General features: G+C 46.6%; 3 protein-coding genes across 3 annotated transcripts; 1 reads left to right on the plus strand and 2 right to left on the minus strand.

Moving 5' to 3' along the window:
* Positions 1-6,692: 6,692 nt before the first annotated feature.
* DHRS7B (dehydrogenase/reductase 7B) lies at positions 6,693-58,660 on the plus strand. The gene is given in 8 exon segments (XM_049777022.1): positions 6,693-6,759; positions 33,678-33,856; positions 40,159-40,280; positions 43,404-43,572; positions 43,575-43,621; positions 45,347-45,440; positions 53,644-53,796; positions 58,187-58,660. Coding segments are annotated over 8 exon segments (990 nt in total). The 5' UTR covers positions 6,693-6,739; the 3' UTR covers positions 58,393-58,660.
* Positions 58,661-63,390: 4,730 nt separating this feature from the next.
* Positions 63,391-81,624, minus strand: TMEM11 (transmembrane protein 11). The gene is made up of 3 exons (XM_049776981.1): positions 81,571-81,624; positions 78,222-78,514; positions 63,391-64,297 (listed from the first exon to the last, which is right to left on the minus strand). Coding segments are annotated over exons 2-3 (519 nt in total). The 5' UTR covers positions 78,224-78,514; positions 81,571-81,624; the 3' UTR covers positions 63,391-63,780.
* Positions 81,625-116,617: 34,993 nt separating this feature from the next.
* On the minus strand, positions 116,618-127,794 carry NATD1 (N-acetyltransferase domain containing 1). Its single transcript, XM_049777007.1, has 3 exons — positions 127,524-127,794; positions 118,933-119,051; positions 116,618-117,334 (listed from the first exon to the last, which is right to left on the minus strand). Exons 1-3 carry the CDS (start codon positions 127,627-127,629, stop codon positions 117,218-117,220), a joined length of 342 nt encoding a protein of 113 aa, XP_049632964.1. The 5' UTR covers positions 127,630-127,794; the 3' UTR covers positions 116,618-117,217.
* Between the last annotated feature and the right edge of the window lie 16,025 nt (positions 127,795-143,819).

The raw sequence follows: 143,819 nt of genomic DNA on the forward strand, positions 1-143,819 counted from the left end.
ACTTGCTCTAAAAAGCTCTGGTGATATCATTCCAATAGTGACATACCTAAAGTTTTGACAGATTGGTGTCTCCAAAGAAAATTGTTGAGGGGAGCTGTGGCAGGGTCATAGGCAAAATGATGATTCTGGGTGATGGATGCAGCAGGTATAGCTTTGCAGGGTGGTAGGGCTTGGCCCACCTTATCTCCTGAGATGGCCAGCTTTCTGCTGCATTGCTGTTGTGCCCATAATTTTTTTTTTTTTTTTTTTTTTTTTTTGTGGTTTTTTTGGGTCACACCCAGCAGTGCTCAGGGGTTACTCCTGGCTCCAGGCTCAGAAATCGCTCCTGGCAGGAACAGGGGACCATATGGGACGCCGGGATTCGAACCGATGACCTCCTGCATGAAAGGCAAACGCCTTACCTCCATGCTATCTCTCCGGCCCCTTGCCCATAATTTTTTACAGCTTGGTTTACATCTTGTTTGAGCGCAAAAATGGCATGTATACAAGTTTTGATTTATCATATTTTTTATTTTACTTGGATCAATGTATTTGGGGAGGGGGTGGAGTTACACCTGGCCATGCACAGGGGTTACTCCTAGCTTTGCACTCAGAAATCACTCCTCGGGGCTGGAGAGATAGCATATAGGTAGGGCATTTGCCTTGCATGCAGAAGGATGATGGTTCGAATCCTGGCATCCCATATGGTCCCCCAACCCTGCCAGGAGCGATTTCTTCTTTTTTTCTTTTTTTGGTTTTTGGGCCACACCCGGCAGTGCTCAGTGGTTACTCCTGGCTGTCAGCTCAGAAATAGCTCCTGGCAGGCACAGGGGACCATATGGGACACCGGGATTCGAACCAACCATCTTTGATCCTAGATCGGCTGCTTGCAAGGCAAACGCCACTGTGCTATCTCTCCGGGCCCCAGGAGTGATTTCTGAGTGTAGAGCCAGGAGTAACCTCTGAGCGAGAAGAAGGAGGAGGTGGAGGAGGAGGGGGAGGAAGGAGAGGGGGAGGAAGGGGAGGAGGAGGAAGGGGAGGAGGAGGAAGGTGAGGAGGAGGAGGAGGAGGAAGGGGAGGAGGAAGAGGAGGAGGAGGAGAAAGGGGAGGAGGAGGAAGAAGGGGAGGAGGAGGAGGAAGGGGAGGAGGAGGAAGTGGAGGAGGAAGGGGAGGAGGAGGAGGAGGAAGGGGAGGAGGAGGAGGAAGGGGAGGAGGAGGAGGAGGAAGGGGAGGAGGAGGAGGAAGGGGAGGAGGAGGAGGAGGAAGGAGAGGAGGAGGAGGAAGGGGAGGAGGAGGAGGAGGAAGGGGAGGAGGAGGGGGAGGAGGAGGAGGAGGAGGGGGAGGAGGAGGATGAAGGGGAGGAGGAGGATGAAAGGGAGGAGGAGGAAGAGGAAGGGGAGGAGGAGGGGAAGGCAGGGGAGGAGGAGGAGGGAGGGGAGGAGGAGGAAGAGGAAGGGGAGGAGGAAGAAGGGGAAGGGGAGGAGGAGGAAGGGGAAGGGGAGGAGGAGGGGGAGGAAGGGGAGGAGGAAGGGGAGGAGGAGGAAGAGGAAGGGGAGGAGGAGGAAGGGGAGGAGGAGGGGGAGGAGGAAGGGGAGGAGGAGGAGGAAGGGGAGGAGGAGGAGGAAGGGGAGGAGGAGGAAGGGGGGAGGAGGAAGAAGGAGGGAGGAGGAGGAAGGGGGGAGGAGGAGGAGGAGGAGGAGGAGAAGAAGATGGCTCCTGGCAGATATGGGGGACCATATGGGATGCCGGGATTTGAATCACCAACCGTCCTGGATTGGCGATGTGCAAGGCAAACGCCCTGTCGCTGTGCTCTCTCTCCAGTCCCGAGATGAGTGTATTTTAAAATAACTTCCCTTAAATAATTTTTTTGCTTATGAACTACTTATATATCATTTAGTTACTCATTGTCATATTTGTTGTAATGATGGGGGGGTCTAAACCCAATGCATCCCATTCCCAGCATCCATGAATTAGTTTATTCATTCCTTTATTTAGGAAATTGGATAGTTTTAGGCCACACCTGGCTGTACTCAGGACTTTTTTCTGGCTCTGTCTGCAGGGATCACTTATGGCAGGATGTGGGAAAATATATGTGGTGCTGGGAATCAAACCAGGGCACTAGCAAGGTGAATGCTTTACTCACTGTACACTGTCTCCAGCTCTCCATGGATCATTTAAAAGTGTATTCTGCTTTCAAACATCTCCAAAAGTTCCCATCTGGTTTCCTGGGCCCACCAGGAATGATCCCTGAATGCAGAGCAAGGAGAAAGCCTACACAACGGGGTGTGGTCTAAAACAGACAAAGTGACTGAATAAAATGAGCAGACCCTCACAGACTTATGGAACTAAAACACAAGATCTAATGCCAGGGCTAGAGAGTATTTAAACCCTATCAACTTGGCCCCTATGACCACTGTCCAGTGGGGGTCAGTCTCATAAAATGAGACAAACAGACATAAAAGGAGACAAATATACAGGTTACCCAAGCTTTAGAGTCACCTGAGCAGCCACGAGGGAGCTCACATGCAGTCCATTTTATTCATAGAATATCACTCCCTCACCCTGACACCATATCTACTATCTATCTATCTGGTTCCCTACTTAATCATTTTTATCTCTGTGGTTCAAGTTGCTTAATAACTTTTGTATCCTCAAGCTGTTTCTGTCCTCTTTCCTCTTTGTTCAGTTAGGACATTTGTTCATTTGGGGTCCAGATAGTAGATTTGTCTTGTACATGGCCAACTATGGTTAACATCTCATATGATACTTTCAGTCATGTGAGGAGAGATCCCTGAGCACAGAGCCAGTAGTTAGCCTTGAGCATGGTGAGTGTGACCCAAATAATAAAAACAAATATTGGTCTGTTTAATTTACTGTATTATTTATTTATTTGTTTGTTTGTTTATTGGTTTAGGGTCACACCTGGCAGCGCTGAGGGGTTATTTCTGACTCTGATCTCAGAAGTCGCTCCTGGCAGGATCAGGAGACCATATGAGATGCTGGGATTTAAACCAACGTCAGTACTGGGTCAGCTTCTTACAAGGCAAACGCCCTACCATTGCGCTATCTCTCCAGCTCCCTCCCCCCTTTTCTTTTGGTTTTTGGGTCACACTCGGTAGTGCTCAGGGGTTACTCCTGGCTCTATGCTCAGACATCGCTTCTGGCAGTCTGGGGACTATATGGAATGCCGGAATTTGAACCATCGTACTTCTGCATGCAAGGTAAATGACCTTCCTCCATGCTATCTCTCTGGGCCTCCCAGCCCCATTTTTTCCCTGCACCCCCTGCCAGCCCCATTTTTATTGCATTTTTAAACTATCTCCTTTAGAAAAAATTGCTAGAATTGTAGGCACTCATTATTGTTAGGTGCAAGTGGGACTCAGTAGGAGGTCTTCACTGATTTCATTCTGGGTAAGAAGGGACAAACAAGTGCTAAACAAGTGCTTCCATTTTCCATTAACATATGGTGTAAGAGGAAGCCTTGTTGGCGCTGAAGATAGGGGAAGGTTCTGACTCTCACTTTGCCTTTCTCATACAACACCCCAAAGAGAAGAGAGTTCCCTCTTACTATCAAGTCTTGCTACTGATACCTGATGTTCCCAATAATGGCATGCTGGGAAATGCAGTTTCCTTAATGCCTGATGGCAATGAATATTCCCGTTTTTTCTTCTGGCATCCTCTGAGCATAGAGTAGGAAACAGGTACTAGCAACTTGATTCCTTACGTCTGACTTCGCCTTTGTAAGGATAATTGTGGGGATAAATTTTTTACTCTGGCTTTGGCTGGAATAAAATTATTATCTAAAAATTGTCTTATTAGGCTGCCCTTTCCTGATCTGTTTGCTGGATAGAGCAGGATTTTCTTGGGGGCTTTGTACATGCCTGTTGGCATTTCCAGGTTGCTTTGGCAATCTAGTTTCCAAAGCTTGCTCTCTAATAATGGAGCAAAAAAAGAAAACCTAGGGAATTTAGCACTGGATGTTCTTTTGGTAACAAGACCCCTACCTCTCCACTTTTCAGTCTTCTTATGCTTGTTTTATATGTAATACTTAGGATTTTTAGTTGTCTTCAACATAATAACTAAGTAATACCATATCTATTCTTTTCCCCCAGTTTTTATATCAAAGTCATGGTTCCACCCTGATTACTAGAGTCTATTTGTATTGGAAAGTTAAAATTCTTTTTTTTTTTTTTTTTTTGTGGTTTTTGGGTCATACCCGGCAGTGCTCAGGGGTTACTCCTGGCTCCATGCTCAGAAATTGCTCCTGGCAGGCACGGGGGACCATATGGGACGCTGGGATTCGAACTGATGACCTCCTGCATGAAAGGCAAACGCCTTACCTCCATGCTATCTCTCCAGCCCCGGAAAGTTAAAATTCTTGCACTTTTATTTGACATAAGGCCCAATTTAAAGTGGTTACAAAAACATTAAAATTTTATCTCGTGGGCCGGGCGGTGGCGCTGGAGGTAAGGTAAGCCTTACCTGCGCTAGCCTAGGAGACGGACCGCGGTTCGATCCCCCGGCGTCCCATATGGTCCCCCAAGCCAGGAGCGACTTCTGAGCGCATAGCCAGGAGTAACCCCTGAGCGTCACCGGGTGTGGCCCAAAAACCAAAAAAAAAAAAAAAATTTTATCTCGTAAGGCCGGAGATAGCATGGAGGTAAGGCGGTTGCCTTTCATGCAGAAGGTCATTGGTTCGAATCCCGGCATCCCATATGGTCCCCTGAGCCTGCCAGGCGCAATTTCTGAGCATGGAGCCAGGAGTAACCCCTGAGCGCTGCTGGGTGTGTCCAAAAACAAAAAAAAAAAAAAAATTTTTTTTTTTGTCTTGTGGGGACGAGTGATAGCACAACAGTAGATTGCCTTGCACGTGGCCGACCTGGGATGGATCTAGATTCAAACCCTGGCATCCCATATGGTCCCCTGAGCCTCCCAGGAGCGATTTTTGAGTGCAGAACACAAAGTAACCCAAAAGCCGGTGTGGCCCAAAAACAAAGAAAATTGTAGTCAAATATAAAATTTCCCACTTCTAAATTTTGCTGATATGTGATTATTTTCATAATATATTAACTGAATAAGCTGAATGAAAACAATGTATAGAGAAGTGAGATAACATATTGTTTGTATAACAAAGGAGGCTGGTGAAAATGCTAAATATACACATACTTGTTAAGTTATATAAAATTATTCTAGAAGGAAATACATAGCCAATAGCATTACAACTTAGAGAACTGGGTACCTGAAAAACTGGGTAATTTATCAAATGTTTACTTTTCTGTCATCTTTTGAATGTGTAAAAATTTAGTTTAATTATTATTCCCACCCACTCCCACTTCCCATGTTGCTCTTGGTACTACTGTCGATGTGTCTTACTTGCTGGCTGTGTCCAGGGCTTTCTCCTGGCTCTGTGCTTAGGGATCATTCCTGGAACTTCTCAGGGGACCATATGCTGACAGTGACTGAACTGGAGTTGGTTGCATGCAAGGTAGGTATCTAAACCCCTATATTATCTCTCTGTTCTTTTTTTTTTTTTTTTTTTTTTTGGTTTTTGGGCCACACCCAGTGACGTTCAGGGGTTACTCCTGGCTTGGGGGACCATATGGGACGCCAGGGGATCGAACCGCGGTCCGTCCAAGGCTAGCGCAGGCAAGGCAGGCACCTTACCTCTAGCGCCACCGCCCGGGCCCCCTCTCTGTTCTTTTAAGGTTAGTTTTTCTTTTAATGTCCCCCCTCCCCCTTTTTTAGATTAGTTTTTCCTTTAAGGTTAGTTTTGAATCTTGCGAAAATATAATTTCCTGCCTTATACTTACCTCATTCTTAAGGTTTGGGGGCTTGCCCGAAAAAAACATTTGTAGAAACAAAAGTTTGTGTAAGAAAAGATTTATTCAGTTGCTAGTATCCTAAGAAGACAGTGAATTTGTCCCAAACCGATCATAACCTAAGATTGGGCTTAAACAGAACTAGTTGGGAAAAGTAAATTAGAGGGGCACAGCGAGTATGCCTTAAGGCACATAACTGACTCAGATTCAATCTTGGGCATCCTATATGGTCCTGAGCCTGCCAGGAGTGATTCCTGAATGCAGAATTAGAAGTAACTCCTGAACACTGCCAGGTGTGAGCCCAAAAAATCAAATAAAAACAAAAAACGTGTACTGGGGCCGGAGATATAGCACAGCGGCAGGGCGTTTGCCTTACACGCAGCTGATCCAGGACGGACGGTGGTTCGAATCCCGGCATCCCGAGCCAGCCCGGAGCGATTTCTGAGCGCAGAGCCAGAAGTAACCCCTGAGCACCGTCGGGTGTGACCCCAAAACAAAACAAAACAACAAAAATGTATATGGGGCTAGGGGAAAAAAAAGAGATTCCTCTTTCAGTGGCTGTCCAGGTAGGCATCCAACAGGCGGAAAAACAATGCTCCGAACTGACAGCCCACCCGAGAATCCTTCCAGGACCACTCGCCCTATGCGCATGCGCATCCTGAAAGTCGCGATTGGCCGGCGCTACGCTGTGTGTTTAAGTCACTTCCGTGTGTGGCGGATACTAGCCTATGCGCATGCGCATCCCGAAAGCCACTATTGGCCGGCGCCCCGAGGGATGTGTGTTACGTCACTTCCGTGTGTGGCGGATGCAGATGATGGATTCGTCGCGGTACACTCGCCACATGCGCATGTGCATCTGGAAAGCCGCGATTGGCCGGCGTCCCGTGGAGGTGTGTCACGTCACTTCCGCATGTGGAGGGTGAGAATGCAGGTGGTGGATTATGATCTCTGCAGCCACCAGGTAGGTGCCAGGGGAGACAGGGCGGGCTTTCGGTGGCGGATTTGTGGGGCTCACGGGGCTGACACCGTCGGTGTAAACTGGAGCGTATTTCTGGTCCTAATAAAGGAGAAAACAGCGGCTTAGCGGAGACTGGGGACTCTCGACACCACTTCCGGCTCAGTTAACAGGCGTGCCCGCGGGGTTTCCCTGGACCCGAGCGAGAGTGAGCGGGTGCATTGAGCCACAGGTTCAGACCCCGAAGAGCAGAGAAAATCGGGGTGCAAGCGGCAGAGAGCCTTTGCCAGAGGCGGAGCTGAGGGTGCTGGTGGGGTGCCCGTGCAATTGCTCTCTGGTCTCCAGCTCACGCCCTGCCACTTTCCTAGCAGTGGGACTTTGGCCCAGAGTCTTCAACTGTCAGCCCCAGGACTGACCTGCCAAATCACCAGGTTTTGGGAAGTGTAACCGAGGTGTGTTCAGGACTCAGCGACCGGCACACAGTGGTAGTAGGTGCTCAGTAAGCAGCATCCATAGATGGATGAATCCAGCAGGGACTGTTGGAATGACTTCAGCGCTTCATGCCCTCCTGTGTAGTGAGCATTATCTTTGGCTGCTCTTAATGGAAGTGCTCCTTCATGTCTGCAGGCTCTTATGAGAGGAGGGTTCAGGATGAGAAGGGGTATGCATTTCTAGAAAAGGGGCAGACAGATGGATCCCGTGCTTGCTGATATAATACAGCCTGGAGTAAGAATTAGTAAGCATAGACTAATAGTTCAGAAAGGGAAGGGTGGCGTAACTTTAGGGGGGCGGCATCCATTGGATTGGTGATGGTAAGGTAACCCTTTTCTCTTTTTAAGTAGCAGAATAAAGTGAGTGGTATGACCAAGTGTTTTCAGCAGTTACAGAAAGTAAATTTAATCACAGTCAGCAGAAGAAACAAACTTTTAGTACTAAGCTAGGCCTCTCGTATCTGTGTCTTTTTTTGTTGTTGTTTGATTGGTTTGGTTTTGTTATTGGGTCACAACCAGCGGCGCTCAGGGTTTACTCCTGGCTCTGCACTCAGTAGTCCCCTGGCATGCTCAGGGGATCATATAGGATCCTGGGAATCGAACTGGAGTCTGTTGGGGTTGGCAGCATGCAAGGAAAACACCCTACCGCTGTGCTATCGCTCTGGATCCATCTGTGCTCTTTCTAAAACAGGAGTTGGCATTGAAGTAGACCTTACTAACAACATTCTATTTAATCACTTTATTTTGTAGTTCTGGTACTCAACCCTGTGGCCTAAGGGATGAGACATATGCTGCACCACTCAACCACATCCCTTCACCATTACTACCACCACCCTCCCACCCCGCCCTGAGTTCTTGATCATTTTAATTTTTCCTGCGAGAGGGAATGGATATGGAAGAAAGGGCCAGGCTTGCACTAAGTCAGGGGTGATCAGTAAGACCAAGTGGGGTTTCTGCTGGAACACTCAAGCTGATGTTCTTCAACATTCTTTCTCAAAAAGCTTTTAGTATACTTTCAGATTAGGAGTTGTCTGACGTGGAGTTCCTATTAAGAAAACCATTACGAAATGGGTAGGTATAAGTTGGGTTTTTCTGAGTTAATCTTTACAGAGAGGGCCACTTAATTTGTTCAAAAATGTTTCCCCTTTACAACATTTTAAGCATCTTTGAGATGCTCAGCTTTATTCCAGTACACAGACTAGTGGAATGAGTGGTGAGTTCTTTTGTTAGAAATTTTTTTTCTATCAGAAACAAATATTTGATGTAATTTTGTTTCTGGGTTGTAAATTAATTGGGGATTTGGTTAAAACACTGAGAAAAGTTAGTTCATATTACTACATAGTACCTATAGTGTTGTTTAGCCAAGATGATTTTTCCAGTTCCAGCTTTATAGATGGAGAAATTGAGACTTGGAGAAGTAAAAAGACATGTCCAAAATTGGGAAATATATATATATATATATATATTTTTTTTTTTTGGGCCACACCTGGCGTTGCTCAGGGTTTACTTCTGGCTGTCTGCTCAGAAATAACTCCTGGCAGGCACGGGGGACCATATGGGACACCGGGATTCGAACCAACCACCTTTGGTCCTGGATCGGCTGCTTGCAAGGCAAACACCGCTGTGCTATGTCTCCGGGCCCTAAAATTGGGAAATCTTGAGAGAGGACTAAAACAGAGTTGAGTAGGACATGTAGAGGAGAAAACAGAATGAGCTGAAAGAAGGTAACCAAGATGCTAAAGAATAGCAGATTGGGGGCTGGCAAGGTGGCGCTAGAGGTAAGGTGTCTGCCTTGCAAGCGCTAGCCAAGGAAAGATCGCAACTGCGGTTCGATCCCCCAGAGTCTCATATGGTCCCCCCAAGCCAGGGGCAATTTCTGAGCGCTTAGCCAGGAGTAACCCCTGAGCATCAAATGGGTGTGACCCGAAAAAAACAAAAAAACAAAAAAAAAAAAAAAAGAATAGCAGATTGAAGAGGGTTTCTCATAGAGGCATGCAATTTCCTGCTGGGAAGGAAGGGGAGTTGTTTTTATTTTTAAAAGCAGAAGTCTGTTGCTTTGTCCAGATGTTTTGGAACAAGTTTGACACAGCTAGAATGAGGTTCTGTAGGTTTTGGAGCCATGATTGAAATCTTGCTGCCCTGAAGTAATGGATTGCTGATGTGCTTTGCTTTGAACCTGCTGTTGTGTACAAGCATGTGCAAGCAATATAAATGCATGATCACTTCATAGCCAAAAAAGGTTGTTTGCTTTATAAATAGATTTTTTTTCAGTGTCCCTTTAGTTAATACATTCCTGTATACTTAAACATGTCCTACTCATATTTACAATATGTTTGCATAAAGGGAGCTCTTTGTGTCAAAGCATGAGATATGTCATCCCTGCCCTCACACATACATATATTGCTCTTCATTTCTTAATAATAAATTTTGTTGGTATTATTATTATTATTACTTTTTTGTTTGTTTGTTTGGGCCACACCTGGTGGCGCTCAGGTGTTACTCCTGGCACTGTACTCAGAAATTGCTCCTGGCTTGGGGGACCATATGGGATGCTGGGGTTTGAACTGTGGTCCGTCCTGGGTCAGTCGCATGCAAGGCAAACACCCTACCGCTGCACCACCACTCCAGCCCTATTGCTGTTATTTTTGGGATCTCCTAATCAGTGCTCAGGGGGTCACTTCCAGTGATTCTTTACCAAGAATGGTTGAATGGTAGGACCTGAGAATACAGTGCTATTTAGGCCCTTCAGTGCAGGAAACATCAGTGCTGGGGCCTCTAGAGCTCCACTCGGCCATACTCAGGGAGCTATGTTCAATTCATAGGATCATACCTGGGAAAGGCACACGTAAGCTACGCACCTTAACCCGTTTTGCCTTCCTAGCCAATATTTTGTTTTGTTTTGGGGCTATACCTGGTCATGCTCAGGGGTTACTCCTGGCTCTGAACTCAGGAATTACATCTGTCTTGGGGGATTATATGGGCTTCTGGGGATTGAACCCACTGTACTATCACTCTGGCCCCAATAACAATGTTTAAACATGAATCGTTATGTACCAGACACTGTGCTAAACACTTTATTGGATAAAATAACCCCCCAATTATCCTAATAAGTAGAAATAATTACTTTCATTTATAGAAGAGGAAATGGATTCAGAGATAGCCAGAAATTTATTCAAAGACACAGAGCTTAAGGGCAGACCAGTTTCCTGTCACTCCAAAAACTAGTGCTGCCTATCTGTATATTTCATTTTTCCCTTTAAGAGCTATCTATTAAAACCTATTCTATCAGAAATACACTAGATACTCGGATGCATTGGGGCCAAAACAGACTAACCTCTTTACTTTGTTTTTTGTTTTTTTTGGGTTTTTTTAGGGAGGGGACACACTTAGATGTTCTCCAGACCACTCCTGGGAGTGCTCAAGGGTCCTTATAAGTCTGTCAAAAGAGACAGACAATAAATAATTGCAAATTAAATATTAATTGCACTCATGACACATCACAGTGGAGGACGATAGAGGGTGCTATGAGAATATGCATTGGCTTCATTTGTTGGGGTGGGAGTGGGGCAAGACATGGAATATTTTCCTGAGAAATAAACTTTAGCTGAAATCTTTTTTTTTTTTTTTTTTTTTTTTTTTTTTTTGGGTTTTTGGGCCACACCCTGTGACGCTCAGGGGTTACTCCTGGCTATGCGCTCAGAAGTTGCTCCTGGCTTCTTGGGGGACCATATGGGACGCCGGGGGATCGAACCGCGGTCCGTCCTAGGCTAGCGCAGGCAAGGCAGGAACCTTACCTCCAGCGCCACCACCCGGCCCCAGTGAAGCTTTTTTTTTTTTTTTTTTTTTTTTTTTTGTTTTTTTTTTGGTTTTTGGGCCACACCCGGTGATGCTCAGGGGTTACTCCTGGCTATGCGCTCAGAAATTGCCCCTGGCTTGGGGGGACCATATGGGACGCCGGGGGATCGAACCGTGGTCCTTTCCTTGGCTAGCGCTTGCAAGGCAGACACCTTACCTCTAGCGCCACCTTGCCGGCCCCTAGCTGAAATCTTAAGGACTGAGTTCGAGTTAAATTGAGCAAAGAGAAAGGTGAAGAATCTCCAGGAAAAGAAGGAGGACACATGAAAAATCCTTGAGAATAGAAGGGACTTGTGTGCTGAAGTTACTGAAAGTTCTGTGTGACCAAAGGTTGGAGAATGCTGTGAAATCTGATGCCAAGTATAGATAGAGGTCTTGTACTGAGAATAATCATTCCCCAGTCTTATTTATTTGCTTCATAGAGCCCATATGAAGCCATATCTATTTTTCAACTTTATCATCATATTTGTCTCTGATTTGCAAAATGTTTTAAAAGACATTTTTGAGCTGCACTGCACTTGAAATCCTGTATTAGTCAATTAGGACAAACATATATTAAAGTGTTTTTTCCCTCCACCATGTATAATTTAATGTTTTACCTGTTTTGCACTTAAGGTTTTGTACTGTTTTATTGACAGTATTCTGTGTTAATTTTTTTTTTTATATCTATTATGTTCTAGACTCTGTTGGAATTTAGTATGGTCCAAATAGGCACTGTTTCTGTCCTCATAGAGTAGAAACTACAATTCATACTCCATGCTTCAGGAGAGAATAGTGTCAAGGAATAAAGTTGGAGAAGTATGCTCATACCAGGGATTTGTGACTTATTCCAAGGATGGCTTTGCATTCAGGAATCACTCCTGGTAGGCCCTGGGTTCATATAGAATGCTGAGGATTAAACTCAGGTTATCATTGTGCAAGGCAAACACCTTACCCACTGTACTATTGCTACAGTCCCCTCTTTTTTTATTGACTTATTTTTTTATTTTTGGTTTTGGGGCCACACCCGGCAGTGCTCAGGGGTTACTTTTGGCTCTGTACTCAGGAATCACTCCTGGCAAACTCAGGGGACTCTATGGGATGCTGGAGATAGAACCTGCGTTGGCTGCCTACAAGGCATGGAGAGTGGAGAGGGCATCCTTGTCAATTAAGACACATGGATTAAACTTGCAGCCTCATGGAAAGCAAATGGAAAGCTTTTCTATAAAGCATCACCTAGTCTTAGGCAAAACTCTTGACTCTGTTAACTCTTTCAGAACTTATTTTTTCACCTATTGTTAGTAATGCCATTTCTGAATCCTAACCAGTTATACACATATGAGACCTTTGGTAGTTAATGTTATGATTTTAATGCAGAAATGAACTCTCCATTAATCTATCGTGGAAGACCATAAGCATGGAGATGAAAATTGAGATTGAAACACACATAAATTTAGCGTGGAAGCTTCTTGCCACCCACTAAGGTAGGAAATTCAATAAATTACTTTGCATTCTTATATAACTCATTTTATGTTCATGGTAAGGTACTTAGAGGAGGGAAAGGTGTGCTGGTATAGCTGAACCAACTGAATATTTCTTTCCAAAAGTTTGATCTTGCTTGCTATAGCTTACTTTTATTTTAATTAGTAAGACCATGCTTATCTTACAAACACTGAATGAGGACACTCTTGCCCTGATACAAAATCGAACAAAGACATTACAAGAAAATTATTGGTTGGTGTCTCATGAATATAAATGCATAGATCATCAGCATAATACTTGTAGATCAAGTTAAAATATAAAAGGAATCATACATAATGGTACATTATTACCGAACAGAACTATCTTGGGCATGCAAGGCTGGTTGAACATTCACAGATCAAATAATGTAATTAATCACATCAATAGGCTAAAGAATAAAAACTATATGATAATATCAGTGGTCACCAAACAAGTAATTGACAAGTTCTGCACATTTATGATTTATATATATAAATATATATGTATTTATATACATACACTTGGAGGAACTTTGACATAGAACAAAAGCAATAGAGTGGAGTAAAGATAATTCTTTTTTTTTTTTTTTTTTGGTTTTTGGGATCACACCTGGCAGCACTCAGGGGTCACTCCTGGCTCCATGCTCAGAAATCACTCCTGGCAGGCTCGGGGACCATATGGGATGCTGGGATTCGTAAAGATAATATTTTTAACAAATGGCCCTTGTACAGCTGAACATAGACATGCACATGTAAAAGAGTCTACACAGATTTTATGTACCCTTCACTTTTTTTTTTGTTGTTGTTGTTTTTTTTTTTTTTTTTTTTTTTTAACCCAGCAGTGCTCAGGGGTTAACTCTGGCTTTATGCTCAGAAATCACTCCTGGCAGGCTTGGGGAACCATATGGGATGTCAGTATTCGAACCACTGTCCTTCTGCATGCAAGGCAAGCACTTTAACTCCATGCTATCTCTCCGGCCCCACCCTTCACAATATTAACTCAAATCTGTGTTATAGAACAAAATGTAAAACTCCAAACTAAAATTCTTTAGAAAATACTCTAGGAGAATATATACAAAGAACTCTTCAAACAACAATATAATTGTACAATTTGATTTAAAGGTGGACAAAAGAACTGAATATACATTTCAGCAAAGAAGATATATAGATAGCAGCTAAACACTTAATATGTTCAACATCATGTCTCTAGATAGTTGCAAGATAAAACAATGGTGAGATACATTTTTATTAGCATTGCCAAAATCCAAAACACTGACATCTAATGTCCATGAAGACTTGGAATACAAGAATTGTCGTTCATTGATGCTCTAAATGTAAAGTGTTAAAGCCACTTTGGGATTTTTTTTGTCTTTTTCTTACAACATCAAATGCTTACCATATGATCTGGCAATTGCTTCTCTTGGTATTTACCCTTAAATAAAGGAAATTTTTGTTAACACAAAAGCCTGGAAACATACTAGAAAATTTATAATTTCCAAAACTTCTGAGCAACCAAAATAACATTCAGTAAGTGAATGGATAAGTGAGGCACAATAACATTCTAATGTAGGAAAAGTTATGGAGACATCGAAAGGTAAATAAATGGTTTTTAGAAGTTAGGGGGAAGAAAGCATGATTGCATAGAGCAAAGAGAATAGTCAGGGCAGTGAAAGTATTCTATATGAGTTTACAGTGACAGATACATACCATCAGACATTTTTCAAAACCCTAAGAATATACAGCATCAAGCAACTTGTATAGAATTGAGGATCTCATGTTAAGTCAGACAAGACAAGGACAGATATCCAGACAAGGACGATGCCGGATTTTTCACTGATCTATAGTACATAAAATAACGTTTAGGGAACTGAAGGTATAAAAATGGGCTGTAGATTACAGAAACAAAAATGCCATGTAAGGAGAGAAACAAATGGGGGAATTGGATCAAATATTGCTCTATGGGTGGTGCTCTTGCCTTGTAGACGTCCCTCAGCCCCCAGATTTGATCCCCAGTATCCTATGTGGTCCCCAAGGAGTACCAGGGATGATTCCTTAGTGCAGAACCAAAAGTAACACCTGAGTACCTCTGAGTGTGGCCCCCCAAAACAAAGCAACTACAAAAAAAGAAATTGGGGGGGGCAGAGCGGTGGCGCAAGCGGTAGAGCAAGCGGTAGAGCATTTGCCTTGCACATGCTAACCTAGGACAGACTGTGGTTCAATTCCCCGGCGTCCCATATGGTCCCCCAAGCCAGAAGCGATTTCTTTTTTTTGGGGGGGTCACACCCATTTGATGCTCAGGGGTTACTCCTGGCTAAGCGCTCAGAAATCGCCCCTGGCTTTGGGGACCATATGGGACACTGGGGGATCGAACTGCAGTCCTTCCTTGGCTAGCGCTTGCAAGGCAGACACCTTACCTCAAGTGCCACCTCGCTGGCCTCACAGGAGTGATTTCTGAGCACATAGCTAGGAATAACCCCTGAGTGTCACTGGGTGTGGCCCACACCAAAAAAAAAATTAATACCTACTAAAGGGCCAGAGAAGTAGTATAGTGGGTATGGAACTTGCTTTGCATGCAACTGACCCTGGTTTGATCTCCAGCATCCCATATGGCCCCCTGAGTACTTCCAGGAGTAAATTTCTAAGTACAGAGCTAGAAGTAACCCCTGAGTATTACTGGGCATGACCCAAAAGCAATAACAAAAATATGATACCTACTAAAACTATTGAATGAATACATGATTAGATATTATGACATATTCACAAAGAACAGAGAGAGATGGTGGCTAGAACAGGGTATTTGTTTGAAATGAAGGTTATAAAGGGCTGTTATTGGTAATAAGACTATTTCCATGTGGTGAATGTCTGAAGTAGCATGGAAGACAAAATAGTGGAGAACAAGAAATCACATAAATTAGAGGCATGCTTCTAGGAACACCCCTAATATAAAGTTGCCAAGAATTATGGTGACAGGACATGAACTGAAGAGAGTGTCTGTGAACCAGTGGCTGGACATCTTTAAGTAATTGGTATGGATGTATATAGGTAGGGGGAAAGTGATTGGGAAAAGGAAGAACAGTGAATGACATGGTCTGACCAGAAGGAGGAGAGTCACAGTTGGCTTATTTTAGGGAGAAGGGAGGGGACATATTTGTGAAGACCAGAGATCCTCAAGCCTTTGAGCAGTTATGAGGGTGTAGGAGAGAAAAATCAGCAGCACTAATAGGGTTTTGTCAAGGGTTATACTAGGATTTGGGTGGGAGGCAGAAAACAGCCCAGGAGACCTGGACTTCTTACCATGATATAAACAGGGATACAAGGCATGATGTGGTTGGTTCAGTGGTTTCCTGGCAGATGGGGGTGGTGAGATTAAACATTGGAATAAGGGTGAGAATCAAGAACTTTGAACTACTTGGCTCTTGCTGGCAGGCTAGTGGGCAGTTAAACCTACATCTTGTGGCTGGAGATTGGCACATCATTTTTTCACCCTTAACCATAAAGGCTCATTGTTCGTGGTAAATGACCTCCTGGACTTCAAACTAGTCCTGATTAGAAGTACCAGTGAGCATCTGAAAAGATAATACCAAGGTTAAGGTGCTTATGATCAACATTGGTTGGAGTACAACTGGAAGTGGCCTTGAGCACCCAAGTGGCAGGGTAAATCCTGGTACCATAATAAGCCTCCAGCAACATTGCATCTTTAGCTGCTGGCTGAAAATACCTGAGAGGACCCTCTGAGCTTTGCTTAGAGGAATACTTGCTCCCCAAGCCACCAAAACAAAACTAGGAGCTGAAGCAATAGTACAGTGGGTACAGTGGGTAGTGGAGGATTTGAGCCCCAGCACCTCTCCATAGGGTCCCCTGAACACTAGTGGCCTGGAGTGATTTAAAAAAAAATTTTTTTTTTTTTTGGTTTTTGGGTCATACCCGGCAGCATTCAGGGGTTACTTCTGGCTCTATGCTCAGAAATTGCTCCTGGTGGGCTTGGGGGACCATATCGGATGCTGAGATTCGAATCACCGTCCTTCTGCATGTAAGGCAAATGCCCTATCTCCATGCTATTTCTCCAGCCCGCAGGAGTGATTCTTGAGTGCAGTCAGGAGGAAGCCCTGCACACAGTGAATGTGACCTAAAACAATGACAACAAATTTTCAGATGAGGGAATTACGAGTGTAGAATTCCAGGTCTCACCCTTTTTGTTATTATATATTTCTTTTTTTTTTTTTTTTTTTTTTGGTTTTTGTGCCACACCCAGCCGTGCTCAGGGGTTACTCCTGGCTGTCTGCTCAGAAATAGCTCCTGGCAGGCACGGGGGACCAGATGGGACACCGGGATTCGAACCAACCACCTTTGGTCCTGGATCGGCTGCTTGCAAGGCAAACGCCGCTGTGCTATCTTTCCGGGCCCATTATTATATATTTCAAAGGTCTTTCACGTGTGGAACTCTAAATCTGCATTTTAATAAGTGCTTCTAATGCAGGTATAAAATGGATCATAATGTGATTTCAAGAAAGCGTACATAAAATATCAGGAAACGAGCTCTAGTAAAGTTTTATGACTTACTCTGTACTCACCTAGTCTCACTCTAAAGAAGGTATAATCATGCTGCCCATGTAGGTGCCTCCATCACTTGACATTGGTCAGTTTGTTCCTTGTATTATTCTAATGATTGCTATTTAATTAACTAACTTTATTTTACAAGGTTGGTTCTTATAGTGTAGGTAATTACTCTTTTATAGCCTCATCTTAGTGAAGTTGAGCATGAAAAAAAGATAGAAATTCTTAAGAATATATAAGAATAGAATAGTACAGCATAAAGTGCAGTAATAAAACCATTACTCAACTTCAACAAAAATCAACATTTAGTAATACTGAAAGTAAATAAACTTTCATTTGCTGACTCATATTTGATTTTTTTCAAATTTGGTTGTTGTCATCTTATTCTGTGGCTAAACTCACTAAATGCTTAATGTATTTTTTCCTTTAATACATACTCTGGGATTCACCAAGAAAAAAAATTTAAGCCTGAAAAGGAAATAATAGGAAGTTATATGTGTGGGGACAATTGGGAAATCTGCTAATCATGGATGAAATAAATAGATTGATGGACTACGTGCAGTAAGTCTGTCCTGAACAAACACAACTCTGTCCTCATGGAGCTATTTACTAAGATACTGGAAAATAAAATGATATTCCAGTGTGCTGGGTTATTTTTAAATGAAAGCTTAGAAGTTGGCAATGGAAAATGCTCTCAGGTTATTATGCTTTCATTCTCCTTCAGTCTTAACTTGTGAAATTCCTTCCTGTACATTTTCTAGCAGTAACGTCTGCACTACAAGTTTAAAGTTGAATCATAAAAATTGCTTCAAAATAAGGGTATTTTCTAGTTAAAAATCACACTAATGTATTTCAGTTGTAAAAACAACTTGGAATTCAGGATGGATCATCAGTCAAATAAATTATAGTAAAGCATAGAGACAAAGACCCACTAAGAGAGGGACAGTGGACAGTGGTAGATGATTTACCCAAATCCACGGGGAAACCATGATAGTAATTTGCTGTGATTTAAATTACCTGTATTTCGGGGACTAGAGATATTGTACAGCAAGTGGGATATTTCCCTGTGTGTGATTGACCTGGTTCATCCTATGATAACTAGGAGTGATTCCCTGAAGGAGTGGGGTATGCCCTCCCCCAAGAAAAGTAAACAAGTAAGATGACTTTCAATCATGAGTTCATTTATTTTTTTTCAGGGGTGGTGGGCACGCACAGTGGCACTGGGGGTGGGGGCATTACTCCTGGCTCTGCACTCAGAAATTATTCTTGGCAGGCTCAGAGGAAATCACAGAGGATGCTGGGGATCAAACCCCAAGGCAGACCCCCTATCTGCTGTGTTATCACTCTGACCTCAGGAGCCCTCTTGAAATTTGACTGTGTTTAATGTTTAAACCACTGTGAATGGCATGTTTTAAATTTTTCCCTTTTTTTCAAGAGAGAGATTCAGTGAATTGAGTGTATGCTTTTTTTTTTTTTTTTGGTTTTTGGGCCACACCCGGTGACGCTCAGGGTTTACTCCTGGCTATGCGCTCAGAAGTCGCTCTTGGCTTGGGGGACCATATGGGACGCCGGGGGATCGAACCGCGGTCCTTCCGAGGCTAGCGCAGGCAAGGCAGGCACCTTACCTTTAGCGCCACCGCCCAGCCCCAAGTGTATGCTTTTCATGCCAGAGACCTGGGTTTGATTTCTAGTCCCTTGATCACTTTTAAATGTAATTCAGAAACCCAAATTCCAGTTTTCTTTGTATTTATAAGATACAACAATTTTGGGGGCCAGAGAGATAGCATGGAGGTAAGGCGTTTGCCTTTCATGCTGGAGGTCATCGGTTTGAATCCCGGCGCCCCATATGGTCCCCCGTGCCTGCCAGGAGCAATTTCTGAGCCTGGAGCCAGGAATAACCTCTGAGCACTGCTGGGTGTGACCCAAAAACCACAAAAAAAAAAAAAAAAAAAGAAAGATACAACAATTTTTACCATCATAATATTTTGTTTTCAGAAGGGGGCCACAGCCAGCAATGCAGTCTTCGCTGGCAGTGCTTGCGGGGACCATATACAGTTCCATTGATTGAACAGGGCTGGCTGCATGCAAGACAAGTGCCCTTGACACTGTACTTTTTCTCTGGCCTCACCTTAGCCATTTTTGAGTACAGGTCAATGGTATTAAATACATCCATAATGTTGTGCCGTCATCCATCTCCAGTATTATTTTTCATCTTACAAATGGAAACTGTACCTATTACAAAACTACTTCCCGCTCTCCCTCCCTCAGCCTGGCAAGCCTCATTCTGATTTCTATATTTAAGCATTTGACTGCTCTTAGGTTTCTCATATAAATGGAATTATATAAAATTTGTCTTTTCGTCATTGGCTTATTTAAGTTAACGTATTTCCTATGGTTCATCAATGTTGTAGCTGGAGAAAATGGTAGAAGTGTTAAGGCCTTACATGTAGCTGACCCCACTTTGATATTCAGCACCATATATGGTCTCCCTGAGTACTGCCAGGTGTAACCCAGTCCCAAAGCTTCATCTATATTGTAATATACTGTAGACCAGGAGTCTCAAACTCAATTTACCTGGGGGCCGCAGGAGGCAAAGTCGGGGTGATCCTTGAGTGCAAAGTCAGTAGTAAGCCTTGAACATTGGGGGTGTGACCCAAACAACTAAAACAAAACAAAACAAAAAAAGATTCCTCTAGAGCAGGGCCACAAAATGTTATATGGAGGGCCATTTGCGGCCTGTGGGCTGCGAGTTTGAGACCCCTGCCAATGTAGACTTTTCCTCCTTCTTAGAGTCTGGATAATATTCTATTTATTTATCATTTTGTTTATATGTTAATTGGCAATGCTCACTTGGGTTGCTACCATGTTGGGGTTTTTTTTGTTTGTTTGTTTTTGATTTTGTTTTTTTTTTTTTGGTCACACCCAGCGCTGTTCAGGGGTTACTCCTGGCTCTACGCTCAGAAATCGCTCCTGGCAGGCTCGGGGGACCATATGGGATGCCGGGATTCGAACCACCGTCCTTCTGCATGCCAGGCAAATGCCTTGCCTCCATGCTATCTCTCTGGCTCCATTTTTTTTCATTTTTTAAAACAATTTAAAGAAAATGCATCACATAATTGACATAACTGATCATAATACATTTGTTTGCTTCCATGTTTTATCTATTGTGAATAATGCTACTGTGAACATTAGGATTACAGTTTCTCTTTGAAATCCTGATATTATTCTCTTGTGTTTGTACCAAGCAGTGAACTTTGTGGTCATTTGGTAATTCTATTCTTAATTTTTTTTTCTTATTTTGTTTTTTTTTTTGGGGTCACACCTGGCAGTGCTCAGGGGTTCCTCCTGGCTCCACGCTTAGAAATCGCTCCTGGCAGGCTTGGGGGACCATATGGGATGCCGGGATTCGAACCAATGACCTTCTGCATGAAAGGCAAACGCCTTACCTCCATGCTATATCTCCGGCCCCTATTCTTAATTTTTAAAGAGTCTGAGGAGGCTTTTTTGGTTTTGGTTTTGGTTTTGGGCCACACCTGGTGGAACTCGGGGCTTACTCCCATCTCTGTATTCAGGGTTCACTCCTGGGAGGGTGGAAGGGCTCAGGAGATCAAATGGGATGCTGGGGTCAGACATGCAAGACAAGTAGGGTATTTGTTTTATATTCTTTTATATATATATATATATATATATATATATATATATATATATATATATATATTCTTTTATATATATTTTTTATATTCTTCTGGTCTTGGGGCCACATTCAGAAGTGCTTAGAGGACCATGAAGTTCTGGAGATCAGACTGGGACTCCCACATACAAAGCATGCATTTCAGCTACCCCCAGCCCTCCTTTTTAAGTTTTTCATGTTTTGTAGTTTTTACTGTATAAGTCTCCATCTTCTTGTTTATTACTTTTTAATTTTTACTTTTTTTTTTTTTTTTTTTTTTTGGTTTTTGGGCCACACCCGGTAACGCTCAGGGGTTACTCCTGGCTATGCGCTCAGAAGTCGCTCCTGGCTTGGGGGACCATATGGGATGCCGGGGGATCGAACCGCGGTCTGTCTCCTAGGCTAGCGCAGGTAAGGCAGGCACCTTACCTCCAGCGCCACCGCCCGGCCCCTAATTTTTACTTTTTAAGGAAGAAATGGTTATTGAAAAGTAGAAGAGAAAGAAATTCCCCAAGCCAGAAAGAAACATAGACAACATAGAAAAGTTTTCCTTGGTTAATTGTTTTGGGGTTACACTTGGCAGTACTCAAGGCTTACTCCTGATTCTGTGCTCAATGCCTTGTTCTTCAAAATAATAGCTGTCATGAAATAGGACATGCTTAATTGACAAGCCTTAAAAATCATCAGCCATTTTTCAATTTTACAGCCTTTGATCACTGTTAATTTTCTTCTAGTTCACTTACTTGATGTCCGCTCTTGTTGGCAACATGAGCATAGGATGTTGCATGTATAGGGACTAGGATGAATAGAACAACCTGAGTTAAGTCAAGCACAAAGGGAAATTATACTATAAAGACACTGGGTGAGTACTATATGTATGAGATTAAAAACTAAAAATGCAGAGCCGGAGAAATAGCACAGCGGTAAGGCATTTGCCTTGCAAGCAGAAGGATGGTGGTTCAAATCCTGGCATCCCATATGGTCCTCCAAACCTGCCAGGAGCGATTTCTGAGCGTGGAGCCATGAGTAACCCCTGAGCGCTGCCGGGTGTGACCCCCCCCCCAAAAAAAAAAAAAACAAAAAACAAAAAAACTAAAAATGCATCATGATTAATGGCTATGATGTCACTAGATAGTAGAAATTAGGGCCTACTCTGGTTTGATTCTCAGTATTACATATACCTACCCAAGCACTGCTGAGAATAAATGCAGGAATAGTCCTGAGCAAAACTGAGTGTGTTATGCCCCCCCCCCGATAAATAAAGCAAAACTAATTTAAGAGAGAAATAGTAGTTCTGTAATATATGGAGACATATCTTATTTACAATAATGGAAACATAATAAGGGAGTTAAAGACTATAAATGTGATAGACCACCTATATCGAATCCATCTCATATCTTATATAGAAAGTTTTGACCAACAACAGTGTCCCCATCTTGTCACCAGGTATGTCAATATTTTTTGAATATTAAGAACATAGGTATAAAAACATATTGAATATAACAGAAGCAGTGCTGAGAGGAATTGATTTATTCAGGGCCATATCTGTTATTGCTCATGCTTCCTCCAGGCTGTCTACTTAAGGGTTACTCCTGAAGATTCTTGGGGACCAGGAGCACAGAAAACATTAATTAAAAAACTACTTTCACTTCTATGTTTATTACAGCACTGTTCACAGTAGTCAAGATCTCAAAATACTGGGGCCGGAGAGATAGCATGGAGTTAAGGCATTTGCCTTGCATGCAGAAGGTTGGTGGTTTGAATCCTGGCATCCCATATGGTCCCCGAACCTGCCAGGAGCAATTTCTGAGCATAGAGCCAGGAGTAACCCCTGAGCACTGCTGGTGTGACCCAAAAACCAAAAAAAAATCTCAAAATAACCCAGTTGCCCAAGGACGAGGAGAGAATCTGGTTTGCATTCTGCAGGAGCCCAGGGTTTGACTCTTGGTAGTGCATACCCTTCAACCCCTGCCAAGCATCTCTGATTCCTTTTTCCAGGTCAAAACAAACAAACAAGTCAATGAAACTAATAGTTCTTTGAAAAGAGGAACAACATTTCTCTCTTTTTTTTTTTAAGAGAGTAAATCTTTAGCTAGATGGATTTAAAAAAAATCAGATTCAAATGACTAAAATCAGAAAAGAAAGTGAGGTCATTATTGTTATTCTACAAAAAATAGAAGTTTTCGGGCCCGGAGAGATAGCACAGCGGCGTTTGCCTGGCAAGCAGCCGATCCAGGACCAAAGGTGGTTGGTTCGAATCCCGGTGTCCCATATGGTCCCCCGTGCCTGCCAGGAGCTGTTTCTGAGCAGACAGCCAGGAGTAACCCCTGAGCAACGCCAGGTGTGACCCAAAATCCAAAAAAATAAATAAAAATAAATAAATAAAAGTTTTCAGGTACACAGTAATAACAAAAATGGTGGATAATTTTACTTAATCTGATATATATTGTGGTATATGTTTTATTTTTAATCTCAAAATTATGCTGTGTACAGCTCCCATTAGCTTATATGTTTATGCTCTAACAGACCCTTTAAACACTTGAATCTTGATTTCTTTCTTTCTTTCTTTTTTTTTTTTGTTTTTTTGTTTTTTGGGTCACACCCAACAGTGCTCAGAGGTTACACTTGCCAGGCTTGGGAGACCATATGGGATGCCGGGATTCAAACCATCATCTGTCCTGGGTTGCCTGAGTGCAAGGCAAACACCCTACTGCCATGCTATCTCTCCGGCCTCTTGATTTTATTTTATTTTATTTTTGGTTTTTGGGTCACACCCGGCAGTGCTCAGGCTCCACGATCAGAAATCACTTCTGGCAGGCTCGGGGGACCATATGGGACATCGGGATTCGAACCGATGACCTTATGCATGAAAGGCAAACGCTTTACCTCCATGCTATCTCTCCGGCCCCTTGATTTTATTTTTACATTAGTTTTTTGTTCATTTGTTTTTGGGTCACACCCAGCAACACTCAGGGGTTGCTCTTGTTCTGTGCTCAGAAATCACTCCTGGCAGGCACGAGGGACCATATGGGGTGCCGGGATTCAAAACATCATCTCTCCTGGATCAGCTGCATGCAAGGCAAATGCCCTACCGCTGTGCTATCTCTCCAGCCCCTGGGTTTTGTTGGTTTGGGTTTGGGGCCACATCCAGCAGCACTGAGGGTTACTCTTGGCTCTGCACTCAGAAACTAATCCTGGCAGTCTTGGAGGATCATAGGGGATGCCAAGGATCAAACCTAGGTCAGCCACTTGCAAGGCAAATTCCATACCAGCTCTGCTATCACTCTAGCCAGGGGTCTCAAATTCGCAGCCCGTGGGCCGTTTGCGGCCCTCCATACAACATTTTGTGGCCCTGCCCTAGAGGAATCTTTTTTGTTTTGTTTTAGTTGTTTGGGTCACAGCCCCAATGTTCAAGGCTTACTACTGACTTTGCCTCCTGCGGCCCCCACGTAAATTGAGTTTGAGACCCCTGCTAGCCTCTCATTTTTTACATTCATTGATATCTTGCCTGTCTTTTTTTAATTTGATGCGTGGGAGATTGGGTTACACCTGGAGGTGCTCAGGGTTTATACCTGGTCTGTGCTTGGATCACTCCTAAGTGGTACTTGAACCACCATATTTGGTGCTGGGGATTGGTTTTGTTTTTTTTTTTTTTTTTGGTTTTTGGGCCACACCCGGTAACGCTCAGCGGTTACTCCTGGCTATGCGCTCAGAAGTTGCTCCTGGCTTGGGGGACCATATGGGACACCGGGGGATCGAACCGCGGTCTGTCCAAGGCTAGCGCGCAGTCAAGGCAGGCACCTTACCTTTAGCGCCACCGCCCGGCCAGGTGCTGGGGATTGAACCAGGCTTAGCATCATGCAAGGCTGGTGCCTTACTATCTATAATTATCTCTCTGGTTCAGATGAGGATCATGTGTCTTATAAATATTGTTATGTATTTGTAATTTTTTTTTTTTTTTGGTTTTGGGTTTTTGGGTCACACCTGGCAGTGCTCAGGAGTTACACCTGGCTCTATGCTCAGAAATCGCCCCTAGCAGGCACGGGGGATTATATGGGATGCTGGGATTCGAACCACCGTCCTTCTGCATGGAAGGCAAATGCCTTACCTCCACGCTATCTCGCCAGCCCCGTATTTGTAATTTTTTTTGTTTGTTTTTTTTGTTTTGTTTTTTTTGGGGGGCCACACCCGTTTGACGCTCAGGGGTTACTCCTGGCTATGTGTTCAGAAATCGCCCCTGGCTTGGGGGGGACCATATGGGACGCCGGGGGATCGAACCGCGGTCTGTTCCTTGGCTAGCGCTTGTAAGGCAGACACCTTACCTCCAGCGCCACCTTCCCGGCCCCCGTATTTGTAATTTTTAAAGTTAAAATTACTAGCTGTTTCTGGGCTGTGTTGTATGTTCTTTGGCCAACATTTGAACTGTTTGACTTTGAATTACAAAGTTCTGGAATGGATGAGAGAGTGATACTCGGGACCTGAGATGATGTACAGAGTATGAGCTGTGCATATAAAGTAGTGTATTTTGTCATTTTACTAAATGTACTTACATGAATAGTCCTTAAAGCTGCCTACTGGCTACTATTAATTCCTTTTTGAAAACCTCTTTGATAATTGCCTTTTTTCAGTTTATGAGTCAGAAGTACATTTGTCAATAAGTAAGGATTTACAAAATCACTCTCAATGTTTTTTTCATGTAGTAAGCATCCCTCCTTCTAAATTAGGACATAGTGCAAATGGAGAGTAAATTTGCTTGTGTCACACAGCAAAACATGACAGGGTGGACTTAAAGCCAGATTCCTTGCATCCACTTGGTGATCATTTTTCTGCTTTGCTCCCACAGTGTAATGCCTTGTCCTGTGTGTTTTGGGGCCTCTGTGTTTTCCAGAAAACAGGGTGAGATCACTCTAACATCATCTATTAGTGTTAAATTAAGTTCAAAAAGTACATTAGAGGGCTAGGGAGATAGGCGAGTACCTTAAGGCCAGGAGTAAACCCTGAACAACTCTAGGAGTGACTTCAAAATCCCAAACCAGAAAAGTCCTTTAGAAACCAGATTGGATATGTGGGTGTCATGGTATTAGGTAGTTGTCATAAATGCTGTTTTTATTTTTATTTATTTTTACTTTTAATAAAAATCCTTATTGAAGCACCATGATTACATGCATGTTTGTAGTTGGGTGTCATTCATAAACAGAACACCCCCCCTTCAACAGTGCAGAATTCCCTCCACTACCGCCCTCTCCCTCCTTCCCCACCCCTGCCTGTTTTTGTTGTTGTTTGAGTCACACCCAGCAGCACTCAGGGGTTACTCCTGGCTCTACAGTTGCTTTATTAGATGTGAGCATGCATAAGTATATCACATACTTTTATGTGATATACATGAATTCATACAAGTTGTGAGAATAAATAAGCATGAACATGAGATAATTTGGGATCAGATCTAGGCATTGAGATATATAGGTCATGTACTCTACAAATTGAACTACATCCTTAGCTTTCTCCTCTTATCTTTTTTCTTCTCCTCCTTTTTCTTCTTTCTCTTCTTCCCCTTCTTACTCTTCTTTACCTTCTCACTCCTTCCTCCTTTTTTCTTCCTTTTCATCATCCCCATCTTCTTACCCTTCACATTATTCTTACTCTTCGCTTTATTCTTACTCTTCGCTTTATTCTTCTTACACTCCTTTGCCTTATTTTTCTTACTCTTCTTTGCCTTAGTCTTCTTCCTCCTCTTCCTCTTCTCACTCTTCCTCCAACTCATTATTATTCTCTTCCTGGGTCTCTGGGACGTCAATGATTCCTATTTCTGTTGATTCTATCAAAGCCTTCTATTTTTATCTGTTCACATTCTTTGGGTAGTTTAGACATTATCTGATCATTTTCTTTAAGGTTCTCTTCCAATCTCTTCTGCTGTATAGAGTTGTTCTGCATCTCACCCTCTGGCTCACTGACCGTTTGCAGGTGCCATTACTCCAGTGGAGAGGCTTTCCATTAAGATTTACAATTCATAAGCCAAGTTTTTCAGACCTGTTATTTCAGTATGAAGTTTTCTTTTTTTTTTTTTTTTGAGCCCCCCCCCCAGTATGAAGTTTTCTAATTTCAATCTTCATATCCTCTTGATTCTTATTTGTGCTCCATTTAACTCGATCTATGCTTTCTTTGAGCTCCATGAACATCCTCGTAATTCTTTGGTACTTTTCAGATTATCAGAGCAGCCATCTTCATTCCCTATACATGAGATTGTCCTGCATTGTTTCCCCATTGTGATGCATGTAGTGTAGTTTTTACTATGTACTGAGGTGAGGTTCAGAGAGCCAAGCGGAAAGGCTGCGCTCTGGCTCCACCCAAAATGCAGACAGAGGAGCAGGACAGCAGTCCTTTATAATGGTTCTCTGGTGCCCCATCACATGGCAGGAATCAGCCCCCATGTTGGTTGGGTGGGGACATCTTACTGGGTTTGGGTCCTGGAAAGATTATGTTTCTTGGTGTCTTCTGGGCTGCTTCCCACAGAAACAAGCATAAATGCTGTTTTTATTTTTTTTATTTTTTTTTATTTTATTTATTTATTTTTTTTGGTTTTTGGGCCACACCTGGTGACGCTCAGGGGTTACTCCTGGCTGTGCGCTCAGAAATCGCTCCTGGCTTGGGGGGACCATATGGGACACTGGGGGATCGAACCGCAGTCCGTCCTACACTAGCACTTGCAAGGCAGACACCTTACCTCTAGCGCCACATTCCCGGCCCCATAAATGCTGTTTTTAAAGACAACTAAATAATTAAGATTATAGTACAGGAGTTTAAGCACTTGTTTTATATAGATCCTTTTGTACCAGCTGGCCCCCAAGCACAGAGCCATGAGTAACTCCTGAGTACTGCTGGGGATGGCCCCAAAATTAAAAAAAAGAACTCTATGAAACCACTGAATTATTGGAGGTGGGTGGATCAGCATGGTTGGGCTACACTGGGTCATTCTCAGCTTTCACTCCTTAGGAATCACAGTGCCAAGGATCAAACTGGTGCCACTTGCAAGCAAGGCAATTGTAATCCCTGGACTATCTCTCCACTTGCACCTCTAAATTTCAGGAGACAACAGGCTACCCCTTTGATGCTTCACACTTTCTTTTCCCACCCCCAACCCCTTTTTTTTTTTTTTTTTTTTTTTTTGGTTTTTGGGCCACACCCGTTTGATGCTCAGGGGTTACTCCTGGCTATGTGCTCAGAAATCGCCCCTGGCTTGGGGGAACCATATGGGACGCCGGGGGATCGAACTGCTGTCCGTTCCTTGGCTAGCGCTTGTAAGGCAGGCACCTTACCTCCAGCGCCACCGCCCGGCCCCCCCCAACCCTTTTAAATGAAGCTCACTCACGTTTAGGTATGAAATGGGGAGACTGTCTACAGAGCTTTGGTTGCCAGGAACCATGCAAGAGTGTACAGAACTATCTCCACAGAGCTTCCTGGCCTCACCCCAGAGATTCAGCCTCACTATTCTTTTTTTTTTTTTTTTTTTTTTGTGGTTTTTGGGTCACACCCGGCAGTGCTCAGGGGTTATTCCTGGCTCCAGGCTCAGAAATTGCTCCTGGCAGGCACAGGGGACCATATGGGACGCTGGGATTCGAACTGATGACCTCCTGCATGAAAGGCAAACGCCTTACCTCCATGCTATCTCTCCGGCCCCCCAGCCTCACTATTCTTTCATGAGCAGCTCCCCCACCTCCACCCTCTGTCCTCAGCAGCTACAGAACCAGCCTGGTGTGTCCACCTTGGCTGCAAAGAATGAGGAGTTCGGACCGGCCTAGGAATAAAAGTGTTCCCCAAACCAAGCATCCTCCACACCAACTCCACCCCACTCCCTATCTATTACATGACAGTTCTGAGCTTAGCAATTGGCAGACCTATCTGTGTTTTCTGTCACTTGCTATAGAGCCCGCAGGCCGTTTGTGGCCCTCCATACAACATTTTGTGACCCACAGCCGGCCTTCAAATATCGCAGTATTCGTGATTATTCACTTACCGAATAATCGCAATGAAAATCACATTAGTAAGAAAAAAATCGCATTAAACATTCGCATACCCTGAGCAGTTCCGTTCAGGGTATGCAAATGTTTAATGCGATTTTTTTCTTACTAATGCGATTTTTTTCTTACTAATGCGATTTTTTTCTTACTAATGCGATTTTTTTTTTTTTTTTTTTTTGGTTTTTTGGGCCACACCCAGCGGTGCTCAGGGGTTACTCCTGGCTGTCTGCTCAGAAATAGCTCCCGGCAGGCACGGGGGACCATATGGGACACGGGTATTCGAACCAACCACCTTTGGTCCTGGATTGGCTGCTTGCAAGGCAAACACCGCTGTGCTATCTCTCCGGGCCCACTAATGCGATTTTTTATTGCGAATATTTGGTAAGTGAAATCCCTTATGCAGCCCTGCCTCACCCCGACTTTGCCTCCTGTGGCCCCCAGGGTAAATTGAGTTTGAGATCCCTGCTATAGAGCTTTCTGTAAAACTATATACCTACAGGGCCCGGAGAGATAGCACAGCTGCGTTTGCCTTGCAAGCAGCTGATTCAGGACCTAAGGTGGTTGGTTCAAATTCCGGCACCCCATATGATCCCCCATGCCTGCCAGGAGCTATTTCTGAGCAGAAAGCTAGGAGTAACCCCTGAGCACTGCCTGGTGTGGCCCAAAAACCCAAAAAAAAAAACAAAACCAAAAAAAAAACAAAAACACAACAACTATATACCTTATACCTACAAACTGGCAATCATTTCTGCCCCCAGCACTCACCCCTGCCTCCTGCAGGAAATATTCCCATCCCTTCTGGGGGACTGGGCATCCAGGAAGGAATACCTACAATACCACTTATAGACTTTTGGGCAGAAATGTTAGTACCTTCTTTGAATTTGAATATTTTTAAAAATTCATTATTATTTTTAAATGTAAACACTATGGTTACAAGGTTGTTCATACTATGTTTTTTTACAGTTAAATTTGTTCAAGACTGATTTTTTTTTTTTTTTTTTTTTTTGGTTTTTGGGCCACACCCGGTGATGCTCAGGGGTTACTCCTGGCTATCTGCTCAGGAATAGCGCCTGGCAGGCACGGGGGACCATATGGGACGCCGGGATTTGAACCAACCACCTTTGATCCTGGGACGGCTGCTTGCAAGGCAAACGCCACTGTGCTATCTCTCCGGCCCTTAAGACTGATTTATAGTACATACAATGTATAACAATGTATACAAGGTATAACAATATAACTATATATACATATACTATATATACATATACAATATGCATTACAGTATATAACAGCCTTCAGCAGTGTGCATTTCCTGCCACCAATGTCAACAATTTCCCTCCCACCCTTCCCATTATGCCCTCTTTCCTCCCACCCACCCTCCCCCACCTGCCTCTGGGGCAGACATTTTGTCATTTTACTTCTGTCTCTGTCTTTCTGTCTCCCCTCTTTCCCTCTCCCCCTCTTTCCTTCTCTCTTCTCTTCTTTCTCTCTCCTTTTCTCTCCCCGCTTGATGCCAGCTAAAGGATTCCTCAGTCCCAGCATCTCCCATGGGGCTTGGCTTGCCCACAGCTTCCATTGGCATCAGCATTGGAGTAAAGGGCCTAGCAGTTAGAACTACTTTCATTCTCAGATCATCATTATAGTTGTGGCTGGGCGGGAACTGTAGGGTGAGAGGAAAACTGTTGACATTGGTGGCAGGAAATGTGCACCGTTGAAAGCTGTTATACATTGTATGACTGAAAATCAGTCTGTACAGTTGATTAAGTGGGAGTCAATGGCAATAGATCATTTTGACCTTTAATATTATTTTTTTTTATTATTATTATGGATTGGAGCTGGAGAGAGAGCACAGTGGTAGGGTGTTTGCCTTGCACATGGACAACCCAGGATGGACCCAGATTTGATTTCCAGCATTCCATATGGTCATCGAGCCTGCCAGGAACAATTTCTGAGTGTAGAGCCAGGAGTAACCCCTGAGTGCCACCAAGTATGGCCCCCAAACCAAAAATATAGATCTATTGTCCAAGACTGTTGGTGGTGATGTTTTTAAAATTATTATTTTGTGTATAATTTCTTTTGGTTTGGAGACTATATATGGCAATGGTCTGGCTCTAGGGATTACTCCTGGTGAAGTTCAGTGCTGCAGATCGAACCCTAACTTGGCAACATGCAAGGCAAGTGTTCTACCCACTATACTAAGGCCCCTTTTGTTGTTGTTGTTGTCATTTTGTTTTTTAGGTCACACCCAGTGGTGCTCAGGGTTTACTCCTGGCTCTGCACTCAGAAATTGCTCCTGGCAGGCCCAGGGGATCATATGGGATGCCAGGACCACCATCTTTCCTGAATTGGTTGCGTGCAAGGCAAACGCCCTACTGTTGTGTTATTTCTCTGACCTCTGTTGTTGTTTTTTTTTGTTTGTTTGCTTGTTTTTTTGGGCCACATCCAGTGACGCTTAGGAGATATTCCTGGCTATGTGCTCAGAAATCGCTCCTGGCTAGGGGGACCATATGGGACACCAGGAATCGAACCGAAGTTCGTCCTGAATTGGCCGTGTGTAAGGCAAATGGCCTACTGCTGTGCTATTGCTCTGGCCCCTGTTGTTATTTTTAATGGAAATCAGGGTGTAATGTATTGGAAAGGAAATGAAAAAAAATTAAACTAGTTGAGGTGATCAAATCGAGTGAAAACCTTTAGTAGTGAATCAGGACAGCCCTCTCTCTCCCTGACCTTCAGGATCAAGCAGCTGTGTAGTGGATCTGTGTTGGGATTACTCAGTAGGTTATGACTCTGACATCCATGGAGTCAATGTCGTGAAAGGAAGCAGAAATACTTGTTTGTTTTGTGGAGCTGAGGAGATCAGATAATGAGTAGACGGGAGGGTTCACTTACTCCCATTTTTATAAGTAACTGGAAGCTTCAGGAAAGTTCACAGGAACTCTCTTCTTGATTTCCAGCCCCTTTCTACTTGAAGCATCCCCGGAGGGATGGATAGGCATTTGTTTTTGCTCTTGTTGATTTATGTTTTGGCGTTTTTTGTTTATTTGTGGACCACACCCGGAGATAATCGAATTATATCTGCACTCAGAAATCAGTCCTGGGGCCCGGAGAGATAGCACAGCAGCATTTGCCTTGCAAGCAGCCGATCCAGGACCAAAGGTGGTTGGTTCGAATCCCGATGTCCCATATGGTCCCCCGTGCCTGCCAGGAGCTATTTCTGAGCAGCCAGCCAGGAGTAAGCCCTGAGCACCGCCGGGTGTGACCCAAAAACCAAAAAAAAAAAAAAAAAAAAAAAAAGAAATCAGTCCTGGGAGTGCCCAGGGAGACAATATAGGATACCAAGAACTGAACGTAGGTTGGCCATGTGTAAGGCAAGCACCCCACTCCCTGTACTATTCCTCTGATCCACTTGTCTCAAATACTAATGCTTTTCTTTGAAACAGACCAGCTTTATTTATTTATTTATTTATTTTAGTTTTTCGGGCCACACCCACACCACCCGTTTGATGCTCAGGGGTTACTCCTGGCTAAGCGCTCAGAAATTGCCCCAGGCTTGGGGGGACCATATGGGACACCGGGGGATAGAGCCAAGGTCTCGATCTTTCCTTGGCTAGCGCTTGCAAGGCAGACAGACACCTTACCTTTAGCGCCACCTCGCCGGCCCCGAAACAGACCAGCTTTATTCCTAACCATGCTCATTCTTGATTTCCCTTTTAGTCTGTGTCTCCACACTTAGTTTGCTTTGGCACCAGGCATAGGTGAGTGGCAGGGTGAAGAAATAAGAAATTAGAGGTGACTGTAAAGGAAACTGGTGTTTCTTTTTTTTTTTTTTTTTTTTTTGGTTTTTGGGCCACACCCGTTTGACGCTCAGGGGTTACTCCTGGCTATGTGCTCAGAAATCGCCCCTGGCTTGGGGGGACCATATGGGACGCCGGGGGATCGAACCGCGGTCCTTCCTTGGCTAGCGCTTGCAAGGCAGACACCTTACCTCCAGCGCCACCTACCCGGCCCCAAACTGGTGTTTCTTGAGAGTTAACTGGACACCATTCTGTGCACGCACATGCACGCACGCACACACACAACCTCATGACTCCATCTGACCCCGCAGCAAAAGCTAAGTGAGAATATGCCTCAGATTTACCCAGCGAAGCCATTTTCAGCCTGAGATTATGCCTGTGCCCATGTAAGCAAAGGGCAGCTCCATTTTGCTGAATTCCCTTTAAATGCCTGTGAGACTCTTGATCAGAAATATATTTGAGAGCTTTAGCAGTATAGATCTTTCTGCTTGGGAAGATGTATGTCCCCTTGGGAAGAAGTATGGTTCTTTTCTTTCTTCCATTTTTTTTTTTAGGCTGCTCCTGGCTTGGTGGTTGGGGGTCATTCCTAGTAGTGCTCAGGAGACCATCTGGTGGATACCAGGAATTAAACCCAGACCTCTGCATTGCAAAAACATGACATCCTTTAATATATGAAAAAGTTTCTATAAGATTATCCCACAGTACTTTCCTTCTCTTTTAAAAATATATTTGTTCCACACAAATATTCAAATAACAAATGCTAATGGGCAATACTTGGGTTCCCCAAAACATGTTTCTGAAGAACTGTGCTTGATCTCACAGGTCATTGCTCCTGAATACTTAAGGCACTAGAGTCTAAAGCTGAGATATTCTCCTCAGTGGTCACTGTTTCCCACTTGTCTCTGGCAGTGTGGGTGGAATAAGAACAGGTTCTGGCTGCAGAGCTGGAGCAGAGTGTCCAGAGATTGTGAGTTTACAGGGCTGAAGTTCACTTAGGATGAAGCGGGTGTTGGCATGTCTCTTGAGTTTTCCCAACCTCTCTGATTTACTTGCTTTTGGTTTTCCAGGAAGAGTTGGCTGAAGGTGCGGACCATGGACTGTATCTCATCAACAACTATCCTGCCCCTTCTATTGGGTTGCGTGGGACTTTATAGCATTTTTAAACTGCTGCAGCATGTGTTCACAAAGAGTTGCCTCCAAAACTCGGTGGTGGTCATCACAGGTTCTACCTCAGGTCTGGGGCGAGGTAAGTCCTGAGGCATTGTGTCCTGGGGAAAGAAGTTTGTCCTTCAGAGAGAAGCTCTGCTGCAGTGGAACCACTGACACAGGCGCAGAAAAGGCAGCAGGCTGGATATTTCTGGGGTATGAGTTTGTCTTTGCCTGGGCACACAGGGAAAGAGCTGAAACACCAGAGCCAGACTCTTTTTTTGTTTTTGCTTTTTTGGGTGACACCCGGCCGCGCTCAGGGGTTACTCCTGGCTCTATGCTCACTCCTGGCTCTATGCTCAGAAATCACTCCTAGCAGACTCAGGGGACCATATGGGATGCCGAGATTCTAACCAATGACCTGCATGAAAGGCAAACACCTTACCTCCATGCTATCTCTCTAGCCCCCAGATCCAGACTCTTAACTGGTCTTGATGTTGAGCCTCACCCCTGGGAGCCAGTGAGAAAGAATGTGGCCAGCTAGAGGCTCCCACCTCCCTTGCACAGCCACTTATTTCATTAGGGATTTGTACATAAAGGCTCCTAATTTTCAAATTAGAAACTGTAGCTTCTTCTCAGTAAGCATGTGGCCATGGAGAACAGGATAAGCAGGGCCTTGGCTGTTCCTTCACCAGGTTCCCCATTTAGTTCCATTATAATTCCACGAGTATGTTGAGTGTCAGGGGACAGCACTTGTAAGAGATTTGCAAGCCTAGAGTCTGACATGATCAAAGACCAACTCCTTTACCCTTCTATCCATACATGCCTCCTGGGGCCAGGGTTCTGGAGAACCAGTACAGCCATGTTTGGGCAATTCCTGCCCATATCCTAAGCATGAGGCCAGGCATCACATCACTCCACAAGGCACTGACACTGGACCCTGGGCCTGAAAGCAAACTGAGAGACCACCTGTCTGCAAGCATATTATGGCTGTATGACTGACGGAAGAGAGAATAGCTTACTCTTAGAAGGGGACATCCCATTCCCCAAAGGCACATCTCAGGGCCAAATAGAATGCTGAGATAGAAAAGTGAAAGACAGTTTCTTCTCCATGATGTGGCACGGTCCTGTCATCACCACTCAAGGCCTGATAAGGGAGCCCCATTGTCTGTTTAGATTTGGATTCATTTTCACTAATTTCCCAAAGCTCAGATTCAGAAAAGGCCTTAAGCTCTGGGACTTACAGCCAGAAAAGTCCAAAGTCAAGATTTAAGTCCATGAATCTGACTCAAGAACTCAGTTTGTCTCACATGAGACCAACTTTTTCCCAGAAAGAGGGCCAGGTCAGCAGGGAGGGCAGTGCAGCAGGCCAAAGCTGGGAGCAGCATATTGTGAGAGGCTGATCAGTACATGACTGTCACAGGAACATAAAGGAGCACACAGGGATTTGTCTACTGGGTTAGTAGTTTGTCGACAAGGCTTTGGGTTTTATGGATTCATTTGTATCTGGGGGTGCCCCTGTGTCTGACATCAGATATCCAGAACTGCCTAGGAACAGCTGCCTCCAAACTCTTTGGCACTGTTGCTCTGCTGACCTTACTCAGCTGCTATATATAGGGACTCAACAGCCAGGCCTCTTGACCTCAGAGAGAAGCATAAAAGACCTTGAAGAGTATTCGAGAGTTGGCTGAGGTGCAAAGTGAGCTGCATATGTTCTGGTATGAGAATATTCAAGAAGGGCCCGCTCCTCTCCATTTTATCACATTTCCACCTTAAGACTTCAGGTCCAGAAGGGAGTTGAAAATATCATTGGAAGGAAAATGAAACTTCTATCATATATGTGTTTGGTATGTTATGCCAACCATTTCTTGCATTCCAAATCACTCTTGTTCTCTGAGGGACAGAGTATATTTCTCTCTTTTTCCTCTAACCTAATGAAATAGAACCTGACTTCCAATGGGCATTTTCAAGCACAAGCAGCCTTGATCACTAAGGATATGCTAATGCTCTGTGAAAAGTTGTCCTTGCCCCCCCACCCCAACACAAGCCGTGTCATCCAACCTGAAGTTTTGGGCTATAGATGAGTCAAGGCAGCTTTCTGTATTGCTCCTGTGTTGTAGTGAAGCTATGTGAGCTTGTCCTTTTAAAACTGGGGCCTCTGACAAATGGAACAAAGTGTTCTATATGCCCACTTTAGCCAGAGTAATCAGGGAGGTCATGAACTGTGATCTTTTTTTTTTTTTTTTTTTGGTTTTTGGGCCACACCCGGTTGACGCTCAGGGGTTACTCCTGGCTATGTGCTCAGAAATCGCCCCTGGCTTGGGGGGGACCATATGGGACGCCGGGGGATCGAACCACGGTCCTTCCTTGGCTAGCGCTTGCAAGGCAGACACCTTACCTCCAGCGCCACCTACCCGGCCCCATGAACTGCGATCTTGATTTAAGCCAGGAATCTTGCCAGCAGAGAAGGCTCATCTGGTAGCTCTAGATAAATGGTACCTTTTTTTTCTCTTGTCCTTCCTGCCTTCCTGTGCTCACTTTTTCAAGAAATCAATGTAGAATCTTTCCAGTTCTGCTGCTTTCACTTCTGTCACTCCCTACACAAATTGTCATTTCTTCCCTTTGGGGCTTGACTATGAAGTGAACAGCATAGGTGATATTTTCCAGAAGCCAGTGTATGCTTGTTTGCTTCACATACTTTGGATTTGTGTGTCTGTACTCTTTAGCACTACCTCATGCAATGTCCATTGTATTGGTCATGACAGAACAAAACAGGGTGAGGAAGGCACCAGAGCCAGAGAGATACTTAATCTCAGGGGATGATTTTAGTAATTCAGAGGAATAGTTCTGGCCTGAAGAATGCTAGTGTCTGGCTTTGGAGTGTAGTATTCATTCCCTCTCAGGAAGCTTTTCTGCTCTGGAGAAAGGATCTACAGGACTGAGGTGTGGGCTTATCTCCCGGACCACCCACAGCAGAATAGAGGCTGCAGCTTTGTCTGGATTTGTGCCTTTTTGACAGTGTAATACAGTGAGAAAACTAGATCTTAAAAGAAGCAGTACCTGGGGCCGGAGAGATAGCATGGAGGTAAGGCATTTGCCTTGCATGCAGGAGGACAGTGGTGGTTCGAATCCCGGCATCCCATACGGTCCCCCAAGCCTGCCAAGAGCGATTTCTGAGCTTAGAGTCAGGAGTAACCCCTGATCACTGCTGGGTGTGACACACGCAAAAAAAAAAAAAAAAAAAAAAAAAAAAGCAGCACCTGAGAACAGCATATCTGAAAATGATTAAATTTTAGAATAAATTTATTAGATTTTAGACTAAATTTCAATAGACTAGCACTCTTTCAAAAAAAACATCAGTGGACATACAAGGTGATGTTGGCAAACACAGCTCTTAAGAGAAGCTCTAGGGGGTATTGCTGTGGTATGAAAGAGGGCTTTGCCTCCTGAGACAGTCCAGCTAAAAAGCTTTCTTTCCCTTTCTTGAGGCATGTTAGAATCCCTTCTCCTTTCCTATTGCATTTTTTGTTTGTTTTGGTTTGGTTTTTGGGACACACCCAGCATCGCTCAGGGTTACTCCTGGCTCTATGCTCAGAAATCGCTCCTGGCAGGCTCAGGGAACCATATGGGATGCCGGGATTCGAACCAATGACCTTCTGCATGGAAGGCAAACGCCTTATCTCCATGCTATCTCACGGCCCCCTCATTTTTATTTTTATTTGGGCACATGCAACAGTGTTTTGTAAGCAGGATTGAACCTGGTCATCCACATGCAAAGTAAGTGGCCCTGGGAACCTTTTCCTTAGCCCCTCCTCTCCTGATAAAAACCTTACAAGTTTTTGTTTTTGGTTTTGGTTTTGGTTTTTGGGTCATACCTGGCAGTGCTCAGGGGTTACTCCTGGCTCTATGCTCAGAAATCATTCCTGGCAGGCTCGGGGGACCATATGGGATGCTGGGATTCGAACCACCGTCCTTCTGCATGAAAAGCAAATGCCCTACCTCCATGCTATCTCTCCTGCCCAAAACCTTACAGTTTGGTTTTTTTTTTTTTTTTTTTTTTTTTTTTTGGTTTTTGGGTCACACCCGGCGGTGCTCAGGGGCCACTCCTGGCTGTCTGCTCAGAAATAGCTCCTGGCAGGCACGGGGGACCATATGGGACACCGGGATTCGAACCAACCACCTTTGGTCCTAGATTGGCTGCTTGCAGGGCAAACGCCACTGTGCTATCTCTCCGGGCCCAAAACCTTACAGTTTTAACAAAACTGTAGGCTTTCTAGGGAAAGGACTGGAAGAGCAAACTTCTATGCCTGACACCTTCTTCCTTCCTGGAGAGCAAATGACTTTGGTTTGGTTCCAAACCAAAGTTTGATCCAAAGTTTGGTTCTTAACCCTTTACTTGGGCTTCCAGGACAGGCCTGTACATTTTTGTAAACCAAGGAGACCAAAGCAAACCACTTGACCACTGGGATTCTTAGATGGTTGGGACCCAGTGGCTCTCTGTCAGCTAAGCACTGACAAGTCAGCATCGACCAGCCTTACAGGCATTTGGGGGATTATACCTGGGTTAGGACAGGTCTAATATTTCCTATTTTCACCAGTAGTTTTTATGAACATTTTACAAAATGAGCTTAGGAATAAAAAAAAAAAAATTGACTAGTATCTTTCAAATCTATTACAGGGAACTGTAGAAATACAGCATGGATAGCTCAATACAAACATGGCTGACCCAGGTTTGATCCCTGGTACCAAATATTGTCGTCAGAGCCCTGTCAGAAGTGGTACTTCAAAAGTTATAAGTAAGCCCTGAGTACCCCCGGGTGCGGGCCTTAAAAACAAAGAATAAAGAAAAGAATCTTGCAGCATAGAGGTTTCCAAATAGTATCATACCTCCCCATTAGGTCCTTAGTGATATCCTGATTATTTATCACTAGACCTGTGTTCTCCATTCTCGTTTTCCACTTAGCAGTAGGGGGCCTTTTAATATGAAACATATATGCTGAAGAGATGCTCAATGGGCTGAGCACAGGTTCTACCTGGTATCACATGGTGTCTCAGCACTGCCAAGAGTGACCCTCTCCTACATGTTGCTCAGGAATGGCCCCCTGAGCAAGCTGGGGGGAAAAAATGAAGCTATCTTGATGATCCTTGAGTATTTTCAGTACTCAGCACACTTTAGGTTCTTTGTTTTGTTTTGTTTTGTTTTGGGGCCACACCCAAGGTACTCAGGGGTTACTCCTGACTCTGCACTCAGAAATCGCTCCTTGCAGGCTCTGGGGACCATATTGGTATGCCAGGGATTGAACCCAGGTAGGCTGCATGCAAGCAAATGCCCTATCCACTGTGTTATCACTCTGGCCCTACACTTATTTCTTTCTGAACTGAAGTAAACTATGCTACAGTACATTTTCTGGCTCTGCAAGGTTATTTGACACTCTACTTTCAGTATCAGCTACTTCTGGCCATTGTCCTTCAGCAGCTTTCGTCTATCTCCAAGTACTCACTGGGAAAACAACCCTTCAGACAGTAGGTGAAGGAGCAGCACCCCCAACCCTCATCACAGAGTTCCATATCTGTGTGCTTCTGCAGAATCATGCAAATGCCTCCTAATAAACATGTGCCTGCTGCACTGGCTCACACATAAACACAGGCTGCCATAGGTGAGACTGCCTGTCTGAGCATATCATTTACCTTCACTGAGTTTCCTAAATTGTGAAAATGGGAATAATGTATAGAGGGTTTTTGAGAACCAAAGATAATAATGGAAGTTCTAAGCATACTATCCAATAAATCTACCCACCTGCCCATTTTCCTCTTGCCTTACGGATGTCTCATACCACTGACCATTTTTAGGAGGTCCCTAAAACTGCCAACAGCTTTTTGTCAGCAGAGGCCTTAAGTCTTAGTTCTGAGCTTCATCCACAAAGGGAACTAATGCAACCAGTAGTTAAGCCTTTTCAGGCCTGTTTTTCTGTTCTGGTAATTAAACTTTTGGATATTAACACACGAGGTGGGAAGATGATAAGTTAGAAGATATTTTGGGGCCGGTGAGGTGGTACTAGAGGTAAGGTGTCTGCCTTGCAAGCACTAGCCAAGGAAGGACTGCAGTTCGATATCCTGGCGTCCCATATGGTCCCCACAAGCCAGGGGCAATTTCTGAGCGCTTAGCCAGGAGTAACCCCTGAGCATCAAATGAGTGTGGCCCGAAAAAAAAAAAAAAAAGATATTTTGCTATTCATTTCCCTTCCAGCTACCATTAACAACAAAAAAAAGAACTACTGGATACATGTTGAGTTCTTAAGAAACACATGTCTATTCTGCAACGTTGGGTAAGTTTAAACTGAGCTGCATTGGAGAAAAGCGCTGAATTTCCTCAGTTGCAAAAGTTCTTTCTTTTTCCCTTAGAATGTGCCAGAGTCTTCTATGAGGCAGGTGCAAGGCTGGTTCTCTGTGGACGGAACAAGGAGGCCCTAGAAGAGCTTGTAGAAGAACTCATAGCTTCTCGGTGCTGCCCAGGTGAGCCAGGGGTGTTCTCTGGGGAAAGATCCTCTTCTGCAGGTAGAGGGTGAGAGTGGCTTACTCATGGGTTGCAGAAATGCAGAACATTCACATGGTCACACTGTTGGAAATGTGTAGCACAGTGGCTCTAAAGTACACTCAGTGCTGCTGTTGCAACTGTCCATATCAATAAACCTTTCATCATCCCAACAAAAATTATGTACTTACAAAATTTTACTCTTCCTCTTTTTCTTTTCTTTTTGTTCTTTTGTTTTGGGGATACTCTTGTTAGTGTTTAGGACTTAACTCCCCTCTCTGTGCTCATCTCCTGGTAGAGCTTGTCAAGTTCCCTACCTCCTGTACTATTTCTCCAGTTCCCCCCCCCCACCCCTTCTTATCCTATGGAAACTTCTTTTTTTTTTTTTTTTTTTTTTTGGTTTTGGGCCACACCCGGTAACGCTCGGGTTACTCCTGGCTATGAGCTCAGAAGTCGCCCCTGGCTTGGGGGACCATATGGGACACTGGGGGATCAAACCGCGGTCCGTCCAAGGCTAGCGCAGGCAAGGCAGGCACCTTACCTTTAGCGCCACCGCCCGGCCCCCTATGGAAACTTCTTTCTCTCTGTGAATTTGCCTCTTCTAGATACCTCAGTTTTTAAAACAATATGAGAATTACCTGTCCTTTTGAGTCACTCCATTAAGGATAAAGTCCTTAAGGTTAATCCATATCATTTTATTTGTATTCAGGAATCACTCCTTGTGGTGCTCACAGGACCATATGGAGTGCCAATGATAGAACCCCAGTCAGCCACATGCAATGCAATAGCCCTACGCAACTGTACTATCACCCTGGCCTTTATATTTATTTCCTTTTATGGCATAACATTTCACTGTAGGTGAACATAGTACATTTTATTTTCTGTTCACGATTATTGATAGACACCAGAATTGTTTACACCTTGGCTACTATGAATTATGCTTCTTTATATAAACACTGGTGTACAAAATAAATATGAGTTCTTGGTTTTGAGGGTTGTTTGTCCCCCACCCCCACCCCACCCAGTTGTTTTTTTTTTTTTAAGTGAATTGCCTAACTATGTGGTAGTTTTCTTTGAGGAAATGCCAGATTGTTTGATCTTTTTTTTTTTTTTTTGATTGTTGATCTTTTTAAAAGAACCAACTTGGGGGCTAGAGAGATAGCACAGCACTAGGGCATTTGCCTTACTTGCAGTCAACCTGGGACAGATCTATGTTTGATTCCTTCATCCCATATGATCCCCAGCCTGCCAGGGCCAATTTCTGAGTGCAGAGACTGAGCACGGAGCCTGAGCACCCTGAGCATCACTGGATATGGCCCAGAAACTAATCAGTCAGGGGTCGAAGAGACAGCACAGCGATAAGGTATCTCTGCCTTGCTTGCAGCCAACCTGGGACAGACCCATATGGTCCCCCAGTCTGCCAGGGGCAATTTATGAGTGCAGAGCCAGGACTGACCCCTGAGCACCGCCGAGTGTGGCTCAAAAACCAATCAATCAAAAAAGGGTGGGGGGTGGAGAGGTGGCACTAGAGGTAAGGTGTCTGCCTTGCAAGCACCAGCCAAGGAAAGACGGTGGTTCGATTCCCCAGCGTCCCGTATGGTCCCCCCAAGCCAGGGGCAATTTCTGAGCACTTAACCAGGAATAACCCCTGAGCATCAAACAGGTGTGCCCCAAAAAATAAAACAAAACAAAAAAAATCAATCAGGGGCTAAAGAGATAGCAAGCAATAGGGCATTTGCCTTGCACGTGGCTGACCCAGGACCTACGGTGGTTCAAATCCTGGCATCCCATATGGTCCCCTGTGCCTGCCAGGAGTGATTTCTGAGCAGAAAGCCAGGAGTAACTCCTGAGCACTGCCAGATGTGGGCCCAAAACAAAACAAAGTCAATCAATCAATAAAGTTTAAAAAAAAAAAGAAAAACGCTTTTGTGCCTCAAAGCAAACAGAATTGCGGTCATATTAATAGTTTGTGGACCATCGTATATAGATCTCACAAACTGGTCAATCCAGCCACTGTCCTTTTACAGTTGAGTCTCTCTGCTTACCTATTCTTCTGGCAGAAAGAAACTGCAATCTGTAGTCTGCAAAAACTGAAGTAGCCCACCATTTCCTGGAAGTCTCACATTGCAAGATGCTGTCTGATAGCAGCTGGGAACAACCACAGTGCAAGGCTGAAGTATATTTACAATATGCCAGTCCTCAGCTGGTTAAACACATTTACCTAACCTTTTTTTTTTTACATCAGAAAATAAAAACAGGGGCCAGAGAGGTGGCAAGTGCTAGCGTAGGACGGACCACGGTTCCTCGTGCCAGCCAGGAGCAATTTTTTTTTTTTTTTTTTTTTTTGGTTTTTGGTTTTTGGCCACACCCGGCAGTGCTCAGAAGGGTTACTCACTGGCTGTCTGCTCAGAAATAGCTCTTGGCAGGCACGGGGGACCATATGGGACAACGGGGATTCGAACCAACCACCTAGTTCCTGGATCGGCTGATTGCAAGGCAAATGCCAACTGTGCTATCTCTCCGGCCCAGGAGCGATTTCTGAGCACAGAGCCAGGAGTAACCCCTGAGCACCACTGGGGTGTTGACCCAAAAAGTAAAGAAAAAACATTTTTAAAATACTTTTTCCTTAAAATAATAAAGAAGTCACAGCAGCTATCAAATAGTCTTAAACGAAAGCTCTCTATGTAGTGGTGAAAAATGTGTGTAACCTGTTTGCTGTATTATGTGTTGTGTCTGTGCAATAAAGGGGGTGTAACACTGTGGATGTCAAGGTTGATTAGTATATGCTCTCCTCCCCTGCACTCAGGCTTCTATTCCAGGCGCGTTCACTTCCATAAAACTCACAGACATTTCCCCCACAGGGGAGGGGGGATCATCTTATTGCTATGAAAAATACGATAACTACACAGTTGCTCTAATAAGTCATTTTCCATTAGGCCAGGGAGTAAACATTATAGTCGTGTGTTCTGAATGCCGCATCTCTTGAGATTTAATTGCTGCCCGCACCTGTGTCATTTATAGTCAGTAATGCCAGTTCCCAAGACTGATATGTTAAGACATGAAATCATGGCCTATCACTCAGAAAGTGTATTTGGTTTCTCTCTTATCTGACTAGGACCAGAATCACAAACCTTGCACAGTGGTCTTTGACCTCACAGACCTTGACAGTATAGCTGCATCAATAAACACAATCCTAGACTGCTTTGGCTATGTGGATGTGCTCATCAACAATGCTGGGGATCAGCTACCGTGGGAAATCATTGATACTAGCATCAACGTGGACAAAAAGTCATGGACACAAATTACTTTGGACCAGTTTGCCTTGACAAAAGGGTAATATCTTGCATTTAAAAAAAAACTGAAGGGGCCAGAGCAGTAAGGTGTCTGCCTGCTGGCACTAGCCTAGGACGGACCTGGTTCGATTCCCCGGCATCCCATATGGTCCCCCAAACCAGAAGCGATTTCTGAGCTTATAAGCCAGTAGTAACCCCTGAGTGTCACCAGGGTATGGCCCAACCCCCCTTCCAAAAAAAAAAAACAAAAATAAAACCCTGATACAATAATGTTAACATTTCTTTTATGTACTTGGCTCCTTTTTCAGCCAGCCAAACATTTTCCTGTCCTCATTCTCTGTTATACCTGGATTCGGGTATTACTGTGTTTTTTTTTTTTTTTTAGACTTTATATGTTTTATCATTTCAAATTAATATGCTCCCTTCAGTAACAGTTTACTTATTAAATCAAGATGCTCCCCTCAATTTATTTACAGAGTAATGCCTCCATTTCCTTTTTTTTTTTTTTTTTTTTGGTTTTTGGTTTTTGGGTCACACACACAGTGCTCGGGCTACTCCTGGCTCTACACTCAGAAATCATCCCCCCCTCCTCCCCCGCAGGTTCGGGGGACTCACATGGGATGCCAGAAATTTGAACCACTGTCCTTCTGCATACAAGGCAAACGCCTTTATCTCTCCGGGCCCCCTTCCATTTCCTTTTTTTTTTTTGGTTTTTGGGGTCACACCTGGCAGTGCTCAGGGGTTATTCCTGGCTCCAGGCTCAGGAAATTGCTCCTGGCAGGCACAGGGGGACCATATGGGCGCCGGGATTCGAACCGATGACCTCCTGCATGAAAGGCAAACGCCTTACCTTCCATGCTATCTCTCCGGCCCCCTCCTTTTTTTTTTTTTTTTTTTTTTTTTGGGTTTTTGGGTCACACCCAGCTGTGCTCAGGGGTTACTCCTGGCTATCTGCTCAAAATAGCTCCTGGCAGGCATGGGGGAACCATATGGGGGTACCAGGATTTGAACAAAACCACCTTAGTTCCTGGGTCGTGCTGCTTGCAATGCAGACGCCGCTGTGCTATCTCTCTGAACACAGAGCCAGGAGTAAGCCTGAACACTACTGGGTGAGGCCTAACAACAAAAGAATAAAGAAAATAGGGATAGTTTATTTCTTTTTTTGGGAGAGGACTTCTGTGGGAGACCAGAAGGCCTGCTGAGGACAAATTCTAAAAATAGCTGTAACATTGGGATAGTTTATTCTGGAGAGATAGGTACAAGAATTAAGTTTGTTTTGCCTTGCACACAGCTGACCCTGGTTTAGTCCATAGTGTCCCTCAAAAACTACCAGAAGTTGTATTTCTGAGCATAGAGCCAGGAGTGGCACCTGAGCATTGCTGAGCATAAGGCCAAATTCCCCTTCTCCCCTTCCAGTACAGATCCTCAAAAAGATTAAAAATAGCAAATGGGGATATTTTAATATCTAGACGCAAATCTATGTGAAGAGGCTTCTTCTAGGGATAAAGAGACCCAAGCAGGCCATTGTTGGGCTTTCACTTTACCTCCCTGCACTACCTCTCCTTTCCTCTGCTGTTGGACTGGCCATCTTCTGGGGTGAAGGAAGCCTGTCAGTTCTTACAGCCATGGTTTTCTCCAGCCCAGGGAGCCTCTCACTGTCTAACCATTGTGCTCTGATAAGCCGAGAGAGGACAATTCTTCTCAGGAAGAACATTGAGCAGGAGAGAGAAGCCTCTTCTAAAGCATTTGGTCCTTTTTCCCCCAGCACTCCTGCCCATCCATGATGGCAAGGCAGCAAGGCCACATCGTTGCCATCAGCAGCATCCAGGGCAAAATCAGCATTCCTTTCCGATCTGCATGTGAGTACTAATGACTCCCTCTGACAAATACTTGTATTGTTTTAATTGCTTTGACTATGAGAACAGCACATTAAGAATTCAGACATTAGAGCAAGTTCTTATTACAGAGATGTGAAAAAACTTCATAAGAATGTATTTCTCTGAACAGAAATGCCTCTGTTCAAATTCCAGGCTTCCATCCTTGCCCCTATGTATGACCTGATCAAGTGTCCCCAACCCTTGCATCTGAGTCCTCTGTAAAATAGACCAGCTGGCCCTTATCTTGGAGGGATTCCTGGTGTTGTGTGAACTGAGTAGGATCCCAGAGTAACGGCAGGCCTGGGTACCAGATATGTTAGTTGCTATTAGGGCATTGTCCAACTTCTTACTTATGAAAAAACATAGTTTTTGTGGGCTTCCTTATCTCACATCAGGCAAATAGGACTCATCTAAGCCTTTGAGGTAATACATAGCTATTTGACTGAAAGGATCTAATACCATTTGCTTACCCATTTTCCTTAAGGTTTTCTTCTCTTCAGTATTAGACCATTAAAAGTGATGTACTTGTGGCCAGAGTGATAGCACAGCTGTTAGGGTGTTTTCCTTACACGCAGCCTATCCAGATTAATCCCCAGCAGCTCATATGGTCCCTTGAGAACTAACAGTAGTAATTCTGAGCACAGAGCCATAAATAACCCTGAGCACCACAGAATGTGGTCCAAAAACCAAAACTAAATAAAATAAAAAGTGATGGGTGCTAGTGGGGCCGGAGAGATAGCACAGTGCGTTTGCCTTGCAAGCAGCCGAGTCGCAGGACTTAAGGTGGTTGGTTCGAATCCACGGCATCCCATATGGTTCCCCTGTGCCTGCCAGGAGCTATTTCTGATCAGATAGCCAGGAGTAACCCCTGAGCACCGCTGGGTGTGTCCCAAAAACCAAAAAAAAAATCAACAACAATAACAAAAAAAGTGATGTGCTAGCTAGAATACCTGTTTAACCATTTCCATCTCTAAGCACTTACTGGTGTAAGGGCTTCCTTAGTGCTCAGTTCCCTAAATGAAAATATTAGGTAGGACCAAAACATTAAAACTGCCTGAATGGGGGCCCGGGAGGAGATAGCACAGCAGTGTTTGCCTTGCAAGCAGCCAGATCCAGGACCTAAGGTGGTTGGTTCGAATCCCGGTGTCCCATATGGTCCCCCGTGCCTGCCAGGAGCTATTTCTGAGCAGACAGCCAGGAGTAACCCCTAAGCACTGCCGGGTGTGGCCCAAATAACAAAAAAAAACAAAAACAAAAAAAAAACAAAAAAAAAAAACTGCTGAATGGGGCCAGAGAAATAGCACAGTGGTAGGGCATTTGCCTTGCATGCAGCTGACCCAGGACCGGCAGCAGTTCGAATTCCAGCATCCCATATGGTTACCTGAGCCTGCCAGGAGAGATTTCTGAGTGCAGAGCCAGGAGTAACTCTTGAGTGCCACTGGGTGTGATCCAAAAACCAAATAAAATAAAAATAAAAAATAGGGCCCAGAGAGATAGCACAGTGGCGTTTGCCTTGCAAGCAGCCGATCCAGGACCAAAGGTGGTTGGTTCGAATCCCGGTGTCCCATATGGTCCCCCGTGCCTGCCAGGAGCTATTTCTAAGCACATAGCCAGGAGTAACCCCTGAGCACTGCCAGGTGTGGCCCAAAAACAAACAAAAAAAATAAAAATAAATAAATAAATAAATAAATAAATAAATAAAACTGCCAAACTGCTTTGAGGTGACACTCCTTCTGACTTCAAGAGTAACTACACCAAAAAAAAAAAAAAAGAGTAACTACACTAACATTCATTCATCTATATGCCATCAGGTTGCACCAATAACAGACAGAAGCTATTTTTTTTGTTTGTTTTGTTATTATTTTGTTTGCTTGGCCTGGGACCACACTTGATTGTGCTCAGGGTTTACTCCTTGCTCTCTTTGCTCTGGAATCACTCCTGGCATACCAGAGATCAAGCCCTGGTCAGGGGCATGCAAGATAAGCACCTTACCCGCTGCACTATGTCTCCAACCCCAGTGCTAGTTTTGTTTTTAAAATATTGTCAGGGTGGGGCCCGGAGAGATAGCACAGCGGCGTTTGCCTTGCAAGCAGCCGATCCAGGACCAAAAGGTGGTTGGTTCGAATCCCGGTGTCCCATATGGTCCCCCGTGCCTGCCAGGAGCTATTTCTGAGCAGACAGCCAGGAGTAACCCCTGAGCACTGCCGGGTGTGGCCCAAAAACCAAAAAAAAAAAAAAAAAATATTGTCAGAGTGGGACCAGAGAGAGGGCATGGAGGTAGGCATTTGCCTTGCATGCAGAAGAATGATGGTGCGAATCCTGGCATCCCATATGGTCCCCCGAGCCTGCCAGGAGCAATTTCTCAGCATAGAGCCAGGTATGACCCAAAAACAAATATATAAATATTGTCAGGGTAAGTTTATAGATTCCCACAGTATTTCCAGTTCTTTAGAATGAAGGATTGCTAGCAGCAACCTCACCTGCTCTACCACCCTAACACATTGGACCCATCTCCTATCTGTAGGCTGCAGAAATAGCAGGGGAGGGAGTGGAGCTGAGCCTGCACTTTGGAAGGACAGGAACCAGCATCCAGTTTGATAAAAGGGCATAGTCAGCTAACTAAGCTGGAACTGGGACAAAAATCTACTGCCTGTCCCAACATAGAAACTCTGGCTCTCTCATTTAGTATTTCTTGGTCAGGTTGTCAGCCCCTCTCTTTTCATGTTCATGAGATGAGACTTAGCAGTCGTCTTCTATGTTTACAAAGCTACTTTAAGGGTGAAAAGCAAAAATGAAATCCTTTATAGGGGTCTGGAGAGACAGTACAGCAAGTAGGGTCCTTTCCTTACATGTGGCTTACCCAGGTTTGATCCTCAGTACCCCATATGGTCCCCTGAGCCCTGAAAGGACTGATCTTTGAGCACAAAGTCCTGAGCACCACTGATGTGAGAAAGGAAGGGAAAACCTTTATGAAATGCTGAATTCATATTTGTTTCTGCAGTTGCTATTTCTTGTTTATTAAGTTTCTGATTCAATTCCTTATGGCCTGGAATAGTCCTTAAATGGCTCAGGAATAAATTTTAGAGAGTTTATCAGAGATGATATAGCAAATTAATAAAATACTAATGAAAATGAATTAGTGTTCATAGATAAACAAAAACTCTGGGCTTTATAGACTGAAAGCCAACTTTAAAAGAACTAAACTTGGGCCTGGAGAGATAGCACAGTGGCGTTTGCCTTGCAAGCAGCCGATCCAGGACCAAAGGTGGTTGGTTCGAATCCCAGTGTCCCATATGGTCCCCTGTGCCTGCCAGGAGCTATTTCTGAGCAGACAGCCAGGAGTAACCCCTGAGCACCACCGGGTGTGGCCCAAAAACCAAAAAAAAAAAAAAAAAAAAAAAGAACTAAACTTTACGGGCTGGAGAGAGAGCATGGAGGTAAGGCATTTGCCTTGCATGCAGAAGGACAGTGGTTCAAATCCCGGCATCCCATATAGTCCCCCAAAACGGCCAGGAGCGATTTCTGAGCATAGAGCCAGGAGTAATTCCTGAGCACTGCCGAGTGTGACCCTAAATAAACAAACAAACAAACAAACAAACTAAACTTTATAAGAACTGAAGGGAATACTGAAGGCAAAACATACACCACCAACACACCAAATTTCTACAAAAAGATGACACATTTCCAGGACAATAATCTCTCATTGTCACTGGACTAAATGCACAAATTAAGATATAAGGAGTGGGGACCAGAGAGATAGCATGGAGGTAAGGCGTTTCCCTTGCATGCAGAAGGACAGTGGTTCGAATCCCGGCATCCCATATGGTACCCCAAGCCTGCCAGGAGCGATTTCTGATCCTGTAGAGCCAGGAGTAACCCCTGAGCGCTGCCAGGTGTGACTCAAAAAAAAAATAAAAATAAAAATAAAAAGGCTGAGTGGCAATACTACATACACACACACACACACACACACACACACACACACACACACACACACACACACATATATATATATATATACATATATATATATATATATATGACATCCAGATAGGAAAGGAAAAAGTCAAGCTCTCACTGTTTGTAGGTGGCATAATACTATATTTAAAAAATCCTAAAGATTCTACCAAAAGAGTTTGTAGAAACAATAGATTTATGCAGTAAAGTGTCAGGCTACAAAATTAATAAGCAAAAAATAATAATAGCTTCTTATATACAAATAATGAAAGAGAAAAAAAGAGACATTGTAAAAAACAATCCCATTCACAATTGTAACTCAGAAATTGAAGTACCCTGGAATCAACTGAGAAGGTGAAAGACCCATACAAAGAAAACTACAAAACACTACTTCAAGAAATAAAAAAGATAATGGAAACACATCATATACTCATGGATTGGGAGAATTAACATCATTAAAACGTTTGCTTCCACTTTTTACAATACCCAAAGTATTGTACAGATTTACGTATACTCATTTTTTTCCCCAAAGAAATAAAATAAGGGCCCAGAGAGACAGGAGGTAGGGCATTTGCCTTGCATGCAGAAGGATGATGGTTCAAATCCCGGCATCCCGTATGGTCCCCCAAGCCTTCCAGGAGCAATTTCTGAGCGTAGAGCCAGGAGTAACCCCTGAGCACTGCCGAGTGTGACTAAAAAAAAATAAATAAAAACAAACAAAAAGAAACACAACAAATACTCCTAAATTCATGTAGAACAGTAATCCACAAATAGCTAAAGAAATCCATGGGAAAAATAAGATGGAAAGCATCACTTACCCCAACTTCAAACTGTACTACAAAGCAGTGATCATTAAAACAGCATGATGGGGCCGGAGAGATAGCACAGCGGCGTTTGCCTTGCAAGCAGCCGATCCAGGACCTAAGGTGGTTGGATTGAATCTCAGCGTCCCATATGGTCCCCCGTGCCTGCCAGGAACTATTTCTGAGCAGATAGCCAGGAGCACCGTCGGATGTGCCCCCCCCCCAAAAAAAAAAAAAAAAACCAACATGGTAATAGAATAAAGATCAATTGAGTAGGCTTGAATATTCTGAGAATGGCCCGCAGGTAAATGATCAATTAATCTTTGATAAAGGGGCAAGAAATAAGAAGTGGAGCAAAGAAGTCTCTTCGATCATGGTGCTGGGAAAAGTGGTCAGCTACATGCAAAAATGTAAACTCAGAGCTCTTTCATACTGTGCACAAAAGTCAAGTCAAAATGGATAAAAGTCCTTGATATCAAACCTGGAACCATAAGTTACATAGAGGAAAATGTAAGCGCAACACTCCATGGCATGATAGCTAAAGGCATCTTCAAGGATGAAACAGAATTGGCCATGCAAGTGGAAACAAAGATAAACAAATGGGACTACATTAAACTAAGAAGCTTCAGCACCTCAAAGGAAATAGTGACCAGGATACAAAGACTACCCACAGAATGGGAGAAACTGTTCACTTAATACCCATCTGATAAAGGGTTAATATCTAAGGTATATAAGGCACATCTATCTAAGGTATATAAGGTAGAGCTTAGCAAGAAATAAAAAGTTAACCCTATCTAAAAATGGGAAGACGTGAACAGACATTTCCTCAAAGAAAAAATAGATGCTAGGGGCTAGAGCCATAGCACAGTGAGGTAGAGCATTTGCCTTGCACGTGGCCAACCTGGTTTCAATCCCTGGCATCCCATATGGTCCCTGAGCCAGCCTGCCAGGAATAATCCCTGAGTGCTGCTGGGAGTGGCCCAAAAACAGAAAATACAGATATCAAAAGGCACATTAAAAAAATGCTCCACATCCTTAATCACCAGAGAGATGCAAATCAAAACAATGAGGTATCATCTCACACCACAGAGACTGCACAAATCACAAACAACAAGAAAAAATAGTGCTGGCTCGGATGTGGGGAGAAAAGGAACTCTCGTTGGCAGCTGGAAATATTAACTGGTCCAGCCTTTTTGGAAAACAGTATGGACATTCCTCAGAAAACTAGAAATTGAGCTTCCATATGATCTAGCAATACCACTCCTAGGAATATACCCTAGGAGCTCAAAAGTACAGTGTAGGAAACCCTCTGTGCTCCAGTATTCATTGTAGCACTTTCACAATAGCCAAAATCTGGTAACATTCCAAGTGCCCAAGAACAGATGAGTGGGTAAAGAATCTGGTACATCTACACAATGGAACACTACACAGATGTTAGGAAAAATAAAGACATAAAATTTGCTTACACGTTGATGGATATGGAGAGTATTATGCTAAGCAAAATGAGTCAGAGAGAGGAGGCTAGGCACAGAATGATTACATTTATTTGTGGGATATATTAAAAAGTATATGGTAATAATATCCAGAGACAATAGAGATAAGGAGCAGGAGGATCAGTCCATGATAGCAAGTTGCCACAAATAGTAGGAGAGATAGGACAGATAAGGAACCATTATGACAATGATAGGTGGAAATAATCACCCAGGACAAAAACTACATGCCGAAAGGAGATAAAAGTGACATGAGGGGCCTGGAGAGATAGCACAGCAGCTTTTGCCTTGCAAGCAGCCAATCCAGGACCTAAGGTGGTTGGTTCGAATCCTGGTGTCCCATATGGTCCCCCATGCCTGCCAGGAGCTATTTCTAAGCAGACAGCCAGTAGTAACCCCTGAGCACCGCCGGGTGTGGCCCAAAAACAAACAAACAAAAAAAAGTGACATGAGGAGCCAGCACCGTAGTGCAGCAGTAGGGCATTTGTCTTGCAGGCGGCTGACCCAGGACGGATCTTGGTTCGATCCCCAGCGTCCCATATGGGTCCCCCAAGCTAGGAACAATTTTTGAGTGCACAGACCTCTGAGTGTCACTGGGTGTGGCCCAACCCCCCCAAAAAAATCTTTAAAAAATAGTGAGTGGTGGGGCTGGGACTGGAGAGATAGCATGGAGGTGGGGCATTTGCCTTGCATTCAGAAGGATGGTGGTTTGAAATTCAGCATCCTATATGGTCCCCCAAGCCTGCCAGGAGCAGTTTCTTTTTTTTTTTTTTTTTAAATGGTTTTGGGTCACACCCGGCAGCGCTCTGGGGTTACTCCTGGCTCTATGCTCAGAAATCGCTCCTGGCAGGCTCAGGGGACCATATAGGATGCCGGGATTTGAACCACCGACCTTCTGCATGCAAGGCAAATGCCCTACTTCCATGCTATCTCTCTAGCTCCATGAGCAATTTCTGAGCATAGAACCAGGAATAACCCCTGAGCACTGCCAGGCGTGACCCAAAAACAAAAAAGTGAATGGGGGTCTGAGCCGTGATGCGTTAAGGCATCTGCCTTGCCTTGCCTAGCCTAGGACAGACCGTGGTTCAATCTCCTAACGTCCCATGTGGTCCCCCAAGCCAGAGCAATTTCTGAGTGCATAGCCAGGAGTGTGGACCAAAAACCAAAAAAAAAAAAAAAAGTGAATGAATATATCCCTTTAGTAACAGTATTGCAAACCAGTGTCTAAAAGGGAGAAAAACGGAGGAGGAGGAATGGGGGGAGAGGGAGAGAGAGAAGAAAAACGCCTGTCCCAGAGGTAGCAGCGAGGAGGGCCTGAGGGAAAACTGGGGATATTGGTGGCAGGAAATGTGCACAGGGGAAAGGTGTTCCCCAGTATGACTGAAACTTAAAGTATGAACAACTTTGAAACAAACTAACAAAAACCTGTATTATGAACAACCTTGTAGTCATGGTGTTTAAATAAAGTAAATTTAGAAAAGGAATTAGGGTAAAGAAAACCCTTGTTTTGATGCTAACTTATTTCCTTCCAGACTTCGTTTTTATTGGCTTTTGTTCTCCACTAAGACTGACTGCTGTGACTTGTACTTGCATGGTCTGAATGTTTTAGAACTACCAGGCTGAGCGTCAGAGCTATAGTATAGGGGTAGGGCACTTGCCTTGAATGCTGCTGATCTGTTTTTTTTTGATCCCTTCACCCTCGTTTGTTCCCTGAGCGCCACCAGGATAGATGCTTCAGTATAAAACCAGGAGTAGCCATGAGCAATATTGTGTGACTCTAACAAAACAAAACAAAAAAGCAGCTTTCTCTCCCTAGGGCTGCATGGACAGAGACTGAGAGGAGAAAGAGAGAATGAGAATGAATGGGAATGACAAGATGGGCTTGTTCTAAACCATGTACCATATCATCTCACTCATGTCTCTGACCCCTGACAGATGCAGCCTCCAAGCATGCAACCCAGGCATTCTTTGACTGTCTGCGTGCAGAAGTGGAGCAGTATGGGATTGAAGTGACTGTGATCAGCCCTGGCTACATCCACACCAACCTCTCTCTCAATGCCATTACCGCAAGTGGGTCCAGATATGGAGGTGAGGCCAGGATTCTTGTTTATGAAAAGCTATTGTTAACCCACAGTGAGACCTGCTGCTCTTGTGTGAGTGATCATTTGGCTCTTTTAATTTGGAATATAATTTTTTTTTTGGTTTTTTGGGCTACACCCATTTGATACTCAGGGGTTACTCCTGGCTAAGCGCTCAGAAATCGCCCCTGGCTTGGGGGGACCATATGGGATGCTGGGGGATTGAATCGCGGTCCTTCCTTGGCTAGCACTTGAAAGGCAGACACCTTACCTCTAGTGCCACCTCACTGGCCCCAAGAAAAACTCCCAGTTAATCAAATTTGGGTGTGAGCAGGAGACAATGTTAAACAGCTTAACAATAACACACAACCCTCGGACCAACTTGGAATATAATTTTTAAAACTAAAACACATCAGTATGATATTGGAGAGATAGCAAAACAGATATGGTGCTTGCCTTACATGCTACCAACCTGGATTTGATCCCGTGTCCCCTCTAATCCCTTGGGCATCACCAGGAATAATTCCTGTGTGCAGAGCCAGAAGTAACGCCTGATCATTGCCAGGTGTGGCCCAAAAATCAAAAAAATAAAAAGTATTAATGTTAGTTAGAGACTTAAACTGCTGCCTCATCTCTTTTTTGTTTGTTTGTTTGTTTGTTTGTTTTGTTTTTTTTGGGCCACACTCAGTGACACTCAGGGGTTACTCCTGGCTCTGTGCTAAGAAATCACCCCTGGCTTGGGGAGACCATATGGGATGCTGGGAGATCTTAGGTTAGATGCGGTCCATCTTAGGTTAGCGCATCTTAGGTTTGCAAAGCAAACGACCCACCACTGATGTGGACCCCCCAACCCCCGCCTCATCTTTTTTTTTTTATTTAACATTCTTTTTTTTTGTTTTTTGTTTTTATTTTTTTTTTGGTCACACCCGGCAGTGCTCAGGGGTTACTCCTGGCAGGCTCAGGGGACCATATGGGATGTTGGGATTCGAACCAATGACCTTCTGCAGGAAAGGCAAATGCTTTACCTCCATGCTATCTCTCCAGCCCTATTTAACATTTTTTTTTTTTTTTTTTTGGTTTTTGGGTCACACCGGTGCTCAGAGGTTTACTCCTGGCTGTCTGCTCAGAAATAGCTCCTGGCAGGCACGGGGGACCTTATGTGACACCGGGATTCAAACCAACCACCTTAGGTCCTGGATCGGCTGCTTGCAAGGCAAACGCCGCTGTGCTATCTCTCTGGGCCCCGTATTTAACATTCTTTTTTTTTTTTTTTTTTTTTTTTTTTGGTTTTTGGTTTTTGGGCCACACCCGGTGACGCTCAGGGGTTACTCCTGGCTATGCGCTCAGAAGTCGCTCCTGGCTTGGGGGACCATATGGGACGCCGGGGGATCGAACCGCGGTCCGTCTCCTAGGCTAGCGCAGGTAAGGCAGGCACCTTACCTCCAGCGCCACCGCCCGGCCCAACATTCTTTTTTTTTTTTAATTTTTTTTATTTTTGGGCCACACCCGGTAATGCTCAGGGGTTACTCCTGGCTATGTGCTCAGAAGTAGCTCCTGGCTTGGGGGACCATATGGGACACCGGGGGATCGAACCGCGGTCCGTCCAAGGCTAGCGCAGGCAAGGCAGGCACCTTACCTTTAACGCCACCGCCCGGCCCTGTATTTAACATTCTTAACAATGTATTGAAAGAGGGGACAGATAGCACAGCGGTAGGGCATTTGCCTTGCATGCAGCCAATCCAGGATGGACAGTGGTTCGAATCCCGGCATCCCATATGGTCCGCCATGCCTGCCAAGAGTGATTTCTGAGCATAGAGGCAGGAGTAACCCTGAGTGCTGCCGGGTGTGACCCAAAAACAAAAAAACAAACAAACAAAAAATACAATGGAAGTTTTAGTAAGCTCTTGTTAGCTGTCCATTCTGTTAAATTGGTGTGTTCCTGTAGGTATGACAGCACCAAACAAATGAAGTTGTTCAGAGGTTCACAGTATCATTACTGATACTACAAATTTTAGGGCTATGTACCCAGATACAGGGGGGGATGCCCACACTGCTCCCAAAAGCCCTGGCGATATCAGCCTAAAAACCAACATACCTGAAATTTGGTCAGATTGGTGTCCCTGAAGGAAATTGTAGAGGGTCAGTGATGAGGCAGGGCCATAGGGAAACAGCGATTATGGGTGATGGAAGCAGCAGGCATGGCTCTGGTGGTGGTGTTGGTGGTTTGGGAGTGGCCTGCCTTAAATGGCCAGCTTTCTGCTGTGTGGGCCAGTATACCCAAGATCTTTCAAGACTTGGTTTACAGCTTGTTCGAGAAGAGAGTGAATCTATTGAGCTTGCCCAGTTCAAACATCAAGACTGCATTTGTGGGCATAGTTAAGAACAACTAAAAGAAGAAAAATATGTGGGGAGGGTACCCACACTCACCCCCAAAATCCCTGGTGATATCAGCCCCCAACCCAGTGTACCTTAAGTTTGGTCATATTAGTGTCCCCAAAGGGAATTGTAAAGGATCAGTGATGAAGCAGGGTCATTGAGAAAATGGCGACTGTGGGTGATGGAGGCGGCAGGGTGGAGGCTTGGCCCCCCCTCTCCTCCAGAGATAGCCAGCTTTCTGCTGTGTTGACTTGTGTACTCATGATCTTTCATGACTCGGTTTACACCGCATTTGAGACGAGAGTGAATCTGTGGAGCTGGCCTGGTTCAGATATGGCGACATATTTGTGGGTGTGGTTACAGCTGCCAGGCTTCCCAGAAGGAAGGTATGGGACGAGGGTGCCCACACTTGATCCAAGAAGCCCTGGTTGAGCCCCAGAAGTTTGGTCAGATTGATGTCCCCAAAGGGAATTTTAGAGGGTCAGTGTTGAGTCAGGGCGTTCGGGGAAAAGGTGATGGTGGGTGTTGAAGGCAGCAGGCATGGTTTCAGTAGGCCAGGGGGTCGGCCTACCCTCTCTTCCTGAGATGCTGGCTCCTCTTTATTAACTAAGGGCATCCCAACTATAAGAAGTTCTATCAGAAGCCAGGAAAGGAAGCCTTCAAGCCAAAATGCTCCAGCTTAACCAGCTGTAATAAATTAATCTCATAAAAACATGGGTTACTTGGCCTAAGATATTTTTAGATGAAAAATGACCAATTTCAATGTTATTAAACAGTTCTCTCTTATAGAACAGCTGGGCACACCAGCTGGTATCAGCCAGAGACAGTACGAGTTAACCTGTGGTTACTCCTAACGGACTACAGGTCTGACTCAGTGGGTGCTTAGGCTACAGAGACAAGGTAGCCTTTGCCCCTTGGCTTAGTTGGCGCTGACATGCTTGGCCTTGGACGTGATTCAGTTTTCCCAAGCTCAGCAGTACCTGCCCACACTGGAATATTATTCCACATGACTTGTGTTTTGTTTTTGGTTTTGGTGCTAGGGATTGAACTCAGGGTTTGTACTCTACCACTGAGTTACATGTTTGTCCTGACCTGCCTCTCCAGTATGATCAAGTCTTGGGCCTATGCTGAGCTGCCCTCCATGAACCTCATCATCCACGTACTGTAGCCAAGACTGTCTGGGCTGTGGCAACTGGTAGTCATCCCTCAGCATCCCAGCAGAGGGTACAGAGGCAAAAACCTGAGATGTTCATACCTATTTTTAACCTAGAAGCAGCTTTTTCAAAATGTCTTCCTTTGGCACTTAAAAATAAGAAGCCACTTAGTCTATTCATAAAACCAACTACATTAAGCATGGATGAAGCAGTAGTACTGCAATTGCCTTGCACACAGCCAACCCAAGTTAGATCCTCAGACATAGCCAATCCAAGTTCAATCCCTGGCACCCCAGATAGTCCCCTGAGCCCACCAGGAGTGATCTTAGTGCAGAGCCAGGAATAAGCCCAGAGTACTGCTGGATGTTGCCAAAATAAAAACAGCAGCACCAACCAAAGTATTAGGGAAGCTCAGGCCATTTGGATGGCTTACACATGTTCTAATGGCCTCTGCTACTGACTGCCAACTGGTCCTGTCATCAGTTGAATTGTCAGATTACTAGGGAAGAAGAAACATCAAGTTGTTAAACACCAGTCTCTTCTGGCATCTGAAACAAACCGAAGACTTCCTTGGGTTGTGTATCCAGTCAGCACACACCACCCCTCACTCACAATCACTTTCCCTCAGGAACCTCCTCATGCTGACTGGGACATGGTCTTCTCCATCCCTCTCCAGCCACACTACAGAACTATGGTGGAAAATTTTCTTGACCAGCTTTGCACAGGTCACAGGCATAAATGGGCTTGAGTTCTGCACACTGCCAAAAACTCCACTCCCTCATTCCCTTTTACTCCACTCATGGTCCACTACCGCCCCCATCCTCAGGTCAGGGATTTCAGCCTCCATGTTGTTTCTTTTGTTTATTTTAGTGATGGACAAGAACACAGCCCAGGGCCGAAGCCCCAAGGAGGTGGCCCAAGATGTCCTCACTGCTGTGGAGAAGAAGAAGAAAGATGTTGTCCTGGCCAGCACAGTCCCTTCATTGGCCATTTATCTTCGAACTCTGGCTCCTGGGATCTTCTTCAATCTCATGGCCTCACGGGCCCGCAAGGAGCAGAAATCCAAGGACTCCTAGTGCTGACAGCCAATGAGGAAGTAGTACCTGTCTGTGTGCAGCTGCTGGAACAAGTAACAGTTGTATGTGCTGAGACTTAACAGGAAATCTGTCTCAGGGGTGGGGAAAACAACATAATGTCCTGCAACTCCATGGCTGGGCCCTGCAGGCACTGGCACCAGAAAACAACCAGTCTCTTCCCAAAGTGATCCTGAAGAAATAATTGTAGAACAGGACTTTAAGGGCTTTAAGATAATGAAATAAATGAATGTGGCAGTAAGAGTCATAAGCCTTAGCAGCAAGAAGAACCATGTTTCAATTCCAACCTTGGGGCTGCAGTGATCTTACAAGTGCCTTGCAAGCAGCTAACCCAGGGTCAATCTCTGGCATATGATCCCCCAAGCACTGCCAGGATTAATTCCTGAATGCAGAGCCAGGAGTAACTAACCCCTGAGCACAGCCCTGGGTGCACCCCACACCCACAAATGTCCAACCTCTGCCTAGAAATTGTCTTGAAAGAAGAATCGCCCTAACATCTGTTAGCCTCATTCCCTTACCTGGTTTATCCAAGACCTTAAACTGTTTCTGTGGAGTCACTCACGAAAGACTGTTATTTTAAGAATCATGTCCATCTCCTGGGTCCCAGGGTATCTAATTTTGAACAAATGGGCTAACATGGAGCCCGAGTACAGGTAAGGCACTTCTTTGTATGCAGCCAACCCAGCACTGCATTTGGTCCCCCAAGCAACACCAAGAGTGACCAAGATTAAGTCCTCAGCATGGCATGTGTATTGGCATGTGTGTAACTACTCCTGCTCCCCACCATTGGCTAGCATGGTTATTGACACAAGTGATCCAGCCTTAGCCCCTAAAAAGGACTCCCTAGGTTCTCATCAACTCTAATCTTACAAGATTACAGGACCAAGCATCACTCAAAGCAGCTGAATTTAGGAGATAGCAGCCAACAAGAAGGAAATCCCATGCCATGCCACATCCTCAGGGTCTCAAGCTCAATTTACCTGGGGGCCATAGGAGGCAAAGTTGGGGTGATCCTTGAGTGCAAAGTCAGTAGTAAGCCTTGAACATTGGGGGGTGTGACCCAAACAACTAAAACAAAACAAGAAAAGATTCCTCTAGGGCAGGGCCACAAAATGTTGTATGGAGGGCCGCAAACGGCTCACGGGCCAAGAGTTTTGAGACCCCCTGCTCTAGAAAGAGGCAGATTCCAGGGGCTAGAGATAGTACAGCAGGTAGCAGGTAGGTCATTTGCCTTGCATGTGGCTAACCTGAATTCGATCTCTAGCATCCTGCATGCTCCCAGAGCCCAACAGGAGTGCAGAGCCAGTAGTAACCTCTGAGCACAGCTATAATGGTGCTAAAGCAGAGTCGACTTCATTAGGGAAGGAACATCCTTGTGTTAGCTGTGAGTTGGTTGTGCAGCCAGGTCTGCTTCCACCTTTCAGATTCAGATGCAAAGTGGAGTTCAACATTGTTTCCAAAGATTAGAATGAAACTTCCCACCACTGAAGTTAATGTAATTGTTGGTTCATTAAATCCCCGAAATTGTAATAAAACAAATCAAACATGGCAGCTTATACTATGTTCTGATGCAGTCCTAGTGTTTTAAGTGACTACTCCCCAAATAAGAACCTCACTCAGCCAGCCAGTTTTTTTTTTGTTTTTTTTTTTTTTTTTTGGTTTTTGGGCCACACCCGGCATTGCTCAGGGGTTACTCCTGGCTGTCTGCTCAGAAATAGCTCCTGGCAGGCACGGGGGACCATATGGGACACCGGGATTCGAACCAACCACCTTTGGTCCTGGAGCGACTGCTTGCAAGGCAAACGCAGCTGTGCTATCTCTCCGGGCCCAGCCAGCCAGTTTTATAGGATGCTGGGGTCTCGAGTGTCTTGGGATTAAAAGGACAATCATCCTATCTAATCACTGGTTGATTAGACCCAGTGACTTCCCAGCTCCCACATGGCCCAGACTAAGCAGGAAGTCATGATTGACAGATGGCTGAATGATGGAGTTTACACATTCTGGAAAACCACCTATCCCTCCAGACACAAATTAGAGATTGAGTGTTCACATGAGAGCCAGGAAGGATTTGGGACTAAGAGCTGAGCAGCCTCAAGTGTGGAATACAGTCAAGTACACAGCCAAATGTGTTGGTCCTCAGTAAGTTTTGAAAGAAGCTATTACTCCATGTAAGGCATATTTCTGTTGCTGGCTGGTCCCTCCAACAGAGGCCACCATCCAGGTACCAGTTTTTCCTATTCATTAATTAAAATGGGGAGTGCAAATTTAGCATTGGCATTCGTCATCAAGAGTATCACTGTTGTCAACTTGTGAGCAAGTGGCGATGGCTAGGACCCACAAAGCCAAGTCACAGATGTGCTTTATGGTATTTGTAGGTATAGCCATCTATATGTCATATATAGAGTAGGCACCCAGGGTTTGAAGAACCTGGATTCTCTTACACACATGCCATGATGCCACTGGATTAAGCACAATCATACAATCTAGTTATCTGCCAACAGCTGACTGAGTCTGAGGCCCATCTGCTGTAGAGATTCTCTCTCTCTCCTCTCTCTCCCTCCCTCTCCCTCCCTCCCTCCCTCTCTCTCCCTTTCTCTCTCCCTCCCTCCCTCCCTCCCTCCCCACCATGGAACTGAAATCTGTGATTTAATGTAAAGGCCCCTCCTGCACTTGAAGCCTCCTGGATACCTCTAAAGTTAGGGTCCCTCCCCAAGGAGTGACCTTGCTAAATTTGGGTGGTTGGGACCAAGGCCACCAGACTTCTAGAGGAAGGCAACCTGTGGAGAACATGCTGGGACTTAATCCCTGCAGTGGTATTTCTGCTCCTCTTTCCTCAAAGATTTGCTTTCCCTGTCTGGTCCTTGTATTCTGCTAGGGAAATTAGGACTCAACTGCACTGATTTTTGCCATCAGATAAAATTGAAGGACACTTTCCACTTTCCCAGCCTCAGAGCATCAGGAATAGCCAATGCTGTGTTTTATGCTACAGTCAAAAACTAGAAAAATAGAATTAATGAGTAGCAGCACCACACCTCTGGGCACTGGGCAGAGACAGAAATCAGCATGCTTATCTTTTCTCCAGGGGCCCACAGCTACTGAACCCAACAAGAATGATTGGGAGGGAGCTAGCAAGCTAACAAGACTACAATTTTGACCTGGGTGTACATGGCCTTTTACATAAGCTCCTTTGTGGATCTTTAAAAATTGGAGGTGGGACAGGTGGTTAATTACACGGTCCCCTCCCTGAAGGTACCCCCAAGGCTCACGTACATGGGTTTTGCAGAAGGCAGTTCTGCTAAGGTGTCCCCTGCTTTCTCTAGTAGCAGTTATTTATTGCTGTTTCTTCACAGGCACAATGACATGTTACAGATGAACATAAGCGGCTTTTAAACTATGTGTAAGGGTGAAGGTGGCAGATTGATGAGCCAGTGCACCTAAAGAGCTGATCTGATGGGGGGTGGGCTATCCTCTCCAGCTTTCTGGGGGACACTGATCAGAGACCTGGGATCTAGAATCCCTGCCTGGGCAAAGAGATAGCACAGAGGTAGGGCATTTGCCTTGCACTGGGCCAAACTGGACTAATAGTGGTTTGAATCCTGGCATCCCATATGGTCCCCCCAACCTTCCCAGGAGCGATTTCTAAGTCCAGAGCCAGAAGTAACCCCTGAGCACCACCAGGTTAGACCCAAAAAACAAAAACAAAAAAACCTGAAACCCTGCCTGAAGCCTACAGTCCCATCACATCCTGACTGGCCAGCTCTGGTCCTGGTTTCTACTTCAGAGGAGCATGTCTTGGCTGATCTGAGAGCCAGTTTGTCTGCACCCGTTCACCGCCCTCCTGAAATCTGGCATGCAGGCCGAGCATGGCTCCCTTACCCAATCTGAATTGTTGATTACAAAAATACCTACCATTCTTACCCAGCAACTCAAGCCAACAGTCAAGTGCCTGAAAGCCTGTGTGCAGTGCCACTGTTGCAAGGTCTCTCTGGGCTCATGACCAGGGCACCCTTGTTCCAGATGGCCAGACTACCATGTAAACAGTGGTGTGTACCAACAACATTTGCCACCCAGCACTCAAATGAGTGATTGGTTTCTCTAGGACATTAGGATTAAATCCGTATTTCTCAAACTTGTGAGCTCCAGTTCCCTCTCAAGTCTTTTTAAGTCACTCCAAATGTTCCCCTTTGGAAAGAAGATGCCCAACTTTTCCTGATGCCGTCCAATGTAGTTCCATTGCTCTCTGGGACTGGATCTTCCCAATGCAAAGAAAAGGAAATATATCTGGCAGGAACAACAGTATAGCAAGTAGACTGCTTGTTGAATCAAATTATATGCCCAGCATCCCATCTGGTTCCCCAAGCCCTCCAGGAATGATTCTGAGTGCAGTCAGGAGTAAGCCCTGAGCACCACTGGGTATGCACTCGCTCACCCACACCCACCCCCCATAAAATGAGCTCAGAGCTGTTTCTAAGGATAGTCTGTCAGAAGAAAGTGCTCTGTTGCTCTTCGGGGAGACTGGGAACAGGGGTTTGGGAAAACTGCAGCTGGAGGCAGGCACACCTCTCCTGGAGAGAGTGGTTCCCATTGGTGGACCACCACCAGGTGCCCTTCAGTGGGAAGGGCAGTTATGACACTGGACCCCTGATGCCAGGGACATAAGTTACTACTGCAAAGGAGGCATTGGGACCGTTCCTGAGATAAAGATAATTGTTTGTATTTTCTGTGCCCTCCCAAAGATCTCCAAAGAGAGGTCCTCAGCCCCAGGAACCCATGTGGAGGCTGAGTGACCTCCAGATCTCCTCATCCTATCATCTTTCCCCAACTGCACTGAGAATAACTGGCCTTTAAAACAAGGCCAAGGGGACAAATGAGATTGCTAAGGGAGGGGCCTGGCCCAGGCCTACCTGCCCTGATAGAACTACCATGGCGACCCAGGGGGCCGAGGTTCCAGGTTGTCATGGAACAAGAGGACACCAGGAGTTGAAATTCTCATAATTTTAATGGTCAATAGCTTCTGGTTGGCTCTGAATGGTACAGTTAAACAATATACTTAAAGACACCCCTCCCCCCAAAGCATGTTCACACCCCCTCAGTAGCGTTGCTTCCATCAAAGTTCCACTGCCAGGTCAGACTTCCACAGCCTCAGACCCGGTGGGTCACAAAACCCACATCTTAGTGTAATGAGTTGGAAGAAACCCTTAGTACACTTGGGATCTGTTGCATTTGTTTTGTTTTGTTTTTAAGAACATATTAAACCAAACACCTTCCCAGGCTCCGCTGGCAACTGGAGCTAAACTGTTACTGTGGCAATCTGAATACTTGGCGTCTCTTGTGGGCTGGGCTGCTAGCTTCTCTGCGGTCCTACTGAAATCATACAGAGTAGAGTTCATAGATCTTCTTTACACAGTACACCAGGGCGGCCAGTGCTATCGTGTTGTGCAGTCTCTTTCTGTGCAAGTCGTCCTTCCGGACCAGCACCACTGGGGTGGAGGAAGTGAGTGTGTGGAGGGGCAGGCGCGACAGTTTATAGGCGTCATACTCCACCTGGTACTTGCAGCAAGGGTCAAACTGCCAAGAGATGCCGTAGAGGGTGCAGCAGGCCAGGCTCAGCGCACCAGCGGGCAGGGAGATGTAGTGGGAGTAATCTAAGGGCAGTGCCAACGGGGTGAAGAGGCAGGCCGTGCCCGCCAGCACAGTGGTCTTGTGCAGGCAGTTGCCCACGGTGATCCAGCGGGCGGTCTCGTCGCCGATCCGGGTGGGCTCGATGACGATGTACTTGTACTGGGCTTCCAGGGCCTGCTCCAGCTCATACTCAAACTGGTCCTGCGCATTCTCCCCATTGTAGATCTCGTGCACAATATAACAGTCTGTGGCCGACAAGCTCACCCTGGTTAGAGGAAGAGGGTGGGGAGGCATGAAGAGAGCAATTAGGCCAAGGCACTTTCTACTTCTCTGCTGAGGGAATACCTCACTTGGGCTTTTTATCTCCCATGGTCCCAAAAGACATAATAATCAGTAGAAGCATTTTTCTGAAAGTAGCAAAATCTAAGACACAGGAACACGAGTACCCTGATCCCTAAAATGACAACCTAGAATACAAGCCAGCCTAGCAGCAGATGAGGCTGGATGGGTTAGTTATCAAAGGACCCCCCCATCAAGGCAAAAAGGACTTCTAAAGAGTGCACCCAAACAAAGTCCCAGGTTGGCAGGATGAAATCATTCTTGGTTAATCAGTCAGCTTCAAGACTAGTTCACAAAAACCAAGAGATACCCCACATACACAAGAAAATGCCCTTTGCACAGTCTCTTCCTGGCCTGCAGACAAAATAAGTGATGTGGCCTTGGTGGGAGGGGGGCACGGGAGGGGGGAGGGGCCGCGATTGAGAAGGAAACTGCATCTCGGGAAGACATGGCAGGCCTGCAGTACTTGCAGCATCTCCAGGCAGAAGGCTGGTCCGTCATTACATGCTGAGTGAAAGCATGCTTGCTCCTCCAAAGATCAAGCACCTACAGTACAGCAATGACTCAAAGTTCAAGCAAATAAGGGATCCCTTAACACTCAGCCTTCCAGCTGTGCCTCCCACCCCCTCCCAGGCACACTCAGACCCAACTGTTACAAGTGGCAGCATCATATCTACCATCACTCAGGAGGATCCTGGTCACAGACCAGCCTGAGTGACTGATGGTACAATGGCCCTTCCTCAGACTAGGGACAAGTGGGCACTGTCAGCAGTTACAGGACTCTCTGTGGTGTTGACACGGCAAAATGCCCCCTCACCCCAACAGGCAACTAAACACACAGTTCCTTCCAAGCCATGCCACTTTCATTCGTCTCATTCCTGTCTGTCTCTAGGCCTTTGACATTCAGCACAGTTCCCCTACTCCTGTGACCTGCTCAAGCCTCAAGGAAAGCCTGGCTCTTGTGGCTACACCCAGTTCTGAAACAGGCCTTGGGAAAGCAACTTATTCAGGGTTATTGAACCCTGGACCCCAGGCTGGACCCATCCCATACATGCTCCAGGCCCCCAATGACTCCTACCTATTTCCTGTCCAGATGTGTCATCCTATCAAGGTTCAGAGCAATGTGCTGGCCTTATGTAGGTGGAGGGGCACAGGGCCCCACTTGAGCCACTCCCAAGAAGCCCAATGCTAAGTGCTCAAACACAAAGGCCCAACCAACTATAAGTGTCACAAGGCATCCTGAGTTGGGCTCAGAGACAAGCCTGGGAGCTGAGCACAGAGCTGTCCACAACAGTGAATGGAAGGAGCAAGGTCACACCAAAAGCTCAACTCAAGCTGTAAGGCTTCCTCGCCTTCAAAGCTCAAAGTAAGTTCCCAGGGCCCGGAGAGATAGCACAGCGGTGTTTGCCTTGCAAGCAGCCAATCCAGGACCTAAGGTGGTTGGTTCGAATCCCGGTGTCCCATATGGTCCCCCGTGCCTGCCAGGAGCTATTTCTTTTTTTTTTTTTCTTTTTTTTTTTTTTTGGTTTTTGGGCCACACCCGGTAACGCTCAGGGGTTACTCCTGGCTATGTGCTCAGAAGTTGCTCCTGGCTTGGGAGACCATATGGGACACCGGGGGATTAAACCACGGTCCGTCCAAGGCTAGCGCAGGCAAGGCAGGTACCTTACCTTTAGCGCCACCGCCCGGCCCCCAGGAGCTATTTCTAAGCAGACAGTCAGGAGTAACCCCTGAGCAACGCTGGGTGTGGCCCAAAAACAAAAAAAAAAAAAAAAAAAAAAAAGAAAAGAAAAAAGAAAGTAAGTTCCCAGTGTTACAGACATGGATGCTGGATTCTCTGGGAAAGGGGAAAGATGAAGAAGAGCACTATGCTTGTCAAGGAGGACTCCTTGGAGGACTGGCACTGGGAGGGCTCCTTTAGCAAACACACAAACCTAGGAGGCAGAGCTCCCAGCTGCTTTCTCCTGGGACCACATTAGAACCAAGTGCATGGGGACACGGTTCCCCAGGAGGTGCCTGACTCCCAGCTGGGCGCCAGTGTGGTAAGAGCTAGGCTCAGGAACTTTTGGCCAAGAACTCCTCACCTGGAAATGGCAACTGGCATCTGGAAATAGAAGGCCCTAATTAAATCACAGGCCCTAATGACACTGGCACGGGGCAAAAATCTGTCCCCAGGGGAGGGACAAGGCCTCCAAAGAGGCCACTGCCAACACCACAGCCTGCTCCTGTGCGCAGGCAGGCTGGGCGCTGACACCAGTGAGCACACAAGTGAGGCACCACGAAAAGCCTAGGAAAAGGCAACTGCGGGCTCACTGCTGAAGAAAGCAGTGACCTCCATTTGGTCCTCCATTTGGTTCCAGAGACAATGAGAGAGAAGTGCTCTGGTTACTGCTATCTGGAGGCTTAGCACAGTATAAGTCATCCTTGGCAAACAAAGTCAAACCAAAAGGCCCAAAAGGTCTTTAGTAGGAAAAACAAGACTAGGTTCCACGTGTCTGGAGAGAAGGGGCATGGAAGTTCCAAGAGGGACAACGCAGGGACCCAATCCTGTGCCCATCATCCTGCTTAGCAACCCAAGTCATCGCAAGTTGCCTCACTGTCCAAGTCAGAAGCTTCCTGGCTACAGAAACCCTGAGAAACACTCAAAAGCCATGTTCTGGTAGGCATAATAGGAAAATAGGCATAATAGGAAAATGCAGTTAAAACTAACTCTTGAAATGTCCAACCATCACATTAGTGGGCAGAGCCCACTGCATCCTACCTCCTATTATTTTGCCCCTTCCGTAGCACCCAGCGTGGCAAGGCCCTCATCTTGGAAAGCCCAGATGCACCCACATCCTGTCATGTTCACCTTCTCCAAACCCCATCCCCAACAGCAGCTCCTCTGGTTCCTCAGGCAGCAGTGGGACAAGGTGCTTCTCTCTCCCAAGAGCACAGCATAGCTGTGCCATGATCTCTGGAAGTTAAGGCCAGCACCTGGAGTTGGAGAAATAGTATAGTGGGGAGGCGCTTGCCTTGCTCATGGGCGACCCAGGTTCTATCCTCAATATCCTATATGGTCCTCCAAGCACTGCCAAGCTCAGAAACAGGAGTAACCCCTAAATACCACTCGGTATGAACTAAAAACAAATTTAAAAAAGCGGGGCGGGAGAGACAGCATGGAGGGTAAGGCGTTTGCCTTTCATGCAGAAGGACAGTGGTTCGAATCCTGGCATCCCATATGCCCCCCTCCCCACCCCACCCCACCCCCCACCCCCCGTGCCTGCCAGGGACGATTTTCTCAGCATGGAGCCAGGAGTAACCCCTGAGCACTGCCGGGTGTGACCCAAAAACCAAAACCAAACAAAACGGAAACCAAAATAAGAAAAAAACAGCACACTACAAGCTCCCCCATCCACTGCTACTGTCAGAACTGGAGGAAGGGGAGTGGCCCACAATGCTGGTCTGCGACCCTCACAACATGAGGTGTGTACAGAAAAGCCATGATCACTTCATACACACACCCAACAGCTTTCAAGAACCCATGTCACGTGGGTCACACTGCCAAAAGAATGCGCCAGCACCAAGGCTCCCTGCTGCAACTCCTTTGACCCCCTTGCCTGGCTAAGCACCAAGCTAACAGCCTCTGAGCACCAACAGGTTTAGCTCCCAAACAAAGAAAAGGATGAGATCTCCAGAATTCCATATGATGCATCAGAACAAGACCAGATTTAATTAAGAACAGCACAATTTGGAAACAAGAATCAGTATATGCCAGAGACAAAGAAACCCAGCAGCCGGGTTTAGCAGCCTGTACCTGTATAAGACTCCCTAAAATGCAGTTGCTGGAGCTGGGCTTCAACAATCTCACCTGTAATCCTACCGTACCTGAAAATTGCAGACCAGGCAGAGATGCTGAAACACCTGATTCCTTGTGCCATAGAATTTGAATTTATTTTTTGGCTATGATGTGTTCAGAAACTTTTTAGCTGTTGACAAATTGTGAGCTCCCAAGTTACCATTAAGGGGGGGGGGCCCCTTATGGGGGTCAACAACCAACCTAGTTAAGTTTTAAACTAGCCTCAAAGTGTTTCCTCAACCTTTTACTGATCCTGACCCCTTTCAAAACCCTTGTTCCCTTCCTGTTGTTATCCTGTTCCCTACTACTCCTTTCCCTCACACACAGTCTTCACCTGTGGTCCCTTGAGGGACGCTACTCTCAAAGGTCTGATTAATTGTGCATTGGCACTTTGGCCTGCTGTTCCTGGGTCAGAGCCTTGCCCTCTACTGCTACAGTGGCCCAGCTCTCCATTTGGCTCCTCCCGCATCAGTCAAAGGTAAACAAACCCAATTAAGAAAGTGCTTTTAAGGGCCCGGAGAGATAGCACAGTGGCGGTTTTGATTGCAAGCAAGCCGATCCAAGGACCAAAGGTGGTTGGTTCAAATCCTGGTGTCCTGTATGGTCCCCCCCGTGCCTGCCAGAGCTATTTTCTGAGCAGACAGCCAGGGTAACCCCCCGAGCACCGCCGGGTGTGGCCCAAAAACCCAAAAGGAAAAAAAAAAAGAAAGAAAGTTGCTTTAAGACACAACAGCATCAACATCACTTCAACTCTAACCTGTGGACAGCAGCAGACCAAAAACAAAGAACAACCTGAGATGAGATCCTTTGGACCCTGGATTTCTTTGAAGGCCACATTTTGGCCTTTCATTATAGGTGTGAAATGACTAGTAAGAGCCTGACCAAGAGGCCCGGAGATGATAGATAGCACAGCGGTGAGGTGTTTGCCTTGCATGCAGCCGATCCAGGACAGACGGTGGTTTGGATCCCGATATCCCAAATAGTCCTCATGTCTGCCAGAAGCGATTTTCAAGTGCAGAGCCAGGAGTGTGACCCAAAAACAAAACAAAACAAAACAAACAAAAAGCCTGACCAAAAAAACTCATGTTTAAGGAGGGAAAAGTATGGTTAATGAAGTCTCGAATAAACAAAGAGGGCGAGTTTTGTCATACACTTTTAAGATCACTTTACTTTTTCCCTTTCACCTTTTCTGAGTTAATTATAATTAGCACAAGTACCCTTGATTATGTCAACCCCAACCTCAGGTGATTTATGTTAAAACTCTGCTAATAAAAGTGGCAGGTCAGCAACAGAAAAGCTTGGCTGTCAAACCCACAAATCACTAACCCCTGGCCAAAAAAAATGCACTTTTGACTTCATCTGATTTCTTGTGGCAAGCTGAGACTCCCATAGAATTACCCCAGAGGCGAGTAGTTTTCACAGCATGCTACATATTTTGCTTATTAAACATATTTCATATCTTTGTACTTTCAGGAAACACAACTGGCAGTGAGTGATCAGAAGCACTCCTGGTGGGACACCTGCCTGTACAGGCTACTAGCATTTCTAGCCTTTTGAGAAACTTACGCCCCATATTTTTGTTCTTGTTGGCCTTTTTTTGTTTTTTGAGTCACACCAGCAGCACTCAGGAGTTACTCCAGGCTCTACACTCAGAAATCACTCCTGGCAGACTCGGAGACAATATGGTATGCTAGAATTTGAACCACTGTCCTTCTGCATGCAGGCAAATGCCCTATCTCCCATGCTATTTTCTCCAGCCCTGTCCCTTGTTGGTTTTTTATTTTATTTTGTTTTTACTTTTTCCAAGGTGGGTAGGGAGGCCCATTCCCAACAGTGCTCAGGGATTACTCAGGCAGACTTGCGAGGACATTATGGGAACTGAACCAGGGTTGATCACATGCAAATCAAAAGTCCTACCTACTCTATACTAATGCAACCTCCACAGCAGTGCTCAGGACCACCAGGCGAATCAAACCCAGTCCTCTCACATGCAAAACATGCACTCCATTCTTCTGAGCCATTTCTCTTATCTCCCAATTGGTGCTTGGAATTCTTGGCTGCTTCTCAACATCTGCAGTCTCAGTGATATCCTGGGTCACCCCATCAATACTAGGGACCTCCAGGACTAACCTCAGCAATATTTGAGGAACCATGTAGTGTTGGAAATTGAACCTGGATTAGGAACACGCAAGAGGCATCATGTGCCTTAACCACTATACTTGACAGATATGTGTTGTGTATATTTAATATGTGTGTACATGTACATCGAAGGGGGAGATGGCTATATTTGCTTTTCTATGCACAGAGCTTTTCTTTGCTGAGATTTATGACTGTCAACGAAGAGCACAGAGATGTGGCTCTGGAAAAGGAAGCTGTTTCATCAAAAGATTTTGTGATGGGCCATGTAACACAGTGGGTAGAGCTTCTGCCTTGCATGCTGTCATGGTTCATCCCACATGGTCTCCCGATCCTGCCAGGAGTGATTTCTGAGTGCAGAGCCAGGAGTAACCCCTGAACGCTGGCAGGTGTAGCCCCCCAAAAAAGATAGTGTGACCCTTTTGAATATGCCATATTCTCAGGGACTTATGAGATGGGGTGACTTAAATACCTCCTACAGAATATACAGGAACCATTCAGGTGGGGCCCATCTGAATACAGGCACCGTGACAGTGCGACCTGCCCACAGCCATCATCTGAGGCCCCTCGGGTCTGCAAAACTGAAGCAGCTGAAAGACACCCTCAAAAAAAAAAGAAAAAAAAAAAGAAAAAAAAAGAAAAAAAAAACAAAGAAACGAAAAGAAAAAAAAAGAGAGAAAAAAAAACAAAGAAAAAAAGAAAGACACCCTCAGCCTTCTGATCAGATGTACCATAATGAAGAACTGCCAGGACAATCAACACTTCCCTGAATCTGGGCACCCTATACACAGCCTTGCAGCCTCCCAGGGTCTAACCCCACAATCCCTGTACCACTGTAATATCTGTCTTCAAAGAATTAGGGCCAAAGCAATAGTCTCAAACATAAGGCTCCCCAAAAGTCTGGTGACTATGCATGCAGACATATTCAACCTACTTATGAATGAATGCTTGGAGCAGTCATGCTGTGTTAAGAGCATAGGAGACAGGAAGGAACTATGACCTTCTCCAGAGTGGAAACTGACTCAGCACACTTCATCCCACCAGGTATAAAGGAATGTGGGAGCCTGTACTTCACCACACACTGTCTAAATACAGGCAATAGCAATGACACACCACATGGGAATGAGTTCACGTGTGTGAGAGACAGGGAAGACAAGAAAGAAAATGGCACACATCTGGGAGGAAGGTTGTGTAAATCATGGTCACCCTAGCTCCCTTTTTCCCACCATCCTTTAAAGCTGCTTCCAGAACTTTGATGTGCTGCTGAGCCACATCCCCAGAACGACTTCCATGGAGTTGCAAACACACAGATTTATTGTTTTAAAGCTATGATAAAAATACCATAAAGCTGGGGCCGGAGAGATAGCATGGAGGTAAGGCGTTTGCCTTTCATGCAGGAGGTCATCGGTTCGAATCCCGGCGTCCCATATGGTCCCCTGTGCCTGCCAGGAGCAATTTCTGAGCCTGAAGCCAGGAATAACCCCTGAGCACTGCCGGGTGTGACCCAAAAAAAAAAAAAAATACCATAAAGCTAAACAGAAAAAAAAATTATGGTGGGTCCGAAGCTGTGGTGCAGCAGTAGGGCATTTGCCTTGCACGTGTCTGACCTAAGACGGACTGCAGTTCGATCCCCCCACCCCGTGTCCCATATGGTCCCCCAAGTCAGGAGCGATTTCTGAACTCAGAGCCAGGAGTAATGGAGTGTCACCGGGTGTGGCCCAAAAACAAACAAACAAAAAAAGATATGGTAAACCAGGAGCCAGCAAGATAGTTCAGAGGATAAGGCACTTGCCTCTCATGTGGCTGACCTGGGTTTGGTCCCTAGCATCCCATATTGTCTTTCAAAATGCACCCAGACTAATCCTGAGCACCACTCAAGGATAAGTAAATAAACAGAATGCTAAAAATAAAATTTTGTGAAACATCACATAATGACTATACTAAGTATCTAAGTGCTGAGTTTGATGTTAAATGCATTCAATCTTGTGCAGCTAATCTCAAAGAATTTGTTCAGAAAAAGAAGGGGGGGGGGCATGGAGTGATAGCGAAGCAGTAGGGCTTTTGCCTTTCAAGTGGCTGATCCAGGATGGACCTTTGTTCTCCAAGCCAGGAGCAATTTCTGAGCACATAACTAGGAGTAACCCTAGTTACTGGGTGTGGCCCAATAGGGGGGAAAAAAAACCTTGTTTGTCCTCAAATTAAAATCAAAGCCCGGTACCCATTAAACACTCCCCCCAGATAACCAGGTCTATGAATCTGTCAACTCCTAGGTACCTCATATATTCAGAATCATGAAGTGGGTATCTTTTAGTTTTTGACCTATTTTATTAAGCAGTATGGCCTCAGGCCAGTCCATTTTTTAGTATGTTTCATTTGGGCTTTTGTTTGCTTGTTTTTTTTGATTTAGGGTCACACCCTGAAGCCACGGGTTACTCCTGGCAGGCTCAAGGGATGTGATGCCAGGGATCAAACCTGAGTTGACTGCGTGCAAAGCAAATAACCTACCCACTGTGCTATCACTCCAGCTCCTGTTTCAGAATGTCTTTAAATTTATTTTTGGAGCCATAACTGACACTACTCAGATGCCATCCATTGCCAGGAATCAAACCTAGCCTCCTGCAAGCAAAGCATGTACCGTATTTTCCGGCATAAGACGACCCCCTAATTTTGCAGTTAAAACATATGTTTAGGCCTATATTCGCTGTATCACAGAACGTTCCTGTGCAGCATGTGCTGCATGTGTTCCTGTGCTCCTGTACCACAGTGAACCAATCACAACAAGCAAAGGTTCAAAGGTTATACTGTAATAGACTTCCTCTCTGACTCTGGCCAATCTGAGCAGGTTTTTGACAGTGTAGATTCGGGTCCAGAACATTGTCTAATTTGCATGCATCAAAAGCGTGCTTGGATTGGCTGAGTTAGAGAGGCAGTCCGAGCAGCCATACAGTGATTGGTGCAGGATCAAATTGGAAAATTCATTTTGTGGCAATATTCAGACAACTTTCGTTTAGTGGCACATTGAAACATTTTTCGGGATATACTCAGCATATAAGACCACCCCCGATTTTCGGTTGACTTTTTTTTTGTTTCAAAAGTTGTCTTATACGCCGGAAAATACGGTACCTAGCCTACTGAGCTCTCCCAGCACTAGAATTCTCAACCTTAATAAGTTTCTCCCTTTTTTTTTTTTTTTGGTTTTTGAGTCACACCCAGCGGTGCTCAGGGGTTACTCCTGGCTGACTGCTCAGAAATAGCTCCTGGCAGGCACGGGGGACCATATGGGACACCAGGATTCGAACCAACCACCTTTGGTCCTGGATCGGCTGCTTACAAGGCAAACGCCGCTGTGCTATCTCTCCGGGCCCAATTTTCTCCCTTTTTAATTGGGAGAGGCCTCCCAAACAACTTTCATGAGATCCTTGAACCACTCCCAGTAACACTCTACCAATCCATCCACACAGGTCAATGGTAGTAGGCCAGAGCTGAGCTGCAATGATGCTCAGGGTCAGCAGTGCTGGAGAAAAGGGGGTGGGTATGGGGGAGGTGAGACAGGGACATAATCAGACAAAAACCCAGGCTAGAAAGGTCACAGAGCTATGCCCAGAAATGCTGGGGGGTGGGGGGGGGGAAGCCATGTCTTGCATGCTCCTCAGCATTCCCCACTCCCCCTGCACATGCGCGCGCGCGCGCGCGCACACACACACACACACACACACACAAACTTTGGACCCTTGTGAGCTCAAGGGACTGAGTATACACAGGAGGCTTGGGTATGTCTCATGAGTAATCCTGAGGACCCCTGGGTGTGGCCTCCAAACCAAAACCAAATAACAGAGTCTCTGATTATAATATTTTGGGGGGGAACACTTAACCTAGAAGTGGATTCAATCCCCAGCAGCCCAAAGATTGCTCTCCCTAATCCCATCAGAAATGATCCCTGAGCTCGAGTTAGAAGTCCTGAGTATCACTAGGTAAGGTCCAAAAAAAACCCCTCAAAATATATTAATAAAATATCAGCTTCAGGGCCAGAAAGATAACATTTGCCTTTCACATAACCAACCCACGTTCAATCCCCTGCACTAGACTCTACTAGTAATGATCCCTGAGCACAAAGCCACAGCTGGTGGCCCAAAAGAACAAAAGTAATAAGATAAGTAAGATTTTAGATAAAATTCACATACCACAGAGGTCACCTAAAGGTACAATTCAGGGGCCGGAGAGATAGCCTGGAGGTAAAATGTTTGCCTTGAATGCAGAAGGACAGTGGTTCTAATCCCAGCATTCCAAAAGGCCAAAAGGTCCCCTGTGGCAGCCAGGGGCTTTTTCTGAGCAGAGAGCTAGGAGTAACCCCTGAGCGCTGCCAGGTGTGACCCAAAAACAAAAAAAAAAAAAAAAAAAAAAAAAAGTACAATTCAAGGGACTGGAGAGATAAAACAGAAGGTAATGGCCACAACCCAACACCCACCACACACACACCCCTCAGTACTTAGAACAAGTTGTATGACCATCGCACACTCCAGTTTAGAACATTTTTATCATTAGTGAAGTTGCCTATTGTAGATTATTTCCTATAATGGCAAGCATGCAACAGTCTTTGTAACTTTTCTGATTTTTTTTTTTTTGGTTTTTGGGCCACACCCGGTGACGCTCAGGGGTTACTCCTGGCTGTGTGCTCAGAAGTCGCTCCTGGCTTGGGGGACCATATGGGACGCCGGGGGATCGGACGGGGGATCGAACCGCGGTCCGTCCTAGGCTAGCACAGGCAAGGCAGGCACCTTACCTCTAGCGCCACCGCCCGGCCCAACTTTTCTGATTTAACACGTTTTCAAATGCCATCTATGGCAGCAAGTTTGTAACTTCAAGTATGTTACAAACACTTTAGGTGTGTGATATATATGGAAGGGAGGGTCACAACCACTGGTGCTAAGGGGACCATATGTGGTGCCAGGGGAGGGTAGCCTGAGGTGCCACTGGAGGCTTTATTTGCTCAAAGGAAGTAGAACAAGGCAGTGCTGAGTGATTTTTTTTTTGGGGGGGGTTTGAAAAGGGAGCATTAGGTCAAGTTTGGGCACCTCTATAGAACTACATGAATCAAATCACACTAAAGTGGCAATATTACTGGAAGCCCAAGATTAGTAGGCTAGGAGCTCCTCTCTGAAATACAGGATGTCTTTTATTTATTTCTTGTGGGGGCAGGGCTTGGCCACACTCAATGGTGCTTACAAGTTACTCCCAATGATGCTAAGGGACCCTGTGATGCCAGAAATAAAACTAAGATCAGCTGCCGGGGAGGTAAGAGCCTGAACCTCTGTACTAGGGGTTAAGGATCTCAATTTCTAGCCCCTTGAAGCCAGCTGTTTTCACTCCCACTTCTGCAGCACAGAGCCTGATGGTGACAAGGATCCCAGCAGATGTCACAGAAGCATATGTGAGGCATGTCGGAGGGGGAAAAGAAATTATGGTAATTAGGAGAATTGGCAATTGAAAAATTAAAGCAAGAGGCTAATGTCAGGTTGCTTTTCTTTTCTTTTTTTTTTTTTTGGGGGGGGTTTGTTTATTTTTGGGCCACACCTGGCGGTGCTCAGGAGTTACTCCTGGCTGTCTGCTCAGAAATAGCTCCTGGCAGGCACAGAGGACCATATGGGACACCGGGATTCGAACCAACCACCTTTGGTCCTGGATCGGTTGATTGCAAGACAAACGCCGCTGTGCTATCTCTCCGGGCCCGTCAGGTTGCTTTTCACTGAGGATACTTGCTGCCCTATGATATGTGAGGTGCTAAATGCCACCACTATTCCATCCCAGGCTAAGGGAAAACCACTTCTGGCTAACCAAACATGGCAATATGGTTTCTTCGGAAACAAAGAAAGATGAAGGACTAAACAACAGAATTCCACTCGACTGAATGAAAGAAAAGGCACAGACCTGTAAGCCCCAAGTATTGAGGACAGTTCCAGACAGCAAAAGGCCCTCCCAGAGTACCTGACACCCTCAGCTGAGTCAAGAGAGCCAAGCGCAGACACTCTCCTCTTCTGTGCTGGTAAGCAAGCAGCTCTTCTATCGCAGGAACTAGAACACAGCGCTCCAAGTGTGGGAATCCAATGGCCTGGATTCAAGTTCCCACTCAATTACTAAGTGGCTTTGTGTCCACAGGTACCAACCACCACTTGAGCCCTGAGCCACAGTCCTTAATGTGCTCAGCCAGTGCTGCTGTGGGGAGATGGGATGGGGCTGGTGTGCCACAGGGACCACCACCTCCTATTGTGCCACCCAGGGCCTGGTGTCAAGTCCTCCTTTCTTTCCTGAACACACTTGCATTCCTTATCCTCAGTAGAAAGAGGAAGTGAAGCACTAAGGGCAGAATTCCCCAGGCACACATTATTCCAATGAAAATCCATACTGCTTGGAGAAGTCCTCATGCAGGTTGGCACCAAAGGACCCAAACAGAGCCTTACCTTCAAAGCCCACTGCTGGACCCCATCTCCTGAGAACCAACTGAATGAAACCTATGATCCTCAGAGCTATGCACTCATAGCCAGCTGTATCTGTTTGACCCAAGCAGGTCCAGAGGGGGAAATATGGCCTCTTCACACTAGCATCAGAACTAGCCTTTCAGGAGAAAAAAAATAACCCAAATCCTAAGGATTCTAAGCTCTAAAAGGAAAAGGACCAGCCTAGAACAAGAAAAACATCACCCTAAGAATTTCAGCCTCTGGGGCTGGAGAGATAGCATGGAGGTAAGGCGTTTGCCTTGCATGCAGAAGGTCGGTGGTTCGAATCCCTGCATCCCATATGGTTCCCAAGCCTGCCAGGATAGAGCCAGGAGTAACCCCTGAGTGCTGCAGGGTGTGACCCAAAAACCAAGGGGAAAAAAAAAAGAATTTCAGCCTCTACCCAAATGGCTGGTACATTACTACTGTGTGTTCTGCTAGACAGAACTCTAAGGCCCATCCTCCCATCTCCATCCAGAACCACAGCCAGCTAACCCCCCAGATTGGAACTGCAAAGCTGTCTGGGACGGGGAAGAGTGCAAAGGAGTAGAGAACATGTGTGCATGTGAGGGCCCAAGTCCAATCCACGGCAGCACACACCCTCCCCTCCAAGCACAGCCAAAGGTAGTCCTAGTAGTCCCCTTATACCCCTAGCACTGAACTATTGGTTAAGCTCAAGGTTTTGAGGTGAATACACAAGGAGTGACCCTTCCCTCTCTAACCACCAGCTCCTCTGGAGTGGGGGAGAAGGGTGTCTTTTTAAATAAAGGCAGCCCTACCTCTCTGTATAACCCACTCCAAGGCCAACAGAGTGGATTCCTCTTTTTCTTTTTTCTGAATGTCTTTGCAGTGCACTATTTCTTTCCTTAATATAAGCACTATCCTATCAAAAATAACATTTTTAAGAAAGCAAAGTTGGGACCGGAAAGATAGCATGGAGGTAAGCATTTGCCTTGCATGCAGAAGGAAGTAGTTCAAATCCTGGCATCCTATATGGTCCCCAGAGCCTGCCAGGGGCTATTTCTGAGCATAGAGTCAGGAGTAGCCCCTGAGCGCTGCATGGGGTGACCAAAAAAAAAGAAAGAAAGAAAGAAAGTAAAGTTATCCAAAAGGAGGACCAAATTCCGGAGTGAGGCACAGAGTAAGATGGAAGTGACCCACAAAACAAGCTGTTTAAATATGCTACAGCAGATGGCTACCCAATACAAGGGAGAAGAAGCCACAATAGAAGTAATTTTGCCCTATGGTCTGAGTATTGAGTCCAGTGCGCTGGTCACTAAAGCACCCCACACCTTCCAACAGAGCTGCTACCTGATTAGTATCAGATCAAGCACATCTTCATGTAAGGACAAAAACAGGAGCTGAGCGCACACAACTATACTCACATTCCAACAATCACGGAGACTCCCAGATGCTGAGGGGCCCCAAGAGAGCGAAGACAGCAGCCCAAGTGGGACAGGAAGGACTGTCTGTGAGCTGGTCCGGGTTGGCACCCAAGTGGCAGAACACACAGATACCTGCACTGTGCTTTCCTAGATGGGCAAGTGTGTCTCAAAGACGCCGACAGGACAAGTGGCAATCTGTTTCGTGTGCTCGCTGCCAGTGTGCTGAATTTTGGACAAGAATTCAGGTTACAGCTCAGAGTCTGATGTTCTTCATTATAAACACTGTTGATTCCCTAGATTTAATGGAGTGGAGAGAAAAATCAACATGCAAGCAGCTATCATTTTCCTAGTTCCTCCCCTCTCCTATTTTAGTCTAGACCAGCACTGACCTAGTAATAGAAATTCCTGCAATAATGGGGAAATGTTCTCTATCTCAGCTGCCCAAATGGTGGCGACAAGCTACAGGCGGCTACTAGGCATATGAAATATGATTAGTTTACTGAGAAGCTGAATCTTTCATTTCACTTCTTTTTAAATAAGTTCAATGTTATTGCCTATCTGGTTAGTGGCAGCTGCATTACTACTACTCCAGGGGCTGGAGAGATAGTCCAGGGGTTCAGGTACTTGCCTTGAGTATGGTAAAATCCTGGTGGTACATACTGTCCTTTTAAGTAACATCAGTAGTGCCCCTCCCAATCTCCCAAAATAACCACTTCTCTAATTAAATTCAAGGACAAGGTAAAACAAGAAGCCATCACTGGCACATAGCTGACAACAGGAACTCTTGGACAATCTGGCAGCAACGAGAGCCTTCAAACATACAGTATGCTTTGAGGTTTGTAGGTGCTGGCAAATCTGCAGTTTGCCCAAAAATGTTGCTCTGTTTTGGCCCTTGCCCCAACCAATTTTCCCTTCCTTAAACTTCAGCACAAAGCAGACTCCAACCAGGCTGCAAGCAACTGACAAAGTGATCTTAGATAATAGAGCTGAAAATGAAGTTGGCACTGAGGTAAGAAGGGCCAATATAATTTGAGAGACAAAAACAGCCTCCTCTATGTACAAAAGTCAGTAATATAAACTCAAGCGTTATAATCCACACACAGTGCAGGTCAATCAATTCATCCAGCCAGCCCCACCCAGTTTCCCAGACCATAAGCCCAGATGGAGGTGAGCCCAAAAGCAGCTGGCTGGCCCTGGCTATGTTTCCATTCCCTCCCTGCTCCGAGTGGGAGGGCCTGAGGGTAGGAACTGGGTTCAGACAAATCACTTCCCAACAGAACTGGTTTAGCCCTCACTATAAAAGCAAGCAGGGGGGGCATGCTGTGTTATCTGGAAGGAGGACAGATGGTGCCTCCTACACCACAAAAACCAGCCGCCCCACTCCCAGCTGACATATGACACCTGCCCAAGTGAGCAGGGCTTTCAGTTCGGGCAAAGGTTGCAACCTGAATACCTAAGGTGAGAAGACAGGCAAGTGGAACTGTCAGGTGAGGCAAGATGTGCTTAGAGAGCACTTGCTCTTACCAAAATAAACTGACCACTACTCCTTTGTTCAAGAAGTTTTCAGTGACATTTTTCATTTATCGTGTTGGCAATCAAGTTAAAGTCTCTTAAACATCGAGGAGAAGGACTGGATTCAAAGTCAGTTTTGGGTGAACATTTGTCTCAAACCAAGGAGGAAAAGTCCCAAGTATCTCATTTCTTAGATCAGTAACAGCTTAACTTTCGCTGGCATTTCCCCTACAGGTTGTCTAGCACATACCCATCTGGTCTTTCTGTTGTTTTATCCAGAAAGGAAGAATCCTTCCTCTCTTACACAGAGTTTTTAAACGGGGTTATTTCCTATCACTAAAGAATTTGCCTGTATTAAAGATCTTGGGAAACACAGGAGTTTCAAAATCATCTATGATAAATCTTATATACCAGGTGGGAGCTGCAAGGAAAAAAAAAAACAAACACTGGCACTGTCTGCTTTTCAAATAAAGAGAAAATGTGTAGCAGTGTTAAATAACTCAAGAATAAAATGTAAGCTAAAAGAGCCCGTCTCCACTGCCAAACAGGAAGTGTCTCCTGGGCTGGAAAACCACCTGCAGGCAACGGCAATGAATATATGATGGAATAAGTAAAGGAACAACAATAATGTAGAGTAGTGAGAACGAGGAAGAAGGGGAGGAAAAGAATGAGAAAGAGTTTTACTGTTGAACCACCCTCACTAAAATGAAGAGACCCCCAAAAAATGGGCAAACACAAAAACTTTCTTTTCTTGCCGGCCTCTCTCAGGCCACAAACAGAATGGGCAAGGCGGTCGGTTCTTTCTATCTGAAATCTGGATGTTTCTTCCAGCAATCCACAATCCTTTCCTAAACTTCTACTAACCGAAAAGCTTTTAGTGACTTCGACTCGCAGAAACTGCTCCCCTTTTAGAAAAGCTAAGGGGGAAAGAAACAAACAAAAAAAATCGCAAATCGAACACGAAAACAAGAAAAGCCACTCGCTCTCTTCAATCTCCCTCTTTAGTAATCAATCGCTTCTCCCAAATCGAGATCCAACCTGGGGAGTAAAACAAGCTCTGGATATGCTAGAGGAGCTCCTTTACCCAAACCAGGGCCTTGGTAAGGAAAAAGGTCACTTGAAAGGACTTTTTTTTCCACGCTAAGGAGGCAAATTGCAATCTCCACGAAGTCGCAACCGCCAACCTCGTGGAAGCAGCGGCCGACTCCCTAACCCGGGGAGACAGGCCCAAGTGTAAAGAGAGAGAGAGTGTGTGTGAAAGTGGCTCGGGGCAATGTGCAAGAAAGCGGCTGCCCTTCCCGAAAGCCGACCCATCATGCATCCTTCACCCTCTCTCTCTCCTTCTCGAGAATCCAATGCTCGCCATATCCGGAGCCTCGGCCTCAATAAATGGCCACGAGCGCACAGCCAGCAGGCCAGCAGGGCGGGAGCTGCGGGTGCTTCGGGCCTGCGAGTTGCAAAAGCCTCGCTTGCTTGCATGGGGGAGGCGAGGCCTCTGCTCTGCTCTGACCCCGTCCCGTCCAGGTCCGGCCACCTCGCCAAAGCCCCCTCGTCGTCGTCGTCCCCAGACCCCATCCCAGGAGCTCATCGACTGCAAGCGGCCGCTCCAGGCCCGGCTCGGCCGCGCGGGCGCCAGATTCCCACCCGGATCCCGGATCGGCCCGGACCAAGGAACCCCCCGCGTGCCCCAGACTGCTCAAGCAAGGCTCGGGAAGTGGAGGCCGGCGGGGCTAAGAACGGGGTTCGGGGGAAGAACTGCAGCTCCCGAAGACGTCCATGGCTCCCGGGACACGGAGCCACCCGCTCTGGGAAAGGAAGCAAAGCCTCCGGATCTCACCTCTCTCGGGAGCTGCGGCCACTGCTGCCCGGGCCAAGACACCTCCTTCCCCAAGCGGCCATCTTGGAGACACTCGGCTCGCAAATGTCTCGCGCCAAGGCGGCCTCGGGGTAGCGCGCGGGCCTCTGGGAAATGTAGTCCAAGCTGCCCTCCAAGCAGGCTCGGGATATGGAAAGGAGAGCGCTATGGGACTACAATTCCCGGAATGCATCGCGTCTCGGAAGTCTCCGCCTCCTCGCGCCTCCCTGAGAAATGTAGTTCTCTTCTGATGGGGCGGAGGGCATGGGGAGGCCGGAACAAAGAATTCTGGTAAAGAACTCTTTCTTAGACATAAAAAAGGCTCGAGAGCTACGGGCTGAGAGTCACAATGGCCAGGTTTTCACAAGATGCTGGGTCCTAAAACATAGGCCTGGAAGAGAGTTGGAAAAGGAAAATGCCTACAATTCCCAGAGTGCCGCGGGGCAGGCCCGCTGCCGCCACTAAGGGGAGGTGGGGACGCCACGCTCTCTCTGTAGATGCTGGCGGAGCGCAACTTCCCCAGACCTGCCCGCGCTTGCCCGGCCGCCTTGCTGCCGCGTGGCCTGCCCGGTTCCTCCGCCTCGCCCTCCGCAGATGCGTCCCGACCTGCCTAAGGTCACTCACTGACTCACTGAGAGACGGGTCTTTGTCAGGATTGGGCTCGCTACTCTTTTTGCTTTCTTCAAGGCTGGATTCAAGACGTCACTGGAAGGCAAGATCTGTTTTTTTCCCCTCCCTGGACCCTTGCATGATCTTGCAGACTTGAAAGGAAGAAATTCAAAAAGCAAAGACTGGATGCGTTGCAATGCACAAGGCCCCTTTGGTCCTGGCCACACTCTTGCACTTGGTGCTCTGTAGAAGAAGATCTTTATCTCTGAAGGGCCAAACTGGGCAGAGAAGCTCCAGACCTCCTGGGGCCCGGCCCAAACCCCCCACCCCGAATTGGGAAGCATCGGAAGGAATTCCTTTGCAACTTTCGAACTTCCCTTATATTTTTTTTCAAGGGCAACGTTTCTAGACTTAGTTGGGCCCATAAACGTTTGAGCTGATCTTCACCCAAATCGGCCCCTATTCAGAGACCTGAAACTGCACAACACCTACTCACCCATCTTGGCGGCTTGGTCCTTCCAGGTCACAGTCTACATTAGTTTTTGTGGGGTTTTTATTTTTGTTTGTTTGGAGGCCACACCGAGCGCTGTTCAGGACTATCTCTCCAGCTCTCTACATTAGTTTTAAGTACATCAGTCATGAGGGCTGAAGTGATAATAGGGATAGTAGGCTTGTGGCTAACACAGATGTGAACCCTGTTACCATAGATGGCTCCCCCAGCCCCATCAAAGTCTTGATTTCTGAGCACCATGGGCGAGACTTAAAAACAAAACAAATGCATCAATTCTCTATCATATTTTACCTTCAAGCAAAACTCAAACCCCTTAACACAGTGTTGTTTAGAAATGGCCCACCTCTCCAATTATGAGTGCATTTTTTTTTCTTCCTGATCTTCCCAAGCAAGTAAACCTCCAAGATGTTTGGGTTCCCAGATGTTTCAATCTGTGCTTATGATTCCTTTCTCTTTTGACCAACTTTTGGGCCGGTTTGATTCCTTAGAAGTGCTTAAGGTGACACGGTCCACCTCTGCAGCAGTGTGTACACAGGCCAGACACTTCAATATTGACCCTGGCTCCTTTGTTAACTGCCTACAGAGGTCCTACAGCAGTTGAGGATAAAGCTTCTTCGCACTTCTAGACGCTCAGCTTCCTATTTAGAATTGAGGCTGATATTGTTATCTTCTCAAAAGACAACTTAAGTAGTAACAGGATGGAAGATCAGACCAGAAAGAACAGCTTATAAAGCTTTAGAAGCAGGATTTAGTCACACCTGGCAAATTCAACAGACTAGTCCCAAACAAAGGCAACAATTTAGTTTTACAGAATATTGAATGGGACTATTGCAGGCTGTAGGGTACAGAAGCAGAAATTCCTAAGCATGTGATGCCAGCACTTTAGAGGACAGTCAGTAGGGCAATTTGCCTTGCACGTGACTGACCTGGGTTCAATCCCCAGCATTTTACATAGTTCTTGAGCCCTGCCAGTGAAAGAAGTGAAAAACATACTTTTAATGAAAGCTTTAAAATATGATATGAATTTATTAAACTCCAGCCATAAGTTGCTTTTCTCTCCCGTTTCATTTCAACTAATTATAAGATGTTCTCTTTAATTGCCTGTCTGCATATTCCTTATCTGCCAAGTTACAGAACCTCTTTTACGAGCCCCTGTGTGACCCACCTGCCCTCGAGCTCCTGTGTGACCCATCAGCCCTTGAGCTCCTGCATGACCCACCTGCCCTCGAGCTCCTGTATGACCCACCCACCCTAAAATCTTGAAATTTGAAATCACCTTTATCTCACAACCCCGAGCGCAGCTCTCCTACATCAGTGCTCATTCCTGTTTCTTTTAAGATTGTGCTTTGATAATAAGAATGAATCAACCTGTCTAAATTCTGTATAAAAAGAGACTGGCTTAAGGTTTTGGGGTCCGTAAACCTCTACTCTGCCACGGGTACGTTTCGGACCTCTGACCGGTCAGATAATATACGGAACTTGCTTGCATCATTGCTGGGCTCGAGTCTTTTTCATTACTGTGTGCCAGGCAGCTGGAAATCGGGTTTTCCGAACCCTGCACCAGGAGTGATCCCTGAGCACAAAGTAAACCCTGAGTACTGCCAGGTGTGAAAAGAAAGGAAGAGCCAGAGAGATAGTATAGTGAGTAAGGTGCTTGCCTTGTCTGTGGCCAATCCCAGTTCAATACAGTCCCATATTGTCCCATAGGGTCCCGTGAGCCGGCCTGAGCATTGCTGGTGTGACCCAAAAAACAAAGAAATTCTTAAGAATATGGGGCCAGGGGCCGGGCAGTGGCGCTAAAGGTAAGGTGCCTACCTTGCCTGCGCTAGCCTTGGACGGACCGAGGTTCGATCTCCCGGTGTCCCATATGGTCCCCCAAGCCAGGAGCAACTTCTGAGCACATAGCCAGGAGCAACTCCTGAGCGTTAGCGGGTGTGGCCCAAAAACCAAAAAAAAAAAAGAATATGGGGCCAGAGAGATAGCACAGTGGTGTTTGCCTTGCAAGCAGCCTACCCAGGACCTAAGGTGGTAGGTTCGAATCCCCAGCATCCCATATGGTCCCCCGTGCCTGCCAGGAGCTATTTCTGAGCAGCTAGCCAGGAGTAACCCCTGTGCACTGCGGGTGTGGCCCCAAAACCAAATAAAATGCTACTTGTGGAGCTGGAGCAATAGCACAGTGGTAGGTCATTTGCCTTGCATGTGGCTGACCCAGGATAGACTCGGGTTCAATCCCCAGCGTCCCATATGGTTCCCCAAGCCAGGAGCAATTTCTGAGCACATAGCCAGGAGTAATCCCTGAGTGTCACTGGGTATCCCCCCCCCAAAAAAAAAAAAAGTTACTTGCAAAGCAGGGTCAGTAACCTTTCAAGGACATTCTGGGCCTATTTTGTGGTCACAAGGCAGAGGATTATTTCTCCATGCATGTGCATCCCACAAGAATAGTCTGTTTCTGGCAACCTTCTCCAAGGGCTTGGAGCTGGAACAGCTGGAACAGGAGCCTAGCTCCTTCAGGGGGAATGGGTCTATTTTCTTCTCCACAACCACCAGTCCACAGAGTGGGGTCAATCAACAATGTATAAGGCCTGAAAGCTATTGACTTTGGGCTGAAGAGAGAGAATAGCAGGCAGGCCACTTGGACATGGTCAACCTGAGTTCTATCCCTGGCTCCCCATATGGATCCACCAGCCCCACACCAAGAATGATCCCATAAGCATCACCAGGTATGATCTAAAAAAAATTAGCCACTGGCCAGCCACTTTGGTAACAACTTCCAGTCCATGGACCAGTGTGTAGGACATGCAGGTGTGAAAGGTTAAAGAAGTCTAGCATAGGGGCCGGGCGGTGGCGCTGGAGGTAAGGTGCCTGCCTTGCCTGCGCTGCCTAGGACGGACTGCAGTTCGATCCCCCGGCGTCCCATATGGTCCCCCAAGAAGCCAGGAGCAACTTCTGAGCGCATAGCCAGGAGTAACCCCTGAGCTTCACAGGGTGTGGCCCAAAAACCAAAAAAAAAAAAAAAAAAAAAAAAAAGAAGTCTAGCATAGATGACTCTGGTATAGAACTTAAAACAGCATACAGGTTACAACAACTGCTTATTTAGGACATGCCAAGCCTTATTCCAAGCATGTTAAATGATTAAACACTTTAGATCTTCACATCAAGCCTTTACAAGTAATGTTGTTATTATCAATAATCTCATTTTGCAAATGAGGAAAGCCAGTTGCAATGATCTTGCATGACTACTAGTCAACAATGGTGTATAGATTTGAATCGGGATGTCTGGTTACAGGGATCACACCATGCTCTGGTGAATTTCATGAAGATTGGAAAGGTCATTGTCATCATTAATGACGATGGGCCCCAGGCCACTGTCTAGTGCACAGAGGAAATAGAAATGACTGTGGTCAGGGCCAGAGAGATAACATGAAGTTGCATGCAGAAGGACAGTGGTTTGAATCCCGGCATCCCATATGGTCCCCCGAGCCTGCCAGAAGCGATTTCTGAGCGGAGAGCCAGGAGTAACCCCTAAGCACTGCCGGGTGTGACCCAAAAAAAACAAAACAAACAAAAAACAGAAATGGTTGTGGTCCTAGCAGGATTATACTATCTCCTTGGCCAACACAACTCCAATCTTTGAACTTTAGACAAGGTAGCACCCACCACAGAAAATTTTAACCTTTTTTGTTTATTTTGGGATCACACTTGGTGCTTAGAACTTGTGGCTTTATGAAGCTCAGGGATCACTCCTGATGGGGATTGTGGGACCATATAGGTTACTAGGGGTCAAGCCCAGGCTGACTGGATGCAAAACAAACACCCTACATGCTGTATTATCTCCATCCTCTCTTTAGTTCCTTTTTAAAATATCTTCCTTTCACCGTTTGAACTTCAAGCTAATTTCTATGTAGTAATTGAGTAATTTTCCCACTTATTTTATTATCATTATGTTTAGGTTTGAGGGGGCCATACCTGGAGGTGCTCAAGGCTTACTTCTGGCTCTTTGCTAAATTCTGACATGGCTTGGGGATTGAATCTAGATCAGCTGCATGTAAGATAAGTGTCTTACTGTCAGAGCCAAGCTGCCAGAGTTGGGCCCATGCTGCTGATGTCCATGGGGCCTTGCAGCCAATGCTGATAAATATCTTGGTCTTTTTGTTTTTTGGGGGGGGACCATATAAGATGCCGGGGGATTGAACCACAGTCCGTCCTGGGTCAGCCACGTGCAAGGCAAATGCCCTACTACTGCGCCACTGCTCTGGCCTCCTATTTCAGTCTTTTTTATTAGAGAAGCCCAGGGCCCTATGACAAACTCCTAGGCCAGGAGAGAGAGATGGGTTTGGGACCAAGATAAGGTAATATTGAGGGCCAGGTAAAAGGAACAGGTATGTATGACAAAAGGATATATGTACTGTCAAGAAGAAAAATGCAGCTGACAAACTATCATGGCTTTTGCAGACCATCACCTGATGGAACTCAACTGCCGCTGAGGATAACTCTATATAAAAAGAAAATAAGGGTAGCCAGAGAGATAGCATGGAAGTAGGTTGTTTGCCTTGCATGCAGAAGGATGGTGGTTCGAATACTGGCATCCCATATGGTCCCCTGAGCCTGCCAGGAGCGATTTCTGAGTGTAGAGCCAGGAGTAACCCCTGAGCGCTGCCAGGTTTGACCCAAACCCCCCCCCAAAAAAAAAGAAAATAAAGGCCTGAGTGGTGGCACAAGCGGTAAGACATCTGCCTTGCCAGCGCTAGCGTAGGACAGACCATGGTTCAATCCCCTGGCATCCCATATGGTCCCCCAAAGCCAGTAGCAAGTTCTGAGCGCATAGGAGTAACCCCTCAGTGTAACCCCTCAGGAGTAATCCCTGAATGTTACCAGGTGTGGCCCCCCAAAAAAAGAAAAGAAAAGAAAAGGTGGAAATGTATGGCAGTTAGACTTGGACACACCTTTTGGATACCCTCAACAGGAAGCTGGGCCCCACGAGCCCCTGCAAACCTTGCAGCCCTGGGCCTTTGCAGCCTTGGACCTTCAGAGCATGAAGCCCTGCAGCCATGGAGCCTTGGGCCATTGCGCTTTACTTCCTTTACTCTCTCTTGGGTCCCAACATTGCCTCACACACTGCCTTGTGCATTGACCTCTTGAAAGGTTTGTCACTGGCAGGTTGACTCATTGAACACATAGTCACTGAACAACCTACTAACAGCATAACCTACTGGAAGCCTTGTGACCTGACGTAATAGAGGCACCCATGAAATCCCTGAACTGCTGGAAGAGAAGAATCAGTGATAGAGGCAAATCCTAGCTGGTACCCAGAAATAACCATTACTGTGTGGGGAAGAGAGCTGAAAGGTCAGGAGCACATATTTGGGGAGATTTGGGGAATTACACCTGCTGATGCTCAGGGGTTATTCCTGGCTCTGTGCTCAGGGATCACTACTGATGGCACTCAGGAAACCATATGGGATAAACATCAAATCTGGATTGGTTGTGCGCAAGGCAAGTGCCTTACTTGCTGTGCTATACCTTTAGCCCCAGTGAGCACATGCCCATGCTTTGCATGTATATGGCCTAGACTCCATCCCCTAAGCACCTCTGGAAGTGAACTTTGAGCAAAGAGTGGGAAAGATCCCCCAGCACTGGTAGCTATGGCCCAGTTTATTTTTTAAAAGGATAAAAGTTAATAACTGCTTCCTCAACCACACTTCCCATGCATTCTTCTAATAAATATTCATTGAGTGTACCTAGGGCTAAGGTACAATAAATATGCCCCATATTAAGAAACACTGCCTACTCTCAAGAGTTTTTACAAGAGCATTGGCATGTGCAGTAGGGCATTCGCAATGCATGTGGTAACCTAGTAAGGTCAGCAGTTTGATCCCCCGGCATCTCCTATGGTCCCCACAAGCCAGGAGCAATTTCTGAGCACATAACCAGGAGTAACCCCTGAGTGTCACTGGGTATGACCCAAAAAAACAAAGTTTTACAGTCCAGGGGGATGAACAAGAACAACCTAGAATGTATTTTCAGAGCACAATCTGCTAACATGAGGGTTAATGAGAGATTATAAACTACAGAGTAGGCCGCCCTAACACATCCAGTAACAGGGCCAAAGTAGTTGTTGAAACTGGAAGAAAGAGAGGGACAGTTTTTACCCTTGGTCAAGTCACAAGTCACAAGTCACTTTCTTAGAGTTTCTTTTTTTTTGTTTTTGTTTTTGTTTTTGTTTTTGGGCCACACCTGGCGGTGCTCAGGGGTTACTCCTGGCTATCTGCTCAGAAATAGCTCCTGGCAGGCACAGGGGACCATATGGGACACCGGGATTCGAACCAACCACCTTTGGTCCTGGATCGGCTGCTGTGCTATCTCTCCGGGCCCTTCTTAGAGTTTCTTTTTTTTTTTTTTTTTTTTTTTTTTTGGTTTTTGGGCCACACCCGGTAACGCTCAGGGGTTACTCCTGGCTATGCGCTCAGAAGTCGCTCCTGGCTTGGGGGACCATATGGGACGCCGGGGGATCGAACCGCGGTCCGTCTCCTAGGTTAGCGCAGATAAGGCAGGCACCTTACCTCCAGCGCCACCGCCCGGCCCCTTCTTAGAGTTTCTTTTGAGTTTTCTCAACTGAAAAGTAAAGGTGTTTTAAATATCTCACCTCAATATTTTAAGCCTACGGATTTTAATGTGACCTTATTTGCAGTATATCATAATGGCAGGGGACATGGGGGCAATAAGGACACTGGCAGACTAGTATTGGAGGGAGTACCTCTGTTCCCTCCCCAGGCAGGAAGAGAAAAAAGTAAAATCGTGTTTCACAGAAATTGACTCTTGAGGAGCCAGTGAGGTGGTGCTAGAGGTAAGGTGTCTGCCTTGCAAGCGCTAACCAAGGAAGGGGCCTCGGTTCTATCCCCTGGCATCCCATATGGTCCCCCCAAGCCAGGGGCAATTTCTGAGCGCTTAGGAGTAACCCCTGAACATCAAATGGGTGTGACCCCCCCCAAAAGAAAAGAAATTGATTCTTGAGCAGGAACATAGAACTGCCCTTCAGGACATCACTGAGGAGCCTTAATTCAATCTACTCATTAGCACCCCACTTAAACATGGAGAAGTTTCAGGGTGCTTCTGGAGAACCCTAAGCACACACACCTATCACCCACCTATCTCACACCTATCATGTTCCCAGTTTTATTATTGTCATTTTTTTGTTTGTTTGGGGGCCATACCTAGTGGTGCTCAGGGCTTACTCCCCTGGCTCTATGCTCAGTGATCACTCTTAGTGGAGTTAAGGAATGCTGCTGATTGAACCCAGGCCAACCCATGCAAGGCAAATGCCTTATCCACTATGCTATCTCTCCAGCCCCTGCTCACTTTCTCTTTATATGGCCAACTAACAGGCCACTGGGTGAATGAACTCTGGTGTGCCCCTGTTCAATCTCCAGCACCATATGCTTCCCCTAAGAATGTTAGGACAATCCCTGAACACAGCTAGGAGTAAGTTCTGAACATAGCCAGATGTGCCTACCTGTGAAATCCATGGACAGCAGCCTTGCACATGGCCGACTGGGACCGACCATGTTTGATCCCCAGCATTTCATATAGTCCCCTGAGCCTGCCAGGAGCTATTTCTGAGCATAGAAATAACATAGTTCAGGAGTAACCCCTGAGAATCACCAGGGTGGCCCAAAACCAAACAAAAATCTATGGGCTGTGAAATTATCCCAGGTACTGTATCTTTAACCCCAGGCAAACAAGTCTGAAGAAACAGGGTGGCAGCAAAAGATTAATAAACCAAACTAATCAGGAGCCAGTCTGTGCCTCATCGTCTCTCTTCCTGCACCAAGTCAAAACTGGCTTTTCTTTTTTACACTAGAAACAAATCCACCAGGGCAGGGCAGGACAAAGTGATCCAGTGTCTTACCTATCAAAAGAGATTTAACAAAAAGAGGAAGGTTGGGAAATGCCTTTGTTTTGGGTTAATAGGGGTATCATCTTATACTTCCCCCACCAAAGTAGTGAATTCTGACATCTGCTACAGTGAGAGCGGTCTTGAAAATATGTGAAGATAAACCCAGTCACAAGATGAAAAACAGTGTATAAATCCGTAGACACCAGTAGCTAATTCTTAGATCATTCTCTGCTTTCCCTTTCCTCTATTCATCTTTTTGAGTTGTGAAAAGCAAAAAACACCTTGGCTTGATTAGAGACCCATCGAGGTTTGATTAGTATAAGTACTTTTTGATTTTTTTTCATTTATTTTATTTTCTTTTTTAATATATCTTTATTTAAACTCCATGATTACAAACATGACTGTAATTGGGTTTCTGTCACAGAAAGAACACTCCTTCACCAGTGCAACATTCCCATCACCAATGCCCCCCATCTTGCTCCTCCCACACTCCCTGCCTGTGTTCTAAAAAGGCATTCTACTTATCTAACTCATTAATGTTGTCGTTGTAATTGTTAGTATATTGTTTCTCTAACTGCACTCACTCCCTTTGAGGTGAGCTTCATATCATGAGTCAGTCCTTCTGGCCCTCATTGCTGGGCATTATTACAATCATGTCTTTTATTTTTCTTAAAACCCATAGATAAGTGAGACTATTCTGTGTGTCTCTCTCTCCCTCTGACTTATTTCACTCAGCATAATAATTTCCATGTCCATCCATGTATAGGAAAATTTCATGACTTCATCTCTCCTGACAGCTGCATAATAGTCCATTGTGTATATGTACCACAGTTTCTTTTTTCTTTCTTTCTTTCTTTCTTTCTTTCTTTCTTTCTTTCTTTCTTTCTTTCTTTCTTTCTTTCTTTCTTTCTTTCTTTCTTTCTTTCTTTCTTTCTTTCTTTCTTTCTTTCTTTCTTTCTTTTCTTTTTGGTTTGTGGGTCACACCTGGCAGGGGTTACTCCTGGCTCTATGCTCAGAAATCACTCCTGGCAGGCTTGGGGGACCATATGGGATGCCAGGATTCAAACCACCGTCCTTCGGCATGCAAGACAAATGCTTTACCTCCATGCTATCTCTCCGGCCCCAATACCACAGTTTCTTTAGTCATTCTTTTTTGTTTGTTTGTTTGTTTTGTTTTTGGGTCACACCCAGCGGTGCTCAGGGCTTACTCCTGGCTGCTTGCTCAGAAATAGCTCCTGGCAGGCACGGGGGACTATATGGGACACCAGGATTCGAACCAACCACCTTTGGTCTTGGATTGGCTGCTTGCAAGGCAAAAGCCGCTGTGCTATCTTTCCGGGCCCTCTTTAGTCATTCTTTTGTTGAAGGGCATCTGGGTTGTTTCCAGAGTCTGGGTATTGTAAATGGTGCTGCGATGAATATAGGTGTGAGGAAGGCATTTTTGTATTTCATTTTTGTCTTCCTAGGTTATATTCCTAGGAGTGTAGAGCTGGATCATATGGGAGTTCAATTTTCAGGTTTTTGAGGAATCTCCATATTGTTTTACATAAAGACTGGACTAGACGGCATTCCCACCAGCAGTGAATGAGAGTTCCTTTCTCCCCACATCCCGCCAGCACTTATTGTTTTTGTTATTTGTGATGTGTGCCAGTCTCTGTGGCATGAGATAGTACCTCTTTGTTTTTTTTTATTTGCATCTCCCTGATAGTGACGTAGAACATTCTTTTTTTTTTTTTTTTTTTTTGTGGTTTTTGGGTCACACCCGGCAGTGCTCAGGGGTTACTCCTGGCTCCATGCTCAGAAATTGCTCCTGGCAGGCACAGGGGACCATATGGGACGCCGGGATTCGAACCGATGACCTTCTGCATGAAAGGCAAACACCTTACCTCCATGCTATCTCTCCGGCCCCGACGTAGAACATTCTTACATGTGCCTTTTGATCATTTGTATTTCTTTGTTGAGAAATTGTTCATTTCTTATCTCCATTTTTTGATGAGGTTAGATTTTTTTCTTGTTAAGTTCTGTCGGTAACTTGTATATCTGATGGGTGTTGGGTGAATAGTTTCTCCCATTCTGTGGGTGGCTTTTGTATCCTAGGCACTATTCCATTTGAGGAGCTCCATATTGAGCTTAATATAGTTTCATCTGTTTATTGTTGTTTCCACTTGTATGGAGAGTGCTGTTTCCACCTTGAAGATGCCTTTAGTCTTGATGTCATGGAGTGTTTTACCTACATGTTGTTCAATATACCTTATGGTTTCAGGTTTGATATCCAGGTCCTTAGTCCAATTGGATTTGACCTTTGTGCATGGTGTTAGATGGAGGTCTGAGTTTGCTTTTTTGTAAGTGGCTGAACAGTTGTCCCAACACCACTTATTGAAGAGGCTTTCCTTGCTCCATTTTGCTTTTTTGCCCCTTTATCAAAGATTAATTGATTGTATATCTGGGGAACATTCTCTGAATACTCAAGTCTATTCCACTGATCTGAGGATCTGTCTTTATTCCAATACCATGCTGTTTTAATGACTATAGCTTTGTAATACAGTTTAAAGTTGGGAAAAGTGATGCCTCTCATACTCCTTTTCCCAAGAGTTGCTCTAGCTATTCGTGGGTGTTTATTGTTCAAAATGAATTTCAGAAGTATTTGATATACTTCTTTTTTTTTTTTTTTTTTTTTTTTTTTTTGGTTTTTGGGTCACACCAGGCAGTGCTCAGGGGTTATTCCTGGCTCCAGGCTCAGAAATTGCTCCTGGCAGGCACGGGGGACCATATGGGACGCCGGGATTCGAACCGATGACCTCCTGCATGAAAGGCAAACGCTTTACCTCCATGCTATCTCTCCGGCCCTGATATACTTCTTTGAAGTATGTCATGGGTATCCTTAGAGAGATTATATTAAATCTATACAATGCTTTGGGGAGTATTGCCATTTTAATTATGTTAATCCTGTCAATCCATGAGCAGGGTATGTGTCTCCATTTCCTTGTGTCCTCTTCTATTTCTTGAAGCAGGGTTTTGTAGTTTTCTTTGTATAGGTCCTTCACATTTTTAATTAAATTGAGGAAATTAAAATGGTAATCAAAAGTCTTCCCAAAAACACAAGTCCAGGACCACATGAATTCGCTTATGAATTCTTTCAAACCATTCTAGAGGAATTACTACCAATCCTTTTCAGGCTCTTTCATGGAATTGAAAAATCAGGAACACTCCCAAATAGTTTTTATGAAGCTAACATCACCCTGATATTAAAACCAGACAGAGATGTTGCAAGAAAAGAAAACTTCAGACCAATATCCCTGATGAACACAGATGCAAACATCTTCAACAAAACTCTGGCAAATAGGATCCAAAGCCTCCATCAAGAAGGTCATACACCACAACCAAGTAGGATTCATTCCAGGAATGCAAGGATGGTTTAACATCGGTAAATCAATCAACATAATGCACCATATCAACAAAAATAAAAATTATATGATAGATGCAGAGAAAGCATTCAATATGATCCAACACCCATTCTTGATAAAAACAAAAAAACTCTCATCAAGATGGAAATGGAAGAAACTTTTCTCAATATAGTCAAGGCCATCTATCACAAGCCATTGACAAATATTATTCTTTTTTTTTTGACAAATATTATTCTTTTTTTTTTTGACAAATATTATTCTTTTTTTTTTTTTTGGTTTTGGTTTTTTTGGGTCACACCCGGCGTGCTCAGGGGTTACTCCTGGCTGTCTGCTCAGAAATAGCTCCCGGCAGGCACGGGGGACCATATGGGACACCGGGATTCGAACCAACCACCTTTGGTCCTGGATTGGCTGCTTGCAAGGCAAACGCCGCTGTGCTATCTCTCCGGGCCCTGACAAATATTATTCTTAATGGTGATAAACTAAAAGCCTTTTCTCTAAAATCTGGCACAAGACAAGGCTGCCCTCTCTCACCATTCCTATTCAACATAATGTCATAGCGATTAGGCAAGAAGTTACCAAAGGCGTCCAGATAGAAAAGGAAAAAGTCAAGCTCTTACTGTTTGCAGATGACTAAAGGCATTAATTTTTGTAGCCTGTCACTTGATATCAGACCTGAAGCCATAAGGTATATAGAACAATATGTAGGTAAAACACTCCATGACATTGAGACCAAAATGCTTCTAGAAACAATAGGTTCATATAGCAAAGTGACAGGCTATAAAAATTAATGCACAAAAATCAATAGCCTTCTTATACACCAATAATGATAGAGAAGAAATGAACATTAAAAAAACAACCCCCCGGGGCCGGAGAGATAGCATGGAGGTAAGGTGTTTGCCTTTCATGCAGAAGGTCATCGGTTCAAATCCGGGATCCCATATGGTCCCCCGTGCCTGCCAGGAACAATTTATGAGCATGGAGCCAGGAATAACCCCTGAGCACTGCCAGGTGTGACCCAAAAACCACACACACACACACACACACACACACACACACACACACACACACACACACACACAAAACCAACCCCCCTTGTAGAATTAAATAATTAATGATGGTGCTGGATAGAGGTGGATGGATGGAGGGATTTTTCTCTGCCATCCCAGGCTACGTGGCTCCGCAATCCCCATTCAGTTGGCGAGTCCCAGGTTTAGGTGAATGGCGGAATTAGACTCATCCAGAGACAGGCATCAGGAAGCATCAACTTTATTCATGCCCTATCCACCACATGTGTGGCCTATATCATAACCTTTTAAGCATTCCGCCATTCTTAGCTAGCCCTGCATCTTAACTCCTGTCAGCCATCTTCCCTTTGACCTCCATGCTGGCAAAAGACCAAAAAGGGCCTAATCCCCTCTGGTCAAAGCCTTATCTACGTTTCCAAGACCCAGGAATGGGCGGGGTCTTACAGGTAAGGTCAAGTTACCTAGGAAGAATGGGGGAATGAGGCTTCACCCCCTATGGGCCAGGAACGTGGCACTAGAGGTAAGGTGTCTGCCTTGCAAGTGCTAGCCAAGGAAGGACCGAGGTTCGATCCCCCGGCATTTCATATTGTTCCCCAAGCCAGGGACTATTGTGTATGTAAACATTTTTTTTCGGGGACGCTCAGGGGTTACTCCTGGCTATCTGCTCAGAAATAGCTCCTGGCAGGCACGGGGGACCATATGGGACACCGGGATTCGAACCAACCACCTTTGGTCCTGGATCGGCTGCTTGCAAGGCAAACGCTACTGTGCTATCTCTCCGGCCCGTATGTAAACATTTTTATGGAATTATTATGTTACTGACCCTACCCTGATGGGTGATTGTGCCCTACCCTAGGGTGTGACCTGGAATTCTGCTCCCACCCTAGGGTGGTACCTGATTCTGATCCCACCATTGGGTGGTATCTGATCCCACCATTGGGTGGTACCTGATTCTGGGGCATAAAACAAGGAAGGGTTTGTGGAAGGTGAGGGACTTTTTTCCTGGGGCCTACTCTTAGGCCTTTTGGCTTCGGCCTCTTCACGGAATAAAGAGCTGTTTTCTTCGGAAGCCTGACTGCCTGTTGGCTTTCCTCCCACTGCATTCACCTCAGAACCGCCAGCTGAACAGGGTAACAGACATGTGGTCCGGGCTGGAGGAGAAAGGCCTCATCCTCCATCCCTCCATCAGTCAACCTCATCAGGGGCTGATTTGCAACAAGGGGCAATTTCTGAGCACTTAGCCAGGAATAACCCCTGAGCATCATACGGGTGTGGCCCAAAAAAAAACAAAAAATAAAATAATAAAAAAACAACCCTGGGGCCGGAGAGATAGCACAGTGGCGTTCGCCTTGCAAGCAGCTGACCCAGGACCTAAGGTGGTTGGTTCGAATCCTGGCATCCCATATGGTCCCCCATGCCTGCCAGGAGCTATTTCTGAGCAGATAGCCAGGAGTAACCCTTAACTGCCGGGTGTGGTCCAAAAACAAAAACAAAAAACAAAAACCCAGGGCCAGAGCAGTGGCACAGCAGTAGGGCGTTTGCCTTGCACATGGCGGAACTAGGATGGATTGTGGATCGATTCCCCAGCGTCACATATGGTCCCCAAGCCAGGAGCGATTTCTGCGTGCAGAACCAAGAGTAACCCCTGAGTGTCGGTGTGCCCCCACCCAGAAAAAAAAATGTATTCACAATAGTTTTGCACAAACTCAGATATATTGAAGTCAACTTAACTACTTTTTGTTTGTTAACACCCTACCACTGTGCTATCTCTCCAGCCCTGGTATACAATAACTGAATCGAGTATCTGTTTTAACATTTGTATTTATGGGCCAGAGAGATATCATGGAGGTAAGGCGTTTGTCTTGCATGCAGAAGGATGGTGGTTCAAATCCCGGAATCCCATATGGTCCCCTGAGCCTGCCAGGAGCGATTTCTGAGTGTAGAGCCAGGAGTAACCCCTGAGCGCTTCCAGGCGTGACCCAAAAACCAAAACAACAACAACAACAACAACATTTGTATTTATTTCATTGACTGAATATTTAGCTGTTCATGGGCAAAGCTGGGGACAAGGTAGGGAAGCTGGCACAGTTAATGGTAAGGAAAGTTCCAAGGCCAGGAGGGCATCAGGAAGGGCCACGACACAAGAGCACCATGGGCACTTCCCTACTCCTTAACCCATCCGTCCCAAGCCGAGCCCTGGAGCTCCTATGGGCTGATGTACCTCAGAAGAAACAATCTTGGTAGAAAGCAGAACTGTGCTTGGTTGTATTGCCCAGGGCTGAGCCCTGCATATATATCCTGGGTTACATAGAGGAGTACCCTAAATTCATGTGTCCAATGGGAAGAAGGGATCAGAAATGGGGAATCTGGATTTGTCTCTGTCTGTTGACACCTAGAGATTCCAGAAGATTTTGGAAGTGAACAGAATCTCAGAATTTTCCAATGACTCTTCATGTTCTTTCAAGAATAAACCTTGAAAATATGTAGAATAGGGGCTGGAGAGATAGCATGGAGGTAAGGCATTTGCCTTGCATGCAGAAGGACAGTGGTTCAAATCCTGGCATCCCATATGGTCCTCTGAGCCTGCCAGGAGCAATTTCTGAGCATAGAGCCAGGAGTAACCCCTGAGCACTGCCAGGTGAGAGAGAGACAGAGAGAGAAAGAGAGAGAGAGTGAGAGAGAGAGTAATAACATAAACCCAGTCACAAAATAAAAAATATAGTATATGTCTGCAGGATCTCACAAACATGTATGCCATGTCTGCAGGGCCCCATAACCTGTCTGAATTCAGGCTTGGCCAAGACTCCTGTGCCAGCCACTCCTTGCCCACCTGGCCCCATGAACTAAAGATGTCAGTTTATTCATTTTTATTTTATTTTTTATTCTTTTTTTGTTTGTTTTTGGGTTATACCCAGTGGTGCTCAGGGATTATTCCTAGCTCTGCACTCAGAAATCATTCCTAGCAGGCTTGGGAAACCATATGGAATGCTGGGAATCAACACCAGATCTGTCCCAGATAGCTGCATGCAAGGCAAATGCCCTATTACTGTGCTATATCTCTGATCCCTATTTTTTTTTCTCTTTTTCAAATAGTTCTCATGCCAGCATTCAGCTTAGATAGGAATCTAATTACAGGTAAGTAAGCTCCTGATTCTGCCTACAATTAGTACACAAAGTTTCTTTATTTTTTTTTTTTTTTTTTTTTTGGTTTTTGGTTTTTGGGCCACACCCGGAGGTGCTCAGGGGTTACTCCTGGCTGTCTGCTCAGAAATAGCTCCTGGCAGGCACGGGGGACCATATGGGACACTGGGATTCGAACCAACCACCTTTGGTCCTGGATCGGCTGCTTGCAAGGCAAACACCGCTGTCCTATCTCTCCGGGCCCCTGATCCCTATTTTTATTTTATCTAAATGCTGTGGTTTACAACAATATGGTTCATAATATAGTTGTTTCTGGCATTCAATGCTGCAGCACCAATTCTACCACTTGTATAACATTTCTTCTTCAATTGTCCCTAGTTTCCCACCTACCCCTTTAGCAAGCACAAAATAATTTATTTTTTATTACTTGTTAAAATGAACCAGCCAATCTATCAACACATACTTTAATAAAAGAAAATTTAGGGCCACAGAGATAGCACAGCAGTAGGGCGTTTGCCTTGCATGTACCCAATCCCGGACAGACGGTGGTTTGGATCCCTGCATCCATATGGTCCCCTGTGCCTGTCAGGAGCGATTTCTGAGTGTAGAGCCAGGAGTAACCCCTGAATGTTAGTGGGTGTGACCCAAAAACCTAAATAAACAAATAAATAAAAGTTGTGGGGCAGGAGCGGTGGCACAGGTGGTAGGGTGTTTGCCTTGCATATGCCAACCTAGGATGGACCGTGGTTCCATCCCCTGGCGTCCCATATGGTCCCCCAAGCCAGAGGTGATTTCTGAGTGCATAGCCAGGAATAACTCCTGAATGTCACCAGGTATGGCCCAAAAACCAAAATAAAGAAAAAAGAAAATTTGTGGAAATTGTTATATCTCACATCAAAGTCATTGTCTGAAAGCTTATTAAGCTGTTTGCTGCTAGTCGAACATTCTTTTTTTTTTCTTCTGGAGCTTAGGTGATTTATATGCTACTTTCTTTTTCTTTTCTTTTTTTTGTTTTTTGTTTTTGGGTTATACCCGGCAGTGCTCAGGGGTTACTACTGGCTCTAAGCTCAGAAATCACTCTTGACAGGCTCAAGGGAACATATAGGATGCCGGGATTCGAACCACCAACCTTCTGCATGCAAGGCAAATGCCTTACCTTCATGCTGTCTCTCCGGCCCCTATATGCTACTTTCACATATAATTTTGTGTGCCTTTATTGGAATGTCAATATTAAAAAATTTGGAGATAGCATGTGCAGTGTCATTCTTCAGATCTGTGGCACTGGATGATGAACTTAAATGTGGTGGTTGAGGGATGTGGGTGTAACTGCTGGGAGTGGTGTGTGGTTGGTGGTGGAGGGAGGCTGCCTGCCCCACTCAATGAAAACCCCAAAGTTTTCAGCTCCAAAACTGGGGTGCCTGGAATTTTCTTCGATTTGTTGTCTCTGCAGAAATTAGTCATGAGCAGTGAAGTTGAACTGTTGGCTTTGGGGAAGCTGTTGGATGTGGGTATAGCTGCTTTGGTAGCACAGGTACTTGGCCCACTTCTTCTGAAGGTACTCTAGAATTTTTTAGCCTAACGATCAATAAGCCTATGAACGTTTTGTTTTGTTTTGTTTTGGAGCCATACCCATTGACACTCACAGGTTACTCCTGGCTATGTGCCTAGAAATTATTCTTGACTTGGGGGACCATATGGGATGCCAGGGATTCGAACCGTGGTTTGTCCTAGGCTAGCATGGGCAAGGCAGACACCTTACCACTTGTGTCACTGCTCCAGCACCAATATGCCTATGAATTTTGGTGGCATGACTTGCATGTATTTCCAGAAAAGTTAAGAATTTGTGGAGCTGGGCCAATGAACTTTTTTCTGATTTGACTTGGATTTGGGCTGGACATTTAAAAAAAAAAAAAAAAAGAGGAGTAAGGTCAGAGACCAGAGTGATTGTATAGTGGATTAGAAGCTTGCCTAACACGCAGCTCACCTACATTTAATCCCTACCTCCCATATGGTCTTCTGGGTCCTCCAGGAATGAGACTTATGGGGCTGGAGTTATAGTATAGTGGACTGGGTACTTGCCTTGTATATAGCTGATCCAATTTTTTGTTTGTTTGTTTGTTTGTTGGGCCACATTTGGTGACATTCAGGGATTACTCCTAGCTATGCATTCAGAAATCGCTCCTGGAGAGATAGACACAGAATAGTCTTACTCATCTATGGGTTTTAAGAAAAATTAAGGGGCTGAAGAGATAGCATGGAGGTAGGGTGTTTGCCTTCCATGCAGAAGGACAGTGGTTCGAATCCCGGCATCTTATATGGTCCCCCACGCCTGCCAGGAGCAATTTCTGAGCTTAGAGCCAGGAGTAACCCCTGAGCACTGCTGGGTGTGACCCAAAAAAACAAAAAAAAATAAAAAGAGAAGGAAGGAAGGAAGGAAGGAAGGAAGGAAGGAAGGAAGGAAGGAAGGAAGGAAGGAAGGAAGGAAGGAAGGAAGGAAGAAAGGAGAGGAAGAAAGGAGAGAAGGAGGGAGGGGCGGAGGGAGGGGCGGAAGGAAGGAAGGAAGGGAAGAAGAGAGGGAGGGAGGGAAGGAAAGAAGAAAGGGAGGAAGGAAGGAAGGGAAGAAGAGAGGGAGGGAGGGAAGGAGGAAGGGAGGGAGGGAAGGAGAGAGGGAGGAAGGAAGGAAAGAGGGAGGGAGGGAAGGAAGGAAGGAAGGAAGGGAAGAAGAGAGGGAGGGAGGGAGGGAGGGAGAGAGGGAGGAAGGGAGGGAGGGAGGAAGGGAGGGAGGGAGGAAGGGAGGGAGGGAGGAAAGGAGGGAGGGAGGGAGGGAGGAAAGGAGGAAGATAAATTAAGGACATTATTGTAATAATGCCCAGCTATAATAGAGATGAGGGCCAGAAGAACCAGCTCACAATATATGGTGAGTTAGGGAAATAACAACACTAACACTATCATGACAATGATAAGTTGACAATGATAAGAGAAGTAGAATGCTTGCCTCAAATACAGGGAGAGATTGGGAAGAGGGGAGGTCAGGCATTGGTGGTGGGAATGTTGTACTGTGAAGGGGGGTATTCTATTTATGACTGAAACCCAAGTACAATCATGCTTGTAATCATGATGCTTAAATAAAGATCTTATAAAAAAAAAAAGAATTTAGCTTTATTCAGATCCCATTTTGCCTGTCCTAGAGCAAGGCAGAGGTGGGAGGGTGGGGAGTGGAAGGAAAAAAGAGACTGAGAGATATAGATGATGGAAAGGATGCACTGGTGAAGGATAGAGAAACCCTACAATGAACAATTTTGTAACCATGGTGCTTATATAAAGCAATTTAAAAAAAATATCACTCCTGGCTTTGGGGACCATACAAGACACTGAGGGAAGTAACTGTGGTCTGTCCCAGATCAGCCATATGCAAGGCAAACACCCTACCACTGTGCCACTGTTCCAACCCCATAGTTGATCTGAATTTGATGTGTGGCATCACATATGGTCCTCTAAGCCAGTAGTGATCCCTGAGCACAGCACCAAGAGTAATCCCTGAGAATCACTGAACGTGGTCCAAAAAAAAAAAGGGAGGGAAGGCCACAGGCTGTTGGGTTTCCTGTGTCATGATTCTGGTTTTTTGTTTGTTTGTTGTTTTTGTTTGTTTGTTTTGGGGGTATACCTGGCAGTGCTTGGGGGTTGCTCCTGGCAGGCTTGTGGGGGGGGGGGCTATCTCGTATCTTGGATGCCGGGGATTGAACCTGGATCTGACTCAGGTTGGGGGGCCGGGCGGTGGCGCTAAAGGTAAGGTGCCTGACTCAGGTTGGTAGCATGCAAGGCAAACACCCTACCACTGTGCTATCACACTGGCCAGGTGTCATGATTCTGGGTGGGGCAGAAAGAGAAAGAAAGAAAGAAGCAAGACAGTGCTCAAGAACATGAACACAGATGGAATCACAGGGATATAGATTCATTGTGGCACATAGCACTGGCTCTCTTTGTGTCAGCTGCCTGAGATCAATCTAATGAATGATCACAAGTGTCACATCATAAGCCCTTGCTCAGATGTCTAAAGAGAAACTAGGGAGATAGTACAGTGGGTAGGTCACTTACCTTGTGCACAGCAGACCCAGCTTCAATGTCCAACACTGTAAATGGTCCCAAGCCTTGTTAGGAGTAAGCCCAGAGCACCACTGAGTGTAGCCCCCAAACAAACACTAAGCAAAGGGCCAGAGAAGTGATGCAAGGGGTAAGGTGTCTGCCTTGCCCACGCTAGCCTAAGACGAACTGTGGTTCGATCTCTTGGCATCCCATATGGTTCCCCAAGCCAGGAGCAATTTCTGAGCGCATAGCCAGAAGTAACCCCTGAGCGTCACTGGGTGTGGCCAAAAAACAAACAAACAAACAAACAAAAAACCTAAGCAAAGCAATAGAAGTCTAAAGACAGGTGTGACCTTGCTCAGGATGCTGTAAGGGGCTCCTTTGCAGGGGTGGCTGCAACTTTCTGAGATTTGCCCATCCCTCTGCCCTCTCTGCCTCTCTCTCTGGGTCCAGAAAGCCTCCTCCTTCCTCTCTCATTAGGACTCTTGTGGAATGAAGACCCAGGCCTCTGTATCTCAAGAACTATCACCTACTTGCATCTACAAAGATTTCTTTCCTGGATGTGAGGGCGATCTGGCTGCGACATCTGTCACCCCATTGATCGCCAGGGTTGATTCGCCTGATCTGGCTGGCTAGGCGGGTGTCCCCTTCCTCCTTCACTGCTCCAAGTGCGTCCCTCCCGAAGCTTCGTGCTTGGTCGAAGAGGACAGCCTTCCCGAATAGAGACGGACGGTTCTTCGGTTGAGGGTATACGAGTAGCTGCGCTCCCCTACTAGAACCTCCAAACAAGCTCTCAAGATTTCTTTCCAAATGAGCAGACATCCTTAGGTAGGAAAGCATACATGCTGATTTGATGATCACCTTTTAAGCCAAAACAAGTGATGGGGGCAGAGATGATGATTAAGACTCAGGTGCCTCCCCAGATGCAGCTTCAGGTGGCAGCACTGGGATCTGAGGAGCAGAGGACTGTACTTGGGGATGTGTGAAGAGAGGGTTTGAGGCAGCTGTGGGTAGAGACCACCCAAAACAACCAGACTTGGGGGCTGGAGAGATAGCACAGCGGTAGGGCGTTTGCCTTAAATGCAGGACAGTGGTTCTAACCCCGACATCCCATATGGTCCCCTGATCCTGCCAGGAGTGATTTCTGAGCATAGAGCCAGCAGTAACACCTGAGAGCTGCTGGGTGTGACCCAAAACCAAACAAAGAAAACATCCAAACTTGAAGGAGAGCTATTGTGGGGTCCAGAATTCTGTCTTTAGGGCCTGGAGAGATAGCACTGTGCCGTTTGCCTTGCAAGCAGCTGATCCAGGACCTAAGGTGGTTGGTTCGAATCCCGGTGTCCCATATGGTTCCCTGTGCCTGCCAGGAGCTATTTCTGAGCAGACAGCCAGGAGTAACCCCTGAGCAACGCTGGGTGTGGCCCAAAAACAAAAACAAAAACAGAATTCTGTCTTTAGTGGTCAAATTTTGACCATGTATTTGCATGTTTATTAGTACCATCCCAGGTTCTATTGCCCAGTGGCTAGCCCTCACCCTGGCTCACTGTTCCCTAGTCAACTTCTCCACAAGTTTACTCTACATTGGGAGAATCCAGATTCAGAAATTCCCTGAGGCCACAGGTTCAGACACTGGCAGCCTGAGTCAGAGACAAAGGTGCCCTAGGCATTCAGTGCTAGTGTGTGGGAGGTAAAGTGGAAGGCAGGGGTTTGGAGTCTTCTGAGAAGCCTATTCTGGAGTGTAGCTAGAGGAACAGAGGGCAAACGGGATAAATGAGGGGAGAACCAGGGAAAACCTGGGAGAACCCACATGGAATCTTCCAGATAAAATCTCTCTTTTTTTTTTTTTTTGGTTTTTGGGCCACACCCGGTAATGCTCAGGGGTTACTCCTGGCTATGTGCTCAGAAGTTGCTCCTGGCTTGGGGGACCATATGGGACACCGGGGCTCGAACCGCGGTCCATCCAAGGCTAGCACAGGCAAGGCAGGCACCTTACCTTTAGCGCCACCGCCCGGCCCCCAGATAAAATCTCTATCATTAGTGAATCTATCCCCTTTGTTCTCGAAGGTTCTGAGCAGTGCCTGGTGGGAGATGCTCTCCAAAATATAATTTCTATTCACTGTGGAACCAAATGAGAATGTGTGTGTGTGTGTGTATGTGTGTGTGTGTGTGTGTGTTACATGCTCACAAGCAAACATAAAATGAGGCTTTTTTTTTTAGGAGGGGGGCAAACTCAGTAGTGCTGGGAGCTACTCCTGTGGTACCAGGATCAAACTTGGGTCAGCTGCATGCAAGCCATACTATGAACTAAGGCTGAGTTACTCCTGGCTCTGCGCTCAGAAATCGCTCCTGGCAGGCTCGGGGAACCATATGGGATGCTGGGATTTCAACCACTGTCCTTCTGCATGCAAGGCAAATGCCTTAACTCCATGCTATCTCTCCAGTCCTCTTTTTTTTGGTGGGGGGTGCAGTTGGGCCACACCTGGTGGCGCTGAGGAATTACTCCTGGTTCTGAGCTCAGAAATTGCTCTTAGCAGTCTCAGGGCCATATGGGATGCCGGGGATTGAACCCAGGTCAGTTGCATGCAAGGCAAATGCCCTACCACTGTGAATCATTCTGGCCCCTTCATTTATGGTTTTCTAAGTATGGTATAATGTCCTCCACAAATAGCAATAATTTTACTTCTTCTTTCCCTCTATGTAAGCACTTAATATCTCTTTCTTGCATGATTGCTATGGTAAGGACTTCCAATACTATGTTGGGGGCCAGTGGGTAGTACAGTGGATAGGATGCCTGACTTGCATGCATCTGACCCCCGTTCAAACCCTGGCATCCCATGTGCTTTCCCAAACCCCACCAGGAATGATTCTTGAGCACTGCTGGATATGACCTCCAAACAAAAAGAAGAATGATGAATAATAATGTTAAGAGTGGGAAACCTGGGCCGAGAGATAGCATAGAGGTAAAGCATTTACCTTGCATGCAGAAGGATGGTGGTTTGAATCCAGGCATCCCATATGGTCCTCTGAGCCTTCCAGGAGCAATTTCTAAGTGTAGAGCCAGGAGAAACCCCTGAGCACTGCCGGATGTGACCCAACCCCCCCCCCCCGCCAAAAGAGTGGGAAACCTTGTCCTGTGCCTGATCTTAGAGCTTTTAGTTTTTTACCATTAAGTATTTGGGGGATTGGAGCAATAGCACAGTGGTAGGGCATTTGCCTTGCATGCAGCAGAGCAGGATGGATACAGGTTCGATCCCCAGCATCCCATATGGTCCCCTGTGCCTGCCAGGAGTGATTTCTGAGTGCCCAGCCAGGAGTAACCCCTGAGCACTGCTATGTGTGACCCCCCCCCAAAAAAAAAGTATATATTTTTGTTGTGGGCTAGTGGTAAATGACTATGATGAGGAAAGTTCCTCAACTCCTATTTTTTCTCAACTCCTATTTTATTGAGTTTTTTTTTAAACTATGAATGTGGTGAATCTTGTCAAATGCTTTCTCTTTTTCTATTAATAATTTTTTTATTTTCTTGTATTGATATGGTGCACTACATTGGTTGACTTGCATATGTTAAACCATTTTTGCATGCCCAGGATAAATCCTACTTCATCAGCACTCAGTCTGCGAGATTGAGAGGCAGACTGGGTGGAAATGTCAATGAGCAAAGCCATGTTTTTTCTGACTCGGTGAGCAGGGAACTATGGCATCTCCACAGTCAAGCATCACTGTTCATGTACCCTACTGCCTAGCACTAAACCAACATGTAGATATGTAGAATAACATTAATTATGGAGTGCTGGATGGAGGTGGATGATAGTGAGATGGATGGAGGGTGAGGCTTTTCTCCTCCAGCTTGGACCATGTGTCTGCAACTCCCTCCAGCTGGTGGATCTTAGGGTGGCAGGGAGGAAAGACTCGATATATCAGGGTTGTTTTCCTTCCTTCCTTCCTTCCTTCCTTCCTTCCTTCCTTCCTTCCTTCCTTCCTTCCTTCCTTCCTTCCTTCCTTCTCTTTCTTTCTTTCTTTCTTTCTTTCTTTCTTTCTTCTTTCTTTCTTTCTTTCTTCTTTCTTTCTTTCTTTCTTTCTTTCTTTCTTCTTTCTTTCTTTCTTTCTTTCTTTCTTTCTTTCTTTCTTTCTTTCTTTCTTTCTTTCTTTCTTTCTTTCTTTCCTTCCTTCCTTCCTTCCTTCCTTCCTTCCTTCCTTCCTTCCTTCCTTCTTTCTTTCTTTCTTTCTTTCTTTCTTTCTTTCTTTCTTTCTTTCTTTCTTTCTTTCTTTCTTTCTTTCTTTCTTTCTTCTTTCTTTTCTTTCTCTCTTTCTTTTTTTTGATATTTCAGGTTTAAGTGATGGAAAACTAAAGGTATCCTGTCTATAACTAATACATCCCCTCCTACATCATCAAATACTAATAACACCACAGAGAACTAAGGACATAACTTAAAGGATTGGCTGGTCCAATGCAGCGGTTTATCAGAACTTATTAACGTTAGTATCACAAAAGTTGGTATATAACCCCCCCACCCTGCTCAATTTGACTGGCTTAAAAAGGGAAACCAAAAACTTAAAAGGATTGAACACTTGTTTTGCCTGTGCATGTCCCAATCCTTGGCACTGCATGATCCCGAGTTCCTCTGGGAGTGACCTTGAGCATGGAATCAGGAGGATTACCTGAGTACTGCTGGGTGTAGCCCCAAAACAAAACAGAAAATTTTGTTACAGGCAGATGGATTTTCTCCAGATATTCAGGGCCTCGAGTTCTTACCATTACTGATTCACCTGCCCCAAAGTCCTGAATAAGATGCATCGTGTGCTGGAATTCTGCAGTGAGACAGCATTAAGGAGCCCAAGTCATTGTCACACAATCCACAGGTTATTACTCTGAGGGCCAGGTCCAAGAAAGGCTGAAGGAACAACAACATGGTGTTTGCAGCCTCAGCCACACCTCAGGGTTCTTAATCATCTGGACCCACCCAGCTCTCCAGGCTGAGTTTCTGACACTCCCATCTCACTCACATGCAACTTCAAAAGATTCTATGAGCAATCTCCCTGCTAGACACATGCTCATGCTACGCAGTTTACCTGAAGCCATTGTTAGTATTTTGTTGGTTTGCTTTGGGGCCACATCCTGTGTTTCTCAAGTGATAGTTCAATTCATTGTTCAGGTTCACTCTCAGCAGTGTTCAAAGAACTGTATGGTGCTGGGGATCAAACCTGGGTCTCTGGCATGCACAGCATGATTACTAGTCCTTTAAACTGTCTCCCTGAAACCTTCCATTTTTTTCTTTTCTTTTCTTTCTTTCTTTCTTTTTTTTTTATGTGTGGTTTTTGGGCCACACCCAATAATGCCCTGGGGTCACTCCTGGCTATGCGCTCAGAAATTGCTCCTGGCTTGGGGACCATATAGGACGCTGGGGATCGAACCCTGGTCCATCCTAGGCATTCGCGTGCAAGGCAAATGCCCAACCACTGTACTATCACTCCGCCCCCTGAAACCCTCTTTACCCTTAGTTTCATCCATCCATCAGTCCTGCTATCCTTCCATTGTTTGACTACCTGTCCATCTTTCTTTTTTTTTTTTTTTTTTTGGTTTTTGGGCCACACCCGTTTAACGCTCAGGGGTTACTCCTGGCTATGTGCTCAGAAATCGCCCCTGGCTTGGGGGGACCATATGGGACGCCGGGGGATCGAACCGCGGTCCTTCCTTGGCTAGCGCTTGCAAGGCAGACACCTTACCTCCAGCGCCCCCTACCCGGCCCCCTGTCCATCTTTCTAACAAATACTTTTGAGCATTAAGAATGTGCAGACAGCGGCGTTTGCCTTGCAAGCACCCGATCCAGGACCAAAGGTGGTTGGTTTGAATCCCAGTGTCCCATATGGTCCCCCGTGCCTGCCAGGAGCTATTTCTGAGCAGACAGCCAGGAGTAACCCCTGAGCACTGCCGGGTGTGGCCCCCCCCCAAAAAAAAAAGAATGTGCAGAAGGGGGCCTGAGAGATAGCATGAAAGTAAGACGTTTGCCTTGAATGCAGAAGGACAGTGGTTCGAATCCCGGCATTTCATATGGTCCCCCCCAAGCCTGCCAGGAGCGATTTCTGAGTATAGAACCAGGAGAAACCCCTGAGCGATGCTGGGTGTGACCCCCCCTCAAAAAAAAAAGAATATGCAGAGGGCTAAAGAGATAGCATGAAGGTAAGGCATTTGTCTTACATGCAGAAGAATGGTGGTTTTAATCCCAGCATCCCATATGGTCCCCCGAGCCTGCCAGGAGTGATTTCTGAGTGTAGAGCCAGGAGTAACCCCTGAGCACTGCCACGTGTGACCCAAAAACCAAGAAGAAAAGAAAGAAAGAAAGAAAGAAAGAAAGAAGAAAGAAAGAAAGAAAGAAAGAAAGAAGAAAGAAAGAAAGAAAGAAAGAAAGAAAGAAGGGGAGGAGAAGAGAGAGAGGAGAAAAGAAGAAGAAAGAAAGAAAGAAAAGAAAGAAAGAAAGAAAGAAGAAAGAAAGAAAGAAAGAAGAAAGAAAGAAAAGAAAGAAAGAAAGGAAAGGAAGAAAAGGAAGAAAGAAAGAAAGAAAGAAAGAGAAAGAAGGAAGGAAAGAAGGAAGAAAGAAAGAAAGAAAGAAAGAAAGAAAGAAAAAGAAAGAGAAGAGATAAAGAAGGAAGGAAGAAAGAAAGAAAGAAAGAAAGAAGAATGAAAGAAAAAAAAGATAGAAGAAAGAAAGAAGAAAGAAAGAAAGAAAGAAAGAAAGGAAGAAAGAAAGAAAGAAAGAAAGAAAGAAAGAAAGTAAGAAGAAAGAAAGAAAGAAAGAAAGAAAAAAAAGAAAGAAAGAAAAAGAAAGAGGGGCCGGGCGGTGGCGCTAAAGGTAAGGTGCCTGCCTTGCCTGCGCTAGCCTTGGACGGACCGCGGTTTGATTCCCCGGCGTCCCATATGGTCCCCCCAAGCCAGGAGCAACTTCTGAGCACATAGCCAGGAGTAACCCCTGAGCGTTACCGGGTGTGGCCCAAAAACCAAAAAAAAAAAAAAAAAAAAGAAAGAAAGAAGGAAGGAAGGAAGGAAGGAAGGAAGGAAGGAAGGAAGGAAGGAAAGAAGGGAGGGAGGGAGGAAGGGAGGGAGGGAGGGATGGAGGAAGGAAGGAAGAAAGAAATGTGCAGGGGGCACTGACCAAGGTGTTAAAGATATCACAATGGAAAAAAAATAACAGCAGAAAATAAAACTACTATTTTCATAGATTTGACATTCTAGCAGACACCGATATATATGACCAAAGAAACAGATCATGCAATGAAGTAATGTTGAAGATATGAGATTAGGGGAAGGAATTCAGGAATAGGGGCAACAATTTAAAGCAGAATGGAATCTGAGAAAGGAAGTGTGGACTGATATGTGGTTAGAGGGAACCGCTTGTGGAAAGGCCCTGAGATGGGAGTAGTCCTGTGAGCTTGAGGACAGTGGGGAGGCACACAAGGCTGGAGGCAATGTCAGAGGTCGTGAGGTCTTGATATGATGTGCAGGTCCTTCCAAAGTCTATCCACACTGGACCCTAACTTAAATTCTACCCTCAAAATAATTCCCTCCCAGAGGCTGGAGAGATAATATAGCAAGCAGGCCATTTGCCATGCACATGGCAGATCTGGGTTTGATCCCTGGAATCCCTGAGCACAGGTGTATGGGGCCCCAAAACAAAAAAGTAAATGCTTTTAAAAGGGGGAGAACACCTGATGGTGCTCAGTGGTTATTACCCCTGGTTCCGCACTCAGAAATCACTCCAGAAATGGGCTTGGGAACCATATTGGGTGCTGTGGGTCAAACCCAGGTTGGGTGCATACAAAGCCAGTGCCCTACCAACTGTACTATAGTTCTGGCATCAAATACATACATACACACACACACACACACACACACATTCTTGGGGATTGGAGAGATAGTAGAGCGGGTAGGTTGTTTGACTTGTATGTTGCCAACATGGCAGTGTACAACCTGGTGCCCATATGGTCCCCCAAGCCTACCATGAATGATCCTTGAGCACAGAACCAAGAATAAACCCAGAACACTACTGAGTGTGGTCCCAAATAAAAAAAAAACAAAAACCTCCCCCTTCCTGAGATGACAAGGGATAGGAGGGACATACACACCTGGCTGTGGTCCTGAATGGGGTGGTATATCAGGTTGTGGTATTTGCACACTGGGTCAGGACATCCATTGTGGTTTGCACTCCTTAAGCAGTAATGCAGGCACACAAGCCATACTCACTGGGGTCTCACTTTTGGTTGAAGCAGTTTTCTTTTGGGAGCCATGTCCAGCAGTGCTCAGGGCTTATGGCTTGGTGCTCAGGGAACCATACTGAGGTGCTGATACCAAATCCAGATATGCCATTTGCAAGGCAAGGGCCTTCCCTACTGCCCTATGTCTCTTGTCCTGAGGCTCACAGTTATGTTGTGACATTTACCAGGGGTCACTACCATGATCATACATGTGCCTGGCAGGGCTCATGCTTCCTAGAAGTAAAGCATGTACATCTTTTCTGATGCTTTCACACATATAGCTACATTGTGGGACAGGATTGTTTGGTAGATTCTTCCACCAAGAGTCATCCCCATTGAATTTAGCACCTTACCCTCAGCCTGGTCACAGAGTTTTTTTTTTTGTTTTTTTTTTTTTTTTGGGGGGGTGTCACACCCGGCAGTGCTCAGGGGTTACTCCTGACTCTACACTCAGAAATCGCTCCTAGAAGGCTCAGGGAACCAGATGGGATGCTAGGATTCAAACCACCGTCCTTCTGCATGCAAGGCAAACACCCTATCTCCATGCTATTTCTCCAGCCCCTGGTCACAGAGCTTTACTGTATGAGACTCCCCCCCTCAACTGTGGGGTACACGAAGATGACCCCATTAACCTTAGCCACTTTCCTATTCCTGAGTACATGATGAGCACTCACTGTGGCACCAGGGCTGTATTTTTCAAGCAACTGAGCATCCACCCTGGAGAGAAGGTGAGTTCGCCCTTACCACATGCACACATGATGTAAAAAAGACCTAGATTCCTGACTTAGACTAAGGGTAGAAGACCATTAAATTCTTACTCCTCACTTTATCTTGCTAGATTCCAAGGATGAACGTGGTGCCTCCTTGTCTAATGAATCAGGACCACAACTAGAAAGAATCTCTTAAGTGTCATGCCCTGCCTCATTTTGTTCCATCAAATTCCCCAGATCTCAGCAGCCAGACCACCCACCTACTTTACATCCACAGCTCTTGCTTCCAGACCTTTGATGAACTTTGCTTCAAGCTTTTCCCAAGACCTACTTTCTTCTTTTTTTGGGGGGGAGAGGAGAGAGTCACACCTGGCAGCGCTCAGGGGTTACTCCTGGCTCTATGCTCATAAATCGCTCCTGGCAGGCTCAGGGGACCATATGGGATGCCGGGACTCAAACCACTGACCTTCTGCATGAAAGGCAAACGCCTTACCTCCATGCTATCTCTCCAGCCCCTCTTCTTTTGGTTTTTAGGCCACACCTGACATTGCCTAGGAATCATGGCTGGCAGGTCTCAGGGAATCCTATGTAGCACTGGGGATCCAACTTTGTTGGCTATGTTCAAGGCAAGTACCTTACCTGTGATACTATCATCCTAGCCTTGCATTACGCTGATTACATGATATGGTGGGGTTTTGGATCACACACGGCGCACAGAGCTTACTCCTGACAGGGCTCAGGAGACCTTTTGGGGCACTGGGGTCAGACCTGATCAAGCTTTGTGCCTGCTATACTATCTCTCTAGCCCTGAACCACTCATTACTCACTGTTTTTGTTTGTTTGTTTGTTTGTTTTTGGGTCACACCTGGCAGTGCTCAGGGGTTACTCCTGGCTCTATGCTCAAAAATCGCTCCTGGCAGGCTCAGGGGACCATATGGGATTAGAACCACCGTCCTTCTGCACACAAGGCAAATGCCTTACCTCCATGCTATCTCTCCTCACTCTTAACAATACCAGAGGCACATCATTCTGGTGTAGATGCTGGCCAAGGGACTCAAAGGTGAGGTGTCATATCTTTCTTTTCTTTTGGGTTTTTGGGCCACACCTAGTGGCACTCCCAGGTTACTCCTGGCTCTGCACTCAGAAATCCTGACAGGGGGGCCAGAGAGATAGCACAGCTGCGTTTACCTTGCAAGCAGCTGATCCAGGACCTAAGGTGGTTGGTTCAAATCCCACCATCCCATATGGTCCCCCGTGCCTGCCAGGAGCTACTTCTGAGCAGATAGCCAAGAGTAACCCCTGAGCACCACCGGGGGTGGCCAAAAAAAAAAAAACAAAACAAAAAACAGAAATTCTGACAGGCTCGAGGGACCATATGGGATGCCAGGGATTGAACCTGGGTCTATTTCAGGTCGACCATGTGCAAGGCCAACACCTTACCACTGTGCTATCAGTCCAGCCCCCTGAGGTGCCTTTTCTAATGGCCACACCAGAGAGCAACCATTCTCCTTTGCTTTCCTCAGTCTTCAGCAGAGAAGGTTTCATCATGTCAGATAACCCTATCCAGTAGGCAAGGATATTCCTTATTAGTAGTTATCTGGACAACTGGTCAGTGTGGCTACCCCATCCTTGTGGTGCACATGAAGCTAAGAAGCAGCACTCCCACATCCCAGAGCCCTTCCAGGGAGCTACCCATCCATCCATTTCTGTCCATGGAGGAACTGGTGGGAGTCTGGGAGTTTCTGGATTTAGGGATGGTGGCAGCAGGGACACACACTCCTGGGTTTGGTTCAAGCAGTGAGGTCTGCCCTGCACCTCCTTCCTACAATTCAGCCTATAGCACCTTCCTCTATCAGCAGTATTTGGTCCTTACTTGCCTTGCTGTTCTTTTATTTTTTGTCCTTTGGGAACTTTTGTAACCAGTTCCTGTGCATTAGCTTCTGGTTTGGGATGGGGGGAGAGGTTGAGCCACACCACCCCTGGCACAGCTATTCTTGTCTCTGTGCTGGGGAATGACCACTGGTGATGCTCTGGGGGAACATATGCAGTGCTAGGATCAACAGAGCATTAGGTGTAAGACAGGTGAGGCAGGTGCCTCATTTCCTGTACTGTCTTCAGACCAACTTCCCTTTGAAACACTTGGGGGCAGTTTCTGCTTGCCTGACTATAGCTGACAGTGGAAACAGCTTCCCAGAAATAGAAAACTATTTTCATTTTCCAAGGCAGCCTGGGATCACTATTGAGACCCCCTGGATAGGAATATGGACAGTCTCCTTGCTCCTTGTGAAAGCTCACAGCATTTGGTAGCCAGGCTGTTACTTAAAAGCATCCTGTGGGTATGAAGTACATGGGATGAGGTGCTACCTTTATCTGTGTTTGGAAGACTGAGGCTACTGTGGGGATCAAAACACAGAGGGTGGGGCACAGCCAGCCGCTCTGGAGTTGGCAGAAACAATGGGCCCATCTCACGGCGCAGGCACAAAACCAGGAGGCGTCTCATACAGCCAGTCTCTTTAATACCCTGTGGCTGGGACCCCGCCACAACTGAAAGGGACCTGAAAGGGATCCTGCAGATCACAGAGTGACTAACTGAATTCACAGACTCTCCGGACCTCCGATGTGAAGTGAAATTTAGGGCAAAGGGGTTGGAAGAAGTGGGACCCTGAGAATAGCAAAGGGAACATGAGCATAAACTTGAGCCCAGCCAGGCCTGAGCTGAGGAAGGGAACTGTGTGTGCTGGATTCAGGCGCCCTCGTCACCACCTCCCGGCATGTACGGCATCACCTCATACCACCAACCTGACCAGACACCTCCCATGAGCCAGAGGCCTACCCTGCCTTCAATGAGCAGGACAGCAGCCACGAGGGCCATTTCCGGATTATCCTCCTAGAGGGGAGACAAACCCAACCCAATGCACAAGCACAAGGGGGCGTAGGGCACCAACTGTGTGTGTGGACCCCATTTGCTAGCATTCCAGGTGATGCCACTCTTCCAAGCCTGTTTCCACTGTAAAATTGGGAAGGACTGGGTTCTACTGACCTGCCACCCATAGCAGATAGGGTTGTGAAGGGTGAGGGCCTGCAGAGTCTTGCCATCCTCCCCATCTCTGCTCAGGATAGCCTCCCTCACAGGGTGACTGGGAAAAAGAACCCCCCTGCAGGCATGCTTGTCCTTCCCAGTCAGTTGTCAGTGAGCCAGGCCTGCCTGCCTGTCCCCAGTGGACCAGACAAACTGTGGGCAGCAACTGAAGCCAGACAAGTTGTCATCACTTGTTCCTAACGACAGCAACCACTAGTCTCCCCAGTGTAGGGCACCCGTGGCAGGAGTGACAAGGTGACTCAGATGGGAAGGACAGTTATGACCCCATGTGTTCAATGCTATGCTGATGGCTGCGAGACAACTGAGTACCAGCAATGGAAAATGGGGGCTGCTGTGCCTTTCTCCCCATGCCTTTGCCTTAGTCTCCTTGGTGGTCACTAAGTGAGGCCTAGAATGATGTGGGAGGGCAGCCAGAGAAGGGGGGGGGTGAGGAGACCCTCCATAAGAGTCCTGGGGTCCCGCCCCACTGAGGTCAAACCTAACCAGCATACCCATTGTGAGAGCAAGGGAACAGGCGGGCATCCAACAGTGACCCAGACCCATCAGTGACAGGTCCTGAGTAGGAAAGGCACATGAACTGCCACCGAGTTTGACAGGGCAAGCAAGGAAGAGACACTAAGGGACCAGATGCAGCTGAAGGACCCAGGCCTTCTATGGGAATAGCCAGAGGAAGATTGCGGGGTGAGGCTGGGATACCAGGAGGGGTAGCACCAAGGTGGGTGTCTGCAGTCAAGATGGGGCTCCAGTCTGGGGGTGCCAGACCACTGCTGTTACCTGCACAGGGGCATGCAGTGGCCAGGCCCCTTAAGCGGGCAGAGGCAACTTAAGGCAGCCTGAGTTGAGCCCGAGTTCTACCTTTAGGAACTGAAAGTGAGCTGTTTCTTGATACATGATCCCCAAGTCCCCTATGCCTCCAGTTCAAGTATGGAGTATGTGTGCTGGTCTGTCCAAACACGGCTTGCAGGGTCAAAGGTTCAGGAGGGGAGACAGGCTGCCGCTCTCTGCTGGTCCTGAGGCCAGCCCTGGAGGCCTTTCACTGCCAGGTACAGTGCCCTCTGGGTCACTTGCCCAGAAGGCCTCAGGGACACCTCAGGAGTAGGCTGAGCAGCAGGGAAAAGTTTGAGGATTGGGTTGTGCATTGCCTGAGGGCAGCATGGATGGTTGATGAATGGGGAGCAGGGATAGTCCTGGACAGGAGGGAGGAGGCCGGAGACTGGGATGTGGGGTCTTTGACTCATTCCCTTCTCAAACAGCACCGAGAATGGGACAGCCTCAGCCTCGGAGGGGACCCAGTGGTGGGGCTCACCTCTTTCTAGCCATTTCCTCCTGGCCCAGGGTTCCCAGCACAGGGAACGCCCAGGGGCTCCTATGGCACCTCACAATAGCCCTTTGCCAACAGAGTGGAGGAGCACCGTGGGGGAGAGAGGGGCACCCTATCTTCCCAAAGGTCAGAGAGGGGCTGGGACCAGGAAGGAAGGGGTTGGGGGATATTAAGACCATGACTGGGCTGAGGCCCTTCCAGCGGGCAGCCGGCCAAGGCCCTGGGTTTGTGCAGTTCTTAGTGTCCCTGCCCCAGGCAGGAAGGTGTTTGCACAATGTCTGGGGTGGGGGCCCAAGAGCCACTCGAGGGGGTGTGGTCAGTGCTGAGAGAACAAAGAGGTGGAGGAAAGGTGACTCAGCATGGATGGACAGAGCCTTCTGGGCAACCAGTCCCCCAGCCCCCCACTCCTAAGCCCACTAGCAGGGAGCACCACACCCAGGGTCTGCTCCAAGGGGACCGACTGACTCCTGGATTTTCAGGGAGTGGGGCAGAGGTCAGGGCTCAGCAGCCTCTTAAAGGAGGCGCTGAGGGGCCCAGGAAAGTTGGCCCCACTGAACAAAGAATAACTGGACCCCACCAGGAAGGCTTGAGTGGGTGTGTGTAGAGGACCTGAAACCCAGACAGGTGACAACAACTCCACCACAGATTCGCCCCAAAAGAGAAAGATGTTCTATAGCAGCCAAGTGAACCTCTAGGCCACTTTCCTTCCTCTTGGAGGGGGAGGGCAGAGAGCTTTTCAAAGGAGTCAGGCCCCCAGGCCTTGCTCCAGTGGGTCTTGAAGAAACCCAGCCACAGGGTTTACTCCTGGGCTGCTTGCTTGGGCTGCCCTGGAACTGGGTTCTGGCTGACCAGGGTGAATTTGGGCCTGGTGAACCATGGTCTCCTACAAGGTAGACAGATCACCAAGGGCTGGCTTCCAAGGGCAGAACCCTCCCCCCAAGCCTCCCTCCTACAGTGAGCTCGGAGCTTCCTCTGGTGGGTGTGCATTTGTGTTTGTGTGCATGGGTGTGTGTGTGTGTGCTGTGAGGTCCAGGTAGCACCCCAGCTTCTGGGCCTGCCTGCTTGTCAGAGAAGACCCTCTTTCTCTCGCCCCCATTACCCCCCATGCCGAGCACAGTAGCCAGAGGAAGGGAAGGGGCAGTGCTGGTGGCAGCCACACTTGGTGCTCTGCCCCCCAGTGAAGTTGGCACACGAGGTTTCTTATTGCTCCTCTGGGCTCAGGGGACACCCTCCCCATCTGAAGGAAGTAGGTGGACCTCGAAGGGCAGCTGGGGGGACGGGGCCCATGTCAGTTCTGCTGCTCCCAGAGCAGGGGGCTCACTGCAAGCAGAAGCCTGAATGTGCCCAGGTTCCCATCCACGCAGTGCTCACAGGCCCAGGTGTGTCTGAGACGAGTGGCCTGTTGTGGGCCAGAGGGGGCACACCCATGATTGGCAGCTGCCCTCAGGAGCTCCAGATAGCATTCTTACAAAGAACTCCAAGTCCGGCCCTGGTGGGACCAGGTTTCCTGAGAACTCACTGGGCCAGTCAGGCAGTGGCCTGAGCAAAGGGCTAACTCTAGCGCCAGCTCTGTGGCTGAGGCTACGGCTGCAGGCGCTCCAGGTACTGCGGCAGGGGGTTCTCCTTGACGTATTTCTGAATGTACCAGCACGTGAGATGAGCCTTCAGGTCCTCCTCCACCACGAAGTCCAGCGCGGCCTGGCCAAGGACAGAATGAACTGCCTTAAGTGCCTTGGATGCCACCAGGTTTATGGCTCCCGGGCTGCTCTGCCCCGGGACAAAGTGGGCCGTCCTTGGTCAGAGATCTCTCCAGTGAGCAATGAAGAAGGAAGACTCTGCACACACCCTGTTCCAGCTTGGGAAACTGAGGCAAGAAGTTTTAGTAGGTTGCCCCAAATCACATAAAGAGTAAGTGAGTTCATTTGGATTCAGTCTTGGGACAGAACCATTCGAGCATCTCTCCCCCTTGCAGGAAAAATATGGATGCAATTCTAAACCTCATGACAGAGCAGGAAAGACTTAGCCTGGGACTTCCATCCCACCTGTGCCTATCTTCCTGCCCACCCATTCGAGTGGTCCCCTCCTTTCATCTCACAGGCACTGGCCTTCAACTCTTCTCTGCCATGTGATGTCTGTGGCAGTTCACTGGAAGCCTCTCCCATCCCTTACCCTCTAGGCTGGGCCAGACCCGAGTCCTGACCACATACAGGGCTTCTGCACCTGCTGGTTGTACAGAGAGATAAACATGGGTGCCTGTGGACCAAGGCTAACTCCTGGCTCCTCAGTGCCCTGCACATAGCTGGAGTCCAGAGGTGGATAGAATACCTAGAGGATACCGGTGTGGTTGTTCAGCTTGGTGGAAGGGGAGCAGCGTGCTCTGAGCAACTACTAGAAACTACTAGAAACTACCTCGCAGATGACACATTCAGTACCTCAAGCCAGGTCTTTTTCACCTGTTGTCCTGACCGGAACCCAGGTCCACCATCTGAGATGCTCCATGGCAGGGCTCCAGGGTAAACTCCCAAGCCATAGACAAGGAGAAATGAGTCATTTGTTGGAAGCTAAGATGGAAGGGCCTTGTGCCCTGGGCAGCTGTGCAGTGTCCATGCTGGCAGTGGCTCCCTAAAGCTGGGGGGAAGCCCATTCCTCCTCTGCTATTACTCAAGGTAGTGGCCCTCAGGGGTTCCTCTTCAGTCACCTGGAGGCATCCCTCCAGACTTGCACACCAAGCTTTGGGTGCAAAGAAGGTAGTAGCCACTGTTTCAAAGATGTCCAAGCCCGGGCCCGGAGAGATAGCACAGCGGTGTTTGCCTTGCAAGCAGCCGCTCCAGAACCTAAGGTGGTTGGTTCGAATCCCGGTGTCCCATATGGTCCCCCGTGCCTGCCAGGAGCTATTTCTGAGCAGACAGCCAGGAGTCACCCCTGAGCACTGCCAGGTGTGACCCAAAAACCAAAAAAAAAAAAAAAAAAAAAAAAAAGATGTCCAAGCCCTCTATCCCAACTCGGGCTGAAGCAATTAAAGTGGGAGGAGAACAAGGAGTAGCCTCAGAGGGTTCCAAGACACCTCAGCTTTAGGTCTGGGGGTGCTCTAGGGATGAAGGGGTTGTAAAGAGCACACATGTTAATGTTCTCTGCCTAGCTATGCCTCAAGGGCTTCCTGAGGCTTATTCTGTACATCCAGGGCCTGGACCCAGGGTAAGACATGAAACTAAGGAGCAAGGAAAACATAGCTCAGTACCTAGCACCCTACTGTCACTTTGCTCTCAGGCCAACATGGAGAGGAGGGCACCACTTACCTTGGCAAGGTGCTTGGCAATGCCACGCCCGCGGTAGGCATCAGGGACCTCGGTGTGTTGCAGGTCCACAATGCGCTTGCCCACATACTCGTAAAGCAGGACAGCCCGGTCATGGCACCCTGTGTGGGGACAGAGGTGCATGGGTGAGGAGGCCAAGGTGCTCGGAGGGGCCCAGTCAGGCAGAGGGCGGGGTGGGATGTGCATCTGGAGCCAGACTGATGGGTCTGCACCTTGAAGAACTTCTGTACTTCAACTTCCTCATTCATAAAGTGGTGTACAGCCCCACATTCCTCCCAGAGGTGCTGGAAGGGTTCAGAGAGGTGAGGTGGTTCTTTGAAACATTCCAGTAGTAGCGAGAAGGCACTTTCTTTCTCTTTCTTTTTTGTGTTTTTTTTTTTTTGTTTGTTTGTTTGTTTTGGTCACACCCAGCAGCGCTCAGGGGTGACTCCTGGACTCTACACTCAGAAATCACTCCTGGCAGGCTCCGGGGAACATATGGGATGCCGGGATTTGAACCACCATCCTTCTGCATGCAAGGCAAATACCCTACCTCCATGCTATCTCTCTGGCCCTGAGAAGGCACTTTCAATCTCAGCACCTTCTCCCAGCATATGTCTGCCCAAATGTCTCCCCAGAAGCTAGGATCCCAGGCCCAGCAAGTCCCTACAAACCAGAGAGATGGGCCTAGAGATGTAAAGGGATTATCCACTAGGCCCAATCGGAGAGCCCAGCATGCAACTGACACTGGACCGAGGATGAAGGGAAAAATGGACCTCCCTGACCACCTGACATAGCACCAACGTCATCCCAAACTCCTGCTGGAAAAACATGGATGCCCTCCAGCCAAGCCATCAGTATCCACTCTTTCCCACCCACCTGCTGGCCTGACCACCCATCTACCCATTTTTCCAGTTCATCCATTTCTATTGCAGAAACGAGCCCCAGGAATAAAAGCCTTCGTACTGGGAATGCAGCAACACACAAACAAAGACCCTGGCCTCACAGAGGAACAAAAAGAAGAGATCAAGAAGAGCCCAGAGGGGCCCGGAGAGATAGCACAGCGGCGTTTGCCTTGCAAGCAGCCGATCCAGGACCAAAGGTGGTTGGTTCGAATCCCGGTGTCCCATATGGTCCCCCGTGCCTGCCAGGAGCTATTTCTGAGCAGACAGCCAGGAGTAACCCCTGAGCACCGCCGGGTGTGGCCCAAAAACCAAAAAAAAAAAAGAAGAGCCCAGAGGGCCTGGAGAGATAGCACAGTGGCGTTTGCCTTGCAAGCAGCCGATCCAGGACCATAGGTGGTTGGTTCGAATCCCGGTGTCCCATATGGTCCCCCGTGCCTGCCAGAGGTATTTCTGAGCAGATAGCCAGGAGTAACCCCTGAGCACCACTGGGTGTAACCCAAAAACCAAAAAAAAAAAAAAAAAAAAAAAAAAAGAAGAGCCCAGAAAAGCAAGTTCAGAGGTAGCTTGGCAGGAGATGGGAGAGAACTGGGGGTACTGAGGAGACAGGAAAGTGAAGAACCCCCCACCCCTACAAGAGGTTGAGAAGAGAATCTTAGCAGAGCTCGGAGGCAGGAGTGGGGATGGGAAGGTTTAGTAGATGAGAGAGGAGGGTCAAGGATAAGGCTGGGTGACCCCCTCTGGGTGATCCATAGGACAAGCAGGAAATCCTTTCAAGAGTACTCCATCATGTGGCTAGAGTGACAGCAAAGCAGGGAGGGTGTTGGCCTTGCACATGGCCGACTAGAGTTTGAACCCCCACATCCCATACGGTTCCTGGAGCCTGCCAGGAGTAATTTCTGAGTATAGAGCCAGGAGTAACCCCAAGCACTACCAGGCATGGCCCCCAAACCAAACCCAAAACCATACTAAAAAAAAGAAGAGTGGCGGCCGGAGCAATAGAACATCAGTAAGGCATTTACCTTGCACGCAGCTAATCTAGGAGGACCATGGTTCTATTCTCCAGTGTCCCATATGGTCCCCCGAGCTAGGAACGAATAACCAGAAGTAACTCCTAAGCGGCACAGGGTGTGGCCCAAAGAGTTAAAAAAAAAAATAGTGCCTTCTCAAGTGTTCTGATTACAGCAGAAGTAGGAGCAGGGAGAACAGAGGAGTAGGGGATGGGCACAGCTAAGGTGGAGGCAATAGGGAATAAGGAATGGGCTTCCAGTACCCCAGGGTAGTGAGCAGACTTTGTTGATGGCTTAGCTGAGTAAGTTAAAGGAGGGAAGGACAGTCCCACAGAGCTGGGGAGATGCCAGGGAACTCAGTAGTCAGGGCAGACCCTCTCACAGGAGAAAACCACCTGGCTACGAGGTGCAAAGAGCAGGAAAAGCACAGGCGAGTGCTTGTCGCATATGAAGACACGCCAATGCTACTTCTTTCTTAATCTTCAAAAACAATGTTTCTGGCTTAAAACAAAGATCAGGGTCTCAAGAGAATACAGCCAGCAGGTCGCATAAAGACAACCCAGGTTCAATCCTTGGCATCCATCCAAATGATTTCCTGAGTACCCCCAGAGTGATTCCTGAGCAAAAAAGCCTCTCCTTTGTTTTGACTTTAAAGGGCTGTGAAGAATTTGCTCTTCAGGATCCCTGGACTCTATGCCTGTAGGCCAAGTCAGTGCAGTAAAGAGGGAAAGATCAGGGTTTCAGAGCAAATCAATCATGAAGACAGAGTCCAACCCAGGTCAAGGTTCCTCCCAGAGCTCAACCAAGGGAGCCATAGCCCATGGCCCTGGTTCTGTATAGGACACTGAGACTTAGGCTTGCTAGCACATGGGGTCTGGGTGGCTGTTGGGCCCTTTCTGCTTTGCCCAGACAGGCCCTCGACCTCCAGCCTGGGCAGCTCCCTCTTCCTGGAAAGCCCACCCCTTTCCCAAAACCAACTCAGGCAGTCTGGGATGCCCAGTCCTGAGGTCTCCCCCTTCCAAGCCCCCAGTTGCCTCCTCATGGCCTAATTCTGACATCCTATGTCCTCCCTGCTGTCCCCCATCCCAGGGAAGGAATACCTCCCCTGGCTGCTGCCTTACCCAAAATCTCACCAAGGGCCCCTAGGGGACTGGCAAAATTCTGAGTGACAAATCTGATCTAAACTGGGGGCCGGGCGGTGGCGCTGGAGGTAAGGTGCCTGCCTTACCTGCGCTAGCCTAGGAGACGGACCGCGGTTCGATCCCCCGGCGTCCCATATGGTCCCCCAAGCCAGAAGCGACTTCTGAGCGCATAGCCAGGAGTAACCCCTGCGCGTTACCGGGTGTGGCCCAAAAACCAAAAAAAAAAAAAAAAAAAAAAAAAAATCTGATCTAAACTGACAAATTGCCCCCAATGAAGGGAGCCAGCAAGGGCCAGGTCACATAGAGTCTTCCATGCCACTGAGAAGACCTCAGTCTTTTTTTCTACCTCCACCTGCAAAGAGCAGAGAGGTGGCAGGACCTGGAGCAAAATATTGCTCTACTCACCTGTCTCACTCCCACAATACTCCAGGATGTGGCAGGAGAAATAGTTAAGTTTCAGGTGCTAGCCTTGCTCACTACCACTGCCCCAGGTTGAAATGCCTGGCACCACATATGGTCTCATAATAGCCCCAAGCATCACCAACATCTGCATACCCATCCCATATTCCTGGATGACCACTTGGGCCCTGGAAAAACAGACCCCGTGAAGGTCTGGTGTCCACCCACCCCTCAGCTGCACACACAGGTTTGATCACTGCATGTTCCTATAGCTTGCCCAGAGCAGACAGACACCCAAGAATATTTCTCTCGCTATCAACCATTCCAGTCTCTTTACCATGCATGTTCAAGGATCTCCAGGCTGGCCTAGACACTGTTACCACACTGCTTGGGGCTGTCCTAGTGCAGCTGTTTCTCTTGTGGGCTTTTCCCACCACCTCCCAGCCCCTCTCTTTCCACATATCTCTCACCACTCAGTGCAGTGACCCCCTGACTCACAGGTGGGACATGGAAGCTCTGAGCAGCAGGCAACCTGGAGAGGAGGAGCAAAAGGAGTGGCTGGGCTCACCTGTAAAGATAGGTGCCAGCCCCTCACTGCCCGCTGGCAAGTCCTTATGGACCTGGGGAGGAATGATGCCCCTGGCGGCTAGTCTAGGAGCCCTGGTATAAAGCCTGCCCTTTGGCCTTGGGAGGGTCTGAAAACATTGCCCAGTTCCAGCTGCATGCATCAGACAAAGGTCCCCACCCCTACACAATCTCAGCTCTGACCTCTGCCTGAGGTCCCAAAGCTAGTCCTGGGCCTTAAAGGTAATTCAACTATCTCCTCCTGAGGTGAGGTAGAGGTAGGGGGCAGTGAGTGTCCCCTCATTCCTGGGCACACAGATATTTCCTTCTCAGCATCCAGTCCCGAAGACATCGTTATTGCTCTCTAGGCTCTAAGCTGGGAGGGTCTTGGAAGCAGTTAAAGTGTCAGACTTACAGAGGGGGAGTCCTTGGTCCTTGAGTCACACATCATTGGACTCTACTCTCCAGATGACTGCTGTGTTCGAGGGATTTGCATACTAGGACAACTATCTCCCCCAACCTTCTCTGAGCTTGTGGTCTGGATCTGCTCAAAGGCCCCAGAAAGCCATCAGGTGAAGGGTCACCAGGGATCTCAAAAACAGTCTTCCCAGGGACCAGGGATAGGGCTCAAAGGGCTGGAGCACATGCTTTGCACATGGGAGTCAGAGTCCAACTTCACAGTGCCCCTAGTGACCCCAAACACTAACCAGGAGGAGTCCCCAAGCACCGCTGAGTGTGCCCATCCAACCCCCCAAAAAGAGAGAAATGAAGAAAAGAAACCACCTGCTAGGGGGCTGGATAGAGTGCAGGGTCTCAGGCAGTCATCACCAGCCCTGAGGACAGTGGGTGCCATGGCCCAGTACTGAGGAGCTGGGCAGAGAAAAGCGAATCCAGGTCAGTGAAGGGGCAATGATGGCCCCACTGTTGTTTCCCAACATCTGCACATGTGGGGCTCAGAAGGCTCTGACTAGACAAGAGGGGCTGAGGGCCTAGACCACTACAGTTAGGAGGCAGGTGATACCCCACAAAGAGCCCCTTGGAACTGTATGGGAATTCCACAGCCTCTATCTCTGTGGTTGCTTCGTGTTCCCATCTGAAAAATGGGCGGAGAATTTGGAAGCACCAGGATTTTAGGATCCCCCTATGGATTGTCTGGCAGCAAGCTCAGAGGAGCAGAAGGCAGGAGTATGCCTCTAGCTCAGCTGCCTCAGAATGAGCCTGCTTCCCCACCTATTATTTTTTTTGTTTGTTTGTTTGTTTGTTTGGATCATACCCAGCAGTACTCAAAAGTTCCTCCTGGCTCTATGCTCAGACATCGCTCCTGGCAGGCGCGGGGGACCATATGGGATGCTGGAATTCAAACCACCATCCTTCTGCATGCAAGATAAAGGCCCTACCTCCATGCTATCTCTCAGCCTTGTTTCCCCACCTATTGATGTATGAAGTAGGCTGGACAAGCCTAATATGGACTTACTCCCCTTCCACCTGGAAACCTCAGCACATTCCCTACCTGGGTGAGCCAGAGGCCATCTTCCTGCTTCTGTTCCCCTCTGCAAAGCACAGCCAATGGGTGGGTATTCTCCACCCCTATTCTGTTCCAGACCCTTATAAGTGCCCATGTTTCTCAGTTCAAGTTAAATGCTCAGAATGGCCCCCAGGTCCTGACACCTTGCCCCATGGCCTCCACCCTCCTCCTCTCCTTGCTACGGCAGACAGTGGGGGTCACATGGCCTTTGCACCTGTTACATCTCCACCTTCATTCAGAAGGCTCACCTCGACCCCACATCTCCTTTCCTTGCCCCCTTTCTATCTCTAGTCAGTACCATCCCCAGGGCGATGTCCCCAAACCTGGGTGGAAACTGGAACCCTTTCCTGACACAGGCCCTGTCTTGCTTTCTCCCCACGTCTACATTTTCTAGAACATTTCCCCTCCAAGCTCAGTCAGTCTAGGTGCCAGTCCCAGCACCTAGATGGTGGGCACAGGGAAGATGCTAAGGGACCTGGAATTAATCCCAGTCTCTCCACCTCTGGGCAGACAGTCTCCTCCATGCCTCTGTTTCCTCATCTCTAAAATGGGAAGAACATTTTTCCACCCCTGGGACCTGGGAGGAATAAGTGGCTCTGCAGGCCGGGGCTGTGCCTTGCATACAGTTGTTCCAACCACCTTCCTCTTGCAGAATCCAAGCCTACTAGCAGCTCTCAACCTTGCTTTGCCAAGGTGTGTGTGGTGGTGGTGGTGGTGGTGGTGGTGGTGGTGGGGACTAGGCAGAAATCTGCAGGAGAGCTCTGGGCCACTCAGTCCCAATGTGTTCCTCTCAATGGATACAATGAACCAGCCTCAGGGCCTGCCTTGCACTTCAAGAGATCCCAAGATCCCAATAGTGGCAGGACTGAGCCAGGAAATAGGGTCCTTCTCACCCCATAAACTGCTGAGTCCGGTCACCTGGGCTGCATGACACCCCACCCCCACCAAGCTACACAGAGGCTGGAGGCTTGTCCTGGAGCTCAAGGTTTGCCTGGAAAATTCCTGATTAACTTAATGTAAAAAATGTGTAGGGGCTGGAGAGATAGCACAGTGGTAGGGCATTTGCTGACCCAGGACCAACAGTGGTTCGATTCCTGGCATCCCATATGGTCCCCCGAGTCTGCCAGGGGCAATTTCTGAGTGTAGAGCCAGGAGTAACCACTGAGTGTCGCCTGGTGTAGCCCAAAAACAAAAAACAAAACAAAACAAAAAGTTTTGGATTTGTGGACCATACCCAGCAGTACTCTCGGATCACTCCAGGAACTCCAGGGATTGTATGTAAATGTTGGTGGCAGGAGCTGAGCTGGGGTCAGCCAGTGCAAGGCAAGCAGCTATCTCTCTATCTCTCTGGCAACACCCTTTTCCTCTCGGTCCACTTTAGAGTTAGCCAGCTAGGCAGTAAGTTCTGACAGGGGCAAGTTGAGACATATGAACAGGCATGTCCAGCCCTGACCACAGTCAACTCAACAGGGTCTGGGTAGATGCAAGTAGAAAGTCAGAAAGAAAACCACAAACATTCCCTTTCTCTTGTGACTAAGTTCTAAAGGGCCTCCTGAGACCTCTCACCCTCCACCCCAGGACTAGAGAGGTCTTTCTGGATCCTCAGAAAAGAGAATCTAAATACAAGCATGGTTTGAGGGTCATGGTCATTTGGGCCCAGGATGGCCCACGGGTGATGGTGGGCATAGACTTAAGGTTGGACTGGTTAACTTGCGTGGGATCAGATGGCTGTGAAACTTGGGGATGCTGGGCAAGTCTCTGCTTCCTTGGGGTACCCACATTGTAGGGCTGTGGTAACACATGTGGCAAAGCCTGGCTCAAAGCCCAGCAGAAGAACCCTGCAAGAGCAATGTCCGAAGCCTAGGCTCTGACCCAGTCACTCCCTCTATGGACAAAAGCCAGGGGGAGAGAGAGGAGAGCACCAGAAATACTGTCCCAACCCTGCTCCACCTTACTCACACCTCACCTCACCTTACCAGAACCTCTCCCTTTTCTGGGCTGTCTCAGAAATGGGCACTGTGACACTGAGGTGCCTTCTGGGTTGATCTCTGCCACAGGGCACCAGGCTGGGCGTGAAAGGAGTGATTAAAGCATTAAAGCAGAAGGAAGGGAGTATGGAAAAAGAGAGCTAGATAGAGGCTCTCAGTTCCTTTCATTCTATTTTCCACCCCACTTCCTGCCCTACAGTAGCTTTTCAGTTTTGCTTTGACCTATTAACTGTTATCTCAAATATAGAGGGAATGAGAAAACCAAGGGGGCATTTTGGGGTGGTCAATGAGGGGGATAGATTAAGGAGGGGGATAGAAAGCCTCTAAGAAAGTGGCACCTTTCTTTCCAGGAAGCTAAGATCTGACTTTGAATTTGGATTTTATAAGTAGGGATCTGTCTACATTTGGCCAGGGGGCTTTACTCTACTCATATGGGGCCAACCTTACACTTGTCCTTCTATTCCTTGCGAATCTGGTAGCCAGTAAAACCAGCCATGAGGTATGCCCTGGCCGCATTCCCAAGGCAGAGACAGGGAAAAAAAAGAAACCCATGCAACTTAGCTAGAGTGCTCTTACTTAGTTCCTGGGGTCCGAGGCTAACACCCACCCACCCACCCACCTTTGCAAAGTCCCTCCAACCCTCAAATATGCAAAGGAACTAATTTCCCAAGAGCTGCCTAAGCCATGCATACCACCCTGCAAGTCGGGGGTCCCCACCAGCAACCCTTAAGGGGTGTCCAGCGGCAGAAACAGGTGCAGAGAGGGGGATCCCCGATAGCTGAGATCTGGAGGTGGTGGTGGTGCTGGGTTCAAGTCTCCACCTTCCCCACCCTCCCACCCCAATCCCCTCCACCCGCACCCACCCGCATTCTCCGGCCAGGAGCGCCCTTTAGGGGCAGCCCAGCACCCCCAGTCGGCTGCACCCCACCAAGCCCGAGAGTGCAAGCAAGTCCCGGGATGCGGAGCAGGCCGGGCCGGGCCGGGCCGGACCGGGGGGAGCGCGGCCCAGCTTGGGGGCGGCCCTGCTCGGCTCCATGCAGACAAAAGGCGGGGGCGGGCGGTACCGTTGAGCCGGACGGTGAACTGGCGGCGCCGCCGGTCGTGCTCCACGCGGATCGGGCAGCCCTGCTCCAGCGCGCCCAGCGGCCCCGCGGCCCCCGGCTGTGCCATCCTCCGACCCCGGCTGGGCGGGGATCGGGGCGCGCGGAGAGGGGCGCGGGAACCGCGGCGGGGGCGTCGGGGACGAAGGCTGGAGCGCGCGGACGGCCGATCGCGAGCTCGCAGCCCGGACACCCGCAGGCGGCGGCGGGGCTCGAACTGACACTCGGCCCAGGCCGCCGCGGCGGCGGCAGAAACAAAAAAAAAAAAAAAAGAAGAAGAAGAAAAGGGGCGGGGCCAGGAATCAGCTGTGAGGTCACGTGAGGCCCGCAGCCAATGGGAGCGCCGCCTTTTTGTTTTGATACATTCCTTTCCGACTCTTAAAGGGGCCGCGCGCCTCTCCGACGAGCGTTCCCCTCGCCAAGTCCAAACAAAACAACGCGCGCGTGCGCGCGCCACAGCCGCTTTTCCTTCTGCTGTTTGGCCCGCAGAAGCGAGAGGCGTGTGTGTGTGTGTGTGTGTGTGTGTGTGTGTGTGTGTGTGTGTGTGTGTGTGTGTGTGTGTGTATGTGTGTGTCTGTCTGTCTGTCTGTCTACAAGGGAATCTTTTCAAGATATGTAGCAACCTGTCTCTCTCTCTCTCTCTCTCTCTCTCTCTCTCTCTCTCTGGCTTTAGGGTATGTGTGTGTGTGTGTGTGTGTGTGTGTGTGTGTGTCTGCAAGGGAATCTTTTCAAGATATGTAGCAACCTGTTTGGCTTCAGAAGCAACTTTGTGTTTGTGTGTGTGTGTGTGTGTGTACACGTCTGCAAGGGAATCTTTTCAAGATATGTAGCAACCTGTGTGTGTGTGTGTCTCTCTCTCTCTGGCTTTGGTGTCTCTTTCTCTCTCTCTCTGGCTTTGGTGTGTGTGTGTGTGTGTGTGTGTGTGTGTGTGTGTGTCTGTCTGTCTGTCTGTCTGCCTGCAAGGGAATCTTTTCAAGATATGTAGCAACCTGTGTGTGTGTGTGTGTGTCTCTCTCTCTGGCTTTGGTGTCTCTCTCTCTCTCTCTGGCTTTGGTGGGTGTGTGTGTGTGTGTGTGTGTGTGTGTGTGTGTCTGTCTGTCTGTCTGTCTGCAAGGGAATCTTTTCAAGATATGTAGCAACCTGTGTGCCTGTCTCTCTCTCTCTCTCTCTCTCTCTCTCTGGCTTTAGGGTATGTGTGTGTGTGTGTGTGTGTGTGTGTGTGTGCAAGGGAATCTTTTCAAGATATGTAGCAACCTGTTTGGCTTCAGAAGCAACTTTGTGTGTGTGTGTGTGTGTGTGTATGTGTGTGTGTACGTCTGCAAGGGAATCTTTTCAAGATATGTAGCAACCTGTGTGTGTCTCTCTCTGGCTTTGGTGTCTCTCTCTCTCTGGCTTTGGGGTGTGTGTGTGTGTGTGTGTGTGTGTGTGCAAGGGAATCTTTTCAAGATATGTAGCAACCTGCCCTTTAAGGCCACTAGGCCACCCTGTGTCCCCTTAAGGCCAGCAAGCCATCCACCTTCTTCACCCTTGCTCTGTCAAGGGTCTGAGCAAAGCTTTGCTCAGTTTACATACAGGCAGTGCTAGGTGACATTTCTCATCACCAGCCTGAGAATTAGGTTGGCTGGAAAATTCCAAGGGCTGGGCCCATGTTACGATGGGTGGCTTCAGGTTATGCGCACTTGTGGGCTCAAGAGGGATAATGCTAAAAAGCCTTTTGGGGGTTGGAGATGGAAAGCTACCTCCTCTACAAGAGATCCAAAAAATACAGGAAGCACCTTTAGAGGCGCTTCAGTTCATTCCACATGTGGGATGAATGTCTAGAAAGGCAGAGACTTGCTTGAGAACACACAGAACTTACAGGGCCTGAACTTCCTCTTAGAAGTTTTGTATATTTGGCTAGAGTGGGGGTAGGGTGTTTTTGCCTTACAGGTCGACCCAGATTCAATCACCAGCATTCCACATGGATACTTGAGCATGGCCAGAGTGATCCCTGAGCAAGGGACCCATCGGTAACCCTTGAGCACTGCCATGTGTGACCCCAAAACAAACAAACAACAACAAATACACCAAACACTTGTGATTTATTTATTTATTTGTTTGTTTGTTTGTTTATTTAGGTTTTTGGGCCACAGGGGTTACTCCTGGCTGTCTGCTCAGAAATAGCTCCTGGCAGGCACGGGGGACCATATGGGACACCGGGATTCGAACCAACCACCTTTGGTCCTGGATTGGCTGCTTGCAAGGCAAACGCCGCTGTGCTATCTCTCCGGACCCCAAACACTTGTGATTTATTCAGAACCCTTATATTCAGTGCCCCGCTCCTTGTTCCTTGAGGTAACACATAGAACAGCACTGACTAATTAACTTTTCCTAACCTTCCCATTAACTGAATCCTACAATATGTACTTGGGGGATGGGAGCAGACGTTCCTCTTGGTAGGAGTTGACCTGTGTTCCTAGGTAGCTCTGACCTGTGGTAGATCTCTATCTAGTGCTTAAAGCACCTCAGCTGGGGTTTCTCAAATGCCAGTTATGTGCCTGAAGTGCATCAGATCCCTAACTAGCTTGCACTCTTTATTGTCTGGTTTCTTTTTGGTGGGAGGGGGAGCCTTTTTAGCAATGCTGGGGTACTAGGTCTACTCCTGGAAGTGCTCAGGACACTATGTTTGCAAGCCAGGCATGTGCTTCAGTCCTTTGAGCATTCTTCCTGTAACCTCTCTTTCATTAAAAAAAAAAAAAAAAAAGTCGGGGCCGGGAGAGATAGCACAGCGGCGTTTGCCTTGCAAGCAGCCGATCCAGGACCAAAGGTGGTTGGTTCGAATCCCGGTGTCCCATATGGTCCCCCATGCCTGCCAGGAGCTATTTCTGAGCAGACAGCCAGGAGTAACCCCTGAGCACCGCTGGGTGTGGCCCCAAAAAAAAAATGTCAGGGAGCCAGAGAGATAGCACAGTGGGAAGGGCTTTGCCTCGCATGTGACTGACCTGGATTTAATCCCCATACGGTCTTCCAAACCCTGTCAGGAGTGATCCCTGAACATAGTGCCAGGAGTAAGTCCTGAGTGCTTCTGGGTTTGACTCCAAAGCAAAACAAAACAAAAATTTGGGAACTGGAGAGGGACAGAGGGTAGGGAGCTTGCTTGCCTTGCATGTAGCCAGTTGGGGTTAGATCCCAGCATTGAATATATATTTGGTCCTCTTAACCAGGAGTGCAAAGCCAAGAGAGTCCTCTGATCATCAACTGATGTGGCCCAAAAACCCGTCCCCACCCCTTCCCTTTGTTGCAAATTGGATAGTGGCAGGGGTGAACACTTGGCTGTGGTGTTCATACTTGTGTCCCAGACAACTCCTGGGATGATTTGGTGCCCAGAGTGGTCTGGGGTCTGCCAAGTAGGTCCTTTAACTCATACAACTAGGCTCTAGTGTCGTTTCCTCTGTCATTTTCTCTGTGAGCTTCTTCCCTAAGTAAGTTTTTTTCATTCCTAAGTAAGTGTTCCATTACTACCTCAGTTTACGTACTACTTATTAATGGACAATGGGTCTGTCCATTGTTTGAACATATTATCTATTATTTATTATATGATTTTCCATTATTATTTACATTACTTGACTATTATTAATATTTCTGTTATAGACCCGTTTGTTTTTGTTTTTGGGCCACACCTGGTGGCGGCTGCACTCAGGAGTTACTTCTGGCTCTGTGCTCAGAAATCACTCCTGGCTGACTTTGGGGACCATATGAGATGCTGGGGATAGAAGCTGTGTCAGCCATGTGTAAAGAAAAAGGCCTACCGGGTGTACTATTGCTCCAGCCCCTATAGACCATTCTTGAACATGTCTTTTAGTGACCTCATTGTAGTCTGCCTCTTGGATTGCTACCAGGAATAGATTGCTGGTTTCCTGTTTGTTTTGCCAAGGTTCCTACCCAGGGCTGCATACAGAGAAACAGAGTTACAAGCTGGACTCTTTCCTGGGTCCTATAGTGGTGTCTATTGAGTTTAATGAGAAATGGCCAATGAGTTGGAGCAATAATACTCAGATGTTTGCCTTGCATGTGGCCAATCTGGTTCATTCCCCAGTACTCCATATGGTCCCTGGAGCCCTACCAGGAGTGATCCCTGAGCACAGAGACAGAAGTAAGCCCCAGAGCACAGCCAGGTATAACTCGTATCAGTTGTGACCCATTCCTGTCAAAAAAATAAATAGGGCCAGAGAGATAGCATGGAGATAGGGCGTTTGCCTTGTACGCAGAAGGTCGGTGGTTCGAATCCTGACATCCCATATGTTCCCCCGAGCCTGCCAGGAGCGATTTCTGAGTATAGAGCCAGGAGTAACCACTGAGTGCTGCCAGGTGTGACTCCAAAACCAAAAGTAAATAAATAATAAAAGAAAAAAGAGGGCCGGGCGGTGGCGCTGGAGGTAAGGTGCCTGCCTTGCCTACGCTAGCCTAGGACGGACCGCGGTTCGATCCCCCGGCGTCCCATATGGTCCCCCAAGAAGCCAGGAGCAACTTCTGAGCGCATAGCCAGGAGTAACCCCTGAGCGTCACAGGGTGTGGCCAAAAAAAAAAAAAAAGAAAAAGAAAAAAGAAATGACCAGGTCTTTTTTTTTTTTTTTTGTGGGCAGGCACACCCATTTTATGCTCAGGGGTTACTCCTGGCTAAGGGCTCAGAAATTGCCCCTGGCTTGAGGGGACCATATGAGAACCAGGGGATCGAGCCGCGGTCCTTCCTTGGCTAGTGCTTACAAGGCAGACACCTTAACTCTAGCGCCACCTCATCGGCCCCGTCTTTTTTCAAAGTGGTGGGCCCACACTGTACTCCTACCAGCAATGCTGAGTTTCACTTGATGCCAGTCTCTTGGGTCCTTTTTGTTGAGCCCTTTGTTTTGTTTTACAGTGAGCGAGTCCAATGAGGGAGCAGAGGTCGATCTTTAACGATTTACTTTGTTTTCCTTTATCTGGTGAGGAAGCTTCATGCATGCTCCTGTGCCATCTGGAGACCTACTTTTTTCAAGTATCTGTGTAAAGGTTTTTTTTTTTTTCCTAACTTTTTTTTTTTTTTTTTTTTTTAGTTTTTGGGTCACACTCAACAGCGCTCAGGGGTTACTCCTGGCTCTATGCTCAGAAATTCGCTCCTGGCAGGCTTGGAGGACCATATGGGATGCCAGGATTTGAACCACCATCCTTCTGCAGGCAAGGCAAACGCCTTACCTCTATGCTATCTCTCCGGCCCTCTTCTTTGATTTTTTTAAAAATGCTTTTTACAATTTGATTATGAGCCCTTTGTCAGAAGTTAATTGAGACTCTCCTAGCACATCATTTGTTTTTTAAACAAGTGGGTGTTAAACAGCATTCAGAAACAAAACAAGGTTGAGAAATGAGTCATAAACAAGGAGACCAAAGGGGATCCTGATGTCAGAGGGGCCTTGGACTCCAATGAGTCAGGACTGCCTTGATTAGGTGCAAACCTTCTATGACCTTGAGAGTATGTGTAAAGAACTGAGTGAGGCGGGGAGGTCAGAACAAGTTTCTGGAAATCCCCTGAACACTTAGTGCTATTTCCCACCTCTAGATTTCTGGTGTAAAATTGCCCAAACCCCACCTTCTTTAGGAAACTCATTGATTTTACCCTAACTAACGTGGGTTATGGAGACATTGCACTAAGATCCTGGCTGGACCAGATGCATGCCAGGGCTATCATTGGAGACCAAATTCCTGCCTGCTCTGGATTCTTTCCTTCCTCCGTCTTAAAATGTCCATGAACTTGCTGAGGTCTTTAAACATCGCAGAAATCCTTTGTGAAAAAGGCAGTAGATCATTCAAAGAAGAATAAAGCTATAGCACAGTGGGTAGGTGTTTGCCATGCATGTGGCCGACCTGAGTTCGATCCTTGCCATATGGTTCTTGGAGCCTGTCAGGAGTGATTTCTGAGTGTAGAGCCAGGAGTAACCCCAGAGAGCTGACATGTGTGGCCCAAAACCCAAAAATAAAATAAAATAAAGGATAAGTGAAAAAAAAAATAAAGTGACCCATTATAAATTACAGTTAAATCACTTTGCTCTATATTTCAACCTCAGAACAGACTGAATTGGAAGAATTCTTAGGTTGCTGAGTGAATGTTAGAAATTCAAGGTAGGTCCCAACAGACTTGGGGTAAAGCCTGGATATCAAAAATCCCCATGTCTTAGAACTGGTCAGTCCATATGGAGACCAGCTCGTTGATTAACTTTAGGAGGCTGACCTGGGTTTGATCCCTAGTGTCCCAGATGGTCTCCTCCCACTCCAAGCCTACCAGGAGTAACTTCTGAGTACAGGAGCCAGGAGTAACCCCTAAGCATCATTGGGTGAGCCCCCTTCCCAACTAATAAACAAACAAGAAAAGAACTATTTTTTAAGCACCTGTGGTTTGCCAGGCACTATTCCAGGTAATGGCAACAGTGAATTCAACTGATCAACCTTGCCCTTTAGGAACATAGGTGCTCTCAGAGGGAAAGACAATAGCAAAGAAGGAAATAAATAAATAAGTAAATAGAGGTATTAAGATGTAGTACAGAGGGTAGGGTACAGGGTACTTGTCTTGCACCTGGCTGACTTTGATTCCATCTTCAGCACCCTGTATGGTCCCCAGAGTTCCATCAGGAGTGACCCCTGAGTAGAAAGCCACAAGTAGGGGCCGGCGAGATAGCATGAAGGTAAGGCCTTTCCCTTCCATGCAGAAGGACAGTGGTTCGAATCCCGGTATCCCATATGGTCCCCCGTGCCTGCCAGGGGCGATTTCTGAGCATAGAGCCAGGAGTAACCCCTGAGCATGCTGGGTGTGACCAAAAAAAAAAAAAACAAAAAACAAAAAACAAAACAGAAAGCCACAAGTAAGCACAGAGCACAGTGGGTGTGATCCCCTCAAAACAAAAACAAAATAAATAAATGCATAGAGGGATTCAACTTGAAGGGTTTCAGATAGTGGTTATCAGACAAACCTCAATTGACTTGGCTTTATTTTTCAATACATTCACACAGGGGGCTACAATTTGTGTTAATTAAGTCTCATACAAGTATGAGACACTGGTGGTGTATGCTGGTATCAAGGTGTTAATGAAAACAACAACAACAACAACAACAAAAACCTTGAAGGAAGTGAGGGAGGGAGGGAGAGTCAGGAAATATTGAAGAAGAGTGACCCAGCAGAGAGGGCAGACAGAGAAAATGCTCTGGGTACCTTTATAAAATGATGAGTCTTGTTGGGTGTGACACTTATTAAAAACAAACAAACGAGGGGCCGGGCAGTGGCGCTAAAGGTAAGGTGCCTGCCTTGCCTGCGCTAACCTTGGACGGACCGCGGTTCGATCCCCCGGTGTCCCATATGGTCCCCCAAGCCAGGAGCAACTTCTGAGCACATAGCCAGGAGTAACCCCTGAGCGTTACTGGTTGTGGCCCAAAAAACCAAAAAAAAAAAAAAAAAAAAAAAACAAACGAACACAGAGTCTGCGTGGCTGGGCAGAAACAGGGCAGAAGAATGCAGCAGGACCTGGTGAACAGAGGGAGGCCCTGCTAGTCACTTCCATAGGAACTGACACAGCCATGGCTAGGTCAGGCCATGATGAAGCTTCTGTAGTTACTGAGCGCAATGCAGAGAGAGCCAGGGAGGACTTGCAATGGATCTGACTCCATTTAAGAGTTTGTTGTTGTTGTTGTTTGTTTTAGTTTTGGCACTACACTGAACAGTGCTTAGGACTTACTCCTTGCTCTGCACTCAGGAATCACACCGGTCAGTGCTTGAGAGACCAAGTGGGGTGCTGATGATAAAATCCAGATCAGCCTCATGCAAGGCAGAGCTTTTTTATTTTTATTTTGTTTTTGTTTTTGTTTTTTGGGCCACACCCGGTGGTGCTCAGGGGGTTACTCCTGGCTGTCTGCTCAGAAATAGCTCCTGGCAGGCACGGGGGACCATATGGGACACCGGGATTCGAACCAACCACCTTTGGTCCTGGATCGGCTGCTTGCAAGGCAAACACCGCTGTGCTATCTCTCCGGGCCCAAGGCAGAGCTTTTTAATGTTAGAAAATTTCAAACATATATAAATAAAGAGAACAGCCCACTTAAATCCAATGTACTCATCCTGGCTGAGGTTTTGTTTGTTTGGGGGACACACCCAGTGGTTGTCAGGGGTTAGTCTGGCTTTGCACTCAAGGATCACTCCTGATGGGCTTGGGCAACAATATGGATCGGATCGATGCCAAGGATCAAACCCAGGCCAGTCATGTACAAGGCAAATGCCCTACCCACTGTACATCTTTCTGGCCCTGCTGAAGTTTTTTTGTCTCTCTCTCTCTTTTCTTTTAAAAAAGTATTTCAACAGCGGCAGGGCATTTGCCTTGCATGCAGCTGGCCCAGAACAAACTCAGGTTTGATTCCTGGTATCCCATATGGTCCACTGAGCCTTTCAGGAGCGATTTCTGAGCACAGAGCCAGGAGTAATCACTGAGCGTTGCCAGTGACTCCAAAACCAAATCAAACAAAGTGTTTCAATATAGTGAAAATGACTTTTAGCATAAAATGTTGACAAAAATTAGCATAAAGTTTTGACCTCATGTAGTCACCACCACAGCCAGGTTATCAAATGTTAGTGCCCCTATGTCTCCTGGGTTCCTTTCATGCTCTAACCCCATGTTTACTGTCTTCATTGCTTTGTCTTTTTCAGCGAGTCATTATGGCTATTCCTCCTTTTGGAGACCCCACTGTTTCTAGTGAGGGATATGCTGTGGATGGTAAAAGGATCTGCTGTAGCAGGGCTCCTTGATCTGCAAACTGTGCTCCATGTCTAGGGAGCAACGTTTTTTTTTTTTTTTTTTTTTTGGTTTTTGGGCCACACCCGGTAACGCTCAGGGGTTACTCCTGGCTATGTGCTCAGAAGTTGCTCCTGGCTTGGGGGACCATATGGGACACCGGGGGATCGAACCGCGGTCCATCCAAGGCTAGCGCTGGCAAGGCAGGCACCTTACCTTTAGCGCCACCGCCCGGCCCCGGGAGCAACGTTTTGTGGAACATTCACAGAGGATGTGACAAGTGGCAGTCTGTGGCTGATAAGTGGTCGTCAGACTATATCTCAGTCCCCCCTGGTTCTGTCTCCAAGAGTAATAGAGGCTCTGTCAGGACCCCAGGGGGGCTCTATGGGTATTTGCAGATGGTCTGATTTACCTGCATAGGCCAAAAACTCAAGGAAGCCATACTTGTCCACTCACAGGGGTAGGGGCCTATGCTATGCAGGCAGATGTGGGCTTCATGGGGACAAGGTCACTAGAACACCCTGAGGGGACACTCCCAGGAGAACAGACTTGTACTCTGAACCAGTTCTCTTCAGATCTTCACTGTTAGCCTCACCTCAGTTTTCTCCTGCAGGAACTAGAGGAAATGTGAGCGAACGACTTCAGGCTTGATTTGGGCTTGTTCATGCATCCATCTCTGTGTTGGGATTTCAGGCCAAGCTCAGGTTGCCTCTGGGTCTCAACATCTCTCAGGCAGCTTCTGAAGTCCTGACTCCCCCCCCCCCCCCACCTCATCTCTGGCACCTCAACTATGTCAGGTCATGGTGGAACAAATGTGGGATGGGTGGCATGTTTGTCCTGGTCACCAACCCAACAGTCTTCCCAGTGAGCCCCCACACCCATACTCCATCCAGGTCCTGGCTACAATCATGCCCATAGATAGAGCTTTCATTTTACCCTTTAATCCTTGACTGTTCTTTCTCATTAGAAACACTATGGATGTTCATTAAAGTGCTTCAGAATATGGGCCCAGAGAGATAGCACAGCGGTGTTTGCCTTGCAAGCAGCCGATCCAGGACCAAAGGTGGTTGGTTCGAATCCCGGTGTCCCGTATGGTCCCCCGTGCCTGCCAGGAGCTATTTCTGAGCAGACAGCCAAGAGTAACCCCTGAGCACCGCCGGGTGTGACCCAAAAAACAAACAAAACAAAACAAAACAAAAAATAAAGTGCTTCAGAATAAACCGAAAAATATCAAGTGGTGAGAAGCCCCGATGAAGTCCAACTCTGAATCCTTTACTGTTCCCAGTCTAGTTGTGTGTCCTTTTGTGGAGGACATCAGTTTCCCTCATCATTCATTCATTCATCCATTCATTCACTCATTCAGTCACGTGCACTATCTCTATTACAGTTTATTGTGCAGCTATTCTGGGTTCTGGATCCAGGAGCACACAGTGACTAAGGGAGACAAAGCTCTTCTTCCCATACTCTGTTGTTCTTTTTTCCACAGCAAAAATGTAATCAAATCATATTCAGCTTTGTAATTTCCCCCCTCTAAATTATGAGCAGTTTCCTTTGTTTTTATGCAAAAAACATGGAATTTTCCATTTAGTTTTTGATTAGCTAATATGTATGTTTCAAAAACTAAAACAAAGTGGTTTTCCGGCCCTGCCTTACTATCTTCCTTTATGTCCTGTCTCTCTCTTCCCAAGTCTTTTGCCATGAACAGGTAAGCATGTTTTTTTCTAGTTTCTCTTTTTTTTCCCCTCAGAATTTTCCACACATAAATCCAAGAAATAGCATTGTAGAGTCTCTCTCCCTTTACCCCAGGGAGGACAATTCCACAATTCAGAGTAAGCCTGTTGCAGAAGGTCCTGGGTCTCTTGTGTCAGGCATCCCATGGTCTCAATCTCCGCACACTTTGACGTCATTCACAGATGACGGCACCTTCACTATTCTTTTGGACACAGTCTTTTATTGATGCTATTTGGGTCATGTCTAAACATAGCATCTTTGTCTCAGCAGCTGACTTTCCTCTTGTGGATGTGGTAGCCATCACACAGGTTCCCATTTACTGGACACTGAGGTACAGATGTTCTGTGTCTCTATGCAATGAAAACTGCAGCCAATTCTCTCCAGTGCTGCTTACATGACAGTTCCATGCTGGACACTCTCAGAACAGGTCTCTACCCCTCACACACATCCTGAGAGCAAGACTTTTGTAGGAACTTCTCAAAATTCTTCTAGTGTAAGGGGTGAGTTGTTGGAGCTGAGACTTGAACTTAGATGAACTCATGTCTTGCCTTGTCAAGCAGAAGACAAAACAATAGGACAGGTCTAAACAACAGGTAGCTCCCCTATGAGGAAAAAAATGGCTTCTTCTTGAGCAAATTGGGAGTTTTCTGAAATAGATCAGAGAATAAAAATGCCCATTCTAGGTAGGGCCAGGCAGATTACAGGACTGGAGGAGACAGGCTGGGTGTCAAACAGGTGGCAGTGTGGAAAGGGGCAAAGAGGGCACGCTGGAGACCTCACTGCTACATGGTCTCTCCTGAGCACAGTGGGAAGAGACCCCTCAAACCACCAGATATGACCCCCCAAAAAAAATCAAAGAAAAAACACCAAGGGCATAAAATGAAACCTTTGTGGGATCTAGAAGTGTCCCCTAATATGCCATCTATCATTTAGCCCAATTCACCCACTGAAAAATGGGGAAGCCGAGGCTCATGAAAAAGGCCTGATTAGCTATCTTAGTCATCTCGATCATCCCTGGAGACAGCAGGGATGAGGGCCTGGCTCTGTACTTTGGCACTCTGTGGTCTAGTCCTCTGAGGATAGCTCTACTTTGCAAAGAGGAAACTGAGACCTGGGGAGACTCAGGGAGGAGAAGTACTTGACTGAGTGGTTCACTAATGATGGTGGAAGATGGGTCTTACTTCTTGGCCCCAGGGCAAGAACACAAGTTTTTGGAGTCAGCAGGTCCAACTATGCCACCAATTCTGCTGGGAACTCCCCTACTTCTCTGTACCATTACCTGGGGTGTGGGATCATGAAGACCTTCAAGAGATGTCATTGTCACATGTTCCTCTGCCCAGCAGGTCCTGCTATTTCATCATCTCAAAACAGATGTCCACTAGGCAGCCCTGGGACATCATTGCCCAGCCCCTATCCTGCTTTCTCCCCAGCTTCAGTCCCACCTACCTACTGTGCACAGGGCATATGCCCCCACCCCCATCCACTCCCTGAAGGTCTCATGTATTCCTTCCTATGAGAGAGTCCATAAGCGTTGGACCCTTCCAGTTACCCTGAGGTGTGTGGGGTGTTTTTACTGCTTCCCTCTTCTTCTGGCTTTGCATATGGGTTGACCTGGATTAGATTCCCAAAATGGTCCCCTGAGTCATACCAGGAGAGATTCTTAGAGCACAGCTAGGAGCAAGTCCTGAGCATTAGTGCCCTCCTCTGTATATGGCATTGTTGACGCTGGGAGGCCCAAAGCTTTGATTCTTCACTAAAGTTTTAATAGAGGTCATGTGCATACTCCAAATTTCTTTAGGTGTAGGTTTTATTTTAAGATTTGTTTGTTTGTTTGTTTGTTTGTTTTGGAACCACGCTGTGGGTGGTAATCAGGGAGCCAGATGGAGTGCCCAGGATGGAACAGGGATCAACCGCATAGAAAGTAAGTGCCGGGCCCGGAGAGATAGCACAGCGGCGTTTGCCTTGCAAGCAGCCGATCCAGGACCAAAGGTGGTTGGTTCGAATCCCGGTGTCCCATATGGTCCCCTGTGCCTTCCAGGAGCTATTTCTGAGCAGACAGCCAGGAGTAACCCCTGAGCACCGCCGGGTGTGACCCCCCCCCCCAAAAAAAAAGAAAAAGAAAAAGAAAGTAAGTGCCTTATACCCTGAATTCTCTCTACAGCCCAAGACTGACGATTTGCGGGGGTGGGGGGCACACTCAATGGTGCTCAGGAATTATTCCTGGTTTTGTGCTCAGAAATTACTCCTGGCAGGCTCAGGAGACAATATAGGATGCTAGGGATTGAAGCTGGGTTGCCCATGTCCAAAGCAAATCCCTGGACCTGCTACGCTATTGCTATGTCCCCCATAGACTAATGAATTTTGATAAATGTATGTAGTTATTCAGCATCAACACATGCATCATATAGAACCTTTTTATTATTTCTAAATTTCCTTTATGTCCCTTTGGTAATTTATCTTTATGTACTTTAATCTCCACTCCCAGATCCTACTCCAGCCCTGGGCAACCACAAATTTGTTTTTGTGCCAGTATAGTTTTGGCCTTTCCTTGGACATCATACAAGTAGAATTAGACCAAATATTTGCTTTTTTTGTTGTTATTATTTGTTTTCGGGGGGCCACAACCAGCAGTGCTCAGGGCTTTATAATGAATAAATCATCTTTATTTTATAAATGAATAACTTATAAATTATAATAAATAAAACCAGTATTGATATTTGTACACAGGTATTTTTTTGGGGTAGGGTAAACAGGTTTCTCTTTTGTCTTGAGAATGGAATGGTTGGATCATGGGTAGGGACCTATTTAATTTTTACATGATTTCCAAAGAATGGCTGCGCCAGAATTTTGGAGGGGTGTTGGGCCACACTCAGCGGTGCTCATGGGTTCACCTGAATGCACTTAGAAATCGCTCCTGGCAGGCTCGGGGGACCATATGGGATACCGGGTATTGAATCTGGGTTTGTCCTGGGTCAGAAGTGTGCAAGGCAAATGCCCTACCACTGTGCTCCCCGGCCCCTGCATCAGAATTTTGCATTTTCATCAACAACGTGTGAATTCCTCTTTGAACCCATCATGGCCAGTGCTGGGAGCTGTCAGTCTTTTGAGTTATAGCCATTCAAATAGGTATTAGTGGAGTCCCATTGTGGATTTTAATTTGCATTACCCAAATGACTAAAAATATTGAACATCTTTTACTGAACATGTTGGCCATCTGTCTGTCCTCTTTCGTTAAGTGTTCAGATCTGTTGTGTATTTTTTTTGGGGTTGTTTATTTTCTTATGTTTGCATTCTGAGAATTCCTCATATTTGTCCAGGCCCTAACCCTTTATCAGAGATGTGTTTTGCAAGCATTTTTCTCTCAGAGTTATTTTGAGGCATAGAAAAACATCATAAACACTCAATAAGCATGTGTGCTAGCTATTAATTTATTGCTCAGTTTAATCATTGTGTATAAAACTAGTCCTTCTACCTTTGGGCTGGGAACTTCCAGCATCATTTGCCAAGAAGTTTCCTTGGTGTCCAAATCTGACCCTCTCTCTTCTCCCCCACCAGCTCCAGTGAGCTGATCTTCCCTGAGGGACATAGCCCAGAGCACCTCTGTGTGGTTGTTTATACTAATCCTTTATCAAAACCAACCAGCTGGGCCAGGGGGCCCAGGGAGCTAGGAGACAGCCTCGCCCTCCCCACCCTGTGTTGGAGCAAAGCCACAGTTCTCTGTCTGGCCCACGGCTCCTGTGTGCTACAACCACATGTGTGACCCAGTCCCGCCCTCCCCATACACCCACATCTGATTGCCTGCAGCCTGGTAAGACACCAACCAGGCCTGGAGGGGTGAAGTGACTCCCATAGTCCCCAGCCCAGGGCAGTGGCATGGAGGTGATGTGAGTTTCCTCCACAAGTCCTGTCCTGTCACATTCTTTCATTTCTCAGTGACTCAGGCAGTAACCACCTCCCCCACCCCCATTCCAGCACTCAGGGCCAGTGAACAGAGAAATGGGGGAGGCGACAAGCAGTGACATTTATAAGGCTCCTTCCTAATGAGTCTTTGACACCAGGCTTCACATGAGTAACCTCACTCAGGGCAGTAGCTATGACATCTTGTCTTACAGATCACAAGCTGTGGCTTCCAATATCACGTGCCGGCTTCCATAAATTAGTGGTGGAGTTGGATTTGAACCCCTGGCAGACCCTCTCCTTAGCTTCAGTGCTTGATGGCTGGGTCTCTGCCCCTTCCATGGGATTATCTCTTGATGTAGTCTCCCTGCATTTTTGAGGGCACTCGGGCATGAAACCCAGTGCAACCTCATTGACGAACCACAGATGTTCAGAAATTCATCAATCCCACCGTGTGTTCCCCATTTCCCCATGCCTTTCCCTACCCTCTCATTCTACAAGCCCATGATGCCTCCTAAGCCCTGTGCCCTTTCTGAACAGTGCTGCTCTCAGACCACCTCTGTACCAGCACCACCTCATCCTGCTCTTCCCTATGGATCACATGCTGACTCACATGCCCTGGGTTGGTTGTGTGGATGGTCATGTGGCAGTGCGGTTATGTGAGGAGAACTTGTCCTTTGGCCTAGACATCCCTGGTTAGGACCATTTTCTACAGATAGGCCTGCAGGTGTGGGAAATGTTTGCACAGGATGTTCATTGTAAAAGTGAGAGGCGGGATGCCAAGTACCCACATGCAGATGAGGGGCATTGTGAGCGAATCACTCTGCAGAAACTGCAAAACTGCGGACATTTGTGCTATTTCCCACATTTTCCCAGCCTGCAGTGCCACCCCTAACACTCTGAAGACAGGGCTAGGTGAGGACAATGGTAAAGCTTATGTGTGACCCTGGATCACTGCAGTAACTACAACTTCAGAAGTGAAAAGACAAGAGAAGGGTATTAAAAACAAAACCAAACACAATGGTTTAAGAACTCTAATTGGGGTTCGAGCGATAGCATAGTGATTAAGGCACTTGCCTTGCTGTGGCCAACCCAAGTTTAATCCATATGGCATCCCATATGGTCCCCTGAGCACTCCAGGAATAATTCCTGAGTGCAGAGTAACCCTTCAACATCAACAGGTGTGGCCCCAAAACAAACAAAACAAAACAAGAACCCTAACTATTGTGATGTTACTGGTGGAGCTTTTGGAGAAAAGTATTTTCTTTGAGAGCCCAAAGAGATGCATTTATATCTATATCTATATCTATATCTATATCTATATCTATATCTATATCTATATCTATATCTATATCTATATCTATATCTATCTATATCTATCTGTCTATCTATCTATATCTATCTATCTATCTATCTATCTATCTATCTATCTATCTATCTATCTATCTATCAATCAATCAATCATCTATCTACCATCCTATTTCCTTAGGCCAGAGAGAAAAGTTCCATCCTTACGAATATATATTCTCTTGAACACCACCATAAATGGGCCCTGAGTGCTAAAAGGAGTAATTTCCCCCTGATTCCCAGTACTATACAGTATGATCCTCCCTTTTAGTTCTTTGTTTTTTTTTTTTTTTGGCTTGGATATTTAAAGCTGTTTTTTTTTTTTTACATTCCCATCACTAATGTCACAAGTGTCCCTTTTATTTCTTTTTCACCCCTTCGCACATATCCAGAGATGAATCCTAACAGCAGTTGTTTTTTGTTTGTTTGTTTGTTTGTTTTTGTTTTTTGTTTTTTTTGTTTGTTTTTGGGTCACACCTGGCAGTGCTCAGGGGTTACTCCTGGA

This window comes from Suncus etruscus, chromosome 7 (assembly GCF_024139225.1).
Source record: "Suncus etruscus isolate mSunEtr1 chromosome 7, mSunEtr1.pri.cur, whole genome shotgun sequence".
Classification (NCBI taxonomy): Eukaryota; Metazoa; Chordata; class Mammalia; order Eulipotyphla; family Soricidae; genus Suncus; species Suncus etruscus.

What these genes read in the sequence shown, in the direction of transcription:
- NATD1 (XM_049777007.1), bottom strand. Translation starts at nt 127,629, where the DNA reads ATGGCACAGCCGGGGGCCGCGGGGCCGCTGGGCGCGCTGGAGCAGGGC. An exon ending in GTTCACCGTCCGGCTCAACG is followed by an intron (nt 119,052 to 127,523) that starts GTACCGCCCGCC and finishes GTCCCCACACAG; the next exon opens with GGTGCCATGACCGGGCTGTC. An exon ending in TTGCCAAGCACCTTGCCAAG is followed by an intron (nt 117,335 to 118,932) that starts GTAAGTGGTGCC and finishes GTCCTTGGCCAG; the next exon opens with GCCGCGCTGGACTTCGTGGT.